The sequence below is a fragment of the Apis mellifera genome, linkage group LG2 (assembly GCF_003254395.2).
Source record: "Apis mellifera strain DH4 linkage group LG2, Amel_HAv3.1, whole genome shotgun sequence".
Classification (NCBI taxonomy): Eukaryota; Metazoa; Arthropoda; class Insecta; order Hymenoptera; family Apidae; genus Apis; species Apis mellifera.
The window spans coordinates 1,935,035-2,079,213 of record NC_037639.1 but is presented as its reverse complement, the minus strand read 5'-3'; the positions used below and the strand labels follow the sequence as shown (position 1 = coordinate 2,079,213).

Here is a 144,179-nt window from a genome sequence, read left to right as displayed (position 1 = left end):
CGTTACCTCAAACTGAATATGTTTCTGGTCCAGTAATGTATAATCAACCAAATACTAGTTCAATTCAACCAACACATCGATCAGCACTTCTTCCAGCACCAATTTCTTCACCACAACATGAATCAACGGCATCTACAGTAGAACATGTACAAACATATAATTCATCTCATGGCATTCCTTCTACTTGTCAATCTCCAATTCAAACTTTTGAATTTTCAAATAAATCTAAGGATGCAATCTCTCAAAACTATAGAGAACGTAGATTTACAGATTCTTATAATGGATATCATAATGCTTCACAAGAAGAACGATTAAAGACACCTGAACCACCAGTCATCTCAGATACAAAAGTAATTTTATTATATATTATAATAAAACATTTTTTTTATATAGCCATTTTATTCTGTATTATTAAAACTACAAATATTTTGAAATTAATAAGCAATAATATTTTTATATACCTTTTCATATAGTGTGCAGTTTAGTTTTTGAATATTATATAAAAACATTAATATTTGTCTTATGAATTAATTTTACAGCAATTTGAAAAAACGAGTTTATCCAGTCTATTGGAAGCATCTGTTTCTGCGAAAGGTACAAAGATATTTTTATCTAATTACTATTTGAAATTATATATATTATATTCATTATATGTTTAAATGTATAGTTTATATTTCATTTTTTATACTTTTTAGATTCAACTAGTCTACCTGTCTTATATCCAGGTAAAAATATTTTAATTACTTTACTAATTTAAATTTTTTGCTTTTTTTCATTTTTATCTTTAAATAAAATAACATCATTACAAACAAAATTTTATTTTCAAGTAATAGAAACATTAATGCATTAATTTTGCATAATTCTATTTCTGTTTCATAATAGGATTTAAACCAGAAATATTAAAACACTGTGAACATGCTCTGCGCGAACTTCCTGTGGAAGATCTTCGTTTAAAAATGAAAGGACGATTTTTTTATGATCCAAAGAAAGAAAATATACGAAGTGATCAAAATATATATTCATCAAATTCTTTACTTTTGCAAAAAACTAAAAATAAAATATATTGGGAAGAAGAAGAAAGTCAACATTTAACTTCTATAAAACAGAATATACAAATGCATCAAAAAATTTGTCAAACTGATGAAATAGAGACAAATACGAAATTTGTTCAAGCGAGTGTTACTATGGTAGATTTTGAAGTACAAGTATATCCTCAAGATTTACAATATGCTATTAAAGAAGAAAAAAGACCTATTATGGATCGTCTAGATTGGAATGTGCGTGAAATGTTTGATTATACACCTAAATTTCGAGAAGCTGATGATTTGAGATGGAGTTTAAGTAATTCTTCTCAAAAAAGGACTTGGAATAGAACAATATCTCCTTCTAGAAGGATTGATGATCGTGAACATCGTATAGATTCTGTATCTTCTTTAGATCATGGTTCAAGAAATATGAAATTAGGATCTCCAATAAGAAACCGAGATAATTTCTCCAGTCATAAAGGATCTTTACAAGATCATTATGGTCATGAAAAATATTCGCCTAATTATAGACATTCTTTAGAAGAACGTGATGAATTTCATGAAAATAGAAGTGATCATAGTCGTGGTGAAAGTCCAATGATATTAGAAGATTCTGCAGAAGAATTAGAATTGGAACACACATTCCAAAAAGGAAATGATTGGCACGGAAGAGGAAAATTAACAAGAGGTAGATCAAGTCCATTAATAAAACATGTGTACAGAAGAAAGCATTCAGGAGGAAGATCTTATCGTGGGCGTGGAAATTTTCGTGGAAAATTCTAAAATTAATTGTGTAAAGCACAAATCTTAAATGTAGAATTATGTAATCAAATATATCAATATTTCAAAAAAATTGTAATCTATTCTTGCAAAAATTTGAAATGAATTTATGACTTTTTTAAAATATTAAAATTTTGCATTATGTATTAAATTTAAAAAATATATTAAAATTTAAAAAATTATTATTATTAAATAATTTATGCTAAATATTTTAAATACAAATTAAACATTATATAATATAATATTATATAATAAATTAAATGTATATTCATATAAACATTCATTGCACAAATATTATATTTGTGAAATTGTATATTATAAAATTTATAATGTTTGCAAATAATGTTTACAAATAATGTTTTTAAATAAACAAACCATCTGACAATATGAACAGTGTAAAAAAAATCATTGTTTATTAGTAACATTAAATTAAAATCGAAAGCAAAATATATATGTTACAAATTTTACATATTATATTAACTTATTTTATAAATATTAGTCATTTTCATATATGTAATTAAACTTGTTTCATTAAGATATTAATATTAATTATATTAAAAATCATAATAGAAATAAAATAATATACATAAAGTTTTTTAATTATGATAAAATTATTATAAATATTATGCAAAAAAAAAGTATTTTTGAAAATATGAAATGTAATATTTTTAAATAACTTATTTTCATTTTTGTATATATACTTATATATATATTAAATCTTTCAACTTTTCTCAAAATAAAATAGTTTATTTTCTGTAAAAAAAAAAGTAAATGATTTTGTTATTTAAGATTTTGTGCATATGTGTATAAAAAAAATTAGTAATAAAAACTGGTAGTAAAATATATCATTTTTTATTAAATTATATTTTTTTAAATAAGATCAATTATAAACACATCATAAAAAATATCATAAAAAATCATAAAAAATATTTTAAGATTACAAAATTTTTTTAAAATATTTCAATTGAATATATTTACGTTATTACTTTAAATAATAATTTATTATATATAAAAAAAATATACTTTTTAAAGGAAAGGAATGAAATAATATAAATTTTATTTATATATATTTATTATATTTTCTTATATTTTAATTATAATAACAATATATTGTATATATACAAATACATCAGTATCTGCTCATTAGAAAAATTGTGAATAAGTATGAAATAATCAATATGTCCTAGTAACCTGTAAAATACGCCTAAAATCACTAACTTTAAATACAAATAATTTTTGAACCAGTCAATTCCTAAATTTAAAATTAACATTTTTAGATTCTATCAAAAAATATTAAATAGTACAAAAAAATTAATTTTTTTCAAAATAATCAAATGTAATTATTTATAATACATTATTTCACTGCTAAATTATTTATATAATTTATCATAATAATATACATTGCTAAAAACAAACATCTTATGAAAATACAAAATTATTACTAATTATTATTAGCAATTTCTAGTAAATTGATTAATGATAGATTTTTTTAATATCGAATAAAAACATTTGCTAAATTTACTTATCATGATAACTTACTTATCAAACAACATTATCAGAATGAAAAAACGAAAGAATTGAAAGAAAAAATAATATAATTAATGAAGTTTCGATGGCATGATTCTATAGCATATTGTAAACAAATAGGAATATGTTATGTAAATATAAAATAAAAATGAAAATAATCTCTTAATGTCATTCCTTCAAGAGGGAATTCTATGTAACGCTATTAAGTATTTAAAATTAGTTAAGAAATTGTGTATTATTTTTCGTAACGCAAATCGTATATAAATATATATGTAATATATGTAATATAAATAATATTACAAAAATTGTAATAAAATCAAAAATTGATTAATAATTTTTAGACTGTAATATGATACAATCATCTTATTGAATTAAAAAAATAAAAGATAAAACCTCAAATATAAATATAAAATATTAGCTACCGATATTTACTAGTTTTTGATATAATAATAAAAATTTTTAGTGATTATCTAAAAAAAAAGTTTTCTCGTTGATTTAAATATAGGAAAAAAATTCTGAACTTTTTTACTATGCATATAATTGCTGTTCCATTTTAGTTTTCGAAATATTTGTAAAAAAAATATTATTATTTTTTTAATAGAATTTAATAGAATTGTTCTTTATATATCTGTATATATGCGATTACTATTTCTATAAGCACATCACAGATGTCCATAATATATAATTGATTGAAAAGCTTATAGATCATAATAGTTTTACAAAATATTATAAAATATTTTAAATTCAATCTATACTGAATTTAGATATTTCATAAATCTGAAAGAAATCATTAAATAATATCTAAAACTAATGAATTAATTAAAACATTTTTTTTTTTAGTCATTATACTGATGATTATTATCTTGCTAATGATTATTATCTTATTAATTATATTATATTCAAGTTCGATATAGATAATGATATTTCAAGTCTATCAAAATTCATGAAGAGTAAATTTTTTATTAATTCACACATTATGTATTTTAATGTTGCAATGTATTTACATTACAGATGATAAATTATAACATATTTACACAAATATTATATAGAAGAGAAATTCTACATAATATTAACAATTTTTTTTGTAAGTATCTCGAAAACTAAAACCAAACAGCAATTATAAAAAAAAATATAGAAAAAAATTGTTCAGAATAACGATTTCTATAAAATTATATATATATATATAAACGTCATCAAAATTGGCGAAGAAGTCTTTTTTCTAAATAATTGCCATATATTGCGATAACTAACGTTCAGTCAATTATATACAATAATATTATATACAATAGTATCAATTAAATTCACATTTATTATTAGTATTTATAGCAAATTTGACGATCAATATTATACTTATTAGAATTTATCATAATTATTAAATTATTAAAGGCCAAGAATTTGTTTTTAATTATGTTTAATATCTTAAGAATAAGATTGTAGATGAATAGTAATAGTATTAGTAATAGTAATTTACATATATTTGGATCAATATCATTATTATATCATTGATATTTGACAATTATCATTGTAACAAAGACTATTATATTATTAATAACATCTGAATGAATAGCGTTCGATATATTTAAAAATGTCTGTATACACAACTTTCAATGTATAATAATATAAATAGTAATGGAAGTTTTTCTTCAATATTTTAGAAACTAATAATAATTAATATTTTAGAAACTAATAAATAAAGCTATAATTTTAAGAAATTATTTCTTCAAATTTTAATAATCGCTTTTTGAAACTACAATCAAGATTTATAATTAATATATGTAATAAATAATATAATTAGAAATATAATTTTTTATAATAAAAAATTTTCTTAAAACAGCAAATGCAAAAATATTAATTATATTATTAATGTTGCAAAATTTTTTTTCACTTAAAATTATATTGCATAATTTATATATATTATTTTTTTATAATTATATATTATTTTTTTTTCATATTTATCATCATGTATTTAATAATTAATAATTAAATAATAATTTGATAATTATTAAATTAAAAGTTTACACAATATAAAAATCATATTTATTAATAAAAAGAAAATTAAATAAATACTCCAGATTTATTTAAATTTAACTTTGATTCAATAATATATTAAAAGTAATATAATTAAAAAAATAAATATTATAAGATACAAAACATCTTTACAAATATAAATTTCAAAATTACACATTTTTGGTCCAAAATTAGGTATTTAATATGTGCATGTAATATACAGATGTAATATTAACATTTATTAAATTGTTGTATATGTATTAATGTTTGTTTTATTATTTCAACTAACTTATCTCTAGCAAAACATGCAAATTCTTGAAAAATATGATCATCACAATTTTTATTATTTAAAGTTAAAATAATTTTTAAAGGATTTTTCTTTTTAAATATACATATAAAATCTAAATTTATTCTATTTGTCCCTTTTTCCTTATTGAAATTTTCTATTACTTGCTCTGATATAAAAGCTTCCTTTTGAAGACAACTTAAACTAGGATCTAAAATAATATTGTTAATTCGTCTATTGCGCCATACACAATGAGATCCAGTACAATGAAATATAATATTTTGCAGTTCTTCTATATGAATATCTGATAATATATCAATCTTTTGCTGTTTTGTTCCTGTTTCAACTGGAAATATTTCAAGTTGTAATTTAAAAACTTTTTCAAAAGTATCTTTCACTATATTAAAAACATTAGAATACCAATCTTTTCTGGAAAATTTTTTTTTTTCTATATCTATACATGTTTTTATATTATTTGTTTTACATTGAAATTGATTTGCAGAAATAGTAATATTAAATTTAAGATTACTTTTTTTTTTTATAACTGTAGTAAATAAAGTTTTTATTAGATTTCTATAATCATTTTTACTAGTCATTGCACAAATTTCTGCACCAATTGCACAATATTTTACAAGAGAATTTAATGTAGAAAACTTTGTATTTGCTGTAACATTATGACTTAATTCTATAGGATCTTGTACACACATTGGTTTATTAACAATGAATTTAAGATTATCATCTTCTTTTATATATGTTTTATATCTGTTCATACATAATGGTAAATTTTCTATTTCTTTAAACTCTGATTCTGTATGTATCATTCCATCTATTGGACATATTACTTGTGATTTATATTCAAAAGTTGCATAAAAGAAAAAAAAACCATGAAGAAGTTGTGGAACACTATTCTTATTTGTAATTGGTGGTAATACTGTATTTTCATCAAAATTAGCTTGCCAACCATTTATAATTTGTGGTTGACATGTATTTTGAAGCACCATCAAAGGTGGAATAATATTAACAGATGGTTGTTGTAAATAAAAGATAATTAATAAAACTAAAGCATAATTGGATATTTTTTGTCCATTTGATATTTTAAAATGTCGTGCCCAATATTTGATAATCATCATTAATGGTTTTAATCTGTTATCAAGAGACAAACAATATTTTATCAAATAACTTTTATATATACCTAAAATATTTTTAAATGAAATATCACAAGAAACATTTGTTCTATTATAATAAAATTTTATAATAGGAGTTTTCGCTTTTGGAATTCCTATTATGTTTGAAAAAACATCGTTCATTCTGTACATAATTTTTTTCACACTTTTAAAAATCTTGTTCATAGTCCATGAATCTGTTGATGTATTTTTACTTTCATTTATTGGTTCACCTTGAATAAAAATAATATATAATATTATTATAAAATAAAATAAAATTAAATAAATAGTATATATATATATTATATTCATACCAATATCCATATATATATCTAAATCACATTCTTTAAAACCTAATCCTGTTTGACTTGAACCAAATCTATATGTTTTACATTTTGGAAATATCACTTTAAATATTTCATCTAATTGTGTACAAACAGATTCATATTTTGTTTCTATTTCAATATCATTAAGTTGTATTGCATTCAAAAACATTATTAACTGATTATCAAATGTAGTTCCTTCGTCAAATATATATTTTATGTTATCATAACTTATAGAACCTCTGTTTTCCATGATATTATTTTTTTTCTCTGATTTTGATCTTTTTAGATCTTGAAATAAAATTTTATAATTAACATTTTATTTTACATTTTTTAAATAAATAGAAATACTTACTGATATGTGGTTTTCTTTTTTGTATATTCAATTTTACATTATTTATCCAAATTGGTTTATTTAATAAAATTTCTGTAGAAGTTCTATAATATTAAAAGATTAGTTAAAATTATAATTATAAATTTATAAATTAATATATTCTAAATATAAACATATTTTTTTGCTCTATTTTTTTATTGTTGCAAATTATTACAAACTAAAATATAATATAAATATAAAATAAATATAACAATAACAATATTAAATATTCTTTACCTGTCATAAAATTCAACTGTGAGATAATTTTGACGAAATTGATACCATTTAATTGCACCATATTGTTGAAAAAAGTTAATAAGTTTACGAGCAGGAATAAATTTTGGTAATGGAGAAACAACAATTGATCTCTCCATGACTTTAGATTGTTGAAGTCCTTTTAAATGTCTTTTACCTGCAAGATGACTTTGCAAGGTATATTCGTCTTGAAAATATAATAAACACGTATCACAATATTTCGACATTATTGATTATATGTCCAAATTCATATAATATTTTTCACTTTTAATTTATCAAAATTTTGTTTGTTTTGTTCTTTTATTAATATTATACATAACTTTTATATTATATATGTATAAAACAATTAACTTAAAAAAATATTGTTATTATATATTAAAATACTTTTCAGACATATAATTAATTGATATTATTTTATTTTTATAAAAATTATATATATAAATATATATATTCTTATTGACAAAATTTTTCCTATGAACAAATAAATAAATATTTAATATAAATAACTAAAAAATTTTTTTCTAAAATGAACAAATTAATTATTATTGAGAAATAATAAATTAGATTAATTATACAAAGTAAATTAATAAAATTTTATAAAGAGTTTCATAAAATATATATCACTAGTTCATATTGCATCAAATATTTATATATAATAATTAATAATATTTATAGTTTATTATAAAACAATTAATAAATATTAATTATCCTACATATATATATATATATACATACATATATATATATATATATATATATATATATATATTATTTTAGAATATAAATTGTGAAATATTTCATTAAAAAATATTTAGTTTTCACAAAATGCTCACTTCTTATTTAAAAATAAATTATTTCTTTTTTCTTCACTTTCATTTTCAAATATGTAATAGTACATAAACGTAATATTATTCATAGTTTTATCTATTTTAATTGTTTTTAATGGAGTGCATTATTGTTTATTTTCTTAAACAATTCTTATGGATGTATTTTTAATTTATATAATATATTATGTTAAATATTAATGTAATATTTAATTTTTTTTATAATAAGGAAAAGAAAATAAAAATATTTTTCACTTATAATAAATATTATATATTTGAGCTCATAAATAATATGAGTAATGAAATTACTAATTTAGTTTTTATAAGTTATTACATATTTATTTCAGCACTGATCAAATAATGATTTCAGAAAGATTAGAATAAAATGCACATAAATATCACTTTCTTACTTCCTCCTCACAAAAAAGATCCACCATCTTGTGAATTATACGATATTACATGCCTGTTTAACCTTAGACTATATATATGTATACAGATATAGCATCAGATAATTATCTTGATGCAAAGATAAAATTACCAAAATGATACATCACATTTGGGCAAAATAATCGAAATACTTTCAAAATAATATAATAATATAAATATATTCAAATGTACAATTTAATCATTGTTAAATGAACAATTATCTAAAATATATTATATTATATAAAATATATTATTTATTTATATTTTATATAATATAATTTTTTATAATATAATTTTATAATAATTTTTTATAATATATTTTATTTTATTAGTCAATTTTTATTTTTTTATAATTGTATATTTATATTTTTTTATAATGTTTATTATAATATATTTCTAGAAAATTATAATTTCGAAAAAATTCTAATTAGAATGTTAATAATATTCATTTTGTAATTATTTTTTTAATTTATTTTAATTTAAAAAAATAATAAGAAAAAAATATTAGAGAAATATTATTTCAATGATAAAATAGCATATTATAAAATATATTTTTAACATAATTATATGCTCTTGTTTAATAAAAATTTAAAATAAGTTTTTTAGTTTATCATGCTTTTGTTTTTTTACAATTTTTCATACAATATATTTACACTATTAATAATAATCATTAAAAAATTATTTGGGTAGAAATATGTAACTATTCATATGCAATATGAATTGATTGCTATTTGGGGGAGAAGAAGGAGGGGGCAGAGAAAGAGAGAGATACAAACAAACAGACAGACAGACAGACAGAGAGAGACAGACAGATAAAATCAATTTTTATCATTAACATTCGATTGAGAATAAATTTTTTCGTTGAACATAAATTATTGATTCAAAATTATTAGCTCAAGATTGTTAATGTAATTATTATTAATATTACTAATATTGATTAATATTACTAATATTAATAGAAATCACTTCATATATGCAAACGAAATACAAATTTTTTAGTGTTTTTATTTAATGTCAAATGGAAAACATTATTCTCAACTCTTCAGTTTATTCATATCTACTCATTATTCGGATGTAGCAAATTATTTGATAATTATTTTAAGAAATTCCATAAATTAAAATTTATTAAAATTTTATTTTGCAAAATATATTTTTTAAATATTTTTTAGAAAAAAAAAATGTGTGAAATATAGTATATATTTAGTCGATTTTCTATTTTGATTTCGTACTTATACATATATACATTTTTGTAGTATAAATTGTAATATAAAATATTTTTGATATAAAGACTGTATTTTGATTATTAATAATTTTTATAAAAATATATGAACAATGTTTTAATGGAAAATTGTAACTTTTGATTTTTCAACGGATTTTTCAATTATCGTAATTGCATTTATTATAATGAAAATGTATTTATTTTATTTGTAATTTGTTTAAAAATAATCAGTATGATCTACAATATGATCATTTACATTATGAAATGGAATTGACATAAAAAAGAATATTACAATTTGCATTATTTTTTGCATTAGAATGTTTATTTATACAATTCAAATAAATCTTAACATATTTTATTACAAATCTTCTTATTTTGGCTAATAAGAAAACCTATTGAATTATTAATTCTTAACAATTCGTCTTAATATTTTCTCGTTTAAATGCTCGGTGTCATTATGATATAATCAACAAATTTATATTTCTTGAAAATATGTTTGGTTTTCTTAGCTAGACTTTTATCTAAAAGTATCTTCCGAATTCGTAATAACTTTTGTAGTGTTCGTGTGCCATAATGATCCAATCAATCTCTGTATATAGTAATCAATCTCTATAACATCTATGAGCTATATTTAATATTATCTGTAAATAATTATGATTTAATACATTTCTCTTATTTTTAATCTATGATGATCTATATTTGATCTCGAATATGAATTTTTGGACTTCTAGCTACTTTCTAATTTGCGATAATAAATTTCTTTTAATAATCCATAATGTATTAATCAGTTATGATTTTAAACATTAGATTAAAAAATTATATTAATAATATTAATTAAAATAAACTCTAAAATAATAGAAGACAAACATTACTACCAACATTATTATTTTTTGTTTTGTTTTGTATAAGTGCCATAGTAATATTCCTGTTATCTGATTGCAATAAAACTATATTAATTCCCAAAAAATTAATATCTGTATGAAGTTCAGTATATCTGAATCAAATATGATAATTGATGGATTCATAAGTTTCTTTTTTAATATATAAAAAATGCTAATAATATCTTGTTTTTTCATTGATACTATTTTTGCAATAATCTTGTAATGATTTAATCATACTTGTTTAATTTTTGATAAATTTATAAAATAATCAGCTTTAAGAATTGTCTTATCTACTTCACGTAGAATGAAGTGATTCTATATACAAAATCGTTTTAATTTTGTCAATAAACTAAATTTGTTTTTCTTTTCTTTAATTTTTTAATCGAGATATTTAATTTTCGTTCTTCTAACTTCGAAAAATCGACTGAGATATAAACAAAGGTTTTTCAACTAATACATCAATCTGTAGAATTCTATTCAAATTGATTTAAGTATTATCAATGACTTTCTTATACATATAAACATAAATAAGTTTATCAAAAATACATTCATCTTTTCTAATTTAAAATCTTCTCTATTTTGACAATATGCTTTTTATTTGCTCGTATGAATTTTGATAAATAAATAGTTGCAATTAATCTAATTAAGTGTGACATTGCATAAAAAGAGATGTTTGAACTAAATATTATTATTCGAAAAGCCAATTAGGATTATATAATTGTTTGTATTGTGAGTCTTGATACTCTGTGTTGAAAATGGTTGAAAATGGTGTTGAAAAGTTGAAAATGGTGAATGACTTTGAATATTACATAAATAAAATGTCTAAATTGATATTCGTTTATATTATGAGCTCTGAGTAAATGAATGGTGGTATTTTGACTCTTTATGGCTAATTATAATGATTCTGTATTTTGATGTATCATTGTCGAATTTTATCTGCCTGTTTCTATTTTTATATCAACTCAATTGCAAGATTGTCTCGAGCCTTGGTTTTTTCTCCAATCCTTGCTTTTCGGGAAAAATGCACACAGAGAGGGGATTGGAGGGACCAAAGAAGGCGGTCTCGAAGAATGGGTCCTCGCGGGGTCGCATCACAGCGCGTGGAGCTTAGAACCTTTGCGCTCACTCCCATGGTGATCCATCGCATAGCGTGTAAATGTGGCTCGTGAACTGGCGGTAATACCTTTGATATCTTAAATTAGAAATCTGGAAAATGTTAGAAAAACCATGCCCGCTCATAAATTATTGTCAGACTATTGATGGTAGTTGATGGTAGATGGTCGAACTGTTGAAAATAAAGACCAAATTATTCGACCGCTTCATAAGTCTCGTTCTTAATACTCTGACAATCAAATCTCTGACGTTAATGATATAAATTCTATCTTGATTCTAATTGATCTGAACTTTATCTGATTTGTAATTACAATCTGATCTGAATTCTATTTTGATTTTAATTATGATTTGATTTGAATTTTATCTGACTTTTAACTATCTACCTGATCTGAACTATATCTGATTTCAATTTTAAATATGATTTTGGAAAATAGTTACAGATTTTCCTTCCAATAATTATCTTCGGTAAAAAAAATAAATTTAGAGAGAATAAAAAAATCAATATTAAAGACATTAAAGAGCAGTTTTCAAGAATGAATCTTCACAAAGTCGCATCACAACGTATGAGAATCAGAATTCTTGTAACCGCTTCTAGTGGTTGCAAGACATTTAGCGCATAAATATGATTTTGAATATTAAAGTTATTGAGACCATTACTTTATATCTTAGTCTTAAATAATTATTAAGAATGAAGGGAATCATTTGAAAATGAGAGAATCATACTATTATTACGCAGCATTAAATTAAACTATTGAAAGTACTATTGAAGTTATTGAAAATAAAATTCAAAAAATTAATAGTCGCTTTATTTTTAAATCAAATCTGGTTTTTGTTTTTAACGTACAATGTGTCATACAAAAATTTATATGTGGATTTAAAATGTTTGTACAATAATTTATCTAACTTATCTAATTTAAATAAAGTGATAGTAAAAAAGTTAAATAATTATTATCATATTCTGGAATATATTGAAATTTATTCGAAATAAGTTTTTATTAATTAAGAAGTTTTATAATATGTATATTGTATATTAAATACCTTGAAATATATTCAAAAATAATCATTTGTGTAAAAATATGTATGTATGTAATGTATTTTTATTAAGGAGTGCTATATAAATGATATTGCATTATGATATTGCGATCTAACTGAACTGCTATCTTCTTTATTATCTTACTTTATCTTATTAATGCAAATTTAAAATATTTATTGTAACTCATTAATTAAGTCCAATAGATAAATAAATGTATATCAACTTATTATAATTCATTAATTAAATCTAATAGATATATATGTATATCAATTTTTTCTATTATTTTATGTCTAGAATCCATTTAAATATCCCGTATTTTTATGAATATTCTATATTTCTGATCATTATATTCTACAAGTTTTTCATGGAGTCATATTAAAACTATAAGCAAATTATTTCATTACAGAAATAATCATATAATTTAGATCATTTGCGAAATTAGAAATGTGCACTGTTTTGTTGAAAAATTAATTCATTCATAACTATATCTTTTAAGAATTGAATTAATACTAACATATTTATATATTGTTCATTCTATTTAAAATAAATCAAGTTTCATTCCACTTTTCATTTTTGACCAAAATGTTTTTCTAAATCATTCTATTTTCACTGTAAAAATTTCTGAATTTAATATCTTTCTTTTGCGTAAATTATGTCAATATAAACTTATAAAGATCACTTGAATTAAATTTTTTTTTATCTGAAAAAAATTTTTTTTTTTCATTTTTCAGTTCAATACATATGATTTTTGCAAATTTCAAATTAAATAATCAAATCAAATAATTTTGTGTGTTTTCAACATTAATTTTTGCGGTTTTTTATAAACAATATTGAGATTATTAAAATTTGTCGAGTAATTATCGAGTAATTATTGGAAGTTATAATTTCGTCACGATTTGATTGCATTTAATCGGTTCTTTTCATTTCATTATCTTCATATTTTTGTTATAGCATTTCTTCGCATATTTTTTGCCAAGTTTTAAAAAATTTTGCATTGTATGGTTCAAACAATTTTTATTCCAATATTTTTATTAAATTTGCTTTTTTTTTTAAAAATTGCAATTGTGACTTTTCCGCTTTCACTTTTTTTTTTTTGCTAATTAATTGCATATTAATAATTCTTATATGCGAAATAATAATATGAATACTTATCTTTTACTTATCTTTATAATTATTTTCACAATATAAAAAAAATATGGCATTTAAATAAATTTCGCAGTCATACAATATAAGCTATTTTTTTTGCATTTTTCACAAGTTTTCAAAAAAGTATGATGTTGAAAATAAAGATCAGAACAATTCATATTTCACAATTGTAACAATATTAGAAATATTATTAAAAAATATGCGAAAATTTTGAAATATTTGTACGGATTTCGGCCATTACAATTTATTTTACAATTTAATTTATTTATCGGATAATAAAATTCTTTCATTCAAATTCATTTTATTTTTTTGGATCCACTTGCAAAAGAATTATTATATAATAAATTTGATTTTGCCTCAAATTTTAAAATAGTAGATTATTAAAAAATTATTCATTTGGTTAATTTTCTCCATTGAATATTGAAAAAATTTTTTATGTCAATCTTGCAATATTGATTTTATTATTTTTATTATGACAGAAGTTTAGAATAAAATATTATTGATGTGCTTCTTATTCTATTTCAATATAGAAATTGTTGAAGTTAAGATAGATCATTTTTTCATTATTATTAATAAAAATATTCTAATTTTTGATTTATATTTAATTTAACTATTAAAAAGATTAGATATTACACATTAATAAAATAAATATAATATTATTTATATATATAATATTATATATAAATAATTTAAAAAATTATAATTAAAAATAATTATAAAATAATTATAAATAATTATAATATCATATAACATCAATAATTAATAAATAAAAATAAATATAGAGATTAATAATTATTTTTTTTATTAATTTATAGACTTGTTATTTAGATTTTATTAAAGACATTTAAGATATATTAATTTTTTGATTTAATGCGTAATAATTTTTGTTTGTATTGTCAAAAAAATAAATAATTCTACAAAAAATAGTTCTACGAAAATTACTTCATATATTTAAATGTTTACAAGATGTATGAGATTTATATTTAAAACATAAAAATCAGGGACAGAAATATTTTCTGTTTTTTAGTTTTGTTGGAATTTCTGCAATATATATATATTATTTATTAAGTATTTGATTAGAATTTTTTCTTTATATTATGTAGCGTTTTTATAATTTTTTTAATTATGATTAACATTTTCAGCTTTTTCTTTATTTGATCATTTCTGATATACATTAATGATCGTCCGTAGATTAATATGTTGTTGTTCTTTCAGTTTATAAATATGTAATTTTATAATCTTATATAGTCTTATAATCACATTCTATATATTCATATAAATTTGAATATAATTTTGTATAATAAATATTTTATTCTAGGGATTAATTTAAATTTTTAATAATAATAAGCCATGCCATTTGTTGTAATTTAATTTGGTTAATTTTTATTTTGATAATTTGATAATATCTGAATTTCAAATTAAATCTATATTCAATTCAACGAAACAAGTAGTAAATATAAATATGCACATAATTGATACATGTTGAGCAAGATCGATTTTATAGATCTCAAATTTCTACACAATGCGAAATTAAAGGCTAATTTTTTTTTAATAATTATAATAAAATAATTTGTTCGTAACATAAAATTATCAATATAAATAATAGGATAAATAAAAATAATACAAAATAAATTTATGTAATTAATATTTTTTTCAAAATTGAAATTATTTGATTTGGAAATGTTATCAAAATCATTTAAATTTATAATAAATAGTTTTATTATTGATTCAATTATTGCATCTATTAAAATTTGTTTTCGAAATTTGTAATAACATGTTCTATTTTTGCAAAATATACAGCTCGAGCTGATATTACGATCAAATTCTTTTATATTAAATTTTTCATGTATTCTGCATTCAAGTAAGACGATTGATACATTTATATAACACTTATATAATTTCTGATCGAGAAATGTATTTTAAATCAAGTGAATTCAAAAAAATTTTTAAAATTATAATATGTAAAATATTAAAATTGTGATGAAATTTCCACATTTAATGATGTAAATTTTCAATCAAAAATAAAAAAAATAAATTGTTCCGATGTTAATTGCAAAATTAAGTAATAAAAAACAATAAATATTGATATAAAATTATTGATATTAAAGTTAAAATAATACTGTAAATAAAATAAATCTAATATCAATAAGTCAAATATCAAATATATCATTTGAAAAAAAAGGGAATGTTAATAAATATCTTAAAAATATATAGTTGATAAGATAGAAGATAAGTTAGAAGATAAATTATAATTATAATTATAAAATATAATTATAATTTTAAATTGTTATGTGAGAAAGTATCGGATCGCATTATAAAAAACACAGGAATACAATAAGAGATATATCGATAAGAAAAAATATAAATTGAAAAAATATGAAAAAAATAATTTACTTATGATAAAAAATTTCAAAAGTATATTTGAAATAGCAAAATGTTCCAATTTATAAATCCATATATGATCCAAAAAAATTAAGAAATGATAAATATAGATTAAGAGAGATTACAAAATAAAATGTGGTATGCATCTCTAACCAAATTGAAATTGAAAGATTTTGAAGAGAAAAAAAGAGAGAGGAAAAAGTTTTGAATATAAAATTTTAGCTTCGAGTTTCCTAAAGATATTATAATATAAAAAATTTTTTTGGTATCATACATTGAATTATATGCAATAAATGCATCAAGATAATAAATTTTAATAGATTAATAGATACAATCTTTTATTGTTTTTATTATTATATTTAAACACATAATAGGCAGCATTTAAGTATATGATGACTAGACCGATCAAAAAACTATTTTTTTATAGATTATAATGGATTCAAATCTAATATCAAAATTACGCATTCCGTACATTTGAAAGAATTAAAAAAATCTTAAGTGATCGAAGTTACAACAATTATTAACATCAATTTGATATCTATCGTTATATAATTATCGTTATATAATTTCAATCGTTGTAATCATAATTGCTCGAAATTTGTTTTATATTCGTATTTTATTTTCGTATTTAGAATCTACTGATGCATAATGATTGTGCATGTATAAGCAGAATTCAATATACTGTAAAAATTTTTAATTATTATTTCTACCATTATTAATTCATATGAGAGCTCCATAGAAAAAAATTATACTTTACAGAATTTCTATGTATAGATAACGATCTTTCTCATGCAGTTCTTCTAAATTGAACAGCAGAGGATTGAATGACGATTGAATACTATCATGTTTTCTAATTAGGAAATCAGACGATCAAAGATATTGAAACATCAGAGACTATTTAGAAAGAAATTGAAGTATTTCATTATGTCTCTACATATATTCTGTATCCATAACTAGGAATGAGCATGTCGACTGAAATCTTTTGGAATAAAATAAAAGTTTCGATCTTAGGAGTGTTATTTTCAATTCTAATTAGATAACATTTTGAAGAACATAAAAGACACATCGGTTTCTACAAAATGGATAATCCATCCTGTTTCCTATCACTGGCCAATGCCAACGTGTCGTCAACATAGCAAATTTACTGATATCAGGATCATACATCATACATTATGTTCCATAAAAAATTTAAGATTAATATCTATATGATTCAACGAATCTTTCTCATATGTTGTCTATTATTAATATTAATTTATTATATATTCTATTAATATTCTATATTTCTAAATTTCTTCCGAAGCTAATCTCCGAGAACCTGTCTCATAGCGAAGCAATTTATAATATGATAGTGTTCTCCTCTATTTCCTTGTAGAATAAAGAATTGAAAGTATTAACAGTATCTAGCTGACTAAAATAACGTCATTTTGTGAAATGAGAATTCTGATATATTGTTCGCGTCTGCAGGAATTATAGTGATCACAAGAAAAAATCATTGAAAATTCAAAAAATTATGAAATTTTGAATATTTAATGCTTATGTAGATATGTATTATGCAATTTTTGTTGTTGTTCAAAATTTTAGAAGATGAAATCAATTCCTGAAAATTCGGCTATTTTTTGATTTTACGTTATAACTTGCAAATTATAAAAAATATAAAAAAATGTTTTCAGATAAAAGTTATTTCATAAGAATTATCATTTATTCAAATTTTTATTAATTTTTTATACAATTAAAAAAAGTTGTAAACAAAAAAATTAATAATTTTTTTAACTTTGTTTTTTAACATTTTAATTTTGAATATTTTAATAACAACTTAAATATCTATATGTGATAGTATAAAAAAATAGTTTTTATTTTTAATAAATATAATTCTGTTGTTGTTTGCTGACTTTTATTGATGAATTTTTAAAAGTAGTTTTCTATCTTTTATCAAACATTGGATCAACATAGAAAATGAAAAAAAGATGAAATAGAAATCAGATGAAAATAGAAAAAAAAAAAGAAATGTATAATTATTATATATTACATATAATTATATATTTATTATTATATATTATAATATATAATTATTTTATAAGATTTTTTATTTTTAATATAGTTATCAAACTTCTTTATTTTTTTTTTATCATATATTATCAAAAAAATAAAGAGTGTTACAACAATAATAAAATTTGTAGCTACTATACATAATTATGTACATATTATTACTTTACAATATTAGCTTGCTGCAAATTTCTTCTTTTTATTGTTCTAAAGGAACAAACTTTTTATTTTGGTCTACATGTAGAACAATTTTTATTTCGATTATGAAACATTTATGTAGCGGTCATTCTAAAAGTTAAAAGTTAAAGAGTTGTTTAATGAATTAACAAATATTTTTCTATCGAATATAAGATACTTTATTATTTGATTCAATTAGATATTAAATAATATACTATCTAATATAGAATATAGAAATTTTTACAATATATCAAAATTTGCAATATATCAAGAAAAAGAATAATATATGACGTGTTTGATATGATGTGCTTAATTAGAAATTTTCCAATATTATTATATAATGTATTATATAATTATAATATTAATCTACATGTATGAAATAATATCATTAAATTATAGTCCCTTGTTTATAATCAATTTTTTATCTCTTTATTATTTGATAAAAAGAAAAAAATAAAAAAAATGAAGAAATTTGATGACATTAAAAATAAAAAGATTTTATACAATAGTTATAAATTCTTTTTCTCATTTAATATATTGATTTAATATTCAATAAAAAACAGAAATATATAATATAAATTTTTCTATTTTCGAAAATTTCATATTGAAAATTTCATAATGAAATAGCAATACAACAAAGTGGTATTTATTAAAAACAAAAAGTATTTATTCTATTTCTTTATATTATCGCATATTTATATTGATTAAAATTTTATAATGAAAAATTTAAAAAAATTATTAATTTTTTTATTTATAATTTTTTTAATTGTGTAAACAATTAATAAATGTTTTATTAAATGATAGTTCTTATAAAAAAAACAACTTTTATCTGAAAATTTTTTTATATTTTTTATTTTATTTACGAGTTAATAAATTGAAAAATGAATTTTCAAGAATTATTTTCACTTCCTTAAATTATTTTGGCAGCAAAATAAATGCATAATACATACTTACATATCCTCAAAGTTTTATAATTTTTTGAATTTTCAAATAAGGAATCTCTTCTTGTCAGATCAAAATCCTGCAGAAACAAGTAATTGAAGAAGCGGAAAATGATGATTCGTTTAAAATACTTTCACATAACAAGCAAATGAATCGATAAGAAAATGTTTCATCTGTAAGCCTTCTTTTTTTTTCTTTTTTTTGCTTTTTCTTTAAAAAGATCATCATCAATTTTTTCATATATATTTATTTTTTCATATCAGACTAGATATTTTGAATCTGAGTCAAACAATTAATCTTATTCCGAGAACATATAAAATCAAAATCCAAACAGAAGGATATTATCAAGACTTGGAGGTTATTGTAGGTTACACGATATTTGTAATATATCCATCTTCAAAAATTAATAGTATCCGTTTTCAAGCTCGAAGAAAGGTCATATATATAATAATGACGAAGTTTTTTTTATTTTTTATCTAACAGAGATATTTGGGCACCTATATAGTATTCAATCTGACTTTCTAATGTGCCAGATTTTGAATAAATAAATCGAAAAGAGCATAGTTAATTTGAAAGATCAGAATACGAATGGATAATTATTTCGTATATTTATAGTTTTTATCCGATCCGAGCTCTTTGTTCAAAAAAATGAAATAAAAATTGAACATATTCAATTCATTATACTCTCATATATTAAATTTTTATAAAAATTTTTAAATATATACTAATTGATAAATAAAAATTTATCCAATGTTTAAATATGTGATCTTAATATTCAGATAATTATTCAATAATCTGATAATAATTTTAAATTCATTTTTAAGATTTCAGAAATTTAATCATTTTACCTATTAATTTATTATCTACATATTCATAATAAAAAGTTTTTTTCTTATTTCTAATTCTTAGAAGTAAGAAAGAATTGAGATATTTAGATTATACCATTCTTTTCATCTATATGAATCTTCTAAAACATTATCACATCTCTCATGCTTCAACTATAAAGATTTTCAGTCTGTATGCTTTATTATTTTGTTATACTTTTCTAGTTATCACATATATATTTTCTCTTATTAATTTCCTATATTAGTATATTTTAATATCGAACTGTATTAATTTCAATTTTTCTGAAATCATATTTATCATTGTTCTAATTGAATGAGTTATTATTGGGTTGGCAACTAAGTAATTGCGGATTTCACTCATAGATGGCTTCAATTGAATTTTTAGGTTTGCTGGCGTAGTCCAAATATAAAACACACTTTATTATTTGATAGTTGGCAATTCAGCTGTCAATCAGTAAAAAAAGTTTTTTGATCGGTTGCGTAGTTTTCGTTTGGCGTTCGTTGAAAAATGGAAAATCAAAAGGAACATTATCGTCATATTTTGCTTTTTTATTTTCGCAAAGGGAAAAATGCATCGCAAGCTCACAAAAAGTTATGTGCTGTTTATGGTGACGAAGCCTTAAAAGAACGGCAGTGTCAAAATTGATTTGACAAATTTCGTTCTGGTAATTTTTCACTCAAAGACGAAAAACGCTCTGGTCGTCCAATTGAAATTGATGACGACCTAATCAAAGCAATAATCGATTCGGATCGTTACAGTACAACTTGTGAGATTGCAGAGAAGCTTCATGTATCACATACATGCATTGAAAACCACTTAAGACAACTTGGCTATGTTCAAAAACTCGATACATGAGTTCCTCACGAACTGAAAGAAAAGCATTTAACGCAACGCATTAACAGCTGTGATTTGCTAAAGAAACATAACGAAAATGATCCATTTTTAAAACGATTGATAACTGGCGATGAAAAATGGGTTGTTTACAATATCAAGCGGAAAAGATCGTGGAGCAGGCCACGTGAACCAGCTCAAACAACATCAAAAGCTGGTATTCATCAAAAGAAGGTTTTGTTATCAGTTTGGTGGGATTACAAAGGAATTGTCTATTTTGAACTCTTACCATCCAACCGAATGATCAATTCTGTTGTCTACATTGAACAACTAACGAAATTAAACAATGCAGTTGAAGAAAAGTGGCCCGAATTGACAAATTGAAAAGATGTTGTATTCCATCATGACAATGCAAGGCCACATACATCACTCGGTAAAAATTATTGGAGCTTGGTTGAGATGTTTTGCCACATCCCATATAGTCCTGACCTTGCACCATCTGATTACTTTTTGTTTCGATCTTTATAAAACTCTTTGAATGGTAAAAATTTCAATAATGATGATGATATCAAATCGTATCTGATTCAGTTTTTTGCTAATAAAAATCAGAAGTTTTATGAACGTGGGATTATGATGCTGCCTGAAAGATGGCAAAAAGTCATTGATCAAAATGGGCAACACATTACAGAATAAAGTTATTTAGTTCCATGAAAAAATTGTCTTTGATTTTCTAAAAAAAATCCGCAATTACTTAATTGCCAACCCAATAAAAGAACATTAGCTTATTGTATAAACAAAGAAAATGCCATTGGCAAAATCATACATTAAATGTATATTTGTTATTTTCATATTTGAATAAGAAGATATTATTAACGATCTAGAAATCAGAAACAGTTTTCCACATTCAATATTAGATGAATACTGAAAATCTATATTTCATATATATTTCACGAGTAACATACATATATGAGAGCAAAAGAATCAAGAAATTAACGAGTATTATAATCCGAAATTGATTAAAACAAGATGAAATTAATAACAATATGAACATTTAAATATGTTGTCTTTTAAAAAACGCAGAAGATTAAAGAAATTATCACTTGCATAGAAAAAACCGTACACAATAACATAAATATATGATAAAGAAAATTACACAATATAAAGAAAACGATGTATTTTATACATTTTCATGCAAATCATTTAAAATACTTTATCGATAAATAAAAAATACTTTAATAGAACTTAATATTTTAATAATAATAAAAAAGAATGTAATATAATATATAATATAATGTATAACTATAATATTTTACTAATATATCCTTCATCGTGATTTGATCTCTGTAGAAAAAAAAGAAAATATATAATATATAACAATCTGCAATACAAAAATAGTAATAATATTTATATTAAAATAGAAAAAAAATAAAAAAAGTTAATCAAAAAATTATGTAAATCAAAAATTTTTCCAAAAATTTTTTTCATCTAATGCTAGTTTTATAGAAATTCCTAGAATGATTATTGTCCTTATTTTTTGCATAAATAAAAAATTTGTAAAAGTGACTTTTATTCTCGAGGATATTTCCCATAATTAAATATAAAAAAAAGAAAAAGAAACAGAAAGATCTATTCTCTTGTAATAAAATAATAACTATTTACTCATTTATCTCTTTTACACACATTCATTTGTAAATTTTTTCATCCGATTTATAAAACAATCCAAAATGGATAATGCGAAATTCAATTATACATTAAATTAGTTCAAAATCCAAAAAAGTGTAACTCGAGATTGTTCATACTAAGAGATATTATATTAATACAATAATTACAGCAATCAAACACATAAATAAAATAGCTAATTAGATTTAATTTTGTGATATATATATCCGATAATACAAAATAATACAAAAATTTTTAAATAATTTCGATTAAAACAAAATATATAAATATCTTTTAAACAATAAAATTTATAATAGAAACCATATATAATATAAGTTAGAACAATTAAAACAAAAATTAGATTGTTTTTATTATATATAATTTAGATTTACTTAAAAATTTGAGCTTATCATAATTAAAAAACATATAACATTTTAAATTACGAAAAATTATAAAAAATCTATAGAAACTATTAGTAAAAATTTAATACAAATGCGAATGATCTGAAAATAGAAAAATATTTGATTTAATGATGGATGTTAACCATTAGTTAGATAGATTATTAATACAGATTTATTATATCATTTACAATATCGATAATATCTTTAATTATTGTTATTATATAAATATATGATAATTATTATGTTATATAATTATGTAAAAAACAAAATTCGGAAAACATTTAAATGAAAACATTTAAATAAAAGAAATTCCGCGGAAAAGAAAGACAATTCGAATATATAACAAAAATAGAAATGTTTATAATATATATATATATATACTACACTATAACTATATTATACTTATTTTATATTTATTAAAAATTTTATATTATACATTATACTCGTAGTTTTATATCATATCTTATATTATATATATATCATTATATTTTCATATGTAAAAAAGAAATTGTAATCTTATTCTTATTGTAATTTTTAAACAAATATGCTAAGATTTTAATTAATAACTTTAATCATGTCAAAGGAAGAAGAATGATATGGTCTAGAATCAATAAATGAATATTATATCTATGATAACACAAATATAAAAAATATTTTAAATCATAAGAAAAATAATAAAATTCTAAATAATAAATTAAGAATAGAAAATTATATTGTATAATATAATTTTTTTTCGAAAATTTTTAACTTGCAAAATTCTCTAACAAATAAGGGATTAAAAAAAGGTGCTGAAAATAATTCGAGGTAGACAATTTTCCGAAATAGAGAGTCACAAAATAGTTTTTCTAAAGACATATATTTCGGAAAACTGTCTTGAACTTTCTGTCTCGAACTACTTTCAATAATCTTTTTTTAATCTCTCACTTGTTAGGTGAAAGTTAAATTAAAAATCAAGTTAAAAAAAAATTTTAAATAAAACATAAAACTTCTTGTTAAGATCATCATCAATTCACTCAATCATTGTCCCCGAACATGGGCTTTCTTTTAAATCTAACAAATCATGTACAATATAGAAACAAAATCAGTATTTATAAAAATTGGTTTCATAATATACATCTTCCTATATAAACTATTTTTGTTATCAATTATCAGAACGCTACTCTAAAAATGATTTAATTCCTCTGCAGCGAATTTCTGTAAAAGGACATCATGTAACACAATATAGCGTTTGACTTTAATGAAAACATATTATGATATAATGATGTTTTTGTATAATGGTAATGGAAATAATGTAACATCATATTCTCCTCCAATGGAAGTTTGCTGTAGAGAAATTGAATTACTTTTAATGATAAAGGAGATAACCATGCTTATCTCGTAATTATGCTATTATATAATGCTGATTTTCGGCAATAATTCATAATTTTTTCAGAAACACCTATCAATGGATAAATTTTTTTTATGAATTGTATATCTTATAGATAAAATATTCTGAGCAAAAATAATTATTTTAAAGATATTATTGAGAACAATGAAACAAAGTTAAAAAAGAAAAAAAATTTAACGAAAAATGTCAAATCCAATTTGGCCGGATCTGATATATAACTCAGGAACTATACAATGCGATTCTGTCACATTTCTATGAACTGGAAAGAGATTGGAAGAAATATATTATTATATATTCATATTCGCATTCATGACAAACTACAGTAGAAAATGATTAGTATGAAATACTAATCATAGGAATATTGATAGTGGAACTCGTAAAACAAGAAAGAAATTGCCCAGTCCTGAGCAATTGATTTTTGGAGAAATTCAAATAAGCAAAAATTTATTATATTAATTCTCGAAGTATCAATATCACTATTCAAGTTTGCTAATACTTTGCTTACCATTATTAAAACAATGGATAAAATCAAGCATGATATTATATCTCATTTTTGAAAGTCCTATAATTAAATAAAGAAGAACAAACATCTAGTTAATCATAAAATGAATTTCGTTAATCCACACCCTATGGTTATATGCTTATATGCAGAACATAGAACATATCATACATATATCGAGAAATACACTAATGTTCTCTGAATTTAGAAACAATAGTATACTAATTATATAGCAGAATTTTTATTTCGCCATATACCAATATAACTTTAAATTAAATTATAACTTTAACTTACATTTTCGTGAAATAAAATTAAATTAAATTATAACTTTAACTTACATTTTCGTGAAATAATAATAGCATTTCCAGCCGCCTCGCCAATAAAAAAATTTATCTTTAGCCAATACAAAATATATTTAGAAAGTATCCGATTTTTATTTATATCTTTATTTCTGAATGAACCATCTGGTAGATTTTTGTCTTCATTCAAAAACCATATGTGACTTTCTAAATTTCAATTTTTGTGAAACTATTTTATAATTATCGTATATTGTTAACTAAAGAATTTGCATTAAATTTTGCTAACTTAGTCATTCTTATACCGAAATAATTATGATTCATAAAATATAGTAGTGGTTCTATGAATAATAAATTTAAAAAATGATTTAGATAGTTTAAGAATAAATATATGATTACGATAGAAAATGATCTTCGATTTGGTATTCGCAATGTCAAAAAATATCAAACATGTTAGAGTTATTAATAAAAATTGTCATTAATTAATATAATATGTGAAATAAAGAATGATGTTGAAATTCCAAAAATTATTGTATCTGAGATTTTAATTCAAAATTTGAAAATGAATCATGTAATTGAAAAATTTATTACGCGGCTACTAATGCAAAAGTACAAAAATTATCGAACAGAGATCGCTGAAAACAATTCATAATCCTAAAATAATGAAAAACATTATTATTGATGATGAAACAAATTTATGGCTATGATCTCAAAACAAAATTTCAATTTTTGATCTAGAAAACACATAATTAACTGCAATTAAAAAAAATATACCAGTATTCAAAAATAATCACTTATTATATATATAATAATTATTATTCATATTATTCACAATAGTATGTGACCGCATAAAATAAAATTAAATTTCTTAAGCAAAATTTCTTAATGAAAATTTTAAATGGATAATATCACATATGTGATCAATAAAAATATATAGATCATAAATTTGATATAGCGTAATTTCAATTAAATAATCATATGTATTAATCAGAATATTCAAATATAAGAAATGTATACATGAAAGTAAAGCGTTTTATTTTATAAATAAATAATTCTGTAAATGACAAAAAAAACTTCTATGTTAAATTAATCCTAATGTGTTAATTCAGATAAATATCAGAAAAAAAAATAAAAAAAGTTTTTTAAATAAAATCTATCAAAAGATCAGAAAATTTACTAGATTTCCTAAAATCATAAAAATAAAAAAACGGCTGACGTGAATATTGAAAATAATATATAAATTAAAAAATTAATAGATGAATCAAATATTTAATTATAAAAATTTCAAATGAAGATAATATTTAAATTTTATTAATATTTAAAATAATATTTGAATATCTATGAAACAATATAATTGAAAATATAAAGCTATTAAAGAATAGATAATGAAAAAAATTACTGGAAGTTAAATGTTTAATAATTTATTAGCAATATAGAAAAGATACAGAATACAAAAATATAAAATAAATATTTTCTGTTGTAGAAATTTTTGCTATATATATTTGAAAAAGATAGTGATATTATCATCAAAAACATAGCATTAAATCAAAATATTGATAATAACTATAAAAATATTATCAATTTTGTCGAATCAATATAATCATTTTATAAATACATAGAAATTAATATTAATGTAATTTAATTATTGCTAGAAGAAGATAGATTAAATCTGCAGCTATATATAGATTCAACTAATACTTAAGAGGAATATATGGTATTTAAATATCGTATTAAAATTTATTTCAATTATAAAGAAATACAATGAAAGCAATCATACAACATGAAATTATGTGAAATCTAAAACTTCAATATCGATCAAAAATAATCTAAAACGCAGAAATATTCTTTTACTAACAAATTTTTAAATGAAATTAATTTTTTTTAAATGAAACACAAAATTCATAAATAAACGAATCATACAGAAAAAGATTATTATTTTCGGAAAAATCAAAATTTGACAAGAGATAAATATGAAGTAGACACAATTGTAATGAAGATTGGATTATATATTCAAGTGCGTCAAATCTGGGTATCGATTTCAATTTTCTAAATGAAATATAATATATATAATAATATATAATAATATAAATAATATATAATATAATTATATTTATATATAATTATATAATTATGATTATAATTATATATATAATATATATATATATAATTTATATAATAATATAAATATATAATAATATAAACAAATTAATAATACAAATACTCATAGCAAAAAGATCTGTAACAATGATAACTCAAGTTCAAGATTAAAATAGAAAACTAAAGATATACTAAAAGATTCTTTTTTAGTTAGTTTAGATTCTAAAACTGACAAAAAATCTATTTTTTGTAAATATCACGTGAAATAATTAAAATAAAATATTAAAATTAAAGTTGAAATAATAAAAAATGATTTGGGAAAATGTGCAAATGGATTATTCATAAATGGATATAATAAAATCAAATAAAAAGAAAATAATGGTAATAAGAAATGACAATATAATATGTTGATATTTAAAATTAGCATATTTGAGATTCGCTCGACGAAATTAATCGAAGAAATTAATCAGATTATATTAAAAAATGAATCTAAATCCTAAACTTAGTAGTAGCAAAAAAATATCAAATATAAATATTATAATGGCAAATCATTAAGGAGACAGAATAAAAACAACTTGGTCGTTAAAATATATCTAGATATATATGATTAAAATCGAAAACATGAGATGAAATGCATTTTATAATATTTTTAGATAATTTTATCTACATTTTCCATAAAAAGTAAATATGTATATTAAAAACATATCTAAAACAATAAAACTCAATGGAATCTTAGTTTTCAAATCTTAGATAACAAAAGAGATATTAAATGTAGAAATAATTGAATAATTTTAGATTTCTTGAAATTAAAGATTTTCATTCACGTGACAAGTTAATAGCAAAACCGAAAGTTTCCTATCCGAAATATCGGATAGATTCGATACGATATAGATTCTCAATTAAATAAAAACATATGGAATTAAATAATTCATATTGCTATAATATTCATTAAACAGAGATTACTATAGAGATCATCATTAAAATTCTAGAAGAAAACTGGCTTGAAAATCTATCCAATTTAAATCTTTTTATTTAAATCTTTGATTATGAAGTATATTAAAGAAGAATATTGTGAAGTATATGTGAAGTATATTAAAGAATTTGAATTTTCTATACTAAATTAAGAAATTGGAAAACAGAAATAAAAAATATCTTTATTGATTATCGTTATCATTTTTACAAACAAAAAAAAAATCATTATTTCTAGAAACATAATTTTTAAAATTCATTAATTAATAAATTTTTGTGAAAATCAAAATTTCGTATTGTATTTTATAAAAAATTACAGATAGAATACATTTTCTATTCATATTATTGTAAGAATTGAAAATGAAAGAATATTAATAATATTATTTATAAGAAAAATTATATTTTTTTCAATAACATTAAAAATATAACGAATAAATATATGAATAAGTTAATAATATATAAAATCAAATATCATTATTGTATCGAATGATAATATTATTTATTATAATATTTCAGAAAAAATAATAAATATCATATGACAATTATATCAATAATTATATTTTATACAAATATTATTTTCAAAAGATTATAAAAGAAAAAATCCATATTTTTTATTAAACATTTTATTTTATTAAGTATCTCATTAATTATAATATAAGAATCATAATTTAATCATAACTTAATCATGTATATAATCATAAATATTTATATTAGATAAAATATATATATATATATATATATATTATATTAGTATATCATAATATTTATAGAATATTCATTCATTATTAATAAATTCATACGACATGCTAAATTCGTTATTATTTTGCATTCTCATTGATTTTTAAAAAAAAATATTGGAAATATAAACTTTAATAAATTTAGCATGTTCTTTTTTTTTAATGAAGATTAAAATGCACACTTAATATATGATGATACATATGCTTTTTCATTATAAATAATTTTTTATGACATATACATTTTCCGAATATTCAGATTTTTATTCAAATATTTCCGATTTGGATCATTGGAAAATTTTCTATATTTATTATATATTTATTATATAAAATTTTGTATATTTATATATTTATTACAAACATTTTTAATATCATCTAATAAACTTTTCATGGATTTAATATTTTATCTGTGTTATTCCAGCAAATTCATTTTTTTTATCTTTTATTAAAGTTCTATTAAAGCATATTTCAAATATATAAAAGATTTATAAAAAAAATACTTTTTACAAATGATAAATAAAAATTATTAATAAAATTCGATAAACAATTATTATTACTTTTCATATCTATTTCTATTTCATGATCATCATTTTTTAAAAATATTCTGTATATATCCACAGAAATATGCATTTTGTGCTACAAAAAATTCTATTTTCTAGAAATTATAAAAATGTTTTTTTCATATTTTTTTATCGATGATATTTCTACATTTTTTTCGGTACTTACAATTTTTGTTTTCGAATTTTTTCATAAAAACTATACTATTATACTTATATATTTTGATTTCAAATTACAAAAATTTTTAATAAATTCTAACTATCACTATTTCTTATTTTTTTTCGACTTCTATAATATCTAGGTTAATATATAGTTTATTTCTATAAGTTATTCATTACCAAACGAATAATTTAATAATGCCAATAAAAATAAATAAGATACTAGTTTTAAAACACAGAAGTTAGCATTAACATGAATGATCTTTGGTGGATTATTAAATATAACAAAGTTATTGTATATAATTTCCTTCAATCGAATATAATAGTAGCATAATGTAATAGCATGTTGTGTAGAATAATAAAATAAGTCCAAAACGTGAATTTGAATTATTTTTCCAAATATTTTTACAATTTTTACAATATTTATAATATTTTTACAATTTATTTACGATGTAAATTCGACTCTTATTTTTTGACAACATAAATAAAAATGTTAATTTGATAAATTATAAATTAATTTGATTAAAAAATATATCATTAAAGAAAAAATGTATTAATACTTGTTATTTACAATAAACTCATTTTTTTGTAATTTTAAATTTATAAAATTACAAAATAATTTCGTTAACTAAAAAAATCAAATAATAAATATATAATTAAAGGAAATAGAAATATAATAACATATAACAATAAGAATACAACAAGAAACAATACTATTTTAGAATATACGAAAAATAGAAACTACTTTAGAAACAAAAGAAAAAATAATCACAGAAAAAGAAAAATAAACAAAACTATCTGATAATATAATGGAAATGTGCAAAATGCTAAATGCTATTAAAAATATTAAAAAATAAAAATACATAAAAGTAAAAAATAAACAACCACAGATAAGAAAAAAAAATTATATCTATATATCTATATATCTATATTTAATATACAAAAAGATTATAACTGGATAAGATTTATATAATAGTTACAACGCAGAGTAAAAAAAAAATTTATTGATAACAAATGATAAAAGAATAGAAAAAAATAAATCAAAAAGGTACAAAAATATAAAATATATCTTGAAAATAAAAAATAATAGAATTTATATATATATATATATATATATAGTTCAATGCTATAGATAAGTTTAATAATGCTAATGCTAAGTTTAAATGCCTTTAGATTAATAACTGTTATTATTGCAGAAAAGAATTATTACGTAATAAAATTCGAAAAACTATATTCTTTAATAGATTTAATAGACATTTAGAAAAGAGCTATATATCGTCAAAAGATTTTAAAAATTCGGGCAAAACAAAAATTAAAAAGAGCAATTTACAAACTTAATAAATATCAATAAACTTTCTGAGAAGAAATTATATTAAGATATATTAATAAGAGTATCGAAGATACAAATTATATAGTAAAATAACTCATAGTTAAATTCGAAATAAATTTACAATAATTTTTAGCTACTTAAAGTTTTTTAGCTATCACCGTCAAAAAAAATTAATAGAAAATATATTAGATATAAGAAATCAAACAAGCTATTTTATATAACAATTTTATGATATTATTGGTAAAATAATTAACAGTTGAATTCGACGTAAAAATTTACAGTAATTTGGAAAATTTTTTAATTATCACCATCAAAAAAGAAATTAATAAAAAACGTAAAGATTAAATTAAACAAACTATACTAAATAATTTTTTTAAACTTATGATATAGAAAATTTCAAGGAAATTCTAACATCTATCCTGATATAAAACAAAATCTAAGTGGCATGAAATTAGATAAAAAATTCATTACAATATCTAATGTGCAATACACGTTCAGATTTTTGCTATTAATTATATAAACAAATTTTTAGAAAACTCTTCGAATTTATATAATATAAATATTTATATGACGTGCTAAAAATATCCTAAAATATTTTCAGAATATTAAAGATGTAGAAATAAGTTATTCGAAAAATAAAATAATTCGAAATGAAAAGTTTATAAGATACTGCGATTCTGGTTTTGTAAATATCAATATATGAAAAAATATAAATACGTAATTAAATATAGTAAAGGATCAATAAGTTCTTCTCATAAATTGTAACTCTCTATAACTAAAACAGAATATATAGTAGTTGCAAAATATTGTAATTTGTAAAGAGATAATTCATTTGAAAAATATATTAAAAATTATAATGAATAAAAATTTAAAAGCAAAATTATTAATAAATAATTGTTGTAAAAATAAACATATTGATATAAAATATCATTTTATAAATAAAAAATATAACAAGAATGAAATAGAATAGAATACTATTCCATAATGCAAAAAAAAAATTTTTTTAAATTAAATTAAATTTTTTTTTTTTGGATTATAAATGATTACACTTGATTAATATTAAGTTGATTATGTAGAACTAAATTTCGACGATATACTTTTGTGTTATTTTTTGGTGATATTTTATCAATAATCAGTTTAATATTACATGCAAATCTATTAAAAATCAATTTAATGTTAAGAAAGAATATCAGAATTCAATATTGTCTGAATATTCTTAAGAAATGATGTTCAGAAGGAAGAATTTTAATAATTGAATTAAATTTTTGATGAATGATTTTCTTTACTTAATCATTCTTTACTTAATCATTTATTTTTTTAATTTAATATAATATAGTGCATTATTTATTTTTTTCTAAATATATATTATTTATAATTCAAAAGTTAAAAAAGTTTTATATTCATCTTTTTACATCATAATTTAATATTATTCATTTTGAATGATGAATAAATTCAATTTATTCATCTTAATAAATAACAATTAATTCATTGATTATTTATTTATTGATTTTGAATAAATTATAATTCGATATAATTTTTGTATCAATAAAAAAATATTTGTTATATTTATACTTTTATATACTTTTTGATATATTGCTTGAATTTGTTCATGCTCAGATAACATATAGCCAACACTACTATTACGATTCGATTGATCTATGCGCTTTGTGACTAGCAAGTGTTTTTTATTAATAACTTTGTTAATAACTCGTTAATAAAGCTATAACAAAAGAAAATGTTGTTCAAAATTATTTCGGGAATCAATTTAATCCGTGTTTTCATATTTTTAACATGTAGTGAGTTGATAATTTTTAACATCGCGCCGGAATATAGAAAATAAATTTATAGAAATTTAATTTTTAAAGTTAGAGATTTAAATTGGAATTATCATAGCCAAATAGATTCTGAGAATTTTGAAAAATGAATAAAAGAAAAATTAATATCCAATAATATATGTCAATAGTATCAATAAAATTATTAATATTATTACTAACAAAATAATATTATAAATAATATTTCATCTTTTAATAAATTAAATTGTAAATTTATATTATATGTATTACAAAAAAACAATGATAATTAATTGGCTAATTAAAAATAATATTTCGCTGATAATTAATATAATTAATAGAGGCAAATAAGCATAAAAAAAAAAAATGTATAAAATTCATGAAATTTTGAAGTTATAGGGTATTCCAGTATTAAGGCTATAAGCAAGTATATTAAATTGCATAAAATTAGCTTAACGAAAATCAAGAGAAAAATTAAATAATATTGGAGCATTAATTTTTATTATTGAATTTTATTATTGAATTAGAAAATATAAACAACACAAACTATAAATAAAATTTCATTATTAATATGGCAAAAATATTGTCAAATTTTCAATTTTTTCAATAGATTGAAAATATCGAAAAAAAAATATTATGAAAAAGATTATGGATAGAAAAAATGCTGGAAGATTTAAATTTGAATGAAAACTCAGGTTCTGATAAATCTTCGAAGTATTTAATATAATAATAATATAAGAAATATATTCTTATATTATAATATAAGAAAAAATTATATAATTCTTAAAATTATTTATTTTAAAATAATATGTTTTTAACTATTATATTTTTTAATTATCTTGGTGAAAATAACTAAATAAATTCTAAATTAAATCGAATTATTTTCAAAACAAACTAAATTAATTTTTTCAAAATAAAATAATTTCAACATTTTGTATAAAATTGTATTTGAATTTATTTTCATTAAGAGACTCAATAAAATATTAATTATCAAACTAATAATAATATTTTAGTATAAAAAAATTAAAAACTAATTAATAAAATTTTTATTTTCTCAATAATTATGAAATGAATATATAAAATATTGAATAAGGTATTGAAATTATTCCAATCACACTCAATATGTTCGTTTATTTTTTTTGTCAATTTGTAGATATAATTATCTCGATTAATTACGAATGATATGAAAAATATCAGGTTGAAACAATATTCATACTTTTTGTAGATGAACAATATAGAGTAAAAGAAAATGTTGTGTCTCTATTATATGTATTCTATATCTTTGAATTCAATGTTTATATATTTACACCAATAGAATACAATTCAATAATAAAAAAATTTGATCTTGAATTTCAAGATCAAGGATAATTTTGCAAAAATTTTTTTCAATAAATCGTTAATTGAATTGTTGATCCAAAGATGTTTATGAAAATCAAAACACAACACTTTTTCATCCTATCATGACACGTGCACGGACACGTGCCAACGAAAAGTAACAAAAACCCATCGCAAAGTGTGAACAGAATCTTAGTTCGCTGAACATAGTAATATTTATATAACTATAGGAATCTAAAATTTAATAAACGTCAAAAATCTATAATGTGTTCCAACTCTTTAATTGATCAAAAATCTTAATTATTAATACTTAATCTCAGAAATCTGAGAATCTTTGTCTTGATTTTCATTTAATTAAAAAAGGGATAGAAGACTGATATTCATATTTCAATGAAAAATTATCTTTATAGCTAATTCACTAGTATCAAACAAAGAGTTTACGAATTTTTTCTATGATGAAATTAAAGAAATTTAACTCAGAACACAAAAATTTTTTGCGACATTTTCAGATAATATTTACAATTAAGTTGATTATTCAACGCTATATTTAGTAAAAAATTTAATAGGAAAAATTCTGCTAATTTCTTATTAACAGACAAAAATTCTTATTAACAGACAAAAATTAAATGATATTCACTGAATCTGTTTCTTGAATCAAATCAACATGATTATATTCATATCAACTTTATCGGTTTCATGATCAAATTTCAATCTTTCATCTATTACACAAGTATATATGTACTATTATATTATTATTAGTAATTACGTATAGCTTCTTTCGATAAGAGAAACATCACAATAAATCTCAGTTTGAATCGGTCTTATTAATGTCATTGACATATTTAATTTTAGACACAATCTAGTCAGTATAATATTATATTATTAAAACCATTATCACTGTAACTTATTTGATTCATTCTCATTTACTCTCAGCAAATCTTGAAAGATATATTAATTTACGTTTAATAATAATTTAATAATAATAATAATTAATAATAATAATAATTTTAATAATAATAATTTAAGTTTATTCATTTCTTCTTTTTCTGTATCAGCTAATTAACGTTGCTTCCTCTGATAATTTATCAGATTATATGCCTATAATTGAAATTATTTTAACATAAGACAACTAATTTCTATTGTATTGTGCTACCACTGTTTTTCAGCATTAAGCAAAATAACATCATAAATTTATCACCGCACGAATAAGATTCATTTCAATCTTAATCAAAACATATAAATACTTTATTAAAAATATTTTTAATTAATACTTTTCTGATTCATATATTAACTGTTTTTTATTGTAATTTGTAATTGTAATTTCAGTTATAATTTTTTTTTCTTCATTTCACTTCACATTAAAGCTATATTTTTTCAATACTTTATGATATCATATTCAATTACAATTAATATATCTATATCTTAATAAAACTTTGCGAATTTTATAAAATTCATAACATTTCTTAACTAGTAGTATAATATTATATATATATATATATATTTATTATATCTATAATATTTATTATATAATATATATATTAATAAAATATTAATATTATTATTAAATTATTATTATTAATATTATTATTAAATGTATATACTTAAATATTATATATAATATTTATTATATATTTATAATGTTATATATGACATCTATTAAATATAATCGGTTATTGGCAGGCAGATTTATAATTTTATATGCATAGAAAGAATAAAATAAAAGATATATACATATATATATATATATATATATATATATATATATATGAATATCATACAATCATTTGTTATTGAAAAATGAAAATCGCATATTACTATTATTATGAACGCATATCCAAACAAAACTCAATATATAATAAGATTTTTTTACAAATAACTTAAAAATAAAATCAACGGTTAATAATATAAAAAAAATTTTCTAAATAATGCTTTTTACATTTCAAAATTATTAAAATTGATGAAGAGAAAGTTAATCGACAGATTCATTTTTTTTTATATATGTTATACAATCATTGTTCAATTTTATTTTTCAAGATATTTGCAAAAAAATGATATCATTATATTAAATTCTATTTATATATATATATGTGTTAAAATTATTTTCATTTGCCATTTGGCAATTTATTTATATTAATCAACTTCTTTATTTGTGTATTATATTTCAATCTAAATACATACTTTTTATTAAAATTCTAATTAAAATATAAATATAAAATTTTAACTGTGTATTTATCAGTTTTTGAAATATTAATAAAAATTTTCTATTATTATAATATATTAAATATTGTCTATATAATATGTATTACTAAAATATGTATATGAAATTACCATTTATTTTTATCTTATATTTCTACAAATACATGACACTCAAAACATGTATATAACGAATAAATTATCATCATACTTAATATCTGTCCATAGATTGAATATTTCACGAATGATTTAATATTTCCGAAGAATATAAAAATATAAAACAAGTCTTATTTTTTTAAAAACAATAAATTATAATAAATATATATAAATAAATTATAATAAATAATAATAATAAAAATGATTATTGATGCTAACATTATTTATATATGTACATATGTGTTTACATATGTGTCTAGATAGTATTCAATATATAGTATCGAAAGATTTTCATTAATTGTTCGCAAACTTATTGTTCGCGAAATTTATAAACAGCTTATTCGAAGAAATTCCTCATAAAAGTCTTTTTCTGTTGTTATTGCTCGTAGACTTTTATTAAATTTAAAGGGATGATGTTATTTGAAAAGATTGTCATTTTTGAGAATTTAGTCGACACTTATAATTGTATATTTTTGACATACTAGCCTGAAATGGAATCCGATCTCAACGGTGACATACTCCAAATATGATTCATACAACAGTAACCAAATCATTCTAGTTTAATTTTAATTCGAATTTTCCTCGAACTTGAGAGTGTTACAAGTCAGACAATAACTGTGATATTATTGGTTATTAGTGTATCCACCGGAAAATTGAAATCCTATCAATTGAATTAGAAAAGATTTTTGTAAGGACACGAGACTTCATTGGTAAAGAGAGTCTGACTTAGATAAAAAATTAGATAATTTATAAACATCGCTCTGTCCGTCAGACATGATTATTATGATATCTATTGTTACTTATAAAGAAAATCTTATTGTGAATATGTCATAGTTTGACTAAATACGATAAATAAATAGTTTTATTCTAACTATATCATGATTATAACTGTCGGATACAATTACCTGCTATAAGAGATCTTGTTCTCTTATAGATACGCAGATATACCATACTAATGCAATCCATTTATTTTTAAAAAAATATACCACTTGTTATTATATATTATCTGTCGAAAAGCATTTTACAAACATTTATTCTATAACAATTAACTTATGTCCATTATCATCATTACAATATTATATTAATATTATATTATATTAAATATTAAATATTGAATATTAATATATATTAAATAATTTTGGAAACTAATAAATATAAACAGATAAAATTTTATATTTCTAATTTTTCTCAATTTCTATCTCTTTTATATAATATAATAAAATTTCAGTTCAATGATTGGATTATATGTATTATATAATACATATTATATATAAAGTTGGATATTATAAGTTATAATTTTAGACATTATACAGAAATTCTTCCAATTCATAATGCGAAAACTAATAAATATTTGTCGACAACCAAATGATTATCAGCTTAGTATATATCATTATTTGATTAATATATTAATTTCAGTCTAAGAATTGCTTTATATTTTATTTTTTAAATTCATGAATTCTTAAAATATTTTAGACATTTTTTACGATTTCGCATATAGAATTGCGAATAAATTGCGTATAGATGCAACATATATGCTATAGACAAAATTCAATGTATGATACTAATAATTTTTTACAAATAAAAAAAAAAGATCGAATAATAATTATATATTTAAAAAAAATTTATTTTATATTTTAAAAAATATTGATTTTTATAATATGTATATATATATTTAAAAATCATAGAAATCAAAAATATGAAAATATCTATTTTCTATTTTATACAAAATTTAATATTATATTATATGAACAGTACAAACCAAAATAATACATTAGTTGTTGCATCATACTTCGACTTTCAATTTATGATTTTATTAATTTATGAATATTAAAATTCATTAAGATATAGATAAATTATACAATATAGAAAAGTTTACCATTGGATAAAAAATTATAATAAATTTATATCTATTATATCTTTTATATCTATTATTGCTTTATTATCAGATAAAATTCGTTTCTGTCTTGCAAACTTCCACGAAAAATTTTCGAAAATAAAAAAAATAAATATATTGCAAATAACGCATTACAAATTGATAAATTATTAAATCTCATATTAAAGAAATGATGGAAGAAAATTGATAATTGATCATGAAAAATATAACGAATAACAGAAATTGATCTTATATTAATCATCAAGTAATGATGAAATAAAATTTTGTGTGATGTATTTATGTCAACGATTCATAAGTAAAGGCATAAAACAGACTAAATTTCAAAACATAATCTTTAATTTTTAGAAAAAAAATATGTTATACAAATTATTATTTATTTTACTTGCAATTATAGAAAACAATGCTATCCATAAATAATCCACAAGATTTAGATGATTTTATGATTCCATTATTGCATTGCAATATTACTGTTTTTTTAACAAAATTATTCTATTTAACAAAAAAATTCTCTTAATATGAAAATTATAGTAAAAAATTCATAAAATTTTAAATAAATGATTTAATTCAAGAAAAAAAATTTATAATTCTTGTAAGGATAATCAAAATCATTTGAGCGAAAGCAAAATTTTTAATAATATCGATTTTTGCAATTTTTCTTATTATCTGATTAATTTCTGTGAATTCTAATTAAGATTTGATTAAATTCTGATTTTTTATTATAGATCTTGATTTTTCAATAATTTTTTATCGAAAATATAACTAAGAGAAGATGAAAGAAAACTAATTTATAAATAGAATTTCTATGGTTAATAAGAATGCGCAAAATGAAGTTACAATTTTTGATAATGTTAATCATTTATTAGATATTATAGATCTTTCTAAAATAAAACTCGAAATGTATAATTAATTTAATTTTGAAACAAATTTTTTTTTTTTGATTTGCGATGTTTCGATCATTTTTTTTGAAATTTGAAGTTCAATAATGAACTGAATTTTGTCTTGTGTATCAATGATTCCTCTTCTGAATCTCTTAAGCGAAGAGGAGATGAAAAAAATCATCGCGTTAAGAATAATGCTATACTTAGTAAATAGTAGCAATACTAAATACTTAGTAAATACATATTTCATAAATATATGAAAATGTATATAAGAAAAAAAATATGTAAAGAAGTATATGAGAGAAAGAATACATCAAAAAAATAGGACAAATCTTAAGAAAATTTATAACCTTTTTAAGATGCGTGAATAAAACAGGATATTGTAAGAAACTTCATATTTTTCATATCTTAAAAAACAATTCATATCAATTCATATCAATTCATCATATTAAATTAATTATAAATTAACATTAAAAATTTTTCAAATGAAGTTTTAACTTTTCTTTGTTTAATTATTCATAGCGAATACTTAAATTATTGAACATAAACTGCCGTTTAAACCTAACAAACAAATCCAAATAATATACATATATTAAAGTCATTAATACTAATCATTTAATATATTGTAACCTAATAAGTCTATACAAAAATTGAATTTAATTTTTTTTCAATTACTTATCTGCATTGTTATATTTTAAAAAATATATATATATATATATATATATAACTCTAACTTCGAATTGTAATTTAAAACTCTTGTTATATTAATTATATATCTTGAATTTTAAGATTGTTTTCTCTTTATATAAGAGTTTTAAATTTGAATCCATCTTTCCATTATATTATAATTAAATTCAATTTTTGGATTTGAATTCTATTAGAAGTGAATATCAAATTTTTTATAGAAAAATTCACATTGTAAATGTATTGAAATAAATAGATATTTGAAACAAAATTTATCTATACATTTATATATATATTTTATATTTATCTATACATTTATATTTATTTATCTATACATACATACATACATACATACATATATATATATATATTATAACTTAATTTATTATTTTAATTTAATTTTGTATTTTGGATTATTAAGTAAAAAGTTATAATTTATAATTCATTTTGACTGATCATATGTCAAAAATTATTTTTTAAATTCTTAATAAAAAATTTATTTACCAATAGTAAATTGAACATCATTTAGCATGATTTTTTTTACCATTTATCAATTTTTTATATGATTCCATAGTTTTAAAAAGATCAATTTCAAAATTATCCCAAATAAATATTTAAATTAAATTATAAATGATAAAATTAACTCAATATTTATATTGGATAGTATAGAATTATAAATCACAACAGAAATAATTTTTAAGTATTTAAATTATACTAAATTATATTTTTATATTTCTGATATTTTTTTAAATATATCTTATAGCTGTATGAATACATTCAATTTTCACTTCATTTTTTAATTATGAATGTAATACAAAATTAAAAAAAACAAATATTTAATTATAAAATAAATTTATTCAACAGATATTAAATTTATAATTACAAAAGTTGACATGCTGAAAATATTGCCATTTTTGAGAAATAGTACTAACTTCATTATCTAGATTCCAACACTTAGATAATACAAAATTAGATTTAAATAATAAAAATTTATTTTTAAATCTTTTAATTGTTTAAAATTGTATATTATATAAAATTTTATTAAATTTTTATTAATTTTTTTTATTATAATGTATCATATAATTATAATCAAGTAAATAACTTTTATTTATTTAAAATTATAAAATTTTCAATTTCAATATCTCATTTTCCATTTTATAAAATATTTTTTTTACAATAATTTGTTTCAATTTTTTATGTTGAATTGTAAAAAAAATTATAAATTTAAATTAAAATTAATTATTAAAAAAAATTTTTTAATAATAGAAAAATTTCAAATAAGTATTAATAGTATTCAATATATGAAAATAAATTTTTAGATAAATATAAAAATAAGTATTTCCTAGTTTAAAGATTGATATAATATTTAAAAATATATATAAAAATAGATATAAATTATAAGAATTATGTTTATATTATTTATTTAAATATTATGAAAAAAATGTGATAAAATATTGTCGTAAAATGTTGTCTTTCATAAAAACTTTTTTATAAGATGTCCATAATATATGTAGAATTTGATTGTTCCACTTGTAGATTTTTAATTTACTTGTTTTTTGTTGTGCTGAAATAAATATTAATATTACAATTATATTTTATATTAACATATATAAACCAATAATTCATATACATTAGAATTATATAAAAATTAAGATATCATACATATCAAAAACATTCTTATAATATATCTTGTAATTTTTTCATTGGTACTTTTAATAATTTTAAATATATTTTGAATATGATTGTGCACATTATCAAAGAGATCTTTTATTAAAATACAAGCACGATTTGCTTGTAATACACATACTTCTTTTAATATTCTCATTATAGTCTTTTTAGAATTAATTGTATGGTCTAGCATAACTTTTGATAGTCTAAAAGTTGCTACATTACTTAATCGCATTGAGAGATGTCTAAAAAAAATTTATAATTAAAAATTATATAAAATAAAATAAAAAATAGATATAATATTTTTTTTATAATATATATATGTATGTATTACACAATTACTTACTTCAGAAGAGATAATTTACTTGGTTTTAAAAATGATATTGAATGACACAATGCTGTATCTGAACGTTTAAGCTCTATTTCTAATGTGGTACAATTAATTTTATAACCAATGTAAATAATATTCTTTTTAACAATTTTATTTCTGTCAGAAATTAAATTACTTTGAGTTTTAGATTGTTTAAAATAACAATTGTATTGAGGAATTCCTTTTTTTGTTAATTCCAAAAATCTATTTCATAATACAGAATGATTAATAAAATACAATACGTTATAAATTTAATTATATCTTATTTATCTTACTGTTCTGCAAGAGTTTTATTTTCAGTTATATATAAAATATCATCCATATATTTTATAATTTCTCCTGTTTTTAAATATGTTGACATTTCTTTATTTAATATATAATTATAATATATATCTGATAAAATAGGTGATAACATTGAACCTTGAACAATTCCTTTTCCTATGATATGAATATTTTTATTTATTTTTATCTATAAATTGAAATATTATGTTTCATCAAATTTATATTCCATTAATTTTAAACAATATTTACATAATTCATAAAATAATTTTTTTATTTTTATTTTCTTTTCTTCTTTTCTTCTTTATTTCTTACCCTTTGATAAAAAATATATTTTGAAATACTTTCTAATAACCAACTTTTGTTTATTAATTGATACCATTGATTATCAACTAAATTTGCATAAAATTGATCAGATGGGAAAGGTAATTGCAAATCAGAAAAATATTTGTGATATGTATTATCTTTTTTTGATATTTCAGATTTCATTGTATAATATTTAAGTATTAAATTTTCTGGAAGATCCTTACAAAGTGATTGTATAATGTTATATAATTCAACTAAATGAAAATTTAAAATTAAAATTTTATATATGTATAAATATATTAAATATTAAAAATTGAAAATATTTATACCTTGTATAATAGAACCAAAAGCATTTATTACATCACAACATACAAAATATAATTTTTCAGTTTTTGAATTAAGTTTTTGAACAATTGATTTCCATTTTTTCGGAAAATTAATAACTTCATAATTTGTAACATACAATTGTTTCAAAAATTTAAATATTATAAACAAATAATCAGTATCACGAAATCTAATAAAAAATTAAAAAATAACTTTTTGATTAATTTCTTTGATGAAGAATGTAAAATAACTTACTTCTTTTTAAGTTTGAATATAGGTCGCACATCAGAATATTTACAAAGTAATTTATATATGCCTATTGATGGATTCCATGTATTACGTTTAATATTTGGTTGTAATGTATTTGAATGTATTCCTTCTTTAATGAACTTTTTTTGGATATTATTCCAAGTAAAACGTGTAATATATAATCTTTCATTAGTATTTCCAGAAACTTTCGTTATATGAAAGTAAGTATATAATATATTGAAAAGAAATTCAGTAAAAAACCATTTTACAAATTGTGCCATAACAAGCCATTTTGTTTTTACATTTGTAACATTTTGTAACCATGTAATGTTAATAATCTAAAATATATAAATGTATTTTTATCTTATTATATAACTTAATTATAGTAAAAAAATTACATACATCTAATTTTTCAATAATAGGTTTTAGATTAAAATATTTAAAACAAGGTGTATCTAATAATTGAAATGTAGCTCTCTTTATTTTTTTTAAATTTGTTATGCTTCCAAATAATCTTTTAGGAACTACCTTAGCAAATATAAGATCAAAAAAATTTTTCAATTGTTTTTTATTAATCTCATATATGCATTTTGTTTTTTCATTATACTTTTGCTTACAAATTAAATGCTTTAGAACACTATAGTAATTGAATTTTTTATGTCTATTCTGAAATTTCTCTATAAGTAAAAAATAATCTTCATAATTAATGGCAATAGCATCTTTTCTATTTCCTTTTGTAATAAAATCATATATTTCATGTCCTTTTTTATCTATGTTAAGAATACAAATTGAAAAACTTTTGTAATTAGTATAATATGGTAATATTTGAGATGTATTACATAAAAAAATATTTAAGTTTAAATTATTAAGAAAAATATTGTGATACGTTATTTCTTTATGGAAGTTTTTCTTCTTTTTTATCTTATACTGTTTATCTTGGTTATCATTCCTATTTATCTTTTCTTGAATTTTATATTGTTCATCTAATTCTAAAATAATAATTTCATATTTTAAAATTTATAATTATAATGAATTTGCACATATTTTAATATATTTTTTTATATAAATGATAAAAATATAAAAATTTATTTTATAATATTATAAATATATTATAGACATATTATAGACATATGAAAAAAGATTTGAAAATATTATACTTGGTATATAATAAATAGGATTTAAAGAATTTATAAATAAGGCATCTGTCTGTAGTTTCTTCAGTTTCCTATTAATATTGAATTTGAGACAATTAACAGCAGCTATACATTTTTTTAAATCACAAACGTTAGACACTATAAAAGCATTGCATTTATTTTTTTTAATTAATATTTTATGATGTAAACAATACCTAATTTAAAAAAAGAATTAAATGCATTAAATATATATAATAAAAATAATTAAAATAATAAACTTAAAAATACAAACTGTTGAAAATATGTGCCAAAATCTTTTTTTAAACTTTGCAAAGTAAAATTATCCATCATTTATATTTTGATTAAAACAACAACCCTTAAGCTAAAGTCCAGCTTTGCTAGATGAGAATCTAAATTTTCAAAATCTGATGTTATATTCTCATTTGAATAATAGAAGGGAAAAAACTAACTAAAGACGCAATTGTTATGTTATCAATCGAGATATATATAAAATACATTTTAATATAATAGTTAAAATTATAATTTTTATGATTAATCTTATAATTTTTTTATTGAATGTGATATTATGATACATATAATTATAATGTCATATAACAAAAGTCATGATATTTAGTATTGCATGAAAACATACCTTACATGTTCTGCAGCGTAACAATCGTATCTTCTCCAATAAGTTTTTTCTTTTCTCCAAATAAGAATGTGATATCTGATTTTAAAAATCTAGAATCTTATCTGTGATCAAATCTATGTTTGTTAAATTTGAAATTAAATTTTTGATACAAGTTTTAGTATCAAAATGTCATTAAATTTAATATAAACTTTGATTGATATTGTTAATATTAATTCAAATAACAAATTCCCACTAAAAATGTAAAAACTTATACCAACGCTTACATAAAAACGCACTAAATCTTATAGTAAAGCTTGCGCCAAATCTGTTCTTTTATCATATATTATTTATAAACAAGTCTCAAATAATTGTTGTAATGAAATAATAAAATATGATCTTATGTTACATGACAAAATAATGATTGAAGTTTTTATTTTTAAAGCAATGTATAATTATTTACAAAATGCAATTTAATAATCAATTGTTGTTTGAAATATATATTTTATTTTTTTATTTGGTAATTTTTCATTTATTCTTATCATTATCATATAATCATAATTATATAATATCAATAATCATTATTCTTATAATTCTAAATAACTATTTATTAAAATGTTTATATATTTCAGAAATTATAATTTTGAAAAAATTAAATTTTAATTAAGATATTAATAATAATTTTTAATTATTTTTTTATTTTAGAGAAAAAATATATATTCATAATTATTAAAATATTATTAAAATAATTGCAAAAAATAAAATAATTTTGATATATTTACTTTTTGCAAGTTTCGAAAATGAGGTATTATCTTTAACATAATTTTATATTTTTAGTGAATCAAAATTTAAAATAAATGTAAATTTAGGAGAATATTGTATCATGTTTTTGTTATTTTTTGAAATTCTTCATACAATATGTTGCAATATCCATTATTAATAATTATTCAAAGATTATTCAAAAATATGTAATTTTATACTGTTTGTGCTTAATAAGAAATCTTGCAGGCATAGGAATAGAATAGAACAAACAATCCTTCAGCGATACATGATTTTATTATATTTTATTCATTATATTCTATATATAGCAATATATAATATGGTATATATAAATATAACACTTTGAAATATATATATTTATTTAATATTTAATTTAGACTTATTTGATGACGACAATATTTTTTCAATCATTATAATCAATTCCCCTCCGGTAAATTTTCGCAAGAGAAAAATAAATGATTATTTTATATCATTATTTCCATTGTTAGACAAAAATACATTATGCACAGTTATCAGACAAGCTAAATTTCCCTAAAGAGTTTGCTTTTTTAATATAAACAGTACTGTATCGTGATTTATAATGTCATATAACGTAATACAATAGTTATCAAATCAAAATCAAGCATCAAAAATTTGTCGAAGAGAAATAGAATATATTTAATAATAGAAGGAAAAAAATATTGTCGATATCTGGAAATTCTAATGTTTATAAATATATTAGATCTATCAAAATCAATCAATTAAATATTTTTTTCAGAGGATGTTTTATTAGTCATGAATAATTGTTTGTAATATGTCTGATTTCACCATTTTAAATTTTAATTACAAGTTGATATTACATTTTCTTCATTACTTTGTTTCAATTTGACTTTACATTTATAAATATAGATATGTCTAATTTTATATAGGTATGTGATCAAAACAGCATCAATATATATTGCTCTTTTCAGAGATTCTTTTATCTATAATTATGTTTTTAATTATTTTTATTTATATTTTTTAGTTTATTAAAAAGTTTAATAAAATTGAATTGGATTAAAAAATTTTAAAAATAAAATATAATAAAATAAAGTATAATAAATTCGCATATTTTAATTTTGATTTTAATATTATTATTAAATAATAATTGTAGCCAATTTCGTTTTTTTTTAATTCGATTTTCTTAAATAAATAACTGTAATTTTATTGTATTATTATACAAAAAATAAAATTTAATTATTAATTATTTCAAATAAAATCGATCATAATTTAAATTATTACAGAGTGTTAAAATAAAAATTCCAAATCAATCTTCTTTAGATTAATCTTAAGAAAAAAAAATTAATTTTAACTTTAAAGCAAAAATTGTTAATTTTTTTTTTTGTGTTTTCTAATCTTATAATGAATAAAATTCAAAAATATTAATTTTAAAAATCCATTAGTTAATAAATTATTTGTATATAAAATTAGTGATTTTAAGCGTATTTGACAAGTTACTTAGATGATTTGTAATCAATTAATTCCATAAAAAAATTATCATTACGTGAGAATGATGACAATTTAGATGTGATAAAATTGACTATACAGATATGGATTATAATACATAATTTTTTCTGATTTATTAAGTAAAATATATATAATGCTATCATTATCATGGTATGGATTATATATATATATATATATATATATATATATATATATATATATATAATAATTAATTTGGATTACATGCATATAACAATTCAATATGATTATATTGTATTGTATGAAAAAAATAACATTGAAATAATAATCATTCTATCCCGGGGAAGAAATCTATCTATTTATATTATATGATAAACTCAGTAATTCAAAAATATTATTTATTTAATAAGTATAAATTGTTTTAATTATTTCCATTAATAATCATATAAATAAATAAATAAATTTATATAGTTGAATTTGACTTATTGTGCCTATATAATCATCATCATCATATGCAAATAGTAACTTTGTTCATTGGATGAACTAATATGGCGTCCTAATCTGCCAAATGAATGTCAAAATCACTAATTTTGTACACAAATAATTTTTGAATAAATATAATTAATGGATTTTTAAATTTAAAATTAATATTTTTGGATTTTTTTTATTAAAAACTATTAAAAGAAATAAAAAAATTAAAATTTTTTGGTATTCAAAATGAGTTTAATTAAAAAAAATAAATATTATATATTTATTTGTGATTTGAATTGATAAAAAAATAAAAACATTTGTGTTCTTGAAACAAATTTAAACTCTCTTTCGTAATTTCTTGCTGCTAGGAAAGTTCTGTTGTGCGTTGATTATTATATAGTTTCAATCAAAAAACAAAATTAAAAGTTACTTTTAGATTTTACAGTATAAAAATAAAAAAAATGTTTTTTTCAAATTGGAAATATTAATAACTTATATTAATAAATATTAAATTTTTAATAATCTAAAATAAGAAATTTTTAAATTTTAATGAAAAAGAATATGAAACATTGTAATTTTTAATTAAACAATTTAATTTTTTTTTTATTTTCATAATTGTCAAAAACAACTATTTTCAGAAATACAGAAAAATATTTTCATTATTTAATGCTAATTTTTAAATTTTTATATTTTTATTCAAAATTTTTTTCTTTCTCTTTTTAATTAATGAAATAATTGTACTTTCTTAAATTATTTCAGATTATTTTCAAAACTGTGCATTAATTTATATTTTTAACTTATCATCATTTATATTTTTATGTTTCTTTTTAAAAAGAAATATATAAAAATATTATCAGACAAATTTAATAATAATAAATATAATTATATATAAGAATATAAAAAATGATTTATATCATATATTGCTCTTATAATTATTATTTTATATAAAAGAAGCTATTTATGTAACCCAAATTATTGCATAAAATCATATATATATTGAATTGCTTTTTCAAACAAAAATTTAAATTAAAAGCTCCAACATTGAAAATGTATTGAAAATTTTATCTAAATGAAATAGATATCATTAATAAATGAATTTTTAAGATAAATTCAAGATTATATTAAAGAAGAATTAAAATTTGTATTTGTTGCAGTTATACCAATGATTTAATGAATGAAGAATTTTGGCTTTTGTATTCGTGCCTTTTTTTTGATTTATTTTTAAATTTCTTTAAAAGAAAAATTCATTTTGTTGCAAATAAAAGAATTGAAATAATGTAAGTACAAATTTCATTTACTTTAAGACATTTCTTATATTTTTTAATCTTTTAATTGTTTCCAATAATATTTTAATAAATCTTATAAACATTAATGTCTTTAGCAAATTATTTTTTTTAATATTAAGATTTTTTTAATGTAGATGATATTATGATATAATAAAGAAAATCAATATATATTTAATTCTTGTTTTGATATATAAGTTAAGACTTTATAAGTCTTTAATTTTTATTCATCATATAATTATAATTCATCATTTTCTATTGATGAATTCGATTCCTTAGAATAATTTTATTGGTTACAATGAAATTTCTATTTCTGAAAAAGGAAATCTCATTACTTGAATTTAATAGTTTTACTATTTATATTATTATATAAATATTATATAAATATTATATAAATAATAATATATATTATTGTAATTTTTAGTACATTTACTTGCATTTTTAATTTTTTTAAATCTTCTCTAAAATCTTTCTATTTCATAAATATTTCATAAATACCTTCTTTTTCTTCTTCTTTTTCACATAATAGTTCTTGAAAATTGACAATATCTTTGATTCCTTTTCTTTGCTTTCTTTGCTTTCCACCGATAATAATATTATTTTATATTGAATATATTTAATAATCTTTTGTTTTAGTTTATTCAATAAAGGTGATGGTATAAACAAAAATATTTATTGTAACATTATTATTATTAATATATATATATATTGTTATTATTAAAAGTTTAACAATAAATAGAAAAAAATTAATTTCGATAAAATAAAAAAAGAAACAATTATTGAAAAAATAAAATGAAATAAAAGAATATGAAATGAAAATTGAATTATACATGATCGTACATGAAAATTTCAGAATTTTGATTTTTTTATTTTACAAGTTTGTGAAAATAAAAAATCAAAAAACTTTTTTTAAGTTTTTTTTTATTATTAATCTAAAATAATAATTATTTTGGCTATATTAAAAAAATTATCTAATGTTTGTTGCTTTCTTTCAGATATTCTTATTAAGAATTGCTGTATGATGATTAATGAATTCTTATATATATTTTGAAATATATATTCGTTTATTTGTTTTACAAAAACAGTAAATATTTATACGGATGCTTTTGTTAAATATATAACTTTTTTTATATTGATTTTTTATATTGAATATATCATTCATGCATAAATGCATAGAGATTAATCTAATTATATTAATAATAATAATATATTATTATTATTATTAACTTATTATAATATATTTTATTATACAATGTATTAATTCTATTTTATAATAATTAAAAAAAAAATGCATAGTCCAATGTACGAAAATTATACATTAAATAAAAATATCTTATCTACAAACGATTAATATGATGATTGTTTGTTTTATAAAATAAGGGAATGTCATATTGTTTACTGTTCTTTTTTTTTCATTAGCATATATCAATATACCATCATATACCATGTATAAAAAAAAAGTAAAAAAATCTAAATAAATTCAAATTGTTAAATTTGTTAAATTGTTAAATTTGTTAAATCTTTCTATCTAAATATTGAGAAAAAGAATATAAGTTTTCATAAAATTAAATTTAAAAATTCCTTAGAAAATCTTAAAATCTTTCATTATATAGAGCAAATTCTTTTATTGTTAATAATAATAACATATAAATTTTTTTTTTGATGATAATATATTTTTTATAATGATAAATTTATATATATTATATTAATATATATATATTTAAAGCAATATCTTTTTTATTTTTCTTAGAATATTTTTCTTTTCTCTAAAATTTAAAATATTTTCAATATGATATTATATCTTATAATTAATATATTATTAAGAAAATATATACATTTTGGTATTAAAGCTGAAATTCATAATATCTATAAATTTGCAATTAAGATGATATAATTAAATTTTGGATATATATTTAAAATAAATCTACTAATATTTGATTTATTCAATATATTATAAATTTTATAATGGATTATAAATTTACATTTTAATATAAATAGTAGTGGAAATTTAGATTCCAAAACTTAATAATCAATAATAATATTTTCTTTTATAATTTTATTATTGATTTGGAAATTAATATCAAAGAGATATCAATTTTAATGGTTTTGAAGTACCAATAAAATTAAGTTTTATTAAATTAAGTTAATGTATTAGATATATTTTAAATTATTAGAAACATTTGATATTTTAATATTTTATGTTTTAGTTAAAATATAAAATTTTTACTTATAAATGACCGTTTTTAAATAATATAAATCATTCTTTTAGAATTGAAAATCATATATATCATCATATATATCATCATATCTATCATATATATAATAATATATATAATAGATATATGTAGATTAATAATATATTTATAGAATTTATTAATAATATCTATAATATATTATTAATAATATATTATAAAATATCTTTGGAAAGTTTATTTTAAAACTAAAAAAAAAAAAAAAACGTATAAAATATGCAAAAGTTAACATAAAAAAATGTTAATTAAAATTTAATTATTAAGTTATAAAAAAGTTAAGTTATAATAAAAATTAAATAAAGTAAAACAGAAACAAAATATAATATAGCAGTTTCATTCTTTTATTTCATTTAATATAAATTTCAATTGGTCATAACTTTAACTGATATTCTTGTATTTAGATTAATTTTTAATCTTCAAAATTAATCTTTCAAAGGTTTCTTAAGAATATATTAATATTTTGGATTAAAATAATTTCTAATTTCATTTACTATTAATTGGAATGGAAAATTTTTTGAATTTTTTTTGGATATATTCATTTTTATACATAATTATTATAAGTTACTATTTTACATCGATAAATGAAAAATACTTGTATTCTTCTAAATTATTTTCTAAATAAATTTCTTATTTCTTCAAAAGTAAATAATTAAAAATAATTATCCATTTAAATTTTCAAGACATTGTAAGAATATTAAAAATATTCTATATACAAAGAATTATATACAAAAATACATTGAATTTTGAGAATTTTTAATGTTGGGTATACATACTGATAAATAAATATATATAAATATTTTCTTTTTCTTTATATAATTATATATAAAGAATGATTTAATTTATTTTTTATATTTATTTAATTTTTATTGAAATATTTACTTATTATTTTTTCTCAGTATCCATTTGTTAAATATTTAAACTTTGCAAATATAGTACTTGAAATATTTATTCTTTGCAAATAAGACAAAAAATAATTAAGAAAATCTTCATATGAGTCAAGTTTCTTTTAATATGCATGATCTTTTGCATAATTAATAACATCAGATATCTTAATCTTTTCTTTTCCCATGTTTATGAAAATAATATGTAAAATAAATATTCTGTTATTTTAGAAATATTGTAAGAAATGAATTCAATATAAGCATTTCATCAACATAATGTTGAAAATAGATTTTTAATAGAAAAAATAATAATAGAATTACTTTATCTTTTCAATAATCATGAAATTCAGTATATAACATATTGTTAAACAGTATTAAACTTATTTCAATCAAGGATCATTTATCTAACAGAGTTCAGTGAACTGCACAATATATATTTATGTTATTAATTACTTCAATTTTTAAATTTCATTTTATTTTATTTAAAGAAATATCAAATTATAATAAAAAAATTAAGAGATAAAATTGTTTTGTATTGAGAAATATATGCAAAAATAATATAAATTGTTGCAGGGTATAAAAATATCATAGACTTGCATACCAATGGCTAGTTTTATATTTTTAAATAACGGTCTAGTTTTATAATTAAATATATGAATGGGATAATTGTTGTATTTAAAATATTATAATTATTTTAAATAAGAGATAGACAAATTTTCTAAAATTGGTTATTTTTATCTCAGGATAGGATTTTATACACTTTAAGTATATTATTGTACTGCATTGTGCAATACTTTTATTTTTTTAGATGAGAATTATAATAAGAATTATAATTTTTTCTATAGAAAATACATCATTAATATATCAAACTTTTTATCAAATATTCACTTCAATTTTCATCATTATTCATAATAAAAATTTCACATGGAATTAAATGGAATTAAATTTAGTTTTTAGGAAGAGTTTTAATTTTTTGTAAATGAATGCTTAGAAGATATGTAAAATTAAATGTAAAATTCATTAATATTGTTTTTAAATAAGATTATGTACTTTTGCATTTTAAAAAATATTTTAATGTATTTTAAAGATAAAAAGAACATAAATAAAATACTGTTTTGTGTGTTCTTTGTTTTTCATATACTAAATTGTAATTTTAATTTTTAACAAATTAAAATATTTTCTGAATGTTTAGATTTATCTAATGATGTTTAGACATAATTAATATTTATATAGAGAATATTTTTTATATCAAATAATACAATGAAAAATAATCTATATATAAAATACATTCATAATTTTCATATTTTTTATGTATTCTATGTATTCACTTAAAAAAAAATTAATAACATAAAAATTTATTTTTTTTTTTGAATCCATTTAATTTTATCCAAAAAATTTTTTATTACCAATAATAGTAATGATGTAAAACAAGATGATAAATTCTGTATGTATATTTTATATACTCCATAATATTTTCATTATATATATAATGAAAATTTATATATAATATATTTATATAATATATTTATATAATATATATCTATATCTATCATATCTATTTATCTAAAGTTTTATATATATATATATATATAAAACATTATATAATTTTTAGATAGTTATAATAAATAGTGAAAATATGTAAGATCTGATATTAAAATTTTCCTATTTTTTTTGGCTTTTAAACAAATACAATTATTGTTATTGCTTTTCATTAATAATATTGAATTTATATGCATTGATTTTTTTATATATTTCAAAATATCATATTTTCATTAATCTTATATATTTATATTTTATTACAGGTATTAATATTACATATAATGCCAAGACTATAAAAATAATAAATGTCCAACAGAATTAAAATATAAGTATTATATTTATTTACATAATAACTATCATATAATTATCTATGAATATGTTACATAAAATTATGTACAATATATTAATAATAAGCTTTTTATTTGCAGAATAAATTCATTATTTAATATAATTTATTATTGAAGCTAACCATCTAAATTGAATCTACTTCTCATTTGATATAACGATATTTTTATTCTTTATATTTATGATATATAAAAATTATTATATCTTTTTAATAATTTTATTATTAAATTTTATTTTTAATAATTAATATTATTATATTACTATATATCTCATTAATACTAATATATTTTGTTTGATTTTCTTTTTCATATTCATCAAGTTATAATAAAGATGTGAAACAAGAAATCATATGAACTATGAATATACATAATTTTTTCTGAATTTAATGATTATTCAAAAAAAGATTTTGAGGAAAAAAAATAAAGTTGAAGTTATACTTGTATATTTTAATAAGAATAATAATTGTAAATAATCGTAAATAATATTTTATATATCTTATTTATTTCAAAAAATATTTATAAATCAAAATATATATGAATAATATTAATTTTTAGTAAATAATTGTAAGTATTTATATATTATATATTTTATTATTATAATAATTTTAATCATTGAAAGATTATAATAGCGTCTATTTATGATTACTATTTAAGATTTATTTTTTTGCTATTATGTATTTGCTAAAATATGAGGTTGTATATCAAGCTTTTTGATACAAATTTAATACAAATTTGTGTAAATTTGTGCAAAGTTGATATTATATTTGACATCAAAATCAATACGTAATGACAACATACATAAATGTGCATATTTTATGTAGTCATATTTCAAATTATAGAAATTTAATGCCAATTTAATAACAAATTGTTTAAGAATTTTATATATAATATAATATAAAACATATAAAACATTTTTTTAAAAAAAATTATTAAATTCATTTATTTCATTCATCATTATCATTAAATTCTTATATTAGCTTATTAAAATTGATATGATGAATATTTTAGGTATATATAGTACTATTTATATAAATACATTATAAATAAAGTGTATAAATTATTATGAATTTTTAATTTAATTAATTAATTTTTAAATATTAATTATTATATACTTTATTTTTAATATGATATATTATTTATAGAATTCATCATATGATTATAAATATAATTTATTAAAATCATAAAAAATTTGTATTTTCAAATAATAAATTAAGCGTATAAAAATTTATATTTAATATTGATTATAATATATTAACTTAAAAAAAATTCATTTTAAATTTAAAATATGAAAGATCAATAAATTTTTAAATTAAATATTCAAAAATTTTAAATTAAATTTTAATTTTAAATTAAAATTTTTAAATTTTAAATAATTTTAATTTTTAAATTTTATAATTCACAATTAGTTAAAATAAATTTTTTTATTAATACGATAATTTTAATTTATTTTTTCATATGATCGATCAATTATTTTTTTGTTTTATTTCATATATATATATATATATATATAAATACGATTTGTGTAAATTGACTTTATTTTATAAATTTTATTTATTTCTTGATGAATTGTTTTTAAAAATCGATCAAAAATTTGATTTTATTATTATATATTATTAATAAGTATATGCATAAATCATATCATAAATATAAATATTAAATGTTATCAATAATATTTGTTATATTATATTGTAATATTAATAATATTCATATAATCTTACTTTAAATGTTTTTAAATCTTTATTAGAAAAAAATATTTAAACATTAAAAATTTATTAAAAAAAATATATATATATTTAAAATTTATTTATAGACAAGAATATTTGAATTAAAATTTTTTATTGATTTAATATTTTATAAGATTAAAATAACCTAATCTATGATATTATGTGAATTATGAATAACACTTTACATAATAATTTGTGTAAAACTAAGTAAACATTAAGTCTGAATTTATAGAATTTTAATAAAATAATTAATATTAATAAAAATGATATAAAAGAAAATAATACACATATAACATCCAAGATATTTACTTTAAAATTACATAAAAACATTATATAGAAGTTGGTAAACCTGAGTAGCAAGCAAAAACCACATGGAAAAGGTGAAAGTATTAAGAGACAGAAGACGACAGATCAGAAGCGCCACAAAACGGAGATGCGGACATTTTACAAAACACTCGGCATGGATCGAGCTCCATGTTCGCCCGTGAAAGTGATGCGGTATCTCCGCGATTAGGGGATACAAATCTCGTGTTCAGTGTAAGGACGTTGAACAGTTTGTATACGTTATTTTGTGAGTCGATATTTGCAATTGTTTATTTCAAAGGTGACAAGGTTAGTTTAAAGGTGTGTAATCTTAATACGTGTCAAAAAGTAGCGTGGCGAAACGATTTTTGGTCTCGTTTCAGTGCACGAGGAAATTCTTATAAAAACCGATCGCGACATCACAAAATAATAAAGTTTTGTCGAAGAAACATATCGAAAATAAAAACGGAAAATATAATATTAAGAACAAAGGCGAAAATAATAACATTAAAAGTGGTAGTGGCGGCAGCGATAGTGACGGTAACGGCAGCAGTGGCGCAAAGTGTGAGGACGAGGTGAATGCACGGCGGCCGCGGTGTGTGCCAGTGGTGTGCGCGCTCGTCGCTCGTGGAAACCCGCCAAAACCCGCGGCCGCGAACAACCACCAGCAAGAGCAGCAACAATAGCAACAACAACAGTAGTAGAAGAAAAAGAAGGAGGAGAAGGAGGAGAAGGAGGAGAAGGTGGAACAGCATTAGCAGTAGTAGTAGTAGTAGTGGTAGCAGCAGCAGCAGTAGAAGCAGTGGTAGCACGCGACGTTGTGCTGTTTTGACAACTTTCCGCCGCGTCGGGGCGTCGCGCCGTTTTTCTCGCGGCGGCGGCGGCAACGGTAGAAACGACAACAACAATAAGACAACGACAATAACAACTTATTTAAAAAAGGTCGATTGTGACGGCAATTACGACTGTTGCTGTCTCTTCAACTCATACGACGTTGACGGTGGTGGCGACTGCGTTCTGTTATTATTTTGCCACGGTGCTTTTGACCCTACAAACCGGACGAGTTCATTGCAGCGCTTTCGCGGGGGTGTCAGCCAGTTTTATTACTCCGACCTTCTCCGTCCGCAGCAGCAGCGCCGACGGCGCCAGAACACGACGTGGTATATGCAGCAGCACGTCTAACTACAGGGTGATTCTCCCGCTAGTTAATTCAAAGGCTGATTACACTCTTATTTTTATTTTACATATATCATACACACACACATGCGTACACGCACGCGCACATACACGCGCACACACACACACACACACACATAGCTATCTCAATATCATTCTTTGATATCAAAGATCAGTCCCACAAATTATATATATCGAAACGTTGCGTTATCGCTGTGGTGTGATCGGTGGCATTGTCTTTGAAACAAGTAGCAAGAGAATTACCTTATAGTGTATATGTTTCAATCATATCAATAATCCAGAGACACGTTGGAGCCCTTAATTCATTGTCATCGACAAGCTCTGAACACTGACTTATTTAGTGTGTGTTTCGAGCGAGTCAAATTGAAAAGAAATGTGGCGGTTCTCCTTTTACACTTGCCATTAGAGGAATTCGCTAAAAATATAATTTTCTTATTCATTCAAAATCACGAATTTGTAATATTAGAAAAATAAAAAAAATTGAAAATATAGAAAAATAAAATAAAATAATGCAGTTTTCCATTCTGAGATTACTATTAAATTTGATAACATCTATTAAAAGGACAGGCTCGTGCTTTAGATATAAGAATTTGTAGACAATTCAGAAGATATATTTTTAAGAAAGAATAGTTAAATGAATGTGAGAATTTTGTTTTTAGTGTGAATCCCTCTGGTGGCAAGTGTAGGAGGATCGCCACAGAACTATATCAGTGACGTTGCGACTGAGAAAGGACGCGACGAACCACGTGATATACCTGTCGTCGAGCCGCGTCATGCAAAGCATGCTCGACTCCTCGATGGCCATAACCTGAATTGAGCCGATTTGACCCGATTAAGCCCGATTCAACGTATTCGCAGTTGAACGAACAAGCAAACGAACGAATGAAAGAAAACAAACGGTAGCCATTGACTTTTTTCATCTTTCATCGTGCTTACGTTCATTATTCTTTGGTGTTCTGTGCTTAATAAAAAATACGTTACCGCTTTTTGCAATAAAGATGCGAATACTCAGAAGTGTATCAGAAATGTATTATACTTCAATGATAATATTTATCTAATATAAAAAAAAAGTAAAAATTTAATTAGGAAAAGGGTCAATCTGTCTACTTGTAACAGGTGACTACTCGAACGAATGAACGGAGTGATCGTGATACGCATGCTGTTTCTCGTTCTTTCGATGTTCTTTTATAACGGTGATAATTTGAAATAATTGTGCTATACTGTGTAGTGTGCACATAGTGTCATTGATATGGTGTTTTTATAGTGTCAACCGTTACATGTAATTGTCCGAAGGTGGTAGCGTGGGAGTCCGACATTTTAACCGCTCGTATTCACGAAAAGATACAAGTGTCCACGTGTGAAATATGGTCGGCACTTAAAGGGCGTGAAAATCATACGTTGAACTTATTTCAAGAAAATTTTTTAATGTCTTCTCTGATAGGAATTTTATTATAAGTATAATTAATGTTTAATTTTATGATCACGATCTGTTTATTTTTTCATTATCGTATACTTTGTTGATTACCAAAGAAAAAGGTGTCAAACACGTTTTTTTACGGCGATTCAAGAATCTTGAAAAAGAATAAGTGCTGAAAATTGTGATTTTGTTAAATTATAGAAAGAAAGGAATTAAAAGACAGTGTATGTATTGACAAGTTATTAAGAAATATCCGTGTTTTGTACATTTAGTGAAGTGAAGTATTTGACAGTATTTAATCAAGTGTCTAACAATGAAAAATACCTGGTGAGTCAAAATTTTAATTTATAGTATTTATATTAAAAAAAGTGTGCGATATACATATATATGCATACATATGTGCATTCATATGTGCGCACGCGCCCGCACATATGTATGTACATATAATTATTTGTTCTTGCAATGTATATATTTTAACCAATTAGAGATAAAAAAAAAGTGAAAAGAAAGAAAGCAGAATGTAAAACGAAAAAATAGTAATTGAAATGAAATATATTTTATGTTTTAATGTTACATTATAATATGGCTTAAAAGAATTTATAAATGAAAAAATTTATTTTATTTTTATTTTATTTCATTTTATTTTCAAAATATAAAAATGTTATTATGTATTGCGAAAATCGTACATAAAAAAATATGAAATGAACTGAACATAATGACTAATAAATAATAGTTTTCATTATTTTTAATGTGTTTATATTTATGTATAAATAATTATCTTTATTAATCATTTTTTTAAATTCATTTTTTTTTTATTTTTTTTTAATTAAAAATTTAATTTTATAATCATAATTCATGCGAAAATAAATGAAATTCTAGGTTAGATTACTGATCGTTACAACTTAACCTCAAACATTGTTATCTTTTTTTCTTAATTATAATTTATATTTATTATTTTTATTATTAATACATGTTAATAAAAAAAAGAAATATGAATACATTATATTTATTTTCATCTATATATATATATATATATATATATATAATTGTATATAATTTATATATATATATATATATAATATCAATGTTTTGAAATCTAAATTTATGTTTATTTATTATATTATTTATTATTTATAAATAGATCTGATCTAATATAAAATTTAAATGTTTTAAATTATTAATGAATTTTGTATGAAATTTATATTTTATCTAAAAATGGAAATATAAAATCAAATAAATATAATAAAGAACATTTTATTCTTTTATTAAATTATATTGTAAAAATATATTAGATATATATTATATTATAAAGATATATTAGATAATATATATTAAATTAGATATATATAAAGAAATATATGTATAAATAAAATCATGTAATGTTTCAAATATGTTATATATATTAATATTTGAAATGTATTAAATATGATTTAATTTAAAAATAATAATTATATTATAATATTTAATGTAAATGTTATTAATATATAAAATAATAATTATCAGGAAGTAAAAATATTTAACTTTTTAAATATTAATATTGAAGTCTTCATTTTTATATATTTTTAATTTTTAATTTAAATATTTATTTAAATAAAAATCATTTTAAAATATTTAATAATAAAAAAATAATAATAAATATTTAATAAATCATTAAATATTAAATAATATTTTTAAATTTAAAAATTTTTTTTTAAATATAAATACAAAAACAGTATATAATAATATTTTTATAAATATATATAATATTTTTATAATTTTTAAATTAATAAAAAAAATAAAATAAAGATAATTAATTATCTTGAATATGAATTTGAAATTAAAATTCTAAAAATTATGAAATAAAATCTAATATAAAAATCTAACATAAAAGTGATATATATATTTTTTAATTTCAATTGTTATTTTACAATTATTGTATTATTATAATATGTATCAATATTTTTATGTTTTAAATATTTTGGAATATGAATTTATATTATTTACAATTGTGTAACAATAATAATAATCAATATGATTGTAAGCTATAAAAAAATATTGCAATAAGAATAATCAATAATATTACTATATTTATATTATATGATATTTAATGTTATATTTTCTCATTTTGTATTTTTAAATAAATCTATTATTAGTGATGGCATATAGAATTATTATATAATTATATTTCAGCTTTTCATTTTTTATGTGATGTATAATATATCATATTTGAATTGTTTAATGTAATGAATACAAAATTTATTATCACTTGTGATTGATGCAAATTATGATTGAAATTAACTTGATAATTATATTAATTTTTAAAAGTTTTACATTTATATCTTTGTATTTATTTCCTTTATTTTTATGTTAATAATTAAATAATTATAATATATAATATAATATATATCTATATTTATATATAGATTATATATAGATTTATATATAAATCTTAATTAATTACAAAATTTATTAAATATCAGTTTCCATTCCAGTAATATTAATGTTTTTTATAAATTCTAGAATTATAAAACGTGTTTTTATGATAGTTATAGTCATCATTATAATTTTATTTATTAATTATTAAATTAGTTATTAAATAAAAAAATTGTAATTACAATATTAGCCTAAAGTTCTTTCAGGAACAAAGAAATGTTGTGTAATATTCATATTTAAATTAATAATTATTAATTTTTAATTTTATAATATAATTAATATTATATAATTTAATTTTATATAATTATTAATTTTTTATAAAATATATTACATATAAAAAATTTTTAAAATTTTGGTGTATTAATTATAATCCTATTCCTATTATAATATTATATATATTATATAGAAGTTTATATTATTATTATAATATAGAAACTATTTTTTCAATATACATATTGCATTAGAATTTCATGTAATTAGATTGAAAGATATATCAATCTAAATTTTATATAAATAATATATAAATAGTTTTCAATCAATTAAATTTTTCTTATTTACAATATATTTTTGGTATATTTTAATCTAAAAAAAAATAATATATTCATTATTATTATATATTCATAGATAATATTTTCATAGTTATTAATGTAATTTATTCTTTTGTTGAGCATTATATATATATATATATATATATATATATATATATATATAATGTATATATATATACATATATATATATATATATATACATATGTATAATTAAATTTAATCTTTATACAAATTATTAATAGAATTATTAGAAAAACAAATATAATTAATAATCTAAATTATGAAAAAATAATATATTTCATTCATTAAAATTATTTTCTTTTTTCTTTTTTAAACAATTAAATTGATTACATTAAATTGATTGAACACATATATGTATATACAACTTATACAAGACATATATGTAACTTATATATATAACATTATTATCTTTTGTAATTTTTTCTATTTTGTAATTAATGTAATTCTTTTTCTTATATTTTACATATTTTTTTACATTATAAATTTATATCTATAATGTAATCTAAAATTATATCTATTTACATCATAAATACAATGATGCAAATACATGATTGAATTAGTAGTTTTATTATTCAAATCGTTTTAATATTTTATTATAATATATAATTATCTAACTCTAGCTAATATTAATAATTAAAATTAACACAAATAGATTATTTAATAATATAATTGATAATATAATATAATGATTTATATTTATATTAAGAATACATTTATTAATATAACCTATTCATATTATTAATATGTACAATATTAAATATATTATCTTTATTGTAAAGAATGAAATTATATATAAAAAATTTTAACAGACAATATTGTTGAATATTGCGATATGAATGTATGAAACTATTCTGCATATTATAAAAATCTTTCAATATAATGATTAATCATTGTTAAAATATCATTATATTATGTTATATTATATATATATTTCTACGGTTCTTATGCAATAAAACTAATCTATCAAATGAATTACAAACTAATCAATAAAATTATGAATTTATATTATATATATTATATTAATTATTATATTTGTTATTTATTATTTATTATTTATTAATATAATACATTATTAGTATAATTAATATAATATAATATAAATTCATATAATATCTTATATACTATTTTGTCATTTTAAACATTTAAATATTAATTTCTTTTTTTTTAATATTTTGAATTAAATTTTTAATAATTAAAAATTATCTTTTTAAATTAATTTATTTATTAAGAAATCATACGACATTTATGTTTTGAAATTTTTTAAAATCATTTTTTAGTAATTTTTTGATCTCATCTTTGAGACAATTTTTAAATTCTTTCATAAAAAAAAAGGTAAATGAAAGATGGAAAGATAGAAAATATAATGAAATTTTTTATCTTTTTAAACTGTTCCAATGTTTACAATGTTGGAAAATGTATATTTGTTAAATTATTTTAAAATAATAATTATAAAAATAATTATAATAATAATCTTAAATTAAATAATAAAAATAATAATAAAAAATAAAAATGAAAATAATTAAACAAAATCAAATAGAGAAATAAACTGCATGTGAGATTTTCAAATTCAAAAAACAAGTAATATTTTTTTTTTTTTGCAAAATATTTTTGAAAAATTTGCTGCATTCTATCAATAAACATATTTTCTTGAGTTCACTATTCTTATAAATTAATTGACATACATATATATATATATATAAAATTATATACATTGATATTCTCGAGATTAAAATAAATTGCACTTTATTTCTTTCTCGTCTTATCAAATTGATATTAATCAAACTCATAAATGATTTAGTAAAAAGACATTGAATTAATTTATATATATAATATGTATATATATATATATGTATATGTATATTATATAAAACAAAAAAATATGTATATCTATATTTTACATGATAAATGTAAAACTTATATATGCTTATTTTTACAAAATTTTAAAACATATATGAAAGCAATAATATAAATTTTAATAAAATAATTATTTGCTTTGAAAGAAAATATTATTGAAGAAAATTTTTTCTTTAAATTGTTATAAAAAAAATAAAAATATCATTAAAAGCAAAATTATTTTTTATAGTATTAATTTTAAAATATTTTATATTTATTATTTTAATATTTCAATATTTTAGCGTTAAAACACATTTATATTATTATATTACATTATATTTTCATTTTAAATTATAGTACTGATAATTTATAATTAGATATTATTTTTTATGATTTAATAAATATATGTGATTTTATTTAATTAGTATAAAATAAAAATTTAGTTTTTTAAATTAGTGTTAAAATTCTTTTAACACTAAATTAAATTAGTTTTAAAAAAGTATTAAATTTAATAAATTTGCTAAATCATAATTATAAAAATAATTTAAAAATAATTTAAAAATTTATTTAATCTATTATTAAAATTATTTTCAAATCAAATTTGTTTTTATAAAAATTATGTAATTAAATAAAAATTATTGTTATTATATTTTGTCATTAATTTTGTTATTATTATGAATTTGTTATTAATTTGTTATTATTATTAAGCATGTTATATATAATGTTTAAGTATTATAAAATGTTAAAATTATGAGAATATCAATAATTTAAAAAAGTATATACTTCATTTTGAAACTTAGAAATTAATTTTTGTTAAGATTATGTTATTAATTTTTATAATATTATATTTTTTGTCCGTTTTATTGAATATATCATATATATGTACACACATACACACACATACACACATCCACGCACGCACGCACGCACGCACACACACACACACACACACACACACACACACACACACACCACACACACACACACACACACCACACACACACACACACACACACACACACACACACACACCACACCACACACACACACACACACACACACACAGAGAGAGAGAGAGAGAGAGAGAGAGAGAGAGAGAGAGAGGAGAGAGAGAGAGAGAGAGAGAGAGAGAGAGAGAGAGAGAGAGAGAGAGAGAGAGAGAGAGAGAGAGAGAGAGAGAGATATTTTATTATTTTTAAATATATATCAATATATCTTTTTTTGTATTTATAATTGTGATATCTATCTATATGTGATATCTCTATTTTTTTTTCATAATCAAGTGTGCACATAATGATGTAATTAAGAAACATATACAAATAATTTTTATCATAAAATACTTAATATTTGTCATAATTGATTTAATTTATTATATTATATATATAATTATGTCTTTATATTAAAATAATAATATATTATATTTTCACAATATATTATATATTATATATATATATATATATAAATATTGTAGAAAATATTATTTATTTAAAAATATAATAATTTAATATTGTTATCATTTTTTATAGTTATTATTTTATTTATTTTATAAGTAAATGGTAAATTATATATTAATTAATAAATTAATAATTAAAATTAAATAAAATTGATTAATAATTAAAGAGGTTTATGTGTAATATCAAATATATTATGATTAATATATAAATGTAGATATAGTATATATACATATATTAAAATTATGATGAAATAGAAAAATCATGCGTTTTTTTCTAAATATCTATTTCATTAAAAAATTCTATATTTATATTTCTAACAAGCGTAGTTATATAAAAATATGTTTCATGCATATAAAAGTACACTTCTTTTAAAATATTATTTCTATTAAAGAAAAATAATAAGTTTAGTAAAATAAATAAATTATAAATAATTTTTTTTCAAGTTAGAAAATAAACATGAATTGAAAACATAATTCTTTTGTTTTTTTTTTATTAGTTATATTATTATTATTTATTTTACATATAAATATTGAAAAATCAAAAATTTATTTAAAATTTTAGAATTAAATAATTTTAAAAGAATAAATATTCACAATAATATATATTAAAATATGTAGTATATGCTTTTATATTATAAAATATTTTAACATTCTGATAAAGATGTTAAATATAAAAAATAAAAATATAACGTTTCAATTTAAAAAGTTTATTATATTTTATTATTTTAAAGAATAATAGATTAATATAAGTTGTTGATATTAATATTAATTATTGATGTATAAAAATAAATTTATTCTATTGTTTTTTTTATTTAGGAATGATAATCACAGAAATTTTATCTAATATATTTAATTATATTATTTTATAAAATATATGGATATATTTTTTTTATATATATCAATAAACTTTATAAGTAATTATAAATAAATATTTTATATTACATGAATATGTATTTTATATGTATATATATAAATATTTGCTATTTAAAAATGAAATGGTTATATGATTCGAAAAAATAAGTTAAAAATATTTGTTATATTTTGTTAAATTATAATATTTAGAAGAACAAAGAAATATTTATTTAAATATGTATTTATAGAATATCATTTTTTGTAGCTTCGTTATTTTAATTTTTATACATTTTTATATAAATTTTTATTATATTATTTTCAAATTAATGAATATTAAAGTTATTTCAAATCTACTATTTAAATTATACGTAATAATTTAATTATTTATAAATTAATAAAATTTTCATTATATTACATATAACTTTAAAAAATAATTCAAGCTATTTTAATAAATTCAGTTATTTAAAAATATATAAATAATTTTTTAATATCTTTTTTTTCCTATTGTATTAACTTAGTGATATTTATATATTATATGTTATATCTATTATATTATATATCCATATGATATATATATGTATAAATATAGTAATTAATATAGAAACAAAACTGAATACAATTATAATTTTTGAAATATTATTTATTTCATATTTATATACAGAATATAAAAATATGAAGTGTTTTATAAAATACTCTATATTTTCAAAAACTGATGAATTATGTTATCATTATTATTTTAATTAATTTTGTATAGTTTTGTGTTAGTTTATTATATTAATATTTTCGAAATTAGAATTAATAATTAAAAATCATAAATAAAAATTTTTGTGGATTTTAATGGTCAGAATCGTATAAAAAATTAATTCATTATATTCATTTATAAAAATAAAAATAATTATATTATTGTTAAAAAATATATCTTAAAGAGAAATTTTATTATTACAAAGTATTTAATGTAATAAGTTGAAAAAAAATTTGATATTAACAATAATACAAAAAATACAAAATTAATATTATAATCATTCTCTAAATTTTTAGGAAGCTATTCAAAATTATTATCTTATAAAACAAAATATATTATTTCACAAATTGCATCATTGGTTGCGTAAAACTTTCTTATTATTAAAACATAAATTATGAAGATATTTATTAAATAGTTGACTTGAATAATACAAAAATTAATTTTTGCATCATTTAAAAGAAAAAATATATATAAGTTGTAGTTTTTGACAAAAATATATAAATTCTATTGATTAATAGAAAAAGATAATTTTGTCAAATGTGTATACGTACAATTAATTGGATTTTATTAGATGATTATTTCTGATATTGCATAACAAAAAATTAATCTGTTTCATTATGTAATATCAAACAGATTAAATATAACGATGATTCAATCATTTTACAAAGCTATATTACACTATATAGTATAAATTTATTACATTAAATTGGTGATATAATTGATTAATATATCTACAAAATCATTTTTAAATTCTAAAACAAAATTTGTGAAAAATTGATAAAAAATATATTGAAAAAGTATATATCAAAAAATAATGTCATATTCTGATTTTAAATAATAATGTATTTTTAAATACATTATAAAAAATATAAAAATTTAGATCAATATTTAATTATTCAAAATTTTAGAATGATATGCTGAAAGTTTTCGTTTATATCATTTCGTTTAAATCAATAAAGAATGATGAGTATCAATAAAATTCAATAATAAGTATAATATTTTTTCAATTTCATTAATTGATAATAGTACAGAAACAGTAATGTTAAATTTCATTAAAATAGTAAATATAATATTTAAATATACAAAAGCATGTTTAAATTTTTATTAATATTAAAATAAATATTAATTATAATATTTATAATTATAAATTATATAATTATATTAATCATAAAATAAATATTAAAATTGAAAAAAACTTAAATATTATTAAAAATAATAAATCGGTATAAAACTGGTTCTATGAATGAAATTTGTATCAGGCAAAATAATAATTGACACAGTTTTATAGTTTTTGGAAAAATAAAATATTGTACATAATACTCTATATTTTGTTTTTCTAAGTACAAAACGTTTTTTATTCTACATGAATATGAAATAAATAATAAATTATTTTAAATTAAAATTTTATATATTTATTTAGTTTTGGTTATTACTATCAAAATATTAATAATAATACATTCAAAAATAATTTTTTCATATAATAATAATAAATAATAATAATAAAATTAATAAATGTAATTTATTATTATGTAGAATTCAATATTTATATGATAAAGAAAAAAGTAATTTTATATGAATAATTTTATAAATAACTTGATAATGTAGAATAAATCTTTTTCATTTCTAAATATATTTTCAGTGAATTTGAAAATTTATCAAATATATTAATTTTTAATTAATATTCAAATTCAATTTTCTGAAAAACAAAAATTCAAACAAGAAAATTTTTTTTATATTTTATATTATTTTTGTATTGTTCATTTATTATTATTCATATTTTGAATATTTACTAAAATTACATTAAATTCTGCAATTTTATTTTAAAAATAGAATTTCAAATAAAAAATCTTATATTTTACATTTTTGACTTATTATTTTACATAGAATCACATCTTTTTTAATTGTATTATAAATATTAAGATATTCTCGGATATACATCCTAATATATATTTTGATTCAATTAGTAAAATTTTTATATATGATGATTTACAAAATAAAAGTAATTGAAAGAAGATGATAATGTGTTAACTATTTTTTTTTATTTATAAATTTTATATATGTAGTATATATGTAGTATTTTTATGTAAAAAAATATTAAATCATTAATTATTTATATATTATATTAATAAAAAATGAGAATAAACTCCAAAAATAATTAATATTTTAATTTGAGATATTTATTATTTTCTGAAATATTAACGAAAAATTTTCAGTATTATACTTTGAATTCTATCTATATATTCAAACATGATTAATACAACCACTTATAAAAGTCGTCATCATCAACTTGGCTTTCTATTTATAAAATATTGTATATAAAATTTTTAACTATTATAAAAAATCATAATATTGATAATTCCTTCAAGGAAGCTTTTATTTTTATCTATTGTAACTTAATCCAATATATTATGTGATTGTTTCTATTCGAAGCGTGCCTAAAATAATAGCAATTACTATATTTGCATGCTAAATACTTTTATCTGCACATAAGTTTTTTTCTATTTTTAATATTTAGTATTATTTTTGGTAAGATGTGTAATTTCTTGAGATTTTTGATAAATAAGATATCTAGATAAATATGAGGCTGATATAGCTAAACATTATTAGCTATTCGATATTTAATAACGACATATTTTATACAATTAATACTAATATAATAGTGAAGTTATTGTATTAATAACATTTAGATAGACTAAAGCAGCATTCAGTGTATTTAATAATCTATATTCAATAATCTCTACATAACTTTCAATATATAGCATTGAAAGTTTTTTTTATTAATATCTCACAAATTAATAAATTAATATTCAAAATTAAATTTTTAGATATAAAAATGTTACATCATTTATCCTTTTTTCCTTATGATTCCTTCATGTCTTATCAATTCGTCAATGGAGCTTTTTGAAAATATAATTATATATAATTAATGTATGCAAAAATAATAAAAGATTTTGATATAATATTTATATTTTGAATTCCAAATATAATAAATATCATTCAAAATTGTAATGTTTATCATAAAAATTATTGTTAAATGAATTTAAAATGAAAGTTTTTTTTTAGAAATAAATATATTAATATATTTTTATTTTAAGTATTTGTATTTTGGATTTCAAATATATATACTAAATCATTCAAAATTGTATATCATATTTATTGATTGTGAATAAAAAATTTTATTTGTAATAAAATAATTAAACTTAAAAATTTTTAAATTATATTTAAAAATGTAATAAAAATGTCAATCATATATAAAAACAAAAAATATTATTATTATTCATAAAAAAAATGTATATATTTTAATGTGTAAAATATTTATGATTATTTTCGACTGTTCTTAATATGAGATTGATTATATCAATTTTTCGTAAAATTCTTTTGAAGTATTATTATATTGTAATCTTCAATTGTTTTGTATTAAAAATACAATAGAATTTAATTTTTTTTCTAATTTATGATATATATACAATAAATGAAAAAATGACTGTGATGAATTTATATTATTTTTAAATAATTCTAAATAACTCTTCAAAATATATATATTTTTTACGCATTGTATAAAATTTAAAATTATTTAAAAAATTTAGTTTTTTTGTTTTACATTATTTTTTAACCCCTGTTTCGCTTGGTCGAACCAACAGTTCGGTGCGTTCGGTGAAATTTCTTACAGATAATTTATGATTTCATACAAATTTCACAATAAAACTTATATTTTAATATTTTATGTATCTTTATATAAAAAAAAAAAATTGATTGAATATTAAAGTCTATATTGTTGTTTTATGTAATATTTTATAAAGCAATTACCAAGATATATCCTCGGTTTGTTAGAATAAATAAAGCAATAATACTTTTTTTTCTAATTTTTGTATTGTATTATTTGTTTCGCGCACTATTTCATTAATAAGTTCATCAGTAAAAAATAGTTTAAAAAAATCTAATGATTCATTTATATTTGAAGATATTGCGGTTCTGCAGATTTTTTGCTGAGTACAAATTGTATTCTTCACGGTATATTTTCCGATTCCTTACATGTTATCTATTTGGAATTTTCTGTGTCTTCTGCAATATCTTCATTTAAACTATTGCTTTCACACTATTTATTACTTTATCATTATTTATTATTCTTATTTTTCGCCTTCTTATATCTCTTATTTCATTTCCATGTTTATTATTGCTTTTTCTATTATTAATTTCTTTATGAATAGAAATAATTTCATCATTCAATAACGAAAAATCAAACTTATCTTCACTTGAACTAATTTCATTATCGTATTCCATACTTACAAAAATTTTGAAAATAATATTTCTATTGCCACGATTCAAACTAACGCTGAAGATATTGTTCGATCGGCGATTTAATTTGAGATAAAAAATCTAGCCATTTAACAATATATTATTCTATATCTATATATAAGATATATAATATATAAGATTATATGTAAAGAGCTTAGGAACCTATTTATGAAGCAATATTCTAAAAAAATCAAATATAAATAAATATTATCACTGTTCAAATTGCCGCATTAATCTAAATGTCTGTGCCGGAGAATCACCGCTAGAATTATGGCATTAACTCAAATGGTGACCAAGAATTACTGTTGGAGCGCAAAGGATTAATATATTTAAACATTTTATTCATCTTTTCATTTATAAATAGATGATTTACACCAAAAATTGATACATAGACTATGTAATATTTTCCTTCAAATTTCATTTTTAATTTTGTATCTTCATCTCTTCGTTAGATTTTCAACATAATTTATTTTTCCATGTAATGTAAATATTAAATTTTTTATTTATTTATGAAAACAATGTTTAAAAGTCAAAAATTTTTTTTAAATATTTTCTTATGAATTTGTTTTTTTCTATTCTACTTATTGATATATATATAGAGTTTATTTCATGTAATTTATTTATGATAATCTTTTGATAGTGATATATTTGATAATCCTTATGATAGTGGAATCATTTACTTTTTTGTTTTTATATATTTTTTTGTTTCATTAATCAATTAATTTTCATTAATCAAACTAATTTATTTCATTAATCATTAATCAAATATATTAATTTTTGAATTATTTTTTATAATCAAACTGCTTATCTATTTAATTTTTATTTATTGATGATTTTTAAATATATTATGAAAAAAGATATTCTGATTAATTTTTTCTTATATATAATCGGTAGCCAGTCTTAGTTTTCAAAATATTTGCAAAAAAAAAATATAATTATTTATATATTAGAACTTCAACCATAGTATAGTGCAATGTCCGAATATAAATACGTGTAATCAGACGAATACCATTTATTTTTTGTTAATATAAACATATCATAATAACAGACAACTAATACATATCACAAATAGACCAAGAAACATAATTAATTTTACATATAATAAATAAGAAATTACTTTCTTATAAATTGTGATTGGTTTCAAATATCTTGATTTCAATAGATATCAAACATGAACATTTTTTTAAAATTTATCATATTTTATTATCACAAATTGTTAATATTTATTTCTAAATGGGTATTCCATGAATTCGAAAAATACAAAAATAAAATATAAAACAATATTATTTATAGAAACGATATATAAAACAACTAAAATTACAATGATATATATATTATAATTAAAATTACAATCATAATCAATTTCGTAATTAATATATTAATATTTTATTGTAATATTAGTTATTGTAATTTCAATCGCTCAAAAATTGTTTTATATTTCTTTTTAAATTCCGGATCCGAAGGAAGACTTTCTATAGATGGATATTAAATGATATTAACAAATCCATTATATATTTTAAATATTATCTTTTACAATATGTTATACAATGAAAATAATTAATAAATGGTAATTGCATTTTAATATGTATTTTTTCATATATATATATATATAAAATAGATAAAATTAATATAATATAATGGCCGATTTCTAATTATAAACATATGAAAAAATTTAAAATTTTGTTTTTTTATAATATATTTAAAAATTATCAAAATTGGGGAGAAAATAGTTTTTTTGCATTTTTAATTTTATAAAATGAATAAATCAATAATAAATAAATAGTAATAAGATATTGAATAATTAACATATAAACCAGCTGAAGAAATAGGAATGAATTCAAAATATAAAATTTTAATTTTAAATATTTATTCTGAAATGTTAACAAAAAATTTTGGTATTCTATTGCTATTTGGCATTGATATACTATATTATTAAAAAATTTGAAATTTGCTTTTGAAAGCAAAAGAAAAGAAAAGAAATTGAATTCAAAATCTATTTATATTTTTATTTTTATTTTATAAAAAAAATAATTAATTATATAAAATAATAATATCCCTATTTAATATTTTTAAAAATGTCAATTTTAAAAAACCTTTTTTTAAAATTTACATTTTTAAATTGTGCTATTTTTAATGCTAAGCAATATATTAAATTTTTTTTTTATATAATTATTATATTATTATGATTATATAATTTTTTATATAAGAATTATTATAATAAGAATTAGAAACAAAAAATATGTTATATATGTTTTTATAGTGACCTTCATCTTGAAAAAAATCTAGTTTAACCTAAACAATTCTTTTTTCCGTTAAGCAATCTTACATTACAGATACAAACAAATATAGACAGATTTTATGTCTGATATTGAAAGTTTTTTTTAATAATAATAAAAATTAATATCTCAGAAACTAATAAATGTAAATTCGAAATTGAAAAATTAAATTTAATAAATTCTATATTTATTTACTCATGATATCTTTTAAAATTCATTTCGATGACTAGTGGCTTCGATTAGAACTATGATTTTTTTATAATATTTAAATAATATATAAGATATATATACAATATATAATGTATAGAATAATTTAAAATTTAGATTTATCCTCAATTTTGAGACATATTTCCAATATTCTTATAAAAAATGTGTTTGAATAGGCTATAAACTACATTAATTTTAAAAAAAAGTTTTATATCAATGTAAATGTTAAAAATGTATATATATTGGAATATAAAAATTCCAAGTTATTTGGATTTTTTTAAATGGTAGTATATATTTTTAGGCGATTTCAGGACAAAATTCAAATATATATAACGAATATTTACATTTTGAGTTAATATCTCAAATTATAAGTATAATTATTTCTAAATTAATTTTTATTAACATTTTATAACATATTATTGTTAAAATTTCAATTATTTAATAATCAATACTCAATAATTTTCTTATAATATGTATATAATTAATAATAACATAAATATTAACATTTATATATATTATATTACATCTATATAATCGTATAAAACATAAAAAGAATACTAATTAAATTTAATTTCGAATAAGATTAAATTTATTTTGAAATTAACGAAAAGTTAATATTACATAGTTAAATTATATTATTTTTTTTTTATTAAATAAGTCTGTACATAACATATCCTACGTGCGCGTATGCGGAAACAACATGTCTAATAATAGGTGACACGTTTACCGTCGACACTTATTCGGTAGCTTACTTATGACATATTTTGAAAGTAAGAGGATTAACATTATAAAGTATATTTTAATTTACCGAATATTTTAAAAGAAAACTATTGTATTTCGTTTAAGCCTATTTCTTAAATTTTTCTGAAAATCATTTATTATATTTAAATATTAAAAATATTTAAAAAGAATATTGATGAAAATACTTTATTTTCGAAAGAAACGACATTCATTTTTCATTTTTTTGTCATATAAGAATATTCATATAAGAATATTCCATTAGATGAAATATTATATAATATAGAAAGGAATATTGTAGTAATAATTGTATCACAATATAATAATAGTAATAATAATAGTTTTATCTTGTTCTTCTTATCAATTTAAATTTTATATAAAGAATCATTTTGTTGTAAATGATTACATTGTTTTAAAAAATTATTTATTTATTATTATATTAAAAAGAAAACATATTATTATATATATATATATATATTCGCCATAAAAAATATATTTACAAATTATAATACTTCTAAATGAAAATTAAATGAATTAAACAATTAATCGATAATATTTATTAATATATAAATAAATATATAAGTTTAAATCTATATAAAATTTTTATAAATTATAAAACAAATTTATGTTTTGATGTATATATGATAAAAAATAAATTATATAAGAAATATATAATATTTTTATATAATATATTTATATTATATTTTTTTTAAATATATAAATTATATATGAAATAAAATTTTAAATAATATAGAGTATATTTTAATATCTACAATTGTTTATGATTTCTTGAAGTTTTTTTATATATTTTTTTATTATTATTTATTTATTATCTATATTTCAATTTCAGATCATATTTTTGATAATGTTTTTTTGTAATATAAAAATAATAAATTATATTTCATTATATTGCTATATTTTTACTTAAATAATCCTATAAATATTTGAATTAAATAAAATCGGAATTTTATGTTATTATACTAAATTAATATTATTTTTTTTTGAAAAATTTTAATTATTTCAAACATTTATTTTTTTAATTAAATTTCTATTAAATTTTATAAAATATTTATAAATTTTTCTTGTATCAGTATACATTTTATAAATTGTAAATTGCATACACAAATTATTATCAAATATTATATTAATATTAAATTTTCATGATTCAAATTTAATAATTACAGAGATTTAAAATTTTCGTTCACTCTTTTTTATACAAATTATTTTTTTTTATTTAAAAAAATTCAAACTTTATATTGTATGATAAAAAAAATTCAAATTTTAATTCATCATCAAATAAAATTTTTTTTGAAAATTTTTATAATAAATATTTTATTTATTTTAATAAATTTAAATTATAATTAAATATTAAATATTTAAACATAAAGCTTATTATTAAAGAATATCTTTTTTGATTATGAAAATTCTTGTAAATACATAAAAATTTGAATTTCTTTAATAAAAATACATGATTCGAATCTTAATTTTTTTTATAACGAAACAATTTTTTAATTTTTTGTATCATATAATTTTATTATTCTGTAGATGTTTTTCTTATTTTCTGCAAATTCTTTGTTTTTTAATGTTTTCTATATTAATCTTTTAACATATTTTGCAAATATATTAAAATATATATGATGCAATTTTTTTAATCTCCCTTCGAAATTATTTTTATATTTAATTATTATATTAAATATTATATTTAAATTATTATATCATTATATTAAATATTATATTATATTATATTATTATATTTAATATTCGTTATCTTTTTTCAAACATTTTATTAGATTTAAAATTTTTTAAAATTTAAGAAATTTTTTCATGTCTAATAAATTTATACATCTCATAAACTAATTCTTTTAAATTCTCAAAAAAACTCAAACTGGTTCAATTCAATTTTGAAGTATACATTTTAAAGAAATTATTACATTTTAAAGATGTTTGAATATTTTTTACCAAGTAATATAGAAATAGAGTGAGACTTCACGGTTTCCGTTACGCATTCTGTTTTCATTTTACTTCATCTAAAACGAATTTTAGTAAGAAAACATTTTGTTTATAACTTAAATAAATATTAATTTATATCAATTTTTGAGTTTGTTTTGATTTTTAGAATCAATCATTCAAAAATAATATAATATGAATATTTTTAGAAAAAATAAAGAAAATAATAAATAAGAAAATAAATTATAAAATAAAACTATTAATTATTTATGATTTTATATTAAATTAATAAATATTTATAAATAACTATAAATATTTACAAAACACAATGTGAATTATATTCATAATATAACTGATCTTAATCTTCTTAAAAATTAAAATTTCAAAAATTTTTTGATATTACATTGCAAGAATTTATGATTATTTTTTTTTTCTTAAAAAATAAATAAATTTAAAATTGATTGATAAATATTAAATATAATATTAATAGTAAATATTAAATAATAATGTAATTACTTATTGTTTGCTTTCAGACATTCACATCATAAGGATTATCGGAATTAATAATGGAATCGAATGAGGATTGCTTTTATTGAAAAGTGAAATTTGCAGTGTAGAAAAACAAGTGAAGTAACAATACAGTAGAATACAGAAAAAGAGAACTATACATATTGTTATTGAAAATTGATAAAGCTAATTAAAAGGACAAAAAAAAACTTAAGAACGAAAACAATTGAACAAGAAAAGGGTATTGAAAAGCAGGTGTACACATTTGTAGATCGTATAATAAAAAGGGAGAGAGAGAGAGTGAAAAAGAAAAAAGCTCAGTGTCTGTAAATAAGAGTTATTTTTTCGTATGAGGAAAAAAGAGATACATCTACATCAAAACGAGGAGAAACGAGTAAGAAGACGTTTAGAAGTCCTTGAACTAAACAAGGTTCGGAGGACTTTCTCTCTCTCTCTCTCTCTCTCTCTTATAAAGATATATGAAGAAAGTGATAAAACATTTGTGACAAAGAACAGAAAAAAAGCGAATGAAAGTGAAACAGTATAGTGTCAAAATTATTATTGAATCTTTTTTCTACAGTTTTCATTCAAAATCGATTGTGTTTCTTCCAATTCTAGAAGAATATCATTCACAGAAAGTGACTAATTTAGATTTAAAAAGACTGATAAAAATTTTTACAAGCAAAGAAGCAAGAGAGAGAGAGGGAGAGAATGTGCGTGTGTGTACATAAACGGAAATAGTATAAGAAGAAGAAAAAAGAAGAAGAAAAAGAAGAATAAGAGAGGGGGAGAGAAAAGAAAGGAGACGAGAGGGGACAGGGAGAGGGTGGGAGGGAGGAAGGAGAGGGAGAGAGGGGGCGAGAGGGAGGAGAGAGAGAGAGAGAGAGAGAGAGAGAGAGAGAGAGAGAGAGAGAGAGAGAGAGAGAGAGAGAGAGAGAGAGAGAGAGAGAGAGAGAGAGAGAGAGAGAGAGAGAGAGAAGAGAGAGAGAGAGAGAGAGAGAGAGAGAGAGAGAGAGAGAGAGAGAGAGAGAGAGAGAGAGAGAGAGAGAGAGAGAGAGAGAGAGAGAGTCAACAAAACAGCTGAAAAAACGAGAGTGTAGTGATTGAGAGAAGAAAGAAAAAAGAAAAAGATCGTGAAAAAGAACACCTGGAAAAGAAAGGCTGAAGAGAAAAAAAGAAGAGAAAAATAGAAGTGCGGTAGAAAAAGGGAAAGAGAGAAAGAAAGAGTACGCGCGTTGTGAAGCAGTATTGAGAGGGCTGACGTGCCCCATGTTGTGAGCATCTGAAGACTGCCGGGGGCAGAAGTGAAAGGGTGGGAGGGAGGGAAGGGTAAGGGTGCCGCTGGTATGGAGTATGGAAGCGGCGGGGGTGGAGGCGGTGGGGGCCGTGGGGGTGTCCAACCACCCTCTGCAGGTGCGAGGGGTATGGCGGGAACAGACACTACTGATGCTGCATGGCACAAACACGAACAAATGATCCTTATGGAATCCAGGCATAAGCAACAACGTAAGTATAGACTAAAAATTATGTTTCTTCTTTTTCATTTTTTTTATTATTGAAACCTATGAATTTTCCTGGGACAAATATCAATTTAATGATTATCATATGGATGATAATCAGATACATTGAATATGATTCTCTTAAAAAAGATTGCTTCATTCCTATATTTATTAAAATAAAGATTTTTTTAAAATCTCTTTCAGATTATCATAATTAATTTATTTTTTTATTAATAAACATTTTTTAATGATAAAACTTCTATTCTGTATTGTTCTAAATTTAATTACTATTTACTAATTACTAACTTAATTAAATTATACATTGAAATTTCTTTTAATATTAAGTATTTCATTAAAATTTATTCAAATTTTGTAATAAAAATAAATATAAAAAAATTTATAAGTTTTATTAGGAATATTAATGTGATTTTTATATATATATTTTACATATTAACTTATATTCTTAAATTATATAACTTTCTATTTAAATTTACGATAAATTTATTATGATAAAGTGTATTATGATTATTATATTTATATTAGCTTACATTACTATAATGTTATTTTAATAATTAGGAAACAATTAAACTGTAAAAAATTTTCGATAAACATTTGAAATTAAATTTATTTAAATTATATTTTACATTTTAATATTTATATTTTATTACTTATACATTTATTTAAATTTATATTTATAGATTTATATTTTGATATTTAATAGTATCAATATATATGTTTAAAAAGATAAATAATAGTAATATTACATTTAGTCTTAATATTTTATTTTAGTCAAATATTTTTTTAGGAGGATATTGTATTATTATATAAAATTATGTATTCTATATATATATGATGAAATAGGATATTTTTGTTTAGATATAAAAAAAGATATAAAAAAATCTAAAAAAATATTTTATTTCTAATTGATAATATTGTAAAGGTCAACTATAGTACTCCTCTATAAGTATATATAATATCATTAATCTCATTTTATATTTACATATCTTTTTTTCATTTTTTAAAAAAATGTATTTTTTAATATATTTTTTTCATAAATTAATTGTATTGAAAGAAATAGTATATAAAAAAGAAAAATATTAATATTATTTCATTAATATTCATTATTATTTTTTTAGATATAGTATTGTCGATTTAATTTAATTTTTAATATAAATACTACCATTATCAACATAATATTCTTTCTTCTTACTAAACTTTTGAATTGGTTTTTTTTTATTTTTTTATTACTTTTTTTTTTTTATATATTATATATATATATATATATATATATATATATATATAATATTATATATATAAGAGCATACTGATATGCCAATTCTCTAATCTATGGATAATAGTTAATCCACAGCATATTTTGAAATTTTTTTAAATAACATGAAAGATAACATTCTTCATTTATGATAAATAGATTCTATTATTAATATTTGGATCATAAATAAAGTAATTTCTAAGCCTAATTGATTAAAATTAACTATAATTTAGCTATATTAAAAGAATTTATAATTGATTTTATTAAATTTTTCTTTTGTGTTATTTTGTTTATTGTTTTTGGTTTTTTATTTATATTAATATTTATTTGCAACGATTTTTTATGTGGCATATTTGAATTAAAAATATAAGGAAAAATATTCAAAAAAAGAATTTTTTAACATACAATAAACGCATATTCAGAATTGGAATTATTTTGGAAAGAATAATTATGAAAGAATATATATATAATATATATATATATATATATATATATATATATATAAATAAAAAGGGAAATAATGTTCTTTTTATAATTATTCGTTGTTTTTTTTATAAACTTGACAAATGGAAAAATGGAAAAACTTAATCAATGGTTAATATAATATTAAATGAAAAATATCGAATAATTCATATTATTTTTAAATAAATACCTGTTTAGATATAGTAAGAAAGAAATAGTTATAATATAATAACAATATTTCGCAAAAGTATTTTAAAAAACTAACAGAAATTTTACTTTTGATATTAAAGATTTGATATTAAAAGAATTCAATCATATTATATTTGGCAGAATAATGACTTAAATTAAATGTGAATGCATATGCATGAATGAACGAAATAAAAAAAATAATCATTTTGAATAGATTTTTTTATCAAGAAATTTTATCAAGAAATGTCTCTTTCAATACCGCCCATTTCCCTACCATCTTTTCCTTGTATTGTACAGTTTTTATGGATATATATATATATATATATATATATATATATATAGAAGAAATAATATATATATATTTTCTTTTTATAATTTATAAATTAAATCAAAAATTAATGATTTTATAAATCTTTTTCATTGATATGCAAAAAATAAACATATCAAACTCATTTTGTCTAATTAAAATTCATACAAAAAAAATCTTTTTTTATTTATCTATATATCTTTATTGAAAAAATATTCATTGAGTTACTATGAAAACAAAATGAAATAAAATAAAATAATAAAGAATATAAATTAATTTTTATGAAATGAAATGAAATTCTGCATAATAATTTTTATAATTGGATTAATTGTTAGCTAAAATTTTTCTATATTTGATTTATTTACTTTAAAGAAAATAGCAAAAAGAGTGATTTTTTTGTTCATATCGTTTTTTCTAAGTGTTTATAAATAATAAGTACAAAAGATTGTAAAAAATTATTTAGATGAAACTTATTTTCTTAAAGAAATCAACAGAACAAATTTTTCGAAAAAAAAAATAGAAAATAAAATAGAAGTTTATGTTTTATAAAAAATAATTATATTTTATGATTTATAATTTATATACATTGAAGTAAAAAAAAATGACTTTAAGTTAAAAAAAAATAATATAAAAAAATTCTTAAGTTAATCTATTGTAATCTATAAATATGTAATATTTATTAGTTATTAATGTTTTCTGTTTATTTTTTCTTTATGTTTTAAAGATAAGATTAAATTGAGTATTTAAAATTTAAGAATTTAATTTTACAATGTCTTGCATATACGTAAAATTTGTTGTTATCATATAATATTATATATAGATTTACCGATAATATTCGTAACATCGATAGAAATTTAAAGATTTAAATTTACTCCAACGCATGAAGCGTATTTAATTATGTATTAACAACATAGCACACATAAGCTAAAGAAAAAATCTTAATATCGAGTTAGCTCTACATTAGATACATTACAATACTTTAAAATTACTAAATTACTTAATTAATAAATTAATATAAATCACTTATTTCAAATAAATAAATTTAATTATAAAAATTATTAAAATATTTTGTCTATATTTATTAATAATTATTAAATTATAAAAAAAATAAAAAATATTCCAAATCGAAGATTTTTTTACAAGATATTTATTATAAATTCATTATACGAGAATATCAATAAAAAATTTATGAAATAAAAAATAATTCTTTATACTTCTTAGGAAATAAGAATTAAATCCATTTTTTATTAATAATAATATAATATCAATCATATTATAAGTCATATTAAATCATATAAATATTATATTATATTATTAATATTATATTATTTATATATAAAATGATACAATTATAGAAACATTTATATTTAATATTACAATAATATTAAATATTAAATATCTTCTTTAATAATACAAATAATATTATTTTAAAAATTATTTCATAAAATATAGTACTTCTGATTTCATGTATATTTTACAAAAAAATTTTAACATTCAAATTAAATAATTTAAGATATAAGATGTTAAAAAATATAAAAATATAAAAAAAGAAAAAATTACTCTGATGATTTTAACATATATCAAGAATATTTCATTGAATAATTTTTAAGAGATTTTTAGCTATCGCTTATTTTCTAAAAAATTATTAAAAAAAGAACATTTTCCAAGTGAATATCTTAGTATCGATTAACTGAGATAAGATTCGTTAGTTTAGATTTAGAGAAATTCATAAAACAACATGATGATATATTCATAATAATCACTGAATATATTTCACTGAATATATTTCAGTCTTCTATACTGTTTCATCATTTCTAATTAGGATAATATAAATATTATCAACATTAATATAATTAATATTCTCTTTTCCTAACATATATCTATAAATATCTTGAAAATTCGTGGAAAATATCTGATTTTTAATAATTTATAATTTTTTAAAGAATGATAAATAGCGAATATTCTTGAAAGTTATTCAAAAGAATGTCCTTGATAATATATGTCAATATCAAGGTTATCGTAATAACCTCTCTCAATCTAAATATTTATCAAAACTATTAAAGAATACAAATTTTTCTTTTTCATATCATTTACAAAAAAAGTATTGTCTAGCAATAATACAAATACTACATATTGTTTATTGAGAATCTGTAAATTTATAAAAAGAAATGAATACAAAATGTTTTTATGAATCTTTACAATCGATTATCGAGGTAATAATAAAATGAAATCTGTTGATATTTTATTATTACAAATTATATCAAAATATTAAACATTAGACAAGATACTATAAGATTCTAAAAATTAAAGAATTGTGATTGGAAACTTATTATATAAATGATTGATATTGATAATATTAATGATATTCAAATAATTCAATAGTAGAATATACAATAAAAGACATTGATGAAATTTTTATGTCAAAATTTTATTTATTTGGTATTAATTTTACTTATTTGGTGTTATTTTCAAAATAATAACAAATCAATATATCGAATCAAAACTTATTTAGTATTTTATAAAAACGTATATATTAATATCTGTGCAATATTTTATGAAATCAAATATACAAAAATTATATTATGAAATCAAAGATATATATTTGAAACTATATAAAATTATTTATTTGATAATAAATATAAAAAAATGATATAAAAAATAATTAATATCAATGTATATTGTTGTATATAATTTAAGTTATTTTATTATATATGCTTAAAAATTAATATTGCATAATCAATATTATAAAATTATTTTTATATTTATAAACTAAAATAAAGTTAAATTTAAGGAAATGTCTTAAAAAAATTTTTTCTTTAAAAATGAATAAAATAGATATATTAATAATTTCATGTCATTAAACAAATATTAGTATTTGTAAGAATATTTTCATTTATCATTAATATTAATGTTAGATTGAAATTTATAAATTAGTATTGATAATATCAATGTTATATGATATGAATCTTAATGAATTATTAGTTACTAAATTGTTAATGTTAAAAATTTTATTTAAAATATTGTATAAAATTGAATCAAAAAATATTTTTTTTCATAAATAAATAGAAAAACCTTTAGAAAAATTTTCTTTTAGAAAATTATTTAAATTAATATGAATTAAAAAAAAGAATTTATATGCCAATTGATTCAATATATTTTTTATTATTATATTTATTATAATAATATATCGTTGTAATAGTCTATATAATAATTTATATAATAATTTCGCTATCAATATATATCACATATTTTGTCTTATTATCTGTCATAAAATTATTTCTAATTTCTGCTTTGATGTAATAAATATTTTATTTCGAAATGAGTATTAATAAATCAAAAATAAAAAAAAAATACAAAATTTTTATTTTATAACCTTTTATTATTAACCTTTTATTTTATAATTATTAATTTATTGTAATTAAATTCATTGAAGATTTTCCAACGATATTTAATATTTAAATTGTATAGAGTTTTTTTTATTTGAATGTGATCGAATATTTAAAAAAGAATTAAGGAAAATATATAAAGAAAAATGTATAGATAAAAATTATTTAATATGAAAGAGAGAGATAATATAATGTAAATATATATATTTTTATTAATGAAAAAGTAGGAAATTTTAGAATCATGTTAATTTTTTTTTTAAATAAAATATACTTTTTTTTATACATAATCTAATAATATATTAAGATAAAGTTAAGATTGGTTATTACAAGGCCATTTCATTTAATGATATGCGATAAAATAAACAAGAAATCAAGATAATATTATCACTTATTTTTTACTAATTGTATATGCTTGATTATATCGTTTTTAAGAATGTTTTTATCTCATTGTTTGGAAATCTCTTAATAATAAACATGCAGATAGTTACGAAGTTTTAATTTTGTGTAAACTTTTTTTTTAAAGAAACAAGAACGAGTATCATATTGTTAATAAATCTGTTAGATGATCTCTCTTATATAATTATCATACTTATATGATGGTTTCTATTCATATATATACAAATTCAATAAAAATTTTCAGATAATCATTTGAACATATATATAAAAAAGATCTTAGTATGACAAAATTTATATTTTTCAATACTTCACTGTAATAAAACGAAAAATATATATAAAAATTACAATATTTATTCTTGATTTTTTGAGATGAGATTATGATCATAAAAAGATATGTTACATATAGCTCGTAAAATTATATAATTCATTAAATTCGTATTAAATTCATGTTTCATAATATATAGCAAAAATTGCAATAATTAAATTAAATTTAAATATTTATTTTTATTGTATTATTTTTCAAATTCGATTACTAAATAATAATAATAATAATAATAATAATAATAATAATAATAATAATAATAAGTCAATTTTATGTTTCAATAATGTTTTCAAAAATATAAAATAATTTTATTAATGAAAAATTGAATGTACAAAATGAAAATTTTTTAAAAATGAATATTATTATATATTTGTTTTCCGATTTTATTGTAGAGGAACTACAACTACTATTTTAGAGCGATATTATAAGATACATATTATTTTAATCTTATTTAATATAGTAAATAATATTATTTTAATCTTCATTTGTTATTTTGCGTTCAGTTTCAACAATGACTTCAGAAAGAAAAGAAAATATATAATATTTTTTTTCGACAAATTAATATAAATTTATATTGTAAAGAAAAATTTTTTTAGGAAATCGGCAATATAATTGGTAGAACTCATTTTATAATATATAAAATGATAAATAAATTTAAATATCAAGATATATAAAAAAATAGAAGCAATCGAAAAAAAAAATTTTGTTGGATATGATGAATAATATATAGTGCAATGTAAATTAAAGTTAAATATAATATTAAAATTGTGAATAAATTTTTTTAAAACTGAATCAAAATTTCAAAAATCAAAAAGTTTTAGTAAAAACTCTAATATTTCTAAAATAAATGGATTAAAGCAATTTGCTAAATAATATATAAATTCGGAAAGTTTTAAAAAATGTCATTTTTGACGAAATTAAAATTAATTTTTATTAAATATAAAGAAATTGAAATATGAAAAAACCTGAATGTGATATTTAACAAAAATCATATACAATTTTTAAACACATCAGAAAATTTTCGTGATGTGATATTGTATGGTGTAAATGAAATAAAAATTTATAACTTATGAAATTATATTTATAATTTATAAATAAACTATGAAATATTTGAATATTTGAACAAAATTTAAAACTTTCGATAGAAAAATTATTTAATATAATAATTTCTTTATATATAATATATAATATATAATATATAATATATAATAATTATATAATATATAATTATATTATATATTATATATAATAATATATTATAATATATAATAATTATCAAAAATATATTTTTTCATAAATTTCTTATTATAAATATAAATATATATTTTTAATTTTAATTTACAGAAAACGAATTAATATATTTTTAAAATGAAAATAATAAATTAGAAAAAGAGTTTTCTCAATTTTCATAATTTTTGGATATATTACAATAAATTTAAATTACTTTTTGCATGTTAACATCGCTCAATCTTAATTTTCAAAATATTTGCAAAAAAAGATTGTTATTATTACATGGAATCTCGTTTATATAATTATATATCTATAATTATATAAGCACAGCATTATCTGTTTCTGTCAATTATAGCGGATAATATTTAAAATGTATAAGGAATGAACCGATTAAAAAATTTAATAGATATTGAATTTAAAATGTTTCAAATCCAAGCTTGGATATTAACAATATCAATATATTTAATATCTATATATCTATAATTATAATATTTGTCATTGTAAAATTTTGATCTTTCAAAAATTGTTTTATATTTTTGTTTTACATTTTAATTTTTTTATTTTCTGTATTTTACAAATCAAAAAAAATATCTTCATTTATAAATTTTCACTAGATAGAAATTATCGAAGTTAGAATAGATTTTTTTCTGATTGTCATAGGCTTAGTTATTGGTAGAACTAATTAACTAACAATGATAGCAATAAGTATTTTTTTGATAAAATATTTTTATTCCAATATTGAATCAATTTATATTAAATAAACAATCATGTAATTATATTAAGTTCGTTATAAAGTTGAGATATGTCATAATTTATGAAAAAAATCGATTTTTAATTTTGAAATATATATATATTATTTTATATATATAAATTTGTATAGCAAATTTAAATTATTAAATTAACGAATATTATGCAGATATATGATTATCATACAAACAATTAGATCATCGAATAAGTAAAAAACAACAATATATATTAACAAAAAATAAAAAAATTCATCTAAAACAAATACAAAATATATTGTTAATAAAAAATATTTTTATAATCTTTATATATATAAATATAAATAAAAATATTTTTTATTAACAATATATTTTATATTTGTTTTAGATGAATTTTTTAATATATATATATATATATATATATATATATATATATATATATATACACACACACACACACACACACACATATGATACATATATATATTTATGAATTAAATTCTTCCATAAATTATTTCAAATTTATAAATATGGTTATTTTATTGTTAATATATTTTAATCATAAATATAGCTTGTAAATTATATGTTAATTGGCAATACAATACTACATAGAAAAAAAAGTCAAATTATTAAAATTCTATTCTAATTATATTTTATGTTTCTCATTTTTGTCTCCATTAAATTCAAAAAGTGAATAAAATCAATAAGAAATTTCATGCTAATTATTTGCTTTTTAATTTTAATTTTACATTTTATTATTTCTTTTAGTTTTAATTTAGTTTAATTTATTTAAATAAATTCTTATTAAAAATATTAATTTTATAATGCGAAATTATAAGTCATAAATTAAAATTATCAAATTCTTATTTTGTAATTTTTTCTTTGAAAGTTAGAAGATTAAAAATTTAAAAAATAATTCATCACATTTTTTGACATTTTAAATACAAAATAAATTTTTTTTCAATATGAAGTTTCTTAAATTAATATAATAATAAACTATTAAAGAATCTATAATTTATCTATTTTAAATAAAACTTCATTGAATAGTTGATTGTCTATATTATCTTATATCTATCAATTTTTTTTATCGATATCTGAAATCTTATTGAAATTGGATTATATATTGAAATTGTAGTTTATTTTTATTCAAAATAGGAGAGTTTAATTCATTATTTTTCTGATTTTAAATTTATTTAAAAATTTTTATTATAATATAATATTTAAAAATACAAACTTATAAAATGGCAATGATTATTGATTTTTACAAAAATTATTTTCACAATAAAATTTTTATTTTGGTAACTAATATATATAAACATAAAAACAATTTTTAATAATTTTTTTTATTTTATCCATAGAATATTTTTTATGAATTTTTTATTTTATTTCGTAAAATCATTTCATACGAACGTATTAAAGAAATTTATTAAAGAATTTTTATTTTACAAATTTAACCTCTGAATAAAATTTATATAATATAATATATAAAAAAATATTTTCGTATTCTGTAATATTTTCTCTACATTTTTTTTATAATTTCTTTATACTTCATTTTTTTTTAATTGATAGCGTTCTAATATTGCGATTAGAATTAGAATAGAATTACATAAAAACGAATGATGATTTAAGGATGACTTTTTTCAATATTATCTCAAAATCAAATAATTATCATTATAATAATATTATTCAATAATAATTTTCATTTGAAATCTTTTTTTCTTATTTTTGATTATTTAAAATGAATATATTATTTATAGAATATCTTAGAAATCAAATTACAAGTTATCGGATGTAAATATAAAAACTCTAAATATAAAAATAATAAAACATTTTTTTGTTTTTAAATAAATTAAACACATAAATTTTTAATATATATAGAAATAGAGCAAAAATGTTTACACTTTATTTTCGTCTTGTTTGTCTAACACGAATTTAAATTTCTTATAATTTAATAAATAATTCATTTCCGACATTTTTGTGTATTAACTTTTCATTTAGGTTCATAGAGGTTTTGGCTTAGAATGATGCTTTATGAATATCCTGTATATACATATACAAAATAAAGTTGTTTCTATTACAATTGCTAATCGGCAAAGCCATTGATAATGCCAAATAAATAATAGACGTGTCTAGTTTGTGTAGTAGTATAGCTTGAAAAGCTAATTAATATGGCATTGATTTACTGATGTTGATAAATATCAAAAGAAATCGTGCCGAAACTAGCAGAGATTCATTATTTATAATAATTAGATTATATATTTCAATTGTCAATGTTAAATCATCAAATGTGAATCAAAACGATTTTTTATGATTAATGGCTATAATAGATTGTTTTTTCAAAATTTATATTATTTTTTATAATTTTTAATTAAATTTCTGATTAAATTTAATAAATACTCAAATTCAATGTTAAATTCATTCTACAAAAATTTCATCGTTGCATTTATACTCAAGATTGAGTTATGTTGATATCATTTAAAATCAAATTTTTATAAAATAATTATATTAGATTTTTTTGATTCGTAAATTGGAATATATCTGAAATCTTTATTTTTAATTACTTTCTTTCTTTTTGCAATTATTATAAATGCAATTGTAGCAATTATGATCTTATTGTTATCGAAAATTTTTATTGAACATTTCGTATTGATGAGTTGGATGTTTACTAATGCTGTTGAAAATATATATATATATATATATATATATATATATATATATAATATGATAAAATATGATGATCCAACTGTATTTATTATAATTTTAGTTATTATATTTCCCAAGAAATTTATTTTCCATAAATAAAGGAATGCTTAAGTTCTCTAATAAATATATATTTTATATTAAATTTATATTTATTTAAATTTGGTGATATTATTTTATCAATCATTATCACAATGTGTTTAAAAAACATTAGATAAGCAGCGATTATATATTAACACACATTGTCACAATATATATATATATATATATATATATAAAACATTCAATGTATATATAATTCCAAAAGATTTTTATTAATATTGAAAATTAATAAATATCTAAAACTAAAATTTTATTAATTTTGAGATCCTTCCTTCAGCCTCTTAAAATTTCATTTTATTATGATGATTAGATCATATTATAGATCCATATTAGCAAAATTGATTGGCTAAATTTTTCCATAATATCTGTGCAAGCGATTTTGTCGATTGTCGACGCAATGGGAACATGGTTTAAGACTGCTATTCACTTGTTGCGTATTTGCATATCACCGTTACGCGATACATTACGTATCATCGTTGTTTGCGGATATAAATGGAAGATACAACATATGTCATAAGAAATAGGATCTTAGTTCTTTTTATAACTCTTTTAAAAAAGTATTTTAGAAAAGTACTTTTTTGAAAGTAATATTTCATTGATGATTTTTTTCGTTTCTCATATTTCTCATAAATTTATTAAATTCGTTAAAATATCTTTTGAATAAATAAATCTTTATTGAAATTAGATTAGTATATTTTTTTTTTTAAATAATATATTATATTGATTAATATATTAAGAATTATGATGTATATAATGATTTCATTTAAAAAAAAATTAAGTTTCATATTTCACATTTCACATGTCTTCTATATTATTTATTATTATATTTAATTAACTATTAAAATTGATAATATTAAATTAATTGTTCTTTCTTTTTGAAGCATATTTTTGTGAAAATCAATAATAATGATGATTTTTAACTCACTCATATCATCAATAATTTATTATTTTAATATTGATTGATACACGAAAAAAATTTCAACAATTTTTTATTTTCATATACATATAACTTTAAAACTTTAGAACTTGATGTTTTGTTTAAATGAAAAAACAAAAAAAGAAAATATGCCAATTTGAATTTTGTAATCATAACTAAATTATGTATTATTATTTTTTTCATCCAGAGAAAAATTTAAAAAAAAATTCAAATTTTTACGATATATATTTTACTATATATTCTGTGTTTATGAAATAAAATATTAAAAGCATTAAATTCTATGGCTCATAAAAATATTTGAATATTTTATTTTATTTATTTTTATTATATTTTATTTTTTTAATAAAATTTTATTAATAAATAAACCGTTTCTTTATTTTTAATAAAACTTTTTAAATATATAAAACATAATGAATTATATATACATATTATATATAAAGTAATTTTCTTTTATTAATTTTATTTTAAGAAAATGAAATCAATGGTTAAAGTTTTATTAATGCATTAGTGCATTTTTATTTTAAATAGAATAGTTTTTAAATACAATTTTGTAATGGACTTTGTAACAATTACATACGAAATAAAATAACAAAAATTTTTAATTATAAAATTTTCAGAATTTTATCCATTATCATTCTATCACCAAAAAATTTATAAAATTAAATTCAAAACTTGAAAAAATACTAAAACTTTGGGAATTGATTATTATCTCTTTAAAGAGATTTTCTATTAATAAAAAAATTACTCAATTGTTTCATGTATAACATATTGTTCTAAATATATATATATATATATATATATATATATATATGTTCTAAATATATATATTATAAATATAAACTTTTATTGAAATCAGAATTTTTTTAAAAATAATATTTAAATACTTTGAATCAATATATATTATCAATATATATCATAAATATTTAAATGAAAATAATTATTAATAAAAAATAAATTTCTGTTTTTGAAATTTGGAAAGTTGCATAAAAAAATATATATAAAAAAATCAAATTCATAAATTTATAAATTTAGAATTGCTTGCGTCTTAATTGTATATAAATAATATAAATAAAATCAAATCTTTTTCAACAATTTTTTCATCTCAATATAATAGAAAATCGCGTCGTTCTTTGATATAATGATCAAAGAAAAACTAAAAAGCAAATAAAATAATTCGATTTATTTTGTATTTTTTGGATAATAATATAACACTTCTTCATTAGTATCATAATATTGATATAATATAAGGAATGCAACAATGGAATGGACTCTTTGTATTCGCGTATTTTCGTATCACATTTATTATGCAACACTACACATGCAACACTTATTTGTCCACATTAATATCAAAATAGTGATTATAATATATAAATATGTAACAAATGCATATCTAGCTTAAAAGTATTCTCCATTTTTATGGATCTCATTTCTAATAATGTTATGAACAAAAGTTAAATGTTTGAAACAAAAGTTAAAAGTTTCTAATTAAGTTTTAATTACGAACTAATAAAATTTTAAAAAATTTTTTTGTTCAATAATTATATATATATATATAATTTCTTTTAGATTTTCATGGACATTTAAATTATTTTGTTATATATAATATTTGCTATAAGTAATATACATAGATATATATATGGATTATGTTTCATGTTTCATTTATCAAATTTATAATGTTTTTAAAATTTATATTTAAAATTGTGAATATTTTATTGTTACATACAATGTTTATTATTATTATATTTCATATACGTGTTCAATTTTATGTATTCGGTTTTTCATTAAAAATTTATCTTTTTCTTATGATAATTCTATGTAAAAGTATGATTTATTTCTTATAGTGAATATATAAAATTATTAATATATTATAAAATTTAAATTCGATGGATAACAATATCATAAATATAAATAAAATAAAAAATTCATTAAGAAAACAAAGAAATTTTTATAAATAAAATAAAAAAAAATTCATATTTAATAATTGGGAGGATAAAAATTTTATTATGAAGATAATTTTCATGAAAATTAATCGATATTGCTATTTTAGAGATCTGCATTTTTTAAACAATTTCAAAAACAGAAGAATAATAAAAAATAATAAACTTTATTTTTATACGAATTACAATATATTTTAGTTTGAAATTGAAATTTTAAACATATATTTAAAAAATGATTGATTTCGCGTGAAATGTTCATTGTATTTTTGACATTTTACACATATTAACTGCATTTTTTTAAACATATTTTTTATTTATTATTTAAAAAATGAACAATCAAATAATTAAAATATATTTTTTTTTATGTAAAAATAAAGAAACTCTAAAACAGCAAAACTTATAATTAAATAGTTATTAGATATTTATGATAGCTTTAAATAATTGCTTTTAAATACAGAATTTATATTTAATATTTTATATTTATTAATTAATATATAAAAAAATTTATTATTTATTATTTTTAAAACAAATATTTAAGTAAAATAAAATTTTTAACAATTAATTTTTTATATAATGAATTATCTTTATATTATAAATTAAAAATGTTTTAAGATAAAAGTGCATCAAATGCACTTTTTTTGTGCATGCATTAAAGTTTTGTACAGTAATTATTGGAATCGGAACATATCAGTTATCCATAAAAATAAGTATTCTTAAAATTTTGTAGCAATTTTTTTTCCAATGTCACTTTTTTCACTGGTTTGTGGGAAATGAGAGAGAAAAATATTTCTTATGAGTGAGATAAAAAAAAGTTCAAATTCAGTTGATAAGTAATATATTAAATTTCTAAAGGCAATGTATATTTTAAAAGTTTCAGTTTTAAGAATTCGTAAAAATAACTCTACAATAATTAACCGGATATTATTGTATATTTTAATTTCTATTATATTATTTATAAATTAGCATAAATTAAACTAATTAAAAATTAAAAAGATTAATACAAATATAATGAAATAAAAATTTTTAAGCAAATATAGTACTTTTATACAATTTTTTATAATTTTTTATATAATTTTATTTTTTTTATAATATATTGAAATACATTTATATATTTAACAGATAATAAAATTTTAATATCTATTTTTTTCTAAATTTTAATATCTATATTTCAATTTTTTTTTTAAAATAATACCTACATGTTCTATGAACAAAGATAAATAGAAATCTATAAATATAATTATAAAGTTATTGAATAATTGAATTGATAGAATAAAAATATCCAATAACAACAAATTGAATTTTTGGTTTTTCATTCAATAAAATGTAGAAAAAAATTGACAATATTTATATAATATTAATTATATTTCAAAATGTCATTCTTATACAAAAGAAGAAAATTTATTACACTTGAAAAAAAAATTAAATTGAATTTATGATATTACAAATTTTTTTATTAATTTGTCGTAATTTCAATAAATATCAGATACGAATTTTTTGTGATAATTTTGGATTCGTATTAATCTGCATTAATCTTTACCTTAAAAATTTTTCATAAATAAAAATTCAATATCTTAAAAATTAAAAATTAAAAATTGATATGTATTCTTGGATTTGTATATCACTCTTGAATTGTTGAAATATGATGTATTCAACCATTATATGAAATAAAAAGCTTGTTGTTATTACATATTTTTTGTAATTAACTTTTTAATAAAATAATTATTATCCTGTATAATAATTTCTATCTAATTTTTATTTTTTCAATATATTAACTTTATCATAAAAAAAAAAACTATATATTCATATCATAAATAATTTAAGATACTTAATAATTTTATTATAATTATCGCTTAATGATTATAAATTGTGGTATAATCAAAGTTTGTAATATTAATACAATATTACTTATTAATGTTTATACAATATATATATTTAGAAAACATCGAAATGTTTTTTATTTTCAACAATTATCAAGTTTTAATTCAGCTTTAATATATATATAGAAGTAATTTATATATAGAAGTAATTTTACATAAACTTTGGCATTTCTATATAAATTTAAATTTTTAATAAATTAGAATTTTTGTTTTTTATCATAAATTTTATAATTTTATAAGATACGAAAAAAATATTAGAATTTTTTTTATTATATATTAAATAATTAATATTTAATATTTAATTTAAAAAGTTATTATAAAATAATTATCATAAATATCATAAATTAAAAAAATTATACTTATGAAATTTTAATACATATATATATATATATATGCATATTTTGTTCTTTTCAACTTATCTTTTGTATATATATATATATAAATTTATCCTGAAATTTTTTTTTTTTTTTTAATAATTTTTTTCTAATATTTGAATGTATTATACTTTATAAACAAAAAAATATATATTTTTCCATTTAATATTATGTATTTATAAAATTAAACTATATTATAAAACTATAAACTAAAAACTATATTATATATTGTAATAATATGAGAATTGAATTTGATTCTTGTGATTTTTTAATATTGAAATACTATGTTTATTGCAAATACAATTTTTGCTTTTATAACAACATTTAGATTTAATTTCGATAAATTTATTCTATTATATTTATTATATTTCATATATACATTTTTCTATATTTTTTATATCTTTTATTTTAATATATATTTATATTCTTATAGTTTCTCATATTGATAGATATATAATTTGTTTTTTTTGTCTTGTTTAATATTTTTATCATTAATTTGTACATACATTCTACTTAAATGAATATGTGAATATGAATAATTTTATAACAATTTTTTATTAATTAGGAGAAAAATAATTTTAATTTAAGATTTTTCGATTTGTAAATTTTTTCTAAGAGTTTTTAAGATTAAATTTTATTTTTTAAAATTAAATTAGTATATACATTACGTAAGAAAATAAAACTAATAAAAATGTAATATATTGATTTATTACATTGATTTATTAGTGATTGAATTATTAGTAAGAAAAAAGATTTTATCAAAATAATTTTCTTAGAAATCAATATATTTTTATTATATTTATATATAATATTTAAGATTTACATAATTGCTCAAAAAATTTCGATAATTTTTTTAATTTAATTATATTAATTTTTTAATTAATTTACTTGAAAGGAATTTCTTTGAATATTTATATACAATCATATTCATCATATTCATCATTTTAATAAAAGATTAATAAAAAAATATAATTAAAATAAGTAAAAGGACAAAATAATTATAAAAATATTTTCATATGTATCAAAGTAATGTTATAATAAAAAATTTTATTTTATATTAAATTAATGATATAATTAACAAATATTTTATAATTAACATCTATTAGAAATTAAGTGGATATTATCTATAAATAAAATTGAAATGTTAATTATTATTAATTAAATTATAGAAATTAAGATATTTAATACGATATTTAATAGCGTTTAGCTTCTATGATTTCTTGTGACATATTTAATATTAATTTTTTTTAATGTTTTTTATATAATTTCATTTCATATCTCTTTTTAAAGTCACTATTTCAATTTTTTATTTTCTTATTTGAGATTTTTTAGTTTTTTTTAATAAATTTTTTAATAACTTTTGTAATATGTTTCGTTATTATATTAAAACATATTATATATATTTCTTATTATTTTGGAATTTTTCAATTCAATTATAGGAATAAATTTTCTTATAATATTATTATGTATTTTATTAATATACCACAACAATTAATCATAATTAATAATTATTCAACTTCTTTATTATTAAAATAGTCCATATTAGAACCAGTTGGAATTATAAAAAATTTTTTGTTTAAATGGTTTTATTTTCTTTATACATATTTTTTTCTATTTGTTTACTTGTAATTCAAATTTAGATAATTGTTATAAAAAAAAAACATATATTTCCAAAATATAATTTAATTTAATTATAATTCCGATTTATTGTATCTTTGTTAAAATTTAAATATTTTTATGAATTTCTTTCTGATGTTTCTTTTTAAATATTTTGTCATATATAATATTTTAAATAAATATTATTTTATTTTATTGCCAATAATTCCTATTGCTAATTTTAATTCTTTTTTTTATTTGTTTATCATAGATTCCTTTTTTACTAAAATAATAATGTTCAATTCTATGTAATAAATTTTTTTTCTGTTTATTCTACATTAATTTTAAGACTTTACAATATTTTGAGTCATTTTGAATTTTTTTTTTTTTTTTTTTTGATATTCTAAACTTTATTTTCTTTTTTTTTTCATCCTTTCTCTATAAACTAATAATTTCTCTATCACAATTTTCGTTTTTTCAATATGTAAGTATCATTAATAATTAAAAATATTCTATAAATGAAGATAAATTATGAAATATAATTATAAAGTATATAATTTAAATTTAAATAATGAAAAAAGAAGTTTAATTATAAACTTCAATTTACAAGATAAGAATTTATTTACATCAATTTAATTTCCGATTGGCCAAATTCAAAAGACAATTTCTCAAATTTATTATTATTTGAATCCATGCAATATTTTTGCTTCGATATTCATTGGTACTGCACCATAGTTCATAATTTAATATAATTTAAACAATGTTAGAATATATGGGCAATCAAGAAAATATTAGAACTATAAAATAATATTTTCAATATTATTTTTTGTAAAATAGAAATCAATTTAAATATTGACTATATACATTAAAAAAAATTGATTTTTGAAAATCAGTTAATTTTGGAAAAAATTAATATTATTTGAAATTAAAATAGAAGAATAAAGAAAATAATTAGGCAAAAATAATATTCAAATTATTATAATATCATTCAAATTTGCATTATTATACACATTATTATGCAATATATCATTGGATTTTATTATCGTCATCTGAGCTTGAGTTTTCAGATTTAATTTTATACATTATGGATTCTTTAATAATAAGTAAAAATTTACAATGGAAAAATTATTTAATAATTAATATATATTTTATTATAATTATAAAATTATTTTTATTATAATTAATATATATTTATATTAGAATTCTTACTATTTGGATCTAATAATATTCGAATTTGAATATCTGGATATTGAATATCTGGATTTGTTGAAATTCGAATTATAACAAATATTCAGAATACTATTCACAAAATAAGAATTTTAATTTATATTATTATTATAATTATTATAATTCAGAATTTGAAGTTATTTCTGATTATCTATTTTGAGATTTATTAATTTTATTAAACTAAAGTTACACAATTTAGTTCTTCTCAATATATAAAATTTATATAATACTTTATATAAAATTTGATATAATATTTATTCGAAAAATTAGTAATTATTATTTATTATTTATTATTTATAAAAGAATATTTTTCAATTTTTTAATTTTTTCATATGTTGTTCATTCTAATATATATGTAGATCGTTCTGATTTGTGTTATAAAGATTTTACTTGACAGTTGTTCGTTAAAAAGTTCGCTAAAAAGTTATTAATAAAAATTATTAATAAAAAAATTTTTTCGAAACAATTTAGATTAGATTATGATTGTCATCATTAATAATTTATAAAAATGAAGAACTTAGATTCTTTGGTTTTAATAAAGTTTATTTTTATAAACAATTGATGATTAGATTAAAAAAACTAGACAAAATTTATATAAACCATTAAGGTTATCAATTAAATGAGTTTTTATTTAATATTAAATTTAGAATTAACATTAATTAATTGATATTAAATAAAAATTTATCGTTATATTGATTTTGGATGAGATTAGATAACTTTTTAATAAAAGACGATTAAATAATAATAATAAACTTTAATCTTAACAATATAAAAAATCATTGAGATCGGAAGATAGTATCTTTCTGTAAATATTTACTGAAAAATTTTAATATTATAAATGAAAGTTTTAAAAGTTATAATTATATAACTTTTTAAAAGATTAAAAAATAAATTTTTATATGTTATAATGTGATATAACATTCTTTCTATTATAGGAAATCATTCAAGGAAGAGCAATGAAGGAAAAGTCACGTCTACAATGATAAAACAAAGAACTTTAAATATCTTTTAATAATTTTTAAATTAATAATTTTTAAATGATTTAATAATTTTTTAGAAATAATAATTTGTAATGATTAGTATATAGAGATTTTAAATATAGTACTAAAAAATATGCAATTCCATTTTTAATTAAAAAAAATAAAGCTAAATAAAGTTTTATAAGTTTGTTATAAGTATGTTCACTTGCAAAAAAATTAATAACAAATTATATTTTATATCATATAATTTTTATAAAAAAGATAAAACTTTTTTTTACAAATATAATAAATTTATCAATTATTAATTATTTAAAATTATTATATCATTGTTAACATTAATAAAAGTTGCTTAATCAAAAATATAAAATTTTATTTTGAAATAATTTTTTCTCATGTCAGCTTTTATCTTCAAATTAATAAACTATATATTTTACAGCAATTCTATTATTCATTACAGTATTTAGGTAAAAACATAGAAATAAATTATGTTTTTGTTATAATTCTTCTTTTTTATTTTCTATAATATTTGTATAAATATTATAAGAAATAAAAAACAAATAATCGATTAACTTCCTTATTTATTATTAATGTTATTAATCTTATTGTTAACGAATTAGAATATATTATAAGCATCATTTTAAATAATTTTTTTTTATTATATATTTATATAATTGGAAAAATTATTGATATTAAATTATTGAATTCTATTTATACGAACTCATAATAATATATATATCAATATGTATATGTAATTATTATTTATGAATTGCTTATATTGTGTGTGTGTGTGTGTGTGTGTGTGCGCGCGCGCGCGCGCGCGTGTGTAATAAAGAACTAACTACATATGAATCATTTAAAGGTTTCATATTTTATTCTTACATTTTTCGACTTTAAAGAAATCGCCTCAGCTATATAATATAATATAAATATAATTATATTATTTTATCCATTATATTGTATTTATATAAATAATTAAAAAATAATAAAATCATATAGTATCGAACATGCTATTAAAAATATATAAATACAATTTAATGTATCGAAAATTTCTTGTAAATAATTTGAAAACTTTTGAAAACTGATTAGTTAGTTATATATAAAAGAAAAAATTGCTCAAAATAATATCCTTTTAAATATATCTCAAGATATATTAAAACCTAAGTCAATAAGTTCAAACTTGATATAATAACAAATTATGATAGTTTGTCTCGCAAAAAAATTTATTATATCATAATATTTTGTTATTTTGTTTAAAATTAAAATATTGACATAAAAAAATCTGCAACAAAATAATTAATAAATTAATTTTTTAATTTAATATTAATTAATAAATTATTTTTAATTTAATATTAAATAAATATTAAAACAAAAAAAATAATATAAAATAATCAAGAGAAGAGAAAATCGAATTTATATGTAGCGAATATATATAATGGGTTGATAATATATATAGTGGGATCCATTTTTGGATTGATGCCTGATCGGCGACTCTCGAAAAATTCAAAGACTTTAAACTAGAGACTGTTCGGGTGGTTACTAACTGATATATATTTTCGACTTGGCACTCTATTCCCTATCGTTATTTTTTTGTTTTTCGTTTTCTTTAGCTTTTAACTTCATTTTATATTCTGCTAATTAAGAACCGATATTAGCAGACATTGAACTTATTGAAAGAAAAACTATATTATATGTATTTAAAAATATAAAAAAAATATAAAAAAGAAATCATTGAACATTCTAAAAATTTACAATATATTTAAAAATAAAAAAAAAAGATTAAGATCTTAAAAAAATTTTTATGTATTTGAAGTTAAAATACGGGTAATTTCTAATTAAATTAAAGCGGATATAATGTTTTTTTCATAATTTTTGCAATTAAAGAATAGCAGTAAGAGTTACACATGATTATATTTTATATATATATATATATATTTTTTTTTAATTCATCAATGATTTTAAGAGAAAGATAGCTATATAAATATTAGTATTTTAATGCATTGAAAACAAAAATATATAAGTGTATAAATTATCTTATATAGTAAATTAAGATTCTTTTAATATCTGTATATATGGCAATTATGATGTAACGAAAAAAAAAATTTCATTTTATTTATTTCACTTTATGTAATGTAAACTTCAAATTTGTTTATAACTTAATAAAAAAAAAGGTTTATATTGATGATATTTTTATATACCAATTTCTTTTTCCACGTTGGTTTTTAGAATGTTTTTTCTAAAGATATTATCCATGAATATATTAATACTTAAATATTTTTTTTAGTAATGTCTTTTAAGGTGACATTGATTTTGCTCAATTAACACTAGATTTACGGAGTTTGATTTTATGCTTAAAAATTCTGAATATGTAAATATTATTTTTTAAATATTATGTATTGGTTTTTAATGATATAATGTAGCAAATATATATTTTTATTCATATGACGGATTAATTTATATAGATCAATTATTGCGAAATAACAAAAATGAAATAACAATGAATAAAAAAAACAACACTAAACAAATGACGATTGTTTAACAATAAATACATAATCAAACAAGTTATTTATAATTGTTATATAATAATAAATAATCCCTTTAACGGTCAATTTTGCAGACAAAAGAAGTGATTTTTGTAAGTGAATCTGTCTTATTATTTATTATTATTTGAAACAAATGGATTTACGTGAGAAATAATTTCAATAGAATTTTGTAAAAAAAAAAAAGTGCTATTTGGAAGCTTAATAAAAATTTATTTTTGTAAGTGAAGATTTGAATTTTTCAAAATACTTTCAAAATCTATCCAAAAGAATATATTTTTTTACATTTATATTATTATGGGCAAGTCTTCAAAAGACATGGAATTGATTAAAAAAAATAATAAAAAGCAAAACTTAAGGATAAATGAAGCATAAATGAAGATCAATCTGGATCGGATTCTGATATAAATGAATTATGCAAAAGCAAGGAATTTGACAATATAAACGAAATTGAAGATTCTAACGATAGTGGGAATAAAAATTATCACAATACATACCGTAAAAGAAAAAGAATGCGTATTATTTCAGATATTGAAAGCGAAAGTGAAATAAAAGATGCTGATAATGAAGAAAATACTGTGAAAGCAAAATCCCGTAGATGACCTCTTCCTATTTTATAATTGTTTTTAGATTTGGCAGCTATCAATTCGTGGATTATATTATACAAAGTAACTATTGGAGTAAATAAAATTCGAAAGAATTTTCTTTTTCAATTAACTGAAGAATTGAGCAGCGATCATTATGATGAACAAAATACTAATTTCAATTCAGTTTCTGAAGTCTAATTATATTTGCATTAAATATAACAAATATATATGTGGAAAATATACATCCAAGATAGAGTTTACATATAAAAAATGTATTGAAGACAATAATAAATAAAAATCTATAAATTTTAAATGAATAATTTACAAAAAATTGCATTTTAATATATCCGTCAAAAAAAAAACAGAATTTAATAAAAAAAGGTATATAGTCAATGTTCGTAAATCTAGTGTTAATATCTAGCTTGTAAAATAATTCCGCTATTTCAAATTATGCAACACTCCGTAATGAATCATTTGAAGATAACTACTTAAATTACATTAAATAATTATATGTGAAATTAAAGAAAAATTAATTGTGTCGCAATTCAGCTCATTGTTAGTTAGTTTAAAATATTATGTTCCTTTCTTAAGAATTAAAAAATAATCTTTATGATTTATCTATGATTTTCACTTTATAAAAGTTGTATGTTTCATATAAAATAACTACTTCTTTCAATGAATCTTTTTTCAAATTTATAATTTTGTAATGTCAAAGATTTAATAATTATTTAATTATTAAAAAACATCTTTGTTATAATATTTGTAATCTTTATAATTTATTTTGAAGTATAAAAGATCGATTATCGATTATCGTTATATAATAATATAATTACATTCGTTAATATATATTTGAAGAAATATAAATTAAAACTTATAAGAATTTTTATATATTTTTGATAGAAAATTTTAAGGAAAATAGAATTTAATAGAAATTTTAAGGAATATATATACTTTTCTATAAAATTAAAAGATTACTATTTTAAACAAAAAATTGTTAAATTTAGAATTGCTTTAATTTAAAAAAAAATATTATATAATAGTCTCGATCCATTTTAAAAGATCAAGTGTTTTTATTTTCGTGTACTTTGATTTTTTCAAAAGTATATTTTAGTCATATTATAAAATATAAAATTGAAAATGGTTTTTTTTTCAAATAACTTCACAAATTTTGTTTTTTTTTGTAATTATTTTTATAACAAATTTGAAAAAATTCTTTATAACGATTTTTTAAAACTTGTTATACGATTTTTTACTATCGTTTTATATTATTTTAAACGAAAAGTAAACCACCAAAGTTAGAATAATCTAAAACGCATCACCAGGAGATTGAATTTATCGTATGTATTTGTGTACAATATATGCTTAGTGTATAATTAGTGTCTGTTTAATGTATGCTTAATCTATATTTAGTGTGTATATTTAATTTATGTTTAATATATTTAGAAACGAGTGATTAACACAGAATAAGCATTGTACGTAGACACATTTATGAGTAAAAGTTTACCTATATGATTTTGAATTGTATATCTTAAATCATTATAAACTGGTGGCTCATATTTTATTTAAAATGCGATAAATCGATAATGAAAAATTCTATAAACATTTTAGAGTATTATTGTAAAGACAATGATTTTAAACTTTCTCTTTGAAACTTTTAGAAATTCAAATGATTCTAAAAATTTTAATAAATTTGAAAAAATTTTATTTGAAAAGATTTTTAGAATCATTCGAATTTCTAAAATATTTTAGAAAAAATATTTTATTTCATTTTTTTTCATTTCATTTTCTGATATAACAACATTATTGGAAAAATTTAATGAAATTAAAAATTTTAAAAATTTTTTGATAAATTTTATAAAATATATAAGGTTATTTTTTAATAGAAAATATTAGGTTATCAAATTATTTGTTTATTTCTATTGCAAGAGAAATATTTTGTATATTCCCGATTCTTTATTTTAATAAATTTATATTAATAATATTTTATAATAATATTTTATAATAATATTTTAATAAAAATATATAGTAATAATATAGAATAAAATTATAAGATGTTGTCCATATTGGGATTGTACCATATCGTACAATTTATCAGAAAATATGTATTTTTAACTTACATATATATTGCAAATTTAAGTTATCAAATTAAATTAATGAATTTTATGTAGTTGCATGAATATCTTCATTCAAAAAATTGAATTATCGAATAAGTAAATGAGAAAAACAATAATACAATATTAAATATAAAAATGATTAAATTTATTTATATAATTATAATTATATATAAATATTTATAAATAAAAATAAAATATAAATAAAATATATGTTCTTAATGAAAAATATTGCTTAAAATATCTTAAAGAATCAAGAAGATCAAAACTTAGTATTTAAAAAATTGCTATTTTAATTATTTTAATTATAAATTTATATATATTTATATATATATTAATATTATTTTATATATATATATATATTAATATTAATATATTATAATTTATAATTAATATATATGTATATATATATATATATATATACATATATATATATATATATATATATACATATATATTAATTATAAATTTTTTAAGTATCCGAATATTTTTCCAATATTTTTCCAAAAAATAGTTTTTTCTATTTTATAAAAGTGTAGAATTAAATATATGTATTTATACAAATTTTTAAAAATTCATAGAAATTGTCACATTGATATCTATTTAATTAATACTTATCTATATTTATACGTATTTGTATTTATATGTATTCTATATATTTATTGATTCTTCGAATCAACAAAATGCAGAAATGATTATAAAACAATTTTTTGATAAGTAAATTAGGATGATGACGAATGCCAATAATATAAAAAATATTAAATTCTAGGATTGATATCTCTATTATTATAATTTGAATTCAATTATTGTAATTTTAAAGTGTTTTATATTGTAATCTTAATTTATTTCCATTTAAAGCTTTTTATAAATAATAAAAATGTGATGATTTATGCGAAATATTTAAAAAATTGAAATATTATAAAAAATATTATATATACTATTATCATTTTTTGAAGAAATCGCTTTTTTAGTAAGTTCATTCGTTATATCTATTAGTTACTTGTTATGCTGTGTTTATATTAATAAAAGATAACTGACAGTCGCATGCTACATCACATATATGTATAAATGAAATTTCATGTAATATTAGAATGTTTTTTCAAAATGAATACAAATGATATAATTGAAGATTATTTAATTATATACAATATAAAATAAATTATTTCAGAAGAAGTAATTTAAGAAATCAATCAAATAGCTACTTATAAATATTCATTGCTAATGTAATTATCATATAACATTATCGATACTGAATCCGATTCAATTGAAAAATCTTAATATGAGAGCAATGCATATTTTGATATATTTAATAGAAATAAAATGTATGTTTATTTTCTTTAATTTTGAATAATATATTTTTCAAAATTCAATATTACAGAAATTTTGAAGAAAAAACGGTATTTTGTTTCTCACATTAATAAAACTATGTAGATATAGTTAACATGAAATTATATCTTTGCTATACAGAATTAAATGATCAAATTTAAAATATGAATTTAAAATTTCAGGATCTAAAAAATTTTGTCAAGAAATATGTTTTTTTTTATATATAATATCAAAATAGTCTAGATATATTCGATAATTATTTGGAAGTTTACTGATTTCAATGATTTTGAAATATGTTAAAATCATTATTGTTCAAATAACATTTTCTTAAATATTACTGTTTGTTTTTTATTTCCCGAGATACTTTTAATTTTAATAAAGCTTATTGCTGTATTATAAGTATACTTCATTCTTATGTAGTCTATCGCTTAATAGTGATTTCATTCTTATGTATTCTGTTAATTTAATGTGAACAATAAAAGTGAAAAATCAGTGATTTATAAATTAGATTAGATTTCATTGATTTACTGCATTTTTCACAAATCATTTTGGCATGAATTATGTATCTTAAAGTTTAATTATGAACATAATATATAATATACTTTATTTTAGTATAGTCGCTTAATGGCAATCGTATTCTTATATAGCTTAATCTAAATAATAAAAAAAAAATTATATAATAAATAGGATATAAATAAAGATTAGATTAAGTTAGGTTAAATTTCATTGATTTTCATTCTTTATATAATTCATCTTTTTTATAATTTTTGTTTAATTAAAATCATATTAATTTATTATAATTAAATCATTATTACGTACATTTAGAAATTCGTATATATATTATATATACGAATATATATATATATATATATATATATAATCGTATATATAATTTTATTACAATTAAATTTCTTTTAGCTAAGAAAAATAAATGTAATTGTTTTTTTTAACATTTTATATATAGTGAGGCATCTAAAGTCATTTAAATATCTTGTTACTTTTATTGTATTAAAACAAAATATGACTAGATTTGCCCGTTATCGAGAAGCACAATTAATAAAAAAAAGTATTACATTTAATAATTTAAAGCTATTGGATTTTTTATATGAAAATCTTTGAAACAAAGAAATTATAGATGGATAATTAATTACTCGTTTTTTGATTGATAGGTGCAATTCTTGTATTTATATATTATTATTTTGAATAGAATATTTATTAAATAATTTTGTAAAACGATTTTTGATTATTTTGATTTTTGTGAAACAAAATAATGAAAAGAATAAACCTAGATTATTTTAATGTTTGTATTAGTTTTATAATCATAAAATTTTAGAAGATAATATTTTTTTGAACAAAACATTTAAGAACATGTTTTTATAAAAAAATTCTTTTTGTTTTGATGTTTTGTTATTGATCATTTAATTTGAATAAACTGTATATAACAATATATAATAAAATATATTATATACCATATTTGTTATTTATATATTATATAATCTATTAAATATGGTAAATATGGTAAAAATTGAAGAAAGTTAAAAAAAATGATGTTTTTTTAACAAATTATAATTGCATAAATTCGCATGAATTTTTTGCATTCCTATTTTTCAATGAAATTCTGCATGCAGAAATTATTTGCATGCATTTTATTATATAATGCATAGCGAATAATCATTACAATATCATGTAAAAAGAAAAAATATAGATAGAAAAAAATTTATTAAAAATAAGTTTTGGCTTACACTTTTTTTTTTTTTTTTACATATAATACATATTTTTATGTAAAATGCATTAAATATTGAATGTGATTGAATTCTTTATAACTATATATAATTTTACAATATAAATATATTTTATTTATATGTATTGATTATACTTGAAACATATATGTGATTAATATTTACATTTTACAATTTATATAAATCAATTAAAAGAGCAATTTAGTAATAACCAGAGAAAATGAAAATGTTATCGATTAGTTTTTTAAAATAATTTATTTCTCAATATAATCGATCTTAATGACTTTCAAATACAATACATGTTATAAAATATTCTATTAAAAAACAAATTAAAAAAGAGAAATATATTTCATTAAAAAAAATGAAACTTTTTATATCTTCTTTATAACACGTTTTTTAATGCTTTTTGTTATGCTTTTTTTTTTTTAATTTTATAAAAGCTAGCAAATTATATATAATTTCTGTCTTTAATATTTATATAATATTTATATATCTCACCTCGTATTAATCAAATTTCAAGATAAATTATTTACAAAAAAAATATTGGAAAAATTTAGGTAATATTTCGTATTGTTACATGTTACAAATATTTTTTGTATGTTATATCAAATACAAGTTTATAAAAAACATTATAGAATCAACTATGAATATTAATTATGTTAAATAAAGTTATTAATATTAAATATAAAAATTGCAATAATAATATAAAAAAAGAAATTATCAATCATTTTCTGCATTTTTCATTGAAAATTTTGTTTTCTATTATCTTGTTTTCTATTATTATCAACAAAATTTTACAAAGTTATTATTTTTGATAAATTTTTTGCACAATAATATCAATTGTAATAAATAAAATTCTACAAATTTATCTGAAATAATAATTATAAAGAATTAAACTTAACATTTTATAATTATTATAATATATTATAATTCTTTTTTTAAAATTATTGATATAAATCTTTAATTTAATTATTAATATTAATAATATTTTATTATTAATTTCCGCAAAAGACAAAAAAATTGTAATTTGTAAAATTTCTTTGTATAAATAGTTTTTACAATAATATAAATTAAAAATACAAATATTATTAATATATTTTACAAAATTTATTATTATTTACAAATATTATTTTATTTATTATTATTTACAAATATTTATTATAAAATGATTGCTATGATATAGTTGTAAAGTTTTAAAAATTTATTTATAATATAAATAATATAATATATATGTTATTACGATAACATGCATTTTTATATATCATTGCATGTAATAAATACTGAAAATATTATTATTGTGCGCAGTTTAAGAATTTGTATTCAGAAGAAATACATATTTGATTAATTATTTTTAATAAATATAAAAATATACGAATAAACATGCATATTGCACAAAACTATTTTATTTGTAAATAAGTAAAATCATATAACACCACATATCGATAAAAAAATAGAGAAATTTTTCTAATTCTAAAAGAACAAATACCGAGAATTTTATACAATACCAATCATTATATATCAATCAATTATAGATATTTATAAAATGTACTAACAATATTATAGCATATATTAAAATGTATTAATAAAATTTAATTTATAATTCGTAAAATTGCAAAAATTATAATTTATGCAATAATATTTTACTATCTAAAATTAATAAATTTTATTAAAACATTAACAATTAAATGTCATTTAAATTAAAATTATTTAAAATTTAATTCTGTGTTAAGTGATTATTAAAAATTTTTATCTTCAATGAATATCAAATGAAATTATCAAATGATCATTAGTATCAAGTGTTAGACAATTTGTCTAATATAAACATTTATATTATACATAAATATATAAAAAATATTAATATGGATGTTATAATATATATATATATATATATATTTATTATAAACATATATTATATATGTATATATATATATATATATATAATATAAAATAAAAGAAAGTAAAATAAAATAAAAAAGAAAAAATTTTTATTCAAATATTTGAACAATGTTGTCTTTATATACTATATTCGATATAAATCTTTATTTTCAAATACACGTTTACTATATATATAAAATTATATTTTTTTATATTATATTTTTGTTATATATTTTCTAAATAAAAAAATATATACTTTTAATTTTAAAGAAAAATTATATAAATAAAAAGCAATATTTTAAGTTATATTTTACTAATATTTTAGAATATTAATGAAAATATTATTTTTCAAACTTTTGTTTAATATATTTTTATATGAATATATAAAAAAATGATTAATTAAAATTGAAAAATTATTATGATTTAATTTAAATATACAATTATTTACACACACACACACACACACACATCTAATATATTATAAGTATGTATATAAAAATTAAAAAATAATAAATTGAATAAATAACTAATTTAAAAATATTAAGAATATTTAAATATTAAAAATTATTTCTAAATATGAATATAAAAGTTTTTAAATGTACAAGTAACAGATATAATTAAAATTAACTTTTCCGATAAACATTAGACATTTTCTTATTTTATCGATCGAAATTGATTTTTTTAATAAATCTAAAAATTTTTTATATATGTCCGAAATTTCAAAAATAGTTCAAAAAACGAATTATAATATATATATATATAAGCGTTTAAAGAAATTACAATATATATATATTGTAATTTCTTTAAACGCTTCTAATCTTTATATATTCTCATAATTTAGTTTTCTGAAATGTATGATATGCATTAGTGTAAGAAACGAAATAAGCAAAACAGTATGCTATATGAAATCTGTATGGTAGACAGATCCAGGAAACCATAGCTTTTACGATGTATAAAAATCAGATAAAAATTTGAGATCTATACAATTGTATATTTGTATTTGAAAATTAAATGAACAATATCGAAATATATTCACGCACCATTCTACTTTGTTTTTTTCAAATCAAGAAATATTAGAACTAGATTATTCAATTAATTTATTTGTTGGAAAAAAGATTAAAAAAAAAGAGAGAAAAAAAAGGATAAGAATCTTTTGGTAGATGTATAATAACAGACGGGGAATAATTGTTTTTCTATCGTTTTTTTATATAAAAATGCAAATTGAAAAACAGCATCGAAGATTGAAGAAGAATAAGCATAAGTCGCGGTCACCTGATTTCAAGGTAACGTAGCATCTTTTTCCCGATTGTCCTTGATACTTTCTATTATAGTCTATGTGTTGATATAGTTGATATAGTCTAGGTGTTGATATACAGACGGAAGCCCTGTTCTTGAAGAGCTACTCTCTCCTTTCACATTCTCTCTCATTCTCTCAACACAACTCGCGCCGGTATAGAAGACAGACCGGCCAGGTTGGCGGTTGCTCCACCCCCGTGCGACACGATCAATACGCAACTCTCCTCTTTTGCCATCATGCTCACCCCCTATCTCATTCATATATACATGGAGACACATGCGCTCGCGCGCATTCACGTGCGCGCGTGCACCAACTTTCTCGTTTCCCTCTTCCCCACTCCTTTCCTCTTTCCATGCACATCGTATAAGCAGAGCTCCGTAGTCAGTAACGGTAACAGCAAGAGCGAGCAACACCATCGGCAACAGCATCAGAAGCGCTCAACTGTTCGTTTTGAAGCTGTCTTTCTGTTGCTATGCTGGCTGCCCTTATCCTCTTTTCTCTACTCTTCCATCTTCTTTCTCCGGCTGAGCTCTTTCCATACACTGTCATCCTACAGGACAGAAATCCTGCGTCGTTCTGCGCGTTATCGTATCATATTTTTTCCTCATTCTTTGCCAAATGATTTCAAAATTATTTTTTCTTTTTCCTTTTTTTCGTTTTATTTAATTTTTTTTTTTTCAATCTGTTTTTCAACATATTTTTAAAAGGTTTATCTTCTAATAATTTTTGTTTTTATAATTACATTTTTTTTTCAAATTATAATTTTTGTGAAATTGTTCCTTCTAATAATTTAATATTTTTCTTTGTTTTTTTTTTAATTTCACACTTTTTTTTCTATTTCAATATTTTTTCTTATCTTCTTTTTATTAATTTTTATTTTTAGGAGCGATAATTTTAATATTTTGATACATTAAAAGCATGATATTTTAAAAGCAGAAAAATAAATTTACATTCAGTGATAATGATGATGAAAATATTTTACAGTTTATATTTAATCGATAAATATATTTTTTTATGATTTGTATAATTTTGTATGAATGAAACATATATATTTTGAGAATAAAATATATTTTTAAAATATATATTACATGTAAAAAATTAAAATTGGAAAGATTTTTCTCAAAAACACGAAATTAGTATATATTGAAATTTGTATAAATTTATATCATTTTTCATAATTTTTTTTTAAATAATTGTAATTATTTCATATATCAAACTTTAAATATAAAATAAGTTTATTAGATTTTATAATTTTTTATTGTTATTTTAAATTGTATCATATTATTTATTTATTCTTTATTTTATTAGAATGAAAGATATCTTTTATTAAAATGAAAAATAAGATTTAAATCAGAAGATTTATTCATTTGTCCGCAAAAAATTTAAGCATTAAAATATTTTATTTGAAATGAAATTAATTTTAATAAGCATAGTATATTTATATAAGCAAATATAATTTTATACATTTTGTTTATTTTTTTAATGTAAATCATCAAATAATGTCAATCAGTCAAAAATCATTTATTTAAATTTTATGTAATATTTAATAATTATGGATTTGAGAGATATATAGAGATATATAGATGTCTATATAGATAAATATATAGATAAATATATATATTATGTATAAATATTTATTATGTATGAAGATTATCTATCATTAAACGATGCAATTATCTGTGCAATACATTTCTACAATATATTTATACAGAAAATTTATTTATTTCTTCTAGTAATATTATAACAGAATTTATAATTATTGAAATTTATAATATTATAATTTAATAATATAATTTGAAAATATAATGATTGTTCGTATATCAATATTATACAAATATTATCATTTACATTGAGAATATTAAAAGTTCACTAAATGATTTTTTAAAATTTTGTTTCCTTTAAATGATTTCATAATATTTCACATCTGATTTACAATTTCAGGAATTTTTATTTATTTATTTATTTTTAAATATCATTGTCGTAAATATTAGATATAAAATAACAAAACTTCATTCCTATGAATAAAAAAAAATAAAAGAAAATTAAATTTTCGATTTACAATATTTAAAATTTTATTAAGCTGTATTTACATGTATTATGTATTTCCATGTCATATACCGTTGAGTATCAATATGGACCAGAAATGTTTCATCGTGATGTGTTATTTATCAAATATGATTCGAAATATGTAACGAAATCGATCCATCATTCACATTGTTATATCAAAATTATAAAAATACACAGTAATATAAAATGTAGATATAGAATAAAGTTATAAATTATTAAATCATATTGTATTATTGATGATATTTAACATAAATGATGTAACATAAGATAAAGATATAACATAAATATAAATATTTCAAGTATAGTAGTATAAATAAAATGGATAATGACATGTTTTCTGTTCAAATAGATTTAGTCACATTATATTTATATTTATTTAGTCATATTATAGGATTTATTTGATATGATAGAAAACAAATATCGATTGATTCGTATCTTTGTACATACAAATTTTGACACATACATTATTTGTCTTGTCTAATGAATAACTACAATACTGATACTTAAAATAAATTTAATGGATATTTAACTTTAAAAACTAATTATTTTAAAGAAAATTAATAAATTATTATCGCTTTGATATTGACTATCATTAAAATTATAATTATATTATATATATATTGTTATTATTATAATTATATTATAATAATTATATTATTTATATTATATATATAAAAATAATAATTCTTGTTTAATTCTTTATGTGTAAAGTCGTATGTGTAAAGTAATGTGTGTAAAGTCGATTACAAAAAAATAAATTGGATAACAATTTTTTTTCATCAGCATTTATTTTATACTTCTAGATTCTCTGTATAATTTATAATGTAATAATTTAAAATCTTAATAGATTATTGTACAAAAAAATGTATATTTATTTAAATATTAATCAATCAAAATTATGCTTTCAAAATTGTTTCAATATACATATATTTAATTTCTTAATACTAATTATTATTATTATTATTATTATTATTATTATTATTATTATTATTATTATTATTATATATTATATATGTATATATATTATGTATATTATAATATTATAAGTAATTATGATAATTTAAATTAAATTTGAATTAAATTAATTAATGTTATATTATTAATATTGTTAATTTAATATTATTTAATTTTAATTTATTTCTGTATCTAATTAGTACAGTTCACTTAAAATACATAATATAAATTACGAGATATCGAGCAACAAAATTAACAGAAGAGAAAAAATTGAGAAATTTATCAAGATTTTATAAGAAATGATAAATTTATTATCTGATTAATCAGATAATGACACTTGATTTTTATATCTCATATGTAGTTTATAATTGCAGTTATCTTGCATTTATTTTTTAATTTTTATTAAATATTTATTATGTAATATTCATATGTATTTTATTTCTGATTCTCAGTCTTTACAAAGAATTATCATTTATTTTAGAATAATAACTAATAGAGAGCAACACAAGGCTTAATATTTAAATGTATATTATATTTATGAAAATATATTAATCAAATATAGATTTGTTTATGCAGTTTTAATAATAATGTGTACGTAATACTAAATAGTTTGCACGTACAGTAAGTGCAGTAGTTATTTTAAATATATTGTCTATAATCACATTAAAAATTATATTAAAAAATTTAAGTTTGCTTCGCTTATTAGTAAATATAAAATAAATTAAAAATATAACAAGGTTACATAATAATAATAATTTAAATAATTGACTATGTAAAGAATAAATTTAAGAAAATAAAATATAGAAAAATTATTTTTTAACCGAATTGTAAGTGATAATTAAAAACAAAACATATGTACAAATTTATTATCATTAGATCTGATTGATTTAATAATATATATATATATTTCGAACGTATAATTTTTATATTTGAGCACGTTCGAAGAAATAAATCAATGGAGCCAATAAGCTGCCTCTATTACAATAATTTTAATATTTTGAAGAAAATTATCAAAAGTTTACGATCAACTTAGGTTAAAAGTAACTTATTCCCTTGACATTTGTAATTAATTATATTAATCACATAACAGAATCTAATTCGATTTTTGTGTAGAGATTTTTAATATTTAGGATTGTAATAAATACTCGAATATCTAGTGACATCAATCAAAAATATTGTTTAAAACATTTTAAATTGAAGTTTCTAAAAAATTCATTTTATATTAATATTTTATAGATAGATTTATTGTTTTATTTTATAATATATTTATTGTATATTTAATTTCTGAATATTTGAATTAATATGTTTTTATATTATATATGATAAATAAATAAAAAATTATAAAATTTTAATAAAATTTTTTTAAGTAATTTATAATAATTTTCTTATATAAAAACATATATAGAATGTTTATGAAATACAGAAATAAATTTTATATGAAATTATATATATATATATATATATATATATATATATATATGAATATTAATAGTAAACATCTTAAGTTGTAGATTTAAATTTTGCATTCAAATTTACATTTAAATTTTTTTTATAGGTATATCCATATATGTGTAATATGTATTTTTATTTTTCAACAATTTATGTATAAGGAAACACGTAATTGAAATCATTTCATCATTCATAAATAGTCTTAGTTTTTTTAGACTTTTATCAAAAAAATATTTTAGATAAAAATAGATAGATATAAATAATTTTTTTATGAAATGCATAGAAAAACATATAAAGAACAAAATTTTATTTACTTCAATGGAATCTTCATTATTTTAATCGATCTCTTTAGAAATTTTTTTATAAAAACTTATTTATTTACTTATATAATTATATATAAGTAATAATATTTTTTATACAGAATTACTAGCATACCAATTAATGTAATAAAATATATAATGAATATATCAATTAAATAAAAACAAATTTGAAATTTTTTTATTATTTTCTATATATTCATTTACAAAAGAACTATCATATTATCTATTCACGTTTCCCTTATTAATATTAACATACAATTTTTATAAGTTATATTTTTTAAAATATTAAAATTACGAAGTAATTGAAATGATAATTATATATTATGACAATTAAAATTTTTTACTTTATATTGTGTTGCTTTGAGAAATTTTAATAGCAATTCAAATTCACTTAAATTTTTTAAATATTTTTTTTTTATAATATTAACGCATTAATTTTATATTGATGAATGTTAAACTAACTTTTTTAAAAATAAAATAACAATTTTTGGAATAATTTTTTCTAATGCAAGTAACAATATTAGATCTCTCTTGAACAATGAACATAATCATCATATTTTATAAAGGATATATTTTTTTTATATTTTTATTTATATTTTTTTTATGTTTATTTATCATTTAAATATTGAAAACAACAATATACTATTTCATTATTTAATTGAAACAATATAAAAAATTTCGAAATCACATTTTAAAATTAATTTTATAAAATAAAAATTTTTATAAAATAAAAATAAAAAAGATAATAAAACAGAAAAAAACAAGAATTTTATAAAATATAGATTTATTAAAGAAATCAATTTTTAATTTTATTATTAACAGCAAAAAGAAAATCAATAAAAAAAAGTTGGTTTTTTGCACACTGTATTTTATATATTTACGCTAATTTGTATACTGTACATTGATTTTTTTTCTATATTTCTTTTATTTTTTCATTATTTTCTTTTTTTTAAATTTAACATAATAATCTACTTAATTATCAATAATTTATTAAAATGACTATATTTAAAAGAAAAATTTATAATATAAAAATATGTATAAATTTATAATATATAATATAAATATAATTTATTATCTATTTATTTATTATTAAAAATAATAATAGTAATTTAAATATTACAATTTAAAATATTAATAAACTTCAAATATTAATAAAATAATAAAAAATTTTAAATAAAAAATAAATATCAAATATGAAATAAGCTTATTTTTTATTTTGTATTTGTAAAATTATATTTCAATATTATTTTCATTTTGAAAAAGAAATATTTATAATAAAAATTTTTAAAAATATTTTAAAAGTGGAGAAATTAGATATATAAATATATTTGTATTTTTCTTCTTATTATTATTATAAACTTATTTATATATTTTATAATGAAAAACGAAGATAGATCAAAAATTTGAATGATATTAAATGCAATAAAAGCAATATGTTTCATTATTTATATTTATGTAGATATATATGTATAAAATATATATTTAATAAAAATATGTCTAAATATAATAAGTAATAAATAAAAAAAGAATTTTAGTAAATTAAAAATTTAAAAATATTTATATAAAATTTAAGATAAAAATAAAAATTGCAAGGAATGGGAAATAAAATGAGATAAAATGAATAAGATGAGATTAAAATGTAATCTCAGACATTATGTAAACATTTGATTTGTTATTTTAGCATTATCTATTTCAAAACTATAATTGATAAAAACATAAATATATGAACATATGAATTGATGAAATAGAAAAATATATTATGAAATATGTAAAGTTTTTTTCATTAAATATGTTTCAAACAAAAAAGTAGGGATATAATAATAAATTATTTTTATTAAAATCATTCGAAAAAATATATATGAAATTATAGATAAAATATTCTATAAATTAAAAATATATAAGGAATATATATATGAACATATTTAATGTTTTAATTTGATAAATCATAATACATATTACGTTTTAAATATAATTTGTCAAAATAAGTTGAAAATATATGAATAAGAAACATATATTACTTATTATAATTTAAGTTATTATCATGTTATTATTATGATTATAATATGGTAAAATTAATTTATATACTAAAAAAAATGCTTTTCAAATCATATGATGTTATAAATACATATATAATTTTTACCAATAATGTGTGAAATTTTTAATAATTCTGCAGTATACTGATTGTTCAAAATTTTTTTTATAATAAATTTTGATAATATTAAAATTTATATTTTATTACAGTTTTAGTCTTATTTATAATGCATATTTAAATTTATGTTCAATATACAATATATATACATTATAAAATTATATATAATTATAATAACATATTTTTAAATTTCTAAATTAATTTTTTTTTACTAATAATCATTAAATCAGTAAATTCTACCAAAAATAAAACAATGATGAATTTGACAATAAGGATTGAACTCATATACGAAATATATAAAAAATTGGTAAGATGCAAAAGTATATAAAATAATAAAATACATTTTTAATATCTTTTAATAATAAAACACATTTTATTAATTATTCTATTATTATTATTTATGTTCAATTTCTACTTACAATGTGTTCGGTTTAAATATATTTAAATATCTCAAAAAATATGAAAGATATAAAAAAATAATTCAAATGATAATTAAATATAATTAAATATTAGGTAACACGTGTTCCGTTAATATTTATTATTATTGATATTTTAATATTATTAATTATTATTAATGTTTATTTGATTTTAGGATGATATTGAAAAACTTCGTAAAAATGATATTCGAATTTTTAAATGGAACTATATATTTTTTATTGCATATTCTTATTATACCATATATAGAAATGTTTTGAAAATACTAGCTATACATATACTTAGCATGAATCAAAGTGTAAAAGGTTAAAGTTGACGTGCCACATATATATATATATATATATATATACTCGATATATACCATATACGATATAAGAAGAGGTTGCTTGATCGGACTTTGTACATTTCGATGACTTTAGAAAGAGTTAATTATATATAAAACAATCTACTATGAGACATTTCCATTTCATAGCAGGATATATTCTAAACGACTTTTTAAATATTGTTTCTCTTTATCATGAAACTATTTAAAAAAATGCAAAAAATAACATATAATTTACAATTGAAAAAAATGTATTCTTTCATTCTCAAAAATATATTTTTAATACTTTTTTTTTAAACATTGCTATTGCAATTATTGTACATGCGATTATAATATTTATATATAATATATAATTAATTTTTTCGGGAAACAAATAAGCAAAATTTTCTTGCCCTTGTATAATTTCCTTAATACAAATTCCTGAAATATAATCTGATCGAAGTTCTCATAATATTAATAGCTATATAACAACTTTGGATGTTAGTTCGGCAAAAAATATGTAAAAAAATCTCGATATAAAAATATATAGCAATTTCATTTAAATATTTTAGTTTTCACATAGCTTTTCTTAAGATTAAATGAATGTTAGCATAACATACATCTTCTATTGAATTAATTTTTCATATTTTTTATATTTTTTGAAATATTTAAAAACATTTATTAATATTTTGAAACATTCAAATTGGACACATTTATTTATACAAACATTTTCAATATAATTATTATTATTATTATCATTATTTTTTAAACGATTTTAAAAAAAGAGCAAATATTTACAATATATTGAAATATTATTTATATGAATAATACATAAATAATTCTTTATTATATATATTTTTCAAATATTTATGTTTTTTCATATTTATTGTTATGTATCTAAGAAATTGTTTAATTAAATAATTTTTTAAAATTAAAATACAATGATATATTCGCCTTTTTTTAATATTATATTTAAATAATATATTTCTTATATTTTTTTGAATGATTTTTAAGTATGTAATTTTGAATATATATTAAACATGTATATATATATATATATATATATATATATATATATATATAATTAATTATTTAATTAAAAACCTGATAAAGTATGTATTATATTTTTAAAATTCATTTTTTAAGAATAAAATCCTTGCTTAAAAATTTTATTTTCTTAAATTTTTTTTCATATAAAATTGTTTTTTTTCCGCATTATTTTTATATTCTCAAAAAAAAAAAAAAAAAAAAAATCTTCGAATATTTGCATAATAGTTAGTTTATTTTTCATATTTAATACTAGATTTACAGGATATATCATTTTGATTCAAATTTCAAATTTTATAAAGAAAATTACAGAAACTGTTTACATTTCTTTTACACTTATGTTGGCTTTTATTCAATTAACAAGACAAATATCTGAATTCATTTTCTTCTAAGCCTTCTAATCTCGAAAATTTCTATATGATATATATATTAATTTAAGATATATGAGAAATATTCTCATATAACATTATGTTAATGATTAAAAAATTTTAATTATTATTTAAAATTTCATACGAAATTTAAAATAAAAAATTAAAAATGAATAAAATTTTTATTCATATACTTAAAAAATTTGTATCTATTAATATAATAAATTATTACGCTAATACCATATAAATTGAATTATGTAATTTAAAATTTGTTGAATAGATGAAACAAAATAATATAAGTAAAATGTTGATAATATATTGACAAATAAGTATCCGTAATAAAATAATTTATAAATTATAAATTATAATTTATAAATTAAATAAATATTTATTTGCAAGTAATTAATAAATTTATTAAAATTTATAAACAAATATTAAAATAATACAAATAAATCATAAGCATAAATCATAATTATTGAATTAAAAAATATTTATTTTCTCTGTTGTAAAATATTTTTGAAATTGCTCAATATTATTATTTAAAATTTTTGTAAATTTTTTTACATTTATGTAAATTATTATTATTTTATTATTTTTATTAAATTAATATAAATTAAATTAATTATTTAAATTTTGACAACAATACTTTTTTTCTTCTATTCAATGATTTTCATATTTTTTTATATTTAATATTTGATAAATATTTTAAAAAATAATTTTAAATACGGATTAATAGTAGTTGCTTCAATAAGATTAGGAAGTGCATATTTACAAATACTCTCTGGGGGCAGTTTTAGAGAATGGTTGTATATGGGTGAAAGTCTGACTATATCAAGAAACATGAATGAAACGGAATGCGTGCTGGTTATCGTGACGACCTATGTGTCAGTCTTCGTGACCTCGTTGCGTGGATTCTCAATCACATGTACTGTAGCGTCTTAAATATACATGTTGTGTATACTGTGATTAAATTACTTCTATGTAAACTTTTATTTTTTTTTGTTATATAATTATTAAAAGATTAAATTTAATAATTTTAATTAAATTTCAATAATAAAATTTAATAACAGAGATAGATACTCAGATAATTAATAATGAATATATATATTTATTTTTATTTATTTAAAAATTTAAAATATTTTTTAACAAAAATATAACTGTATTTTTTGTTTATTTATATATTCAAAATATAATCATTAATAATCAGTTTTCTATTCTTTTTATTTTTTATACAATTATAATTTAATTCCTAAATATTGGAATATATCATTTAATGAACGATTTGCAAAATTATTTGATGATTAATTAATAAATGATGATAAATTAAACGATTCAAATATTTTCTGTTAACTAAAGAAATGCGATCTAATATAGAATAAATAATATATATATATTGAAAAAGCAAATAAGTGAAATCCTTTATTAATAATATAATAATAATTCCTATTAATTTAATAATGTTTAATTTTCAGTAAGCGGAAGAACAGGTGCAGGTGGAGGTGGTGGTGGAGGCGGTGGTGCACCTCTTTACGGTCGTCTAGTAGCTGAGGAGCCATTACCTCCCACAGTATGTGGTGGTACCGGTACCGGTGGCGGTACCGGTGGGATCCCACAAGAAACCCCCGCGGATATACATGCCATGCAAGCTAGGATACCCCATAGGTTTCGTGATCCAGCTACAGCACCTCTTAGGAAACTTAGTGTAGATCTCATCAAAACTTACAAGCACATCAACGAGGTGAAAGATTTGTTTTATTTTATAAATTATTATCTATTATTTTGATTATACAATAGAACTCTATTATTTATTGAAACAAAATTTTAAATTAATTTAATTTTTTTTACAAATTTGAACTATTTATTTTTTAATATGTTCAAATAAATTAAATTCTGGTGAATTTATTTGATAATTATTCAGAATAAGAAGATTTTTATCGATTTTGTTTTGAATATATAATAAAGGAAATTATTTTTAACAACGTTTTTTATTTTATATTATCACCGCTCGGCTTTAATTTTCAAGATATTTACAAAAAAAGATTACTATTATTCATAAAATTTTTCTTATATATATACATATATACATCTTTTTTTTATATATAATGTATATACACATATACATATATAGTCCATAACTGCTTATCTATTATTTTTATAAAATTACAACGAGCAAAATATATAACGGATAGAGCATAAAAAATTTATTTATTGATGAATTATGTTGCATTTAAAATGTCAGAAATCCAATGCCGAATCCGAAGAAATAAAATAATAAAACAATGTAAAATATAAAAATTATATAAAAGCAAAATTACAATGATAAAAGTTATAAATATCAAGATCATTTTTGATGTTTATTATTTTTAATTAATTTAATAAATTATTGTAATTTCAATTTTTATAATTTCGCTCAAAGATTTATATTTTATTTTAAAGATTCGTGAAATTTACTTAATCAAATCAAATCTAAGATTTTTTGACATTGGATTTAAAATATTTTAAATCCATTATAAATCCATGAACAAAGTTTACTCTGTATGTTTTAGTTCCTATTACTATGTATTTAGAACTAATAGAAACTAATAGAAAATAAATTCGATACTCACAATAGTATGCTTATGCAGTTATGGATATATAAATAAATTCAGATAGCAATTTTTTTTTTTATAAATATCTTGAAAAATAAAACTAAATGGTAGTCATATATAAAGAAATTATTTAAAATGACTTTTACATCCAAAAAATCATTAAAGTTAATAAGAAGAAAGAAGACTCTTATTTTAAATTATTACCATTTTTATTTTATAAAAATAATTATATATTCATTACTATTCTTTTTATAGAATTATTAATTTATATTTTCTCCTCTCAAATTTTTATTTATATTTATTCATAATATATTAAATTGATATATTAAATTGAATATTAAATGTAAATGGTTGAATATATAATTCTTAAAAAAATTATATTATTTATATAGCTATATATAATAAATATATATAATAAATTTAATAAATAGCGAGGAAATAAATATAGAAATAAAAAAATAAAATTTGATGAAATAAAAATAATTTATTATTTTCTAAAATATTAATAATAAACTTTCAATATTAATAAATTTTCAATATTATATATTAAATTTTCTCTATAAACATAATTAATATAATCGTTTTGTAATGAAGTGCCGATCTTGATATTTATTATTATCCTATATAAAATCTTTAGTTGTTTCCATGAAAAATTGTAAATATTAATGATTCCTTTACTGGAGCTGCCTTTAAATTCTAACCTAATCCCATTCAATCACAATCATTATTCTATTCGAAGCATGCCCAAAACAACAATTTTTACATTTGCACGCTAAATGTTTTTATTTACAAGTTAATTTTTTCTTTTCGCTTATATTTCATGTTATATTTAGTATTTGATAACTTAAATATATTTAATTTCTTGAAAATGACTGATCAGAACTTTTTAATTGTAGAAATGGCTTGTGGAACAATCTAGATAGGAGATTGATATAACTAGATATTATCGACTATTCGATACTCGTCGACTACTGTATAAACTGTGTAAACATTAATAATATCTATATCAGCAATCAATATATAGCTTTTAATATAATATTGAAAGTTTTTATTAACATTCCAGAGACTAAAAATAAATATCTAAAATTTAAAATTTTTCTTATCAGTTTTTCAAATTGGTAAGTGAAATTTTTCGAAATTATAGCAATAATATTTTAATAACTAAATAATAAAAAAAAATTAAGATTCTACAAAGGAAAGAAAGGTTAAAATTAATAATAATAATAATATCTATGATTGAAGAATAAATAATATTTATCAAAATATTTATTAAATTTACTCCAGATATTATAAAATGGTATTATAATTAAAATGTAAAATTTTCATTTAATATTTGTATAAATAAATAAATAATTCTCAATGAAAGATAGTAATTGAACTTAAAATTAAATTTTTATTTAATTCAAACAAATATAATCTGTTTTAATTTAATTAAAACTATAATTCATACTATGATTCATTTGATATTATATATATATATATAAATTAACAAGTAAACAGATTCTATTTTGTTATATTCAAATTTAAAGTTTTATAAGAAAAGCATTTGAATTCAGTATATAGTTAATAGTGAAAATTATCTATTAATTTTATTTTATTTTATTTTTTTTAATTCTTAAAACAAATATACTAATAAAAATATAATAATCCATTTTCATTATTGTTTCTACAGATATGAAAAAAAAAATAACATTTTATAAAATAGAATAAATAATAAAATAAGAAATATAAACATATAATGACATTTATGAAAAACTTCGAAAATTTTTATAATTAAACTTTATAATATAGTTGTTCGTGATTTTATGTTTCGTGATTTGTATATCTTGAATATATTTAAAAAAATAAAAAAAATCACATTAAAAATAGAGATATTTGTCATTATAATCAAGACAAATCATGAAATCACATAAATTATAAATAAAAATCATGTAACAATTTGATATACATTCAAAAAAATTAAAAATATATATCAAATAAATTAAAAAAAAAATTTTAAAAAATAATTAAATATCATTGACATAATGATAGATTCTAAAGAAAAATTCGAAGAAAAGTATCTTATAATTCATCGACGTAAATATCTATAATTTTGATTAAATTCATTTATTTATACTATTTACTATATAATATTATGTATATAGTATACAATATTTTTTGTAAATTATTTTACTATGATACATTTGATCTTATAAGAAAATAACATATAATATAATGAAATTTTTAATGTATAAATTATTTTTAAATTTTTTAACAATTTTTATTGCAATTATTTTTAAAGTTCTTCTTCATGAGTTTCTAATGAAGAAATAGTAAAATAATTACATTCATTAATTTTTTGTATTTTTTTTATACTATTATTATAATATTTCCATAATTTATAATTATAAATAATCTCATGTATTTTCGTGTCTTCTTTTTACAATATTTAAAATAAATTTTTGTCTTTTTTTAAAATCTTTAAACTATAATATTTATTTCATATATTTAATAAAATATAATTATATAAATATTTATTACGCATCTATTTTTGTTATTTTTAAAATATTGTTTTATATTTTAACAATAAATATAAATATCATAATTTCTTTTTATAAATTATTTTTTAGATTATTAAAGAATATATAATTATTTTTGTTGAAATTATATTAATAAAAAAAGTTCTACAATCTTTTTATTGAAATTAATTTTATATAATTACTTTTATTGTACTGTTTTTATACTAATATTGTATAATTTGTATTGTTTTTATTAATATTGTATAAATACTTTTTACACTCAATAATATATAATTGTCAAAATATTTTATATGTAATCATTCAAAAGTGATTGAAACATTATTTTATTCACAAAATATAAATAAAGTGTCCCAAAATTAACGCAAGATTTGAATTAAATATAAAAGAAAGTTTTTAGTCTTTTGATATTTATTTTTTAAGTGAATCATAAAGTACATAAGATAGGATTATTTATGGAATAACACATCGGGCAAAAACTCCACGGTTTTGCTGGCACATACGTACCCTTTCGTCGAAATTTTTCATGACCTTTCTACATAATTGTGGCTGAATTTTGTTGACGCAGTGTTTAATTTCCTCTTGTAATGGAAACGTGTAATGGAACGTGTGGTTGTGGGATTGTTGACATAGACCTTTGACTTCAAATAATCCTATAAGAAGAAATCTAATGGTGTTAAATCACATGATCTAGAGGTCAATTCTGATCACCGAAACGAGAGAGTACACGATCAGAAAATGTCTCATGCAGTAATTGAATTATTTCATTGGCTGTATGGCATGTGGCACCGTCTTGTTGAAACCACATATTGGTCATATCAGTATCGTCCAATTTCGGCAGAAAGAACTGTATTATCGTGTCGCGATATCGAGCACCATTAACAATTGCTGCTTGACCAGTCTCATTCTCAAAAAAGTATGGTCCGATGATACCTCCTGCCCAAAATCCGCACCAAACAGTGACATGTTGTGGGTGCATTTGTTTTTCGCTAATCACACGTGGAACCCCAAACACGGCAATTTTAGCGATTAACAAAGCTTGAGATGAAAATGTGCTTCATCGCTTAGAATTATTTTGCTCAAAAAACACAGCATCCACTTTTTGATGATTAATAATCCATTCCACGCTGTTGTATCATATAACGCTCCATTTTTACTAACCCTAAACTCTCAGCTGTCAAACTGTTCTTTATTCAGGGTTACCAACAACTTAATACAAAAATGGTGGCAAATTCAAATTTTGCGTTAATTTTGGGACACCCTTTATAAGCAAAATTTCCAAGCAGTAAAATAAAATAAAAGAAATTACATTACATATTAAGTATAAAACATCTTAAAATTAAAGTTTGTAATGTACAATTATGAATGAATTTTTTATATAAGATTCATGTATGTGTATATTTATAATGTTTTACATTATTATATATGTATATTATTCTATGAAATATTTATGTTACTTTTATATTACATAGTAATAAAAATTGAATTTTATGTTCATAATAAATTATTTTATATGTATACATATATGTATATATATGTAATGTTTTATACAAACATATATTCCTTATAGCACTTATATATAATTTCATATTATTATCTCATTGATATTTTATATTAAAACAATTTAAAAAAATGATCATTGTATTTGATTAGTGACTAGTGACAATTTCCAAATTTTGGAAGATTTTATATATTTTTAAAATCAATTATTTTACATGAGTTAAAAATTTACATAGATAAATATTTACGAAAATTTTCTATATATTTACATATTGAAAATTTAAATAGAAAAATTGATACGAATATTGAACTTATCTAAAAAAAGAAATTATCTATAAAAAGAACACGATAAAATTATATTTGAAAATAGATCAAAATAATTTAAATTCTTTTTGGTTCTTTTGGTCAATAGAAAATATATTATATTATAAATTATATTTATATTTTACCATTATCCTTTTTTTACTTCATCAAAATGACTGAAGATACATTTATATTAAATGTATATTAATTAATTCATTAATTAATTCAGATTTAGATTCATTAATATGAAGGATTTCAAATTCAATCTTATTAAATATATAATCATTGTAATTTTTCTATTCTACTGACAAATTAATTAAAAAGAGTTTGACTACTCTAAGTTTCAGGTATAGATTTATTATATGTATCGTTTTTTTATAAACATCTTTTTTATAGATATTTATAATATGTATATATCGATTTTTTCATTTAAATTTTCTATGCATAGAATTTTTTATAAATATTTATGATCTACATCAATTATCGTGAATACAAAATAGTTAATTCTAAAAATACATAAAGTCTTCTAAAATTTAGAGATTAAATATATAATTTATCAATTAATAGGTTGAAGTTAATCACATATGATATGATCAATATTTTTTAAATTGTTTTATGAAATATCTGATATTATAAATTTATTTAAAACATATTTGAAACAATTTATATATTTATATACAATTTATATACAGTAATTTAATATTAAAATAAAAATAAGATCTCATTATATAGGTTTATATAGATATAAGATTTCTCATTATATAGTTTTTATAAATACTTATAATTCATACGAATTTTTCTATAGATATTTAAATATTAAAAAAAATATATATATAATCATTTTTGATGATTGCATATAATAAATAACAAATAAATTTTGTTTATATTTAAATATAAATTTCATTTTCTTATTTATTGCATTTTATTTCTATATTGGCAAATTAATGTATTAAATTGATTTGCTCAATAAGATTATTTCATAATATTCCTCGTTTTTTTTTTATATTTCTCATTTATTTGACATGTAAATTTTTTTATATATATTTATAATGTATACTATACTTTCTTGTGGACATGATATGTGTGCTTGTGAATTATTTTTTTTTTATGCAAGTTATATAATGAGACATTATTGAGACATTATTGAGACATTATTCCATTAATTATATGGAACATATTAATTAAATGAAGCAAATAATTTCTAATAATAAATTTATTTTTTAATTTCCAACATTTTCTATATTGTACAATAAAATTATTTATAACACTAAATATCAATATTCTGCTTTTATAATTTCTTAAAAAAATCATCAGTATTTTTTTAATAGTAATTATATTTTCATTTTTTAATTTATTCTAAATCAATGTTTAGAGATTAGGAATATTAAAGTTTATTTTTTATATGATATTATAATTTATTATATTTAATATTTATAATTATTTTTAATTTTAATTTTATTTTATTTTAAAAAATTGAAGTATTTGTTATTAAATATTCTATGCAAAAAGCAAAAATATATATCTTCTAAAGAAGATAATTCGAACTTTTTTCTTATTTTAACTTTAAAACTTATATATCATTCAAATTATTTTGAAGTTCTTTAAAATTGAGAAAAAAAAATGTAACTCGAAACATCATTATTTTATTGATATAATTATATAATATTGCTTTATTGATTAATATGTTTTATTTGATATGTTTATTATACATATAATAAATTAATATGTATATATATATATATATATATATATATATATATATATATGTTCAATATATTTTTTTTGCACTTTATATTATTTTTAAACTTTATATTATTTATAAATCGATTATTTTTATTATATTCTTTTTTTTTCTTTTCATTTTTTTTTCGGTTTTTTATTCGCATTTTTTTGTTTTGTTTTGATTGCGGTCCATAATTTTTTTTTTGTAAGTGAATACTTATATATTTATTTATTTATTTTCATAATTAATTACTTTGTCGAGAACTTATAATAGATATTTTTCATTTCTTTTATTTTATATGCAATATTTATCTTTAAGTAATATTTTAAGGGCTCATCTAAAAATCGTCAAAAAAATGTTTAAAAAAAAAATAAATAAATTAAAGCAAACATCACATAATAAAAATTATTTTTTTGTAAGTCAAATAATAAGGAAGATTTTAAAATTAACTTAATTTTTTTATCTATTGATTTATTTAGATATTTCAAAAAAATATTATTTTTACATACATCAAAAATTTAATAAGTATAACATAATTTAAAATATTAGAATTTATTAAAAATTATAATTTAATAAATATTAAAAATTCAATGAAACATATGAAAAACAAAGAACATATGATTGTTTATATTTTCCTTGTCTCTTATATAATAAAATTTTAAATTTAAAATGTTTTTTAAATGTTTTTTTTTACATAAATAAATTTTTTTAAAATAAGAAATATCCAAATTATTCAATTAATGCATTCAAAATATAACTCTATTTAAAAAAATGAAAGTGACTTTGAAATTTCTTATATTATAGAAATAGTGTATTACAAATAAATAAAAAATTATAAATAATTTACATTATACGATGCGTTTAAAATCAAATAAGTTTTGTTAAAATATTTTTTAATAATATATATATAATTTTTGATAATTTTAATTCCTCATAAATTTGATATTAAACCATATTATAAAAGTTCTTTAGTATAAAAGAACATTATGTATAAATTATTTTTTTTATAAATGAATTAAAATAGGATTTAAAATTTAAAAATCAAAATAATTTTTTTAAATGATATTTTCTATTCATAATATTGTAGCGAAAATGAATTCGAATGCTACATTATTTTTTATAGAAAAATCATAAATTAATAGAATCGTTAATGCATCAATATATATGACAATGTAGTTAACTAATGTAGTTAGCTAAATATTTCGCTTTAAACCATGTAATTTATATTGTTGCCTTTTTATATTAGCTTGGTTCAAATTTTATTTAACTACTTATCTTATGTAATTAAGAATTAAAAATAAAAAATATTAAAATTATTTCAATATTAATAATGACTTTTTAATTATATTTTTGGTAATAAATAGATAAAGAGTAATGGACTCTTAGTTCTAAAAACGATTTTATTTTGATTTTTTCTTATGGAACTATCTGAGAAAAATAGGTTTTTAAATTATGAATTGTGCTCAAAAGTTATATTTAATTAAATTATAATTATTTAAGAAAATATATTTGAGAAAAAATATTGAAAAATGTAAAAAAATAATTTTGAAAAAACTACAAATATTATAATACTACTAATAAATATATAAATATAAATATTATAAAATTACAAATATTGTATATTTAATAATAGTTGTTATTTAATAATAGTAAGATAAATAAAAAAACTGATTATTAAATTTTTATTATTACGAATTCAATAGTGAAAAATGAATATTAAAATTCGTTATTTAATATTAATGTGAAATAATTTTTAATTTTTTATATTTGCTATAACATCCTTCAATAATTATAAATTTAAATTATAAATCTGGCATAAGAAAATAATACAGTTACACTATTGTAAGCAGTTACACTACAGTTACACTATTGTATGAAATATTCAATTATAACTGAAATATATCAGTATATGCGATTTCAATTCTATTATTTTACGATATGTTATAATCTTAATATAATAGAAAAATATTATGAATAGAAAAATATTTAACTAAATTTTTATAGAAGTATTTTTTTGAAAAATATTTTTTGTTTCTTTACGAGATAATTCATCATTCGTGTTTAAATGTAATATTCTATATATAATTTTATAATATGTTTATATATTTATAGAATATTTTTAGAAAATTAAATAAAAATTAAAACAAATATAAAAATTAATATACAAAAATATCGTTTATTTATTAAGTTATAAACAAATAATTGAAATTTGTGCTAGATAAAATGAAACAGAATGATTTTCTCTGTTATATTGCACTCCATTCGCGTTTTATTTTATTTAACACAAATTTAAATTATTTAGAATTGATTCTTTAAAGAAAAACAAAATTATAAGAATTTTATTATTAATAAATATTATGATACATATTATAGTAATATTATAAAAATTTATTAATAATATTTAATGATAAATATTTTCAATCAAATTTAATTTTATGAAATATATTTTTTTTATATTAAAAATTATTATATTATTGAGTCAAATTTTTTCTTAAATTTATTTTATACTATTATAAAAAATATACAGACATTCCAAATTATTGTAAATTAATTAGTATTCATTGTTTTTTTTTCATTATATATAATCAATTATATAATTTGCTGTTAAATATAGTTATATTAATATAGATTAGTTCATAATTTATGATTCGAAATAAAACGAAAATCAAGAAAAATAAGAGAGTCTATTTTCGAATAAATCAAGAGTGAACATTTTTTAAAATACAAATGAAGTTAGGTAATACTATCTATTTAATTTATATTCAATCAAGAATTACATAATTTTATTTGTATTTTAAAAATTTTCAAATTTTATTTATTCAAAAATAAAACATACATACAATTTCATTATTCTTAATTTTCATTTTATTTTGAATTATAGAATTTTTTTGACTTCATTTATATCATAAATTTCGAATTATGAAGTATACTATATAATAATAATATTATATATACTTATATAACATTTAACTTATTATAAATTAAATATATTTATTTATTTATTATATTTATTTATCTATTAATTATATTATATATTTTATTTATTTATTAAATATATTTATTTGTTAATTCATTTACCAAATCTTATTTTTTTTATAAAATATTTCATAGTTATTATTCTCTTTATTTTACGTAGAATATAATGAATATAATGATGATATAACGTAAATTTTATGCTATCTATAAATATATATCAATATTATATAAAATATTAAACGCAATAAAAATATTAAACGCATCAAAATTAAATGAATAAATAAAAATCGTAATAAAAAATTAATTTAATTTTTGAATTTATTTTTTTTAATAACTTAAGTTTCTTTTATTTGAAATTATGATATGTTTCAATTTTTATGTTCTCATGTTAGATTTTTATTTTCTAAATTATTAAATGTTTATTTTATTTATAATTTTTTATATCTTATTTTTATAATTAAATATTAATATTCATTTTATTTTTAAAGAAGATTGAATATTAAATAATATTATATGAAAAAATATGAAAAATATAATAAAATATAATTAAAGAATGAAATAAATATATGCACAAAATGTTATAATTATATTATAACATATATTATGTTATAATATAATGTTTAAATACATTGAACATATTAAATATGTGATACTATTTAAATTCGTATAAAAATAATACATGTAATATATTTTGATTCTGTTCAAATTTACATAGGATGATTCTTTTATATTTTTGAAATTTTGAAAATTTAGTGTAATATAATATTTTGTGAACTTCGGTATTTTTCAGTAATTTTTTGCTTTATTAATTTATTCTTTTTTTCATAGGTTTATTATGCTAAGAAAAAAAGGAGGGCGCAACAAATGCAAGGAGAAGATGGTTCCCATAAAAAAGAAAGAAAATTGTACAACGATGGTTGGGATGATGATAATCATGATTATATTATCAAGAATGGGGAAAAGTTCCTCGATCGTTATGAGATCGATTCGCTAATAGGTAAAAAAAAACTATATATAATAAAAATATTATGCAATATTTATTTTTATTGAATTAGTGATTTAATATATCACAATCAGTAAATAATAAATTTTTAAAAAATAATTAAAAAAATATTACTTATTTATTTAAAATTGAGAAAATATTTAATTAATTTATATAAAAAAAAAGATAAGTCTGAATAAATTTCGAAATGTAAAAATAAATAGTATATTTAAAAAAATAATAAGATTAAATATTCGATTACAGCTATAAAAATTTATCAATATAAGATTTATAATTTTTTAATCAATAAAATAAATTTATATTCTTTAATTCGTTTCATTTAATACAAGAATTCTTAATTAAAATTTAAAATCTCATAATATTTAAATTTCTTAATATATTGAATAACAAAAATATAATATTCTAAAAATACTAAAACATGGAAAATTAATTTTATTTAAATCATGATCTATCTTATTAAAAACATTTGAGAAAACAAAAATGTGATATTAATATAATTACGTCAATATATAGCTATTGTAAAAATATAAAAATAAATATTTAAAAACAAATTCGAATTTTTCAAAAATTTTTAATGTTTTTATATTTTATTATAATTTTTTATATTGAAAATAATGAGAAAAAATTCTTTAAAATTCTCTACATCATTGAATCTATAACATATATTATTAAAATAAATCTAAAACATATATATATTGCTAAAATTTTTGTAAAATTTTTTTCTCAATAATAAAAAATATTATAAACAGAAAAAAACCAAATAATTCAAATTTTGTAACTATTTTTTAACTTGAAATATAATTTTTTTTCTATAACCTTCTATCTAATTTATCATCAAATAAATTCAATAAAAGATGTTAGTTTTAAAGCGATTATTTTTGATTCTCTTATCCAATTATACATTTTTTAATGTTTATATTATAAATGTAATAGCAGTTTTCTTTAATGATAAATTCAGAAAAATTTTTTTTCCGAATTTATATATAGAATAATAATATATAGAAAGTTTGTTTAGAAATAAAAAATCTTTTTAGAAAGGACAAGGAGAAATTTATTTACATAAACTTTACATAATATTTATATAATTATTTTATTATAATATAGAGATAATATAGAGATAAATAACATATATTTATAACATAAATTTTAAATATTAATGATTTTAACCACTTTTTTAATATTTATCTTATTAAATATCTGTTTTTATATTATATTAATATAAAGGTACGTTTTCTTCTATTTTATTTCAAGTATTACGATTTTTAATAACATTATTCTTCTTAAATATACTTAATATGAATATTTAAGTTTTAATTATTAAATTTAATCAAAAAACTTAAATATAATTTTTACAATATATATATAATATCTTTATAAATAACATAGATATAATGATCATAATTTAAAACATTAAATATTTATATTTATAGGTAAAGGCAGTTTTGGCCAAGTAGTAAAAGCGTTTGATCATGAAGAACAAACGCAAGTGGCAATAAAAATTATCAAGAACAAAAAACCTTTTCTAAATCAAGCGCAAATCGAAGTGAGGCTATTGGAAATGATGAACAGGGCGGATACCGACAACAAATATTATATAGGTTGGTTATTATATTTTATTATTATATCAGGTACTTTATACATTATAATACTTTGTATTATAATGCATATAAAATGAATGTTTAATAATTGAAATAGATTATAATAATTTAATTATAATATCTTAATTTCAAATAAAGATAAAACAATATAAAAAAATTTTGCAATGTTTAACAAATTTTATTATTCTATTGTATATTTTAATATGAAATGTAATTATATTTCTTTTTAAATGGAATTTTAAGATCTTTTTTGAATAGTTGATTTTTATATATAAAAAATATAAATTAAAGTTATTGAATATTCAATATTTCTTAAAGTATTTTGCATTTTTTTAAAATTTACAATGTTTAAATGTTATATAATATTTCTTAAAATATTTTACATTTTTTTTTGAAAATTTACAATAAATATTTAAACGTTATTTCGTTACATTTTATACATTTTTACATTTATTCAATAATAGTAATATTGTAACAAATTTAATTTTTTTTTTATTTTATAACCATTTATAGACATTTCTTATAGATTTTAATGTTTTTAATATAAAAATCATTTTCTTTTAAAATCTATAGTTTTTAAAAATAATTTTAAAAAATTTTCAACAAGTTTTATACTTTTACAGTAATAGTTTTTGAGATGATGAGTCTTTTTCAATAAATAAATAAATTTAAAAAATCTGAATATATTCAAAAAATGATCAAATTAAAAGAATCAAGTTAAAAACAAATTTATTTCTGCTAATATTTTTAAATTCATATTTATATTTCATAAACTAATTTTAAAATATTTAATTATATTGTGCAATAAAAGAGAATTTTCTGCTAAAAAAAATATTAAGAAAAGTTATAAAATCATTTTTGTTTTCAATATAAAAGAGAAATAATTTAATAAAACATAGTGATAGTAATATATAGAATAGTGTATAATAGTAAATAATATAATGATCACAATTCTAATACAATATGTAAGAGACAAGATGATGATGATCATCATCATCGTATCATTGTTGTTGACTGTTTTATCAAATTATTTTGCTTTTATATTGAAAATAAAAATGATTTTATAACTTGTTTTGATATTTTTCTTAATAGAAAATTCTATCATGTAATATGATTAGAAATTTTTTCTTTAAATCCTTAATTTATGAAATTAACATATTAAAAATAGCAACATATTAACATAGCAAAAATAGATACATTTTGAGTATTCTTTAAAATTTAATTATTATTTAAATATATTTAGATATTTATAATTTAATAACTATTTATATCATTTTATTAAAATTTACAGAATCATTTTCAAAATCAAAAGAAATTGAATTATTATTATTAGAAAAGGATGAAACACTAACAAAATTGAAAATTTGCAATTCTTTTAAAATTGATTTTTTCAAAAACTATGAAAAAACAGGAATATAGATTGATATTAAAATTTTCAGAATATTAAAATCTATAAATACCTATTGAATATTATAATATTATAAATATTAAAAAAAATAATTAAACAAATAGCTATGAAACGAAAATCAAATTGCTGTCATATTTATTAATACAATTATATTCTTGTTACAATTATATTTCTTGATCTTATATACATAATTACATTATATTTATAATATAAATAATTTTCAATCAATATTCATTTAATTTCAAGAAATATATTAATTTATTTTTAACATATGATTTTAATGATTTTTGTTAATAAAGAAAAGAGAATTATATCAAGTTTAAAAAATAACTAATAGAAATAATAATAATTAATAACTAATAGAAAAATATTAAATAAAAACATTAATTTATGAATAATACTATATGTTATTATTATCTTTTCATAATACATAGATAATGAAAAATTATTTAATAGAACTATTTAATAAAAAAAATAATTTGATATAGTCATATATAGTTTTATTTCTTATAAAGAAAGAAATTTAAAAAAAAAAAAATTCAAAAAAATATGAAATTTTAGGAATATGTAGTACTTATGTAATCATTCTTTATTGAATCTCTTTATGTAATATATAAAAAAAATTTTGCGACATTAAATAAAAATAAAAAGATTTTATAAAATATTAATGAAATAATTTCTTTTTCTTTTTCTATTCCCATTTTTGATAATCTAATAAAAGAACAAAAAAGTTTAATAAAATAAGTTTAATAAAAGTTTAATATATATAATATAAATTTCCTTATTTTTGAAAATTCAGAAAATCAACATAATAAAATTTTATTTATTAAAAAAATATATAAATTTTATTTTTTTATACCGTCATATAAGCTGTTATTAAGTTATATAAAAATATACTATTATTTAAGCTTCTATTTAAAATTTTATGTATAATTAAAAACAAATTTAAAAAAAATTATTAATTTTTTTGTTTATAATTTCTTTTTAATTATATAAAAATAATAATAATTATTAAAAGAAACAATTTTATTTAAAAACTTTTTCTGTATTTTTTTAAAAATTTGCGAATTATATATTGAAATTTTAAAGTGATTTTAAATTTTAGGCAAAAAAATAAGCAGCAAAAAAAAATGATACACTTATATGAATACTACATATCTCCAAAGTTTCATAATTTTTTGAATTTTTGTATTAAGGATTTTTTTTGTTAATTATTTAGTTTGATTTGAATTTGAATTTCTTGAATATATTTTGTATTTCTTTAAAAAAAAAATTTGAAAGTAATAAAAAGAAAAAAATTATATTTAAAATATAATAATGACATTTTAAATATTATTTATTTTAAATTTTCAAAAAAAGTAAAATATTGCGAAAAATATTGAATTTTAAATAACTTTATCTTTATTTTTTTATAGCTATAATAATCTAAAAAATCATTTATTCCTAAAAGATCATGAAATTCCATTTAAAAATATTCATACAATTAAACTTTCTATATATATATATATATATATATATATATATATTTTATTAAATATATATATATATCTGAAAAAAATTGCATAATAGGATAATAGAATTTGCTAAACAATATAAAAATTTTTCTTTATTTTTCTATCTTTTCTAATTTTTAAAATTATAATCCATTGCAGTTACTTGAATCATCTTGAATATAGTATACTACTTATGTAAAATCATTAATAATTTGTACAAATTAAATTTTTTTAATTACAGTTAAACTAAAAAGGCATTTTATGTGGCGAAATCATTTATGTCTGGTATTCGAACTGTTATCATATAATCTGTATGATCTACTTAGAAATACAAATTTTCGAGGAGTGTCATTGAACTTAACAAGGAAGTTTGCACAGCAACTGTGTACTGCCCTTTTGTTCCTGTCTACACCGGAATTGAACATCATTCACTGTGATCTGAAACCTGAAAACATACTTTTGTGCAATCCCAAACGAAGTGCGATAAAAATAGTAGATTTTGGTAGTTCGTGTCAACTTGGACAAAGAGTAAGTAATATTATATTATGATTTAATAATTAATAATATAATTTTGAAGCTAATTATTAATTCTATTTACAGATATATCAGTATATTCAATCCAGGTTTTATCGATCTCCTGAAGTCTTATTAGGAATACCTTATGACCTTGCGATAGACATGTGGAGTCTAGGATGTATTTTAGTTGAAATGCATACGGGAGAACCTCTATTTAGTGGGGCCAACGAGGTAATAAATATTAAATTATATTAAAAATTTGTATTTTTATATAACGTAATATAATAAAATTATTTAATATTTTAATTAATTCATTTTATATATTATATATTCTATTTAATGTATTCAAAATTTTATTATGTAATTAAATATTATATAATCATGCTCAATTATAAATTTATAATATATATATATAAAGTATTAATATATTGGGATTTTTTAATCTTTTTAAAAAATCGATTTTAAAGAAAAAAGATTAAGGCTTATTTATTAAGCTATAAATTATTATTAAGTTTGTGTTAGGCAAAGCAAGACAAAAATAAAATAATTTTTATATTTAATGTATTATATTTTATATTTAATTATATTTATTATAATTTATATTTAATGTCTCGCTTCATTTAATATAAATTTAAATTATTAATTAGTTATAATAAATATTTATTTAAATTTTAAGTGATTAATTAATATTAATTAATGATATGATTTTTTATATTAATCATTGTTTTGGTTTCTAGAATTGATTTTTTAAAAATGATTCGAATATATTAATATTTTGAATAATACATTGCTATATAGTTATTATTAAAAAATAAATATTATTTATATATTTTTCTATTTTATAGGTCGATCAAATGAATAAAATCGTAGAAGTATTAGGAATGCCACCGAAACATATATTGGACCAAGCGCATAAGGCGCGGAAATACTTTGACAAAGTCCCCACGGATGGCTCGTATGTGCTGAAAAAGTCAAAGGATGGTAAAAAGTACAAACCTCCTGGTACAAGACGCTTACATGATATCTTAGGTGTCGAAAGCGGAGGCCCTGGTGGTAGAAGGATAGGTGAACCTGGTCATTCAATTTCTGATTACCTCAAATTTAAAGACTTGATTCTGCGAATGCTGGATTTTGATCCAAAAACAAGAGTGACGCCGTATTATGCACTTCAGCACAATTTCTTTAAACGAACAGCCGATGAGGGGACCAACACGAATATTGCTGCTGCCAATAGTGCTAACACGAGCCCGGCAGTAGTATCGATGAGCCAAGATCATGGTAAGTTATTAAAGATTTCATAATATATAAAGCATCATTTTTTGCTTAATGGATCGTTTTACACGCGTGATAAAATAAAAATATTCTCCTTTTTAATCTGGGATTTTTTTTATTACTGTTAATTTTAATTTGAACAATTTATATCTAAAACGTATTATATACCGAGTGTTAATTATACATTTAAATTATTTCCATTAATATTAAAAACAAAAAATTATAAAATAAAGTTTAAATAATTTCAAAATGTGCATCTGAAATTCACATTAAAGATTTTTTTTAAGATTATTAACATTTTTTTTTTATTATTACATTAATTTTATATTAATACATTTTTCTAGTACTAGTTTTTCGCATTAATATATTTCTGCAATCCCATTTTTGATAGCATTTCATAAAATTCATTCTTTCATATTATTTAATATTATTTGAAATTAATAGATTTTAAACCACAAAAAATAATTTATTAATTCAGTGATAAATTAGGTTTTGATCAACTGGTGGTCAAATAATTTATCCGTCCGTTAAATAAATATATTATTTATTACATTTTATATTCTTATAGTATTATTTATATACTATAGTATAATAATATTTTGTAAAATATCATCCAAAATATAAAATTTCAGATAAAAATTCTTTAAATTTTTTATCATTTTCATTTCAATGAAAAATCGATGATTTTATCTTCAAAATATGTATGTAAGTCGTATATATATTATATCTACTATTCATATTTGGTAAAAATTAAATATCTTTATTTAATTATATAATATTAATTATAATATGTATTAAATTAATAATACAAAAAATTGATTATTTTGAAAAAAATTTTTTTTTATTAAATTTTTTAATAAATGTTTTGAAATCGTTTAAATTTTTTTTTTAATGTTTCTTATTTTTAATAATAATGAAAATAATTTAGATATTCAATTTAATCATTCTGTATAATACATTATTCTACTTTCAGTAAGATTTTTAAACACTGATTAAGTTGTGCTACACTGGTTTAATATTTCGGTAAAAACAATTTATATTATATATATATTATATATTTAATAGTACACAAGAAATATTAAATAGATAATTTAATTTTTTTATATATCAATTTTAAATAATCTTATATATTTTCTATTTCTAAAATAATATTTATCAAACAAACGCACGTACTCTTTATAATTTATATATATATATATATATATATAATATATATAAGATGTATAATAATTATGAAATTTATGCAAATAAGCGCTCTGTATGTATAAAAAGATAGATTTTCAAAAATTATGCTATATATCGCTTAACAAGTACACAACTTTAATAAATACACAATTAGCAATCTCACGTAATTATTTTTTTAAATTTGTAATTTTGTTGTTTATTATTTCAATATACATAAAACAAATTTTTTATAATCTTGTATCTGAAAAAACTATGAATTCCAAAAGTATCAATGATTATTTTTATTTGCTTCTTATATAATGTATAGCAAAATTTTTCTTATACAGCTAAATTGTATTTTTTAACATGAATTATATATGAAATATATAAAATCTAATTAAGGCAACAAAATATTTATTTTTTAATTCATGATTTAATATTCAATTAAATTTAAACTTATATAATGATTTAGAAACATTCTATGTAAAAATTAATGAATTAAAGAAATACAATGACTCGTTTTGAGTTTTTAAGAAATTGTTTGGCATTGTATTGAAGATTTAGGCAGGTTTTAATTTGTGCAGAAAATAAAACATTTTATGATACGATTATTTTGTAATAAAGCAAATTAATCAGCTTATATAATAATAGAAAAAATCATTTTATAATATATAAAATAAATAAAAGATTGACATTTTTATAAAATAATTATTTATAAAATATTAAAATAAAATATATATTTTTTTGATATTTTTTATTTTCTGCGCAAACTAAACAATACTTGTTGTTGCCCGTAGATATGATGGGGGGACAGTACGTGGCTCGATGACTGTCGTATCCGCGGGGCGGCGACGACCTGTCCTAGGCCCCAACCCTAATCTTACTTACTAACATAAGTAAGTTCTGTCTAACAAACAATCCTACAAGCTAAAAGACTAACAATGTCCCTAATAATCATATCCTGACCTCGAATGTAACATACGACGCCTTGCTTGCTTAAATAAAAGAATTAGTACTTTTAATTTTTTTTTCTTTTAAGTGACACACGGATTCATATTAATGGCCCGTGTTTCAATATTTTGATATATATTCAGTATACTCAGTATAAATTATATTTATTGTAAAATTATTATCCTAATTACTTAAGAATGCCTTTGTCAATATAAAATATATTAGAATTTAAAAACAATGAAAATTAAATAGTATCATGGGAATATATTCTTTATAATTTATATCCACAATTATAAGAAATCAAAAATTTTATGTAATTTTATGACTTTTAATAATTATTTCATTGCAAAGAACATATTCCTATTAAAAATAATTGAATTGCATATTTGTTTTTATTTTGTAGATTTTTTTATTGTCTTGTAATTTATTTTATGCATGCTTTAATTGCCTGCATATAGCACGTTCAGAAGTGCATCTTCGTTATATAATGTGAGAAATATTAGATTTCATCATTTCAATAAATATTTCATTAATTTATATATCTGCACATCCATCACTTTTAGTTTTTTTAATTTAAAATGATTTTTTTTTCTCTTGCATATTCCTATTTCAATATGAATATCTAAATATTTATTAAAACATAAATCATAAGTTATAATTGTAATTTTATAAGATAGTATAAAGAATAAATGTTTGAAAACGAAGGAATTTTAGAATGTAGAGTAAGACGATTTTAAAGGGTAATGTAGAAAATTATTTTTTAATTGATCGTAATTAATAATGAATGCAAAATACAAAATTTAATCACTTTTGATTTATCTTATATCTATATATGTATTTGACAGTAAGTTTTTATCAATTTATTATTAAAATTATCCTTTAAATTTAATAACATTAGTAAAAAATAATAAGAAAATATATCATGTTTAAAATATAATTCATATATTAATAATCATAAAATATTTATTCGAATATAATTAAGCTTTATTAAATAAATTATATTATTTATAAATATAATTTCGAAAACTATAATAAATTTTTTATTCATAAGAAATTTAAATTTATGAACAAATATTGAAATATTATAATAAATTTTTATGTATTATATCTATTTTTATTGTTATATAATATTTTAAAACCAGAATGTATATGTTAGTCTGGTTTAAAACTTATAATTAGATATCTATATATTATGTTATTTAAAATTTATATTAATTATTTGTTACTTATTTCACTTTATTTATTTTACAATAATTGGCTATTTTAAAGTATAAAAAATATATTTTTATGTCTATTTTAATAGATATAATATTATATAATATTTTTAATTTTAATTATGATTATTCTTAACTTAATTACCATATATTTATAATTTTTATTTATATAAATTAAAATTATATAAATCAATAGATTCATAAAAAATACAACTCTTAGAAATCGTCTTTCGATTTAAATTATATCAATTATGTGCACGAATTATCATTTTGATAAAATATATTTTATATTTTATTAATAATTATATTAATAATTAGATTAATAATATTGCAATCTATTTCAAATTTTTTATTGTTTCAATTATTCAAAGATAAAGATATACAATTAATTAATGCTTCAATATCGATAAATAATTAGTATATATAATAATAAAATCAAGTTAAATTCAGTGCCTGGAATGTATCTTCGTAGTATTTTGAAATCTTTTTTATTTATTTCAATTTTCTCATAGTGACGTTCTATTGTAAGAGCTAGTAAATTGGATGATTTTTGCATTAGTGTGAAAATAATTTTATATTCTTTATCGATCTAAAATTATATTTTTTAATGTCCTAGGACTGGTAACCATGTCAGGACAGGGAAGCAACAACAGTGGCAATCCGATGCAAATATCAAGTCTCCCTGGTGGCTATCAGCCTATGGAGTGCGATTCATCGCCTCGTCATTTAGGGAATCGACGTGTCGTAACAACAAACTATCCGTCAACTTCGGCCACTGGGGTGTCTGCATCCGGGCCGATGTCCATGCAATCTGTAGACAGTTCCCTGATACAAAGCTCTCTTGGATCGTATAATAGCCTAATTCTCCCTGGTATATCCCATCTGCCTGCGATGATGACCTCACCAATGATTCAGCAGCAGAACTTTTACAATTATGGTTATTCAACGACTGATGCGCACGGAATAGTCAGACAACCGTCGACAGTCTCAACCGGTAAACAAAGAGATCCGGAAAGAGAAGATAGTCCTATGGTTGGAGTATGCGTCCAGCAGAGTCCAGTTGCTATTCACTGAAACGAAAAGAAATAAAAAGAACTACGACGACGATCGATACGTATTGTCGTCACGATAGCGGTACCGTCAAAAATATATATTAGGTGATTATATATACTGTATATACAAAGTTCATGATGATACCACAAAACCTGTTGTACTGTTTATGAAAAGAAAAAAAAAAGAAGGGAAATGAGAACGGGAAATAGGAAAAGTCCTTCCCTGTTGCATTGCTTTGCATTTCATCGTTTTGTTGTCTACAAAAAACATCGTGAAATTAAAACAATTATATTAATATTATTGCATAAACGTGTTGAAAAAATATTATAATAATTAGTAAGAATTGCTTCAATTTAAAAGCTTAAAAAAAAAAAAAAAAAAAAAAAAAAAAAAAAAAAAAAAAAAAAAAATTTAAAAGACAGAAGTTAACTAGTCGTTTGACAATTTCTCTGCTCGTTTATAAAAAGAACAGCTTTATATATGAGTGGCACTTTTAAAAGAAAAAAGAATAAAGATGAAAAAATTAAATTAAAAAATATAATTATGAAGAAATGCAAAGGAAAACATAGGGGAAGCTTCTTTTTTCCATTATTTTTTCTTTCCCTTCTTAGTTTTTTTTTTATTTATGTATCTCTTAAGAAGCCGACTGGTCTTACATTGGGCACGGATTTATATCCGGTACAGAAGCTTATGATACTTTGCTTATGAGCACGGACAGACAAACATGGTCTAGTGAGGATGAACCCAGCTGGCCTCTCGGGTCCTGCCCGATTCTGCAAACACTCCAAATGCTTTAGTCGCGTGCAAACGTCGTTAACAAATTTTGGCACCCAAAATTGTGTGGCCTAGAGAGCGAAAAAGTGATAATTACTATTATTAAAAATGCATTAACAAAAGAAAAAGTAAGAATTACCAGTGTAAGCATATACTCCAATAGAGTTTTATACACAATGTCACGAATGTAAACGGTTTAGCAAGTAATTGCTAGCAAACAGTCGCGTCAAATGCTAGTTATTTGTACAATATACATAGATAAATGATAAGAGTGCAGCTTTAGAATTTAGCTTTTAAGTATGAAAGGGGAGGACACTGACATTGTAAACTCGACTCTTTTATTTACTTTGATGAATAGAAAAGAGGACGTTGCAAACGTCAGTTTGTTACCGATAAAGGACTTTAAACAAACGAGGTTTGCATGATTTAACAACAATACATATTTATACAGAAGACAGTAATAAGAAAGTTAAAAGGCAGTATACATATAAGATTGATCAAGATTGATATAATCATACAAAAAACCTAGATACTTTATAATAAATGATACGCGCGTACTCATATACATATGTTTCTAATGGCAGTCGTAATTGATTTTTGCCGTTTCACTTTGGTAATTGTAATGTTATTTATATTATATTAATATATCTTCGGCATAAGTTTATAACCGTTTTCTGGCATTTTTTTTTTTCAAGTTTCGATAATTATATATCGATCAATATAGTTCTTCTAATAAACTTTTCGCATCTTTTTTATATTTGGTTCTAGAATACAAAACTTGGAACATAAATTTCTCAATGCCAGAATACGAAATATTAATAAACATAAATAAATTGTGTCAATAATAATAAGATAATATGAACGAAACACGATGAATAATGTACATTTTCGATACTTATTAATAACATATACTGCAACAAATAATTCTTGAGATAATTTGCATGTTTCTATTCTTTGTTGTGGCATATATATATATAAAACAGATTAATTTTTAAAATTATTTTATGA

General features: G+C 18.3%; 5 protein-coding genes across 40 annotated transcripts in view; 3 read left to right on the top strand and 2 right to left on the bottom strand.

Moving 5' to 3' along the window:
• The window catches only part of LOC100576829 (serine/arginine repetitive matrix protein 2), a 4,540-nt gene extending 2,656 nt beyond the window's left edge, over positions 1-1,884 (top strand). For both annotated transcript variants that reach the window (XM_003251837.4, XM_006572122.3), the window contains 4 exons: positions 1-350; positions 540-594; positions 696-725; positions 883-1,884. The exon at positions 1-350 is cut by the window's left edge and continues 440 nt beyond it. In XM_003251837.4, coding sequence (XP_003251885.1) covers positions 1-350; positions 540-594; positions 696-725; positions 883-1,808 — 1,361 coding nt within the window. In that variant the 3' untranslated portion in view covers positions 1,809-1,884. The remainder of the gene's footprint in view (positions 351-539; positions 595-695; positions 726-882) is intronic.
• Positions 1,885-5,516: 3,632 nt separating this feature from the next.
• LOC100576862 (speckle targeted PIP5K1A-regulated poly(A) polymerase) lies at positions 5,517-45,749 on the bottom strand. Of its 9 annotated transcripts, none has more exons than XM_026438957.1 (5): positions 45,602-45,749; positions 7,722-7,896; positions 7,467-7,549; positions 7,103-7,402; positions 5,517-7,021 (listed from the first exon to the last, which is right to left on the bottom strand). In XM_026438957.1, the coding sequence occupies exons 2-5, from the start codon at positions 7,856-7,858 to the stop codon at positions 5,571-5,573; spliced, it is 1,971 nt and encodes a 656-aa protein (XP_026294742.1). In that variant the 5' UTR covers positions 7,859-7,896; positions 45,602-45,749; the 3' UTR covers positions 5,517-5,570. The 9 variants fall into 9 exon arrangements, with proteins under 9 accessions (XP_026294742.1, XP_026294743.1, XP_026294740.1 ...); XM_026438958.1 differs by lacking the exon at positions 45,602-45,749 and adding an exon at positions 37,647-37,910; XM_026438955.1 differs by lacking the exon at positions 45,602-45,749 and adding an exon at positions 8,974-9,101.
• Tert (telomerase reverse transcriptase) lies at positions 42,022-45,356 on the bottom strand. Its single transcript, NM_001040681.1, is given in 10 exon segments — positions 42,022-42,184; positions 42,283-42,533; positions 42,635-42,862; positions 42,934-43,127; positions 43,253-43,497; positions 43,573-43,757; positions 43,823-44,154; positions 44,219-44,805; positions 44,974-45,164; positions 45,242-45,356. Coding segments are annotated over 10 exon segments (2,406 nt in total). The 5' UTR covers positions 45,301-45,356; the 3' UTR covers positions 42,022-42,050.
• A 10,864-nt stretch (positions 45,750-56,613) lies between the features above and the next one.
• Positions 56,614-77,841, top strand: LOC100576896. Of its 27 annotated transcripts, none has more exons than XR_003304130.1 (4): positions 56,627-57,786; positions 58,454-59,249; positions 59,413-59,538; positions 77,071-77,796. XR_003304130.1 is itself a non-coding variant. In XM_006572123.3 (2 exons), exons 1-2 carry the CDS (start codon positions 57,177-57,179, stop codon positions 58,506-58,508), a joined length of 636 nt encoding a protein of 211 aa, XP_006572186.2. In that variant the 5' UTR covers positions 56,644-57,176; the 3' UTR covers positions 58,509-58,693. The 27 variants fall into 27 exon arrangements, 2 of the variants coding, with proteins under 2 accessions (XP_006572186.2, XP_026294729.1); XR_003304124.1 differs by having other exon boundaries at positions 56,629-57,786; positions 58,454-58,693; positions 58,911-59,538; XR_003304129.1 differs by having other exon boundaries at positions 56,630-57,786; positions 58,454-58,693; positions 59,059-59,538.
• Positions 77,842-78,390: 549 nt separating this feature from the next.
• LOC409111 (serine/threonine-protein kinase minibrain) lies at positions 78,391-142,664 on the top strand. Its single transcript, XM_026446404.1, has 8 exons — positions 78,391-78,550; positions 120,592-120,857; positions 131,554-131,722; positions 133,159-133,326; positions 136,469-136,755; positions 136,828-136,974; positions 137,589-138,021; positions 141,961-142,664. Exons 1-8 carry the CDS (start codon positions 78,391-78,393, stop codon positions 142,416-142,418), a joined length of 2,088 nt encoding a protein of 695 aa, XP_026302189.1. The 3' UTR covers positions 142,419-142,664.
• Positions 142,665-144,179: the final 1,515 nt, after the last annotated feature.

Coding starts and splice junctions, on each gene's coding strand:
- LOC100576862 (XM_026438950.1), bottom strand. CDS start 7,966: ATGTCGAAATATTGTGATACGTGTTTATTATATTTTCAAGACGAATAT. Junction 7,550..7,721: donor ACAGTTGAATTTTATGACAG/GTAAAGAATATT, acceptor TTAATATTATAG/AACTTCTACAGAAATTTTAT. Junction 7,403..7,466: donor AAAAAGAAAACCACATATCA/GTAAGTATTTCT, acceptor TTTTATTTCAAG/ATCTAAAAAGATCAAAATCA.
- LOC100576896 (XM_006572123.3), top strand. CDS start 57,177: ATGCACGGCGGCCGCGGTGTGTGCCAGTGGTGTGCGCGCTCGTCGCTC. Junction 57,758..58,453: donor CGGCGCCAGAACACGACGTG/GTATATGCAGCA, acceptor TTTTGTTTTTAG/TGTGAATCCCTCTGGTGGCA.
- LOC409111 (XM_026446404.1), top strand. CDS start 78,391: ATGGAGTATGGAAGCGGCGGGGGTGGAGGCGGTGGGGGCCGTGGGGGT. Junction 136,756..136,827: donor CGTGTCAACTTGGACAAAGA/GTAAGTAATATT, acceptor TTCTATTTACAG/ATATATCAGTATATTCAATC. Junction 136,975..137,588: donor TATTTAGTGGGGCCAACGAG/GTAATAAATATT, acceptor TCTATTTTATAG/GTCGATCAAATGAATAAAAT.